Below are 144,179 nucleotides of genomic sequence, written 5' to 3'. Positions count from 1 at the left end.
CAGAATTAGGCAAAGGGAAAGGTATAACTGTGATGTAATCACAATAACCCCAGGGAAGCTTTGTAGTTGGAATGACTTTTCTGAGTTATCTGAAATTGGGGCAGGGGCTTGTATTGCCTTGACTCCTGAATCCACTGGATATAGAACACCTGACCCTAGAATGACTTTGGGTAAGTTATGTCACCCAAATTCTCACCCACAAATTGCCAAGGCAGTTTCTGGATAGGGACTGAGCTAAGGCTGCTATATGCAAATACTCTTTTTTTTTTTTAATGTTTATTTATTTTTGAGAGAGACAGAGCATGAGTGGGTTAGGGGCAGAGAGAGAGGGAGAAAAAGAATCCAGAGCAGGCTCCAGGCTCTGAGCTGTCAGCACAGAGCCCGATGTGGGGTTCAAACTCATGAGCTGTGAGATCATGACCTGAGCCGAAGTCGGACGCTCAACCAACTGAGCCACCCAGGCGCCCTACTCTATGCAACTACTCTTAACAGCTGAAAAAAATAGGTGTTTCAGTCCTATAGCAAGGGAATCTGAGCAGAACGCGCCAAAACATAGTGGCTTCAATTAATTAGAAGTTTTTCTCTCTCTCTCTCTTTCTTAACAGCCCCAAAGTAGGTGGGTCCAGAAGAAAGTAGAATGGCGGTTCCCAGGAGCTAGGGGAAGTAGAAAATAGGGAGGTGTTGTTTAATGGGTACAGAGTTTCGGTTTTGCAAGATCAAAAATGTTCCAGGGATGGGTGACGGTGACGGTTGTACAACAATACAAATGTACTTAATAGCACCGCACTGTACACTTAAAAATAGTTAAGATAGTAAATTTTATGTTGTGTATTTTACCATACACACACACACACACACACACACACACAAAGCGTGGGGGTTGGGGGAACATAGATGGCTTTCAGGGTAGTTCAGCTTCTCACAATCAGGGACCCTGATTCCTTCCATCTTATGGCTCCTCTATCTTCTAAGTAGTTCTTTCAAAACTTTAATATAAATGTGAGTCACCTGGGCATCTTGTTAAACTGCACACCCTGATTAAGTCCATCTGGAGTTGGGCCTATTCTAACAAGCTGATGCTGATGCTACTAGCCCATGGACCACACTCTTAAAGGAGCAAGATGCTAGGGCATTGGTTTTATGTGGATGGTCTGAGTTGTGTTACTGTCAAGTCTGATTTCCAGCTCAACAGACAAGGAAAGAGAAGAAGTGAAGAACAAGCAAATTCTTTTTAAGCAAGCGGTTTGGAAGCTGCACAAGGCACCTCTGTTTCCATTCCACTGATGACAGTTTAGTCATGGGGCCACACCAAGCTATAAATCTATCACGATGGAAAAGGGGGAAACAGATTTTGGAGGATAATTAACAAACTTCCACGGATCTTGTTCTAGGTATCAGCTTCTTCATCTTTTAAATCGAAGTCTTTACGTCTAATTTTCTGGGGATCTGTGACACCAAATGTCCTTAATGATATAAAGCTGGATTCAATGTGTACTTTTTGTTGCTTTCCTTAATGGGAGAGGAAGAAATTCTGTTTTGAGACAAAGTAAATGTCATTTACTGGGGCGCCTGGGTGGCTCAGTCTGTTGAGCGTTCTACTTCGACTCAGGTCATGATCTCACAGTTCATGAGTTTAAGCCCCATGTCGGGCTCTGCGCTGACAGCTCAGAGCCCAGAGCCTGTTTCTGATTCTGTCTCCCTCTCTCTCTCCTTCTCCCCCACTCACACTCTGTCTCTCTCTCAAAAATAAATAAGCATAAAAAATATTTTGAAAAATAAATAAAATAAAAAAATAAAATAAAAATGTCATTTACTGCTTGCTTTCTTCTAATGAAAGTGCATTATTAGCTCAACAGGATTTCAGGTGTGAAGACACAAAATTGAAGAAACCAGAAAAGAGCTGAATTGCTCTGTGGGAGAAAAAGGAAAGATTTGGGAGTTCACAGGGAAGATCGCAGAGGCTGTGAAGGTGATAGTAACCAGGTACAGCCTGACAAGTCTGCCTGATAAAAGGGCTACAAGGGAGAGAAGATAACTGTTGTCTGGCAATGAACTTGGGGAGAGAACAGAGCTAGTTAATGGGGATTTTTATTAAATTTTATTGTGTGCTACATGATGTAATCCTCCAATCCATCTTCTCTACAAAATTTTCCCTCTAGTGCCCTGTAGAATGGATTTTATTTTGAGATATAATGAGAAGTACTGAGTCCTGCCCTAAGGGTAACACTAGGCAGGAACAACGGCTGTCACTGGGTTATATAATGCAGTAAATACTCTCATTTATCTTCAACACTGGCTTTAAAATAAAAGAGAAGAAAAAAAAAAACCACACACACATACATACATACACACACACACACACACACACACACGCACGCATGACAAAAAACAGGCAGGATTCACTGCATTCCAGGAGGTTTCCTGGAGTATGTTTTTGCTGTGATGACATAATATGAGGGCCTCAGTGTCTTCATTCAACACCTGAGGAACATTCAAATAATACTTTTTAAGCTTCCTTTCAACGCGACTCTTCCGTGACTCAAAATAAAATGTTAAACAGAATTTAAGTAAAACTGAATCAACCATAATTTATCAGTTCGGTGGTACCAAGAAGGCAGACATAAGCAATGAAGAATTGAGACAATATAATTTAGTCCACAGAAACCAAAACAGAACAAAGAACTAAAATACACAGAGAAGTAAAGATAAAGTGCCTTTCTTGACTTGGAAACCTTTATAATTACATCAACTCTTCACTTTGTGCCTTGAGTTGTAATTTTATTTTATTTTATTTTTTAAAAAAAAAAAACATCATTCTTCAGTATGTTCTTGCTCTGACTTTACAAGAGAAAGCATCTTGGGATATTATTACACATACAGAGCAGGTAACAAAGGCACATGGTATAAAATTTAAAAGGCACAGAGGTTACACAGCAAAATGTCTCCCACTGTCTCCCTCTCTTCCACCCCTTCATTCCCCTGGAGGCAAGCACCTGTTTCTTAGGTATTCTTGAAGAAAGATGTTCTCCAGACACATAAGTTAAGTAGGATGCTATAATGAGACACTTTCTGTCTTAGTTTCGGCTGTATCCTCAAAGGTTGAGAGAAAACAGTAGCTGACACACACACTCACATTCCAAGGACTGTGACTGTCTTCCAAACAGGACTTGCAATGAATGGCAAGAATCAAAAACTGACTTTGCAAACCTTGGCCAGTCTTGAGGGTATGAAAGACCTGAAGTTGAAGTGGACAGAGAGGCGGATTTCTTTGGAGAGGACTGTGTTATTCTTGTGTGTGTTTCCTTTATGCTCGCGAGGATTAGCAAAATGACGTTTCCCCTTACCTTAAACCAAAAAGAAGCCTTCAAAGAGATCGCTTCTGGGGCTGGGCTGGAGAGCAGCCCTCAGAGTTTGGAGGGCGTGGTGGAATGGTTATCTGACGCGCAGCTGGGAAATCTAACGTGAGAAGCTACGGATTTAGGCCCAAAAGAAGCAGAGAATGGAGAGGCCAAGCTTCCCTGGAAGTGAGCTGCGTTGACGTGAGGATCCAGTGGATTTATGGGCAAAAACAGGTTGAAACAGGCTTAAAAACAACATTATCCAATTGGGCTGCCCAGAGGGACATAAGACCCTGGGAGAGGCAGACAGACAGACAGACAGACAGAGAGCGTGTCATCATCAGACATGCAAGGGCTGAGGGTCAGAGGTTGAAATGGCCTGCCACAGCAAAGCACGAACCACATCTCAGGAATTACAATTGGAGGTTCCTAGTTGGGGGGGGGGGGGGGGGGGGGTCTCTGAGAAACCATAGAAGAGATCAAGAATCAGAATCAGGATCTGCTACTCCTAAAAGGTCCCAACTAGAATTACCTGTTTGTCAGTCAGATACGACCTTTCCTGTCCTTTACTTTTCCCACTTCTCTCAAACCTGGAGGAGCTACAGGAGTTTAGAGAAGCAGGGGAGAGGCTGCAGAAGAGCAAGGCTGAGAAGGTAAGAAGTTGCCCGGCTTGGCCTTTTCCCAGGGCTCAAAGCAGAGCTGAGCTCTAATTTATATAGAGGTTTATTAGAGTTTCAGTCATTTCATTGGAGTGGCCAACTTAATGACAGAAAGGAAACTACTCCGGGAAATTCAAGTGCTTGGGGGACTTTTAATTTTTTTTTTTTCTCTAAGAGTGATCAGAAAGGTTAAAATCTTCCACAAACTTTTCTCTAAGGTTTAACGGGATAGGGAAGGGAAAGAATGAAGTTGCTTTTTATTTATACCTTATTTTGAGTGTTGCCATGTATGTGCATACCATACATACTGTTCTACACTTTCCTTTTTTATTGTAATATAGCTGCGTGGCTGTTCCATATTAGTATATACAAATTTGCTGCATTCTTCTAAACAGCTGCATAGTAGACCATTTAAAGGATGTACAGTGATTTGTTTTAACCATTCCCTTTTAGGGTGCTGGCAATATATGAGTAAGTCTTAATCCATAAAGAAAAATGTAGAAGAAAATGTAAAACACTTTGTTTCAACTATATATTTTTTTTTAATTTTTGAATGTTTTTATTTATTTATCTTTTTTTAAATTTTTTTTTACACTTATTTATTTTTGAGAAACAGTGAGACAAAGCATGAGCGGGGAGGGGCAGAGAGAGAAGAAAACACAGAATCTGAAGCAGGCTCCAGGCTCTGAGCAAGCGGTCAGCACAGAGCCTGATGCCGGGCTCAAACCCACGAACTGTGAGATCATGACCTGAGCCGAAGTTGGAACGCTCAATCGACTGAGCCACCCAGGTGCCCCATAAGTGTTTTTATTTATTATTTTTGAGAGAGAGACAGAGTGCAAGTTGGGGAGGAGCAGAGAGAGAGGGTGAGACAGAATCAGAGACAGGCTCCAGGCTGACAGGCTCTAGGCAGTCAGCACAGAGCCACATGCAGGGTTCGAATCCATGAACCGTGAGATCGTGAGATCATGACCTGAGGCGAAGTCAGACACTTAACCAACTGAGCCACCCAGGCACCCCTCAACTATATTTAAATAAACACACACATTTTTAAGTATCTATTTTATGTGAAAGATATTTCCGCTTTAGAGACAGTTTGTAGAAAAATAAAACAAAACAAAAAAACCTTATCATAAAGCTTTAGAGTTATCCACTAGGTTATCCACCTGGTTATCTACTAGGTGATTGGCATTAGTGATTGAAAGCTGAATTGAAAGCATTCAATATTAAGCAAAGTGATTATAAGTAAATTAAAATGCGTTCTGGAACTTGGCTGGACCACATAAAAACATTTTCCACCTGTTCCACATTATAATATTTAACATTACCTGGGGGGGTAGAAGTAGATTGGTTATTTATTTTAAAAATCTCTTTTTTTTTTGTCTGATTAACAGTTTTGTGCTTGTAATGTGTTGGTTCTAAGTTCATTAGTAATGCTAACTCAGGTAATTGTCATAAGAACCCCAGGAATACCTAGGGTATTCCACTCAGGTTACAGATGAGGAGCAGGTTACAAACTGAGGCCTAGAGAAGCTAAGTAACTTGACCAAGTTGCATGGCTAGAAAGTGACAGAGCGAGTATTTGAACAGAGGAAGTCTGGCTCCAGAGTTCATGGTCATGGACACTATACCACACTGTGCCCCTGTAGGCTGATTCTAAGTCTTTCACATCACTGCAAGGAAAAGACCTAGGGAGTGCTTTTTTTTTTTAATTTTGTTTAAAGAATTCGAATATAATTAACATACAACATATTAGTTTAGATGTGCTATGTAATGGATCAACAATTCTATACATTTCTCAGTGCTCATCATACAGAATGCTTTCTTAAAGCAGAATGCATTGTCAAAGCCATAATCTTCACACTATCATCATTAAAAACACTTTGATGATGAGTGCACACTACCCAAAGGAGACCATTGTGGATAAGATAGATACAACATGCCCTGCGCTCTTGAAGGGATTTAATCTAATTTCCCTGTTGAGTCCAAAGAAATTGCCAGAGGCAGTATTCTATGGAGTTACCAGGTCAGTTCCAAGGGGGAAAAAAAGGAAACCTGATCATTAAATCTAAATGAGGAAAGATAAGAAAAAGCCAGAAAGCAAATTCAATCAGCTTGGGACTGGAGGAGAGCTAACATCTGGAGGAGAGCTAACATGTGATGTGGTGCAAAGCAGACTAAAAGAAAGAGATCTTGAATCCTTACTTAAGAGTCCGGGTGGTGGCCATGGATTGTTACCAGTGGCCTCTGGTGTGGGCGTGGGTGTGGGTGTGATGAGAAGAGTCAAAGAGTTAAAGAGTTAAACCTGGAGAAGGTCACGCTGACCCATCTTATATATGGGAAATCAAGGGTCCAACATACTCCAGATAGTACTTTTTTAATAGTACACACTAGAAATTTTAGACATGATTGGCTGATCTTGATAAGCATTCAGCCAAGAGAAATCTAAGGTAGGAAGGTAAGACTCAGATGCCTCCAGAGGCCAGGCTGGTGACCACAAATGGCTGTAGTGGGTCCAGGGGTGCCAGGTGAAGGGTGCATATTCCCTTTTGATGCCACAGGAGTTTAATCCTTAACTATTTCATGCCAACAATCCTTGTGTATGTAGTAAGCAGCCACTAGTGGCAAAGTGGTACTAGCTGAAAGGCAAATAGCTGAAAGAGAAGTTGAATAAACATGTTGGTTTTATTCCTTATAGATTCTAAAGGGAAGTTGGCCACGTGAGAGTTGATGGGTCTCCCACAGAGGATATGTTTATGACAAAGGCAGAGACAGCTGGATTGTAAGTTCCTCCACGTACTTTGTTCCTTTAGTGTGTAAACAGGCTTCATACTTATTTTCAGAGGCAGAAAGGAAGGGGGGTAGCTAAAGAAAGTGGGTCAGACCACAACCAGTTTTAGGTGGGATGGGGTGGGGGAGGAACCCCAGGAAATAGAGCAGGCGGTGACAGCTGTGAGGAGTAGAGGAATGAGGGCTGAATCCCTAGGGAGCCTGCTGAAAGCAAGAAAGAGACTCTGAGGGAGGTGGCCTAGAAATGGGAACAGAGCTGGCACTTCTTGACAGACTTGCCCATGGGGTTCTGGGATAGTGCCCAATGATAACATTTTTAAAGCAACCGCATGGGAGAGAATATGAAGCTTTGCCTGGCTGAATAAAATTAGTTAAATAAAAATCATGATAATGTGGCTGGTGTAAATGTTTTGGTCATTTAGTTTGATTGGCCCAAGTTGACTCTCCAAAGTCTGGCACCATTGAGCATGAAATCACATTCCACTCTTCTTTAAGGGTCATGCTTGCAGCCAAGTAAGAAATTGCACTAGAATAGCTTTATTTATTTTCTCTGTTTAAGAGGCAGTTTGTCCTAAATGGATTTTCTTCCTCTGCCACATATCTAAATTTTTGCTTTCATCTTATTCATGCCCAAAATAAGCTTCTAAAAATAAAGTAATGAAAAGTTCTAAAGAAGAAAAGGAAGAAGTTGATGAAATGTGTTAGCTTCACAAATAAGAGATCTCAAGACCTATAATCTGAAAACTTTAGACTTTTACATTCAATATTTTATTGCTATTTCATTGGGTGGTGTTTGTTTCAAAAATTCTATACACAAAATTCAGGCAGATAAAAGTATATGTCCACAGGGGTGCCTGGGTGGCTCAGTCGGTTGAGCATCCAACTCTTGATTTCCACTGTGTCATGATTCGTGGGGTCAGGCTCTGTGTAGCCAGTGCAGAGTCGGCTTGGGATTCTCTCTCTCTCTCTGCCCCTCCCAAATGCTCTCCCTCTCTCTCTCTCAAAAATAGATAAATAAACTAAAAAAAAAAAAAAAAAAAAAAAAGAGCATCTGTCCACCATAGTTCCATGCCTAGCAATTTGGAAAAATAACAGTTTTATTATTTTAATGTTTACTTATTTTTGACAGAGAGACAGAGTGTGAGCAGGGGAGGAGCAGACACAGAATCCGAAGCAGGCTCCAGGCTCTGACCTGTCAACACAGAGCCCGATGCGGGGCTCAAACCCAAGATCACGGCCGCAAGATCATGACCTGAGCTGAAGTCTGACACTCAACAACTGAACCACCCAGGTGCCCCAACAGTTTAGTTATTATAGAGGCAGCCAAGAAAGAACTTCAGACAAGTGAATGATGTCAGAAACATAGTTCTTTGTCTTGGACATGTATTAATCTAATCTATCATGCCTCTAGCAAATTATAGAGACCCAAACTAGAATAAAAATTTCTATTTTATAGAAAATAGTAGGAAAGAAGATACCTGTAGGTTTCATGAGAGAAACCTGAGAAAAAAAATCTCTGGAAAAAAAAAAATACAGAGAAAAAAATACACCGGCCTCTAGGTAATGATTAATTACATATAGTTTGCCTGGTAAATCCTCTGCCTCAGAATTATCTGGAAGGTTTTAATCCAAACTCCTTGTTAGGTCACTTCAAGGCACTGTGCAGTTATTAAGTAATGCTAGTTTTCTAAACAAAATTAAATATATCGCAATGGGCTGCCATATTACTTAATATACATGGAGCTGCCTTTTAAAAACGATCCTGTTGAAAGGACCAATACTTGGTACCAAAAAGCCCCTCTGACTAGAATTAAAATGGAGCTTTAAAAGATTGCTGTTGAAATAAGTCATTTGGTTTAAACAATAGCTTTTTAGTTGCTTAGCAAAATATTTATTACAAATAAATTATGCTCAAAATAAGCATAGTGTATTAAAATATAGATATTCCTTACAGATCATTCTTTCTCTTGGATAAATTTACCCTCTCTCACAAAAAGATTCCAGAATGTGGCAGGTGGGTGGTGCATGTAGTCTTACAGCCTGAGCAAAGCAAACTTAGGAACAGATTTTAAAAAAATAGATTAAGTGTTTTCTAAGCTACTGCTTGCCTACACTAGCCAGCTGAAGGCTTTAAATAATTTAATCCCTACAACAACTGCCAGCTCCAACTGGAAGCCTTACACAAGGACTGGATTCACTGAGGACTCCAACAGGTGCAGTCTAATAGTGCTTCCCTAAATCTGCTACTGATCTATGTCTGTGCATGTGCAGCACACTATATTCTTAAATTCAACAGGACACTAATTAAATTAATCCAATTGCCTCTTGTTTTGTCTCCTCTTCCACTATCATATTACCTAAGACATTCATCTGTTTTTTTCCAGAGAAACACTTAGCATATGAGTTTGCTTTTAATGTTGCTTTTCTAAGCAAAGCCCTCTTAATACAGTGTAAGTTTTGGAAAGCAAATTAACTAGCAAATTACATTCTTCCTATTGTTATTGTTCTTTCTAGCCAACTGACTTTTCTATATTAGCATTTACTGAGTACTGTTAGTTCTATTAGTACTATTATTAGAGTTGCTCAGACTTTTCCTCTTACACACCTTTTTAAGATGTATAAGAATGTACTTGTTTATATATTCAAATCTATTTCAGAGAAAATTCACACATTCCTTTTATAAAATCAAGCTGGGGTGGGGCACCTGGGTGGCCCAGTCGGTTAAGCCTCTGACTTAAGCTCAGGTCATGATCTCGCGGTCCGTGAGTTCCAGCCCCGCGTCGGGCTCTGTGCTGACCGCTCAGAGCCTGGAGCCCGTTTCGGATTCTGTGTCTCCCTCTCTCTCTGACCCTCTCCCATTCATGCTCTGTCTCTCTCTGTCTCAAAAATAAATAAACGTTAAAAAAAATTGAAAAAAATACATAACTTATTAAAAAAAATAAAATAAAATAAAATCAATCTGGGGTAACTTTTTTAATCAAGTTAAATTGAAAAACCAAAAAAGAAAAGACCACTATCATGCTCTCAGTAACCCATATATTATGATACTATAATAGATTGTTGTCAAACATTCAGTAAAAGAAGTTTAAAAGCCAATAGCTATCTGAACGTCCATATGCAAGATAATGAAGTTGAATCCTATACGGACACCATATGCAAAAGTTAACTCAAAATTAAGACCTAAATGTAAGACCTGAAACATAAATCTTCTGGGAAAAAAACATAGGAGAAAAACTTCAGGACATTGGATTTGGCAATGATTTCTTGGATATGACACCAAAGCACAGGCAACAAAGCAAATATACCTAAATGAGACTACATCAAACTGTACAACTTCTGTGCATCAAAGGAAACAATAAACGAGTGAAAAATCAACCTATATAGGCAGGGAGAAATATTTGCAAATCAAATATATATTCAAATATATAGAAGGAACTCTTACAACTCAACAACAATAAAAACAGATAATCCAAAAAAATAGGCAAAGGAGGGAACCTGAGTGGCTCAGTTGGTTAAGCCTCCAAACACTCTTGATTTTGGCTCAGGTCATGATCTCAGTTCATGAGATCAAGTCCCGCATCTTTGGCTCTGTACTAATAGCACAGAGCTTCTTTAGATTCTTTCTCCCTCCTCTCTCTCTCTCTCTCTCTCTCTCTCTCTCTCTGTCCCTCCACCTTCTTGTGTGTACCTCTCTCTCAAAATAAATAAGTAAGCTTAAAAAAAAAAATGAAACTAAAAATGGGCAAAGGACTTGAGTAGACATTTTTCCAAAGAAGATATACAAATGGCCAACAAATATATGAAAAAATATTAACATTGTTAATCATAAGAGTCACGCAAATCAGTATCACAGTGAGATATGGCCACTATCAAGATAATAAAAAAACAACAGGTGTTGGCGAGAATGTGGAGAAATTGGAACGCTTGTGTACTATTGATGGGAGTGTAAAATGGTGTAGCCATTATGGAAAACAGTATGGAGATTCCTCAAAAAATCAAAAATAGAATTACCATATGATCCAGCAATCCCACTTCTGGGAATTTAAAAGATTAAAAGCAGGATCTCAAAGAGATACTTGCACCCTCACTTTACTGCAGCATTATTCATAGTAACCAAGAGGTGAAAGCAACCCAAATGTCCATCAATGGATAAATGGATAAAGAAGATGTGATGCATACATAGAATATTATGCAGCTTTAAAAAGAGAAAGTAGGGGCGCCTGGGTGGCGCAGTCGGTTAAGCGTCCGACGTCAGCCCGGTCACGGTCTCGCGCTCCGTGAGTTCGAGCCCCGCGTCAGGCTCTGGGGCTGATGGCTCAGAGCCTGGAGCCCTGCGTTCCGATTCTGTGTCTCCCTCTCTCTCTGCCCCTCCCCCGTTCATGCTCTGTCCTCTCTCTGTCCCAAAATAAATTAAAAAGTTGGAAAAAAAAAAAAAAAGAAGAAAGTAAATCCTATTATATACTACAATGCCAAGGACATTATACCAGTGAATAAGACAGCCACAAAAGAACAAATATTGTATGATTCCACTTATGAGAGTACTTAAGGTACTCAAAATCTAGCAGCAATAAGTAGAAACATGGTTGTCAAAGGCTGGGGAAAAAGGAAGGGAGAAATTAGGGTTTAGTGGGTATGAAGTTTCAGTTTTGCAAGACGAAAAGTTGTAGGAAAGATCTGTTGCACAACAAAGTGAATATATTTGACATTACTGAATTGAACACTTTGGTGTTGAGGTGGGGGTCCTTGGCTGGCTCAGTCGGTGGAGCGTGTGACTCTTGATCTCGAGGTTGTGCATTGAGGCCTGCACTGGGTAGAAGATTACTTAAAATGAAATCTGTTGTTGTTGTTGTTGTTTGTTTCCAGGTTCATAATTTATTGTACAAATTGAGGATCACATGACGAGTTGACATTAGTTCCTCCAGGCATGGGAAATTAGAAGATAAGATACACTTTAAAATCATTTGTGTTGCTTTCACAGCTGGTGTTGTTTTAGACCTTAATTTGAAGTATATGACAATCAAAGCATACCTCTGTATGTGGCCAGTACACAATTCATTCTCCCTGTGAGAGTATAGACTTGTAATATTTTTTGATACCAGTGAAATGGAATTGGGCCTCAGTTTCTGGACCTACCAGGGATTTCAATCTTGCAAAAGAAACCAATTCTGCTGTTGTGTCCTTCGTGCATGCAGCAACCCCATGGTCAGCTGAAGAAAAAACAATTAAATCTTTTTTTAAAAAATGGTTGAGGTGGTAAATTTAATGTATGTGTCTTTTACCACGATAAAATAAATAAATAAATGTCAACACAGGGAAACCCAATAGCTGTCTCTTCCTGGCAAAATTCTTCCTCTAATACTTTTCTCCCCCCTCCCCCCCTTACAGAATTATTTTTTCCAACTTTTTATTTGTAAAATTAAAGAAACCCAGATAGTGTCTGGCTGGATCAGTCGTAGAGCATGTAACTTTTGATCTTGGGTTATAAATTTGAATCCCATGTTGGGTGTAGAGATTACTTAAAAATTAAAATCTTTAGGGGTATTTGGGTGGCTCAGTTGGTTGAGCATCCGGCTTTGGCTCAGGTCATGATCTCATAGTTCGTGGGTTCGAACCCTGTGTCGAGCTCTGTGCTGATGGCTCAGAGCCTGGAGCCTGCTTCAGATTCTGTGTCTCCCTCTCTCTCTGCCTCTCCTCGGCTTGTGTTCTGTCTCTGGCTCTCTCAAAAATAAACATTAAAAAAATAAACTTAAATTTTAAGTAAATAAAATCTTAAAAAATTTAAAAACCATAAAACTCATAAGAATTGGATATTGAACTCATCCTAGGTTCATTTAACTGTAAACATTTTGCCAAATATGCTTTCTCTCGCGCGCGCTCTCTATGCCTGTCTTCCCACACATACACATATATACGTATACATATAACATATACACACGTATCTATACATAGACACACACACACACACACACACACGCACATATATATGTAGGTATTTGCTAAATTATTTGCAGGTTAGTGGCAGACTTCATAACAATTCTAAATATTTCAGCCTATGTATCCTAAAAATAAGGATATCTCCTTCATAATCATAATATTACACATATTATTACACTTGGTCAAGAAAAAATTATTCATGATAACTGTTCAAGATGATAAGGCAGACTGGCAGACTTTATTCAGGGAGAACTACTGCAATGGGGTTTTGTAATATGGGAGAGACTGAGCTCAACTCCAACTCTGACAATGACAAACAGGAATTTATAAGGAAGGAGCAGGGTGAATGTTAGTTGATGGAAAATTACTAAAACGAAACATCAGAGAGACTGTGGCTAAACTCAATGATGGGGGTGCCTCGCTGGCTAAGTCAATAGAGTATGCAACCCTTGATCTCAGGGTTTTGAGTTCGAGGCCCACATTGGACATAGAGATTGCTTAAAAAATAAAAATAAAATAAATAACTGGATGAGATCCTGCTGAAGGCAGGCCAGGGTGATAAGATATGCAGGATAAGAGATGAAAATTTAATCAGATATCAAGAGTGGTCAGATACCAATGGTGGCAGATTTTCCATATATTGACCCAGCAGGATTCTTGCTAAAACTATACTTGATGGGCCAATGACAGAGTCCAAGGTCAGGGGCATCGTGAGAAACAGGACTCAGAGGAACCTGACTCAAGTTCGGTCAAAGATAGAGTCTTTGTCATATCTGAGAAATTTAACCTGGATACAGTATTATTATCTGCAATGCAGTCCCTATTCAAATGCCCCAATAATGTCTTTTATGTGTGTTATATTTTTTTTGCTTTGACCAAGGACATCCAATGAAAGATCACACATTGTATTTAGTTGTGACATCTCTTTTCATCTCTTTTAATCTAGAATAGCATCCCTTCTTTTTTTTTTTTTTTTTTGCTTCTTTTTTTTCTTTCATATCATTGACATTAGTTAAGAATCAGGACAATTGTTTGCCAAATGTCAATCAATCTGGATGTCTCTGATGGTTTCCTTACAATTAGATCTAAGTTAAAAATTTGGCAGGATGATACATTGTTGATCTGTGCTCTTTTCCTATCTTGTGGTATGCCATAAAGGGTTAACTCAGCAGACTTGGTTGCTTAAACTCTGCACATTCCAAAGAAAGGGTTAGACCTTGACCAGCTCCTGAGAGATAACCTCTCAGCCCTTAGAATCTGCCTGAAAAAAAGTGTTTTTGTATGCCTTGGGCCTTGGGCCATCCTGTATCGGTTTGACCAGATAATTTATGCTAACAATTTGATTTATGGTGAATAGCTGTTTTCATATGCCTCAGGCCCTGGTCCATGCTGCTTGGGTTCAACCTCTGGAATCTGGTAATTGGGTACCTAAGGTCAGTCATATGGTGATACTGGCCCTGGACAGTTATTTAGTGGCCCCAGTAAAGCCCTGGACACCACAGCTTGAGTCAGCTTCTTTGGTTATCAACACTTCACACATATAGTCACATACGGTTGCTGGGAGAATTGAGTGCTGTCCGTGTGACCCCACTGAGAAACGACAACTAGTAGATTATTCCTAGTTTGTCCCAGACTTTGCCCCATGCTCCTTTTGCCCCATCCTTTTGCTGATGTTAATTCATATCCTTTTGCTATAATAAACTGTAACTGTGAGGATAACAGCGTTTTAAAGTTTTCTGAGTCCTTCCAATAAATCATCAAACCTAAGGGAGTCTTACAGTTAGTTTGCTTCATCATTGATGTTAACTTTGTTCATTTCATTAAGTTCCTCCTGAATTTCTCTGAAAGACATCGTTTCCCTTTGTAATTAGGAAGTATTCTGCAGAGTGATAGTTTGAGACCATGAATATCATGCTCTCCCACAGTCTTTCACATAATAGTTTTAGTATTTATTGATGATTCTTATATGAGTCAATTATTACAGGGCCAATAAAATAGTGATTTTTTTTCTGTAATAACATGGACTCGTGGCTTCTTTCTTATTAATCAATGAACAATAACCCATTCCTATCATTATTTATTTGTTTATTCAAACTGACCAATATTTGACTGGTGGGACCCCCTTCAAGCTGGCTCCTATGTCCCCTTAGTTTTTCAGCACTTCCTTAATTTCTAATACTATAAGATGTTCCCAACTCATCTTGTCTTTTCCTACCCCAGCCTTGGAATTGACCATTTCTCCAAGGAGCCCTTGCTCCTTTTACTGTCCTTGTATATAAATTCCAGAGTCATCTCTGTCCTCCAGGAGTGATGAATAGAAAGCAGAGTTAAATTGTTTGTTAGGAAACTAGGAGAGAAATTCCAATCTGCTTACAACCTTAAGAGTCCTGGTTATAGATGAATCTTTGTATACTTCTTTAAGAAAACCTCAAGCACGCATACTTTCCCTATTCTCTCACTGGAATTAAATGTGTTTTATGTTGATACAATCCCCTCTCTATCCTATGATCTAACACTCTGAGAAGGTGGTCTAACATATAACAGGGTTCCAGAGAAGTCAAATTGTATTTTTTCTAAGTACTTTCTTTGTACTTTCTGACTTTCCAAATGTTACCAAATCTGGTCACAGCACACTACTAGGTCAGATTACCCCACATATGTCACAAATATTTCAGTTTAGTAGTTGAGGACCTATTGATCTCACCTCTTTATAGTAATGGGTGGCCCATGTTTGGAGTTTGGTTTAATTCTGAATTAAATGGGAAGTGATTGAAAGGTTTTGAGCAGTAGAGTTAAGTGATCTAGCTACATTTTAGCAAGATCACTCTGACAACTGTGTAGAGAACAGACTGAAGGGGATGTGGTAGGTACTGGAAAACACTCTCAGTGGCTTACTGAAGAAAGCATAATTGATTGAGGGTCACAAATGTGGCATTTTAAGGGCATGCTTTGCCCTGGCTGCTCTCAGCCAATGATTGAGCGTAGCAGCGATACTAAAGCAGGACCCTTCCCTAGAATCACAGGACTCCTTTGACAGATGACTTTGACACGAAGATTTCCTTAACTGCACAGCAGCCTAAGAGTGTCCCACCCAAACTTCCTTCACTTCATCTGCACCTAAACTCACATCACAGTCTGACAGCTTTTCTAGCCTCTCCTAACTCCCTCTTCGTTTTCTCCCACAGGGGCTTCTCATGAAAAATTTCTAGTACATTTAATCATGTCTTGGCATCTGTTTCTTGGAGAACTAATAGAGGGGTCAAAGGCAGAAGTGGGAGACCAGTTAGAAGGCAATCACAATATTCCAAGTGAGACATGATGGTGGCCTGGAGCAGAGTGGGGGCAGTAGAGGTGGAGAGAAGTGATTAGATTTTGTTTGTTGTTGTTGTTTTGTTTTGTTTTTTGAAGATGGAATTTACTAGAATTGCTGCTAGGATAGGATGAGAAAAAAAGAGAGAGGTCAAGGGTAACTGCATTGTTTTTGGCCTAAGCAATTGAACACACGTCGTTGCAATTTTCTGACATGGTAAAGCCTACGAGAGACAGGGTTTGGGGAATAAGATCAGAAGACTAGTTTTGGGGGCACCCGGGTGGCTATGTCAGTTAAGCTTCTGACTTCAGCTCAGGTCATGATCTCATGGTTCATGAATTTGAGCCCCACATCTGACTCTGCACTAACAGCTCAGAGTCTGGTGCGTGCTTCAGATTCTGTCTCCCTCTCTCTGCTCCTCCCCTACTCACACTCTCTCTGTTTCTGTCTCTCTCAAAAATACATAAACATGGGGTGCCCGGGTGGCTCAGTCGGTTAAGCGTCCGACTTCGCTCAGGTCATGATCTCACAGTTTGTGGGTTCGAGCCCCGCATCAGACTCTGTGCTGACAGCTAAGAGCCTGGAGCCTGCTTCGGATTCTGTGTCTCCCTCTCTCTCTGCTCCTCCCCCACTCATGCTCTGTCTCTCTCTGTCTTAAAAAAATAAAACATTAAAAAATTAAAAATAAATAAGTAAACATTAAAAATTTTTTTTAATTACATAAAAAAGAAGGCTTGTTTTAGATATGTCAGGTATGAGATATTACTAGATTCCCAAGTGGAAATGTCAGGTAGGCTATGGGTTTAATAAGTCTGGAGGGCAGAATAGAGGTATTGCCTGAATTTGGTAGTTAGCATACAGTTGGTATTTGAGGCTATGGAATTGAATGTGATCACCAAAGAATACTGTGATAGAAAAGCTCCAGTAACTAGTCCCAGAGCATTCTAAATTTGGGAGATAAGGAGTATTCAGCAAAAGAGACAAAGGAAGATGATACAAGTTTAGAATTGTCACAACTGCCTGGTGAAATTAACTGGCAATCACCGATCTGGTTTCCACCCATATAGTTTTTCCTTTTCAGAAAGTCATATAAATGGAATCAACTAATATGTGGTCTGAGTCTGGCTTCTTTCACTAAGCATAATGTGTTTGAGATTCATCCGCACTATTCTGTATATCAGTAGTATCAATAGTTGTTCCTTTTATTTGCTGGATTAGCATTTCTTTAGTATATATGTGCTACAGTTCATTTATTCAACACCAACTGATGGACATTTTGTTTGTTTCTAGTATTTTTATATGATGAATAAAGTTGCTATAAACATTTGCATGTGGTTTTCATGTGAGGACAATTTTTATTTGTCTTGGGGAAAACTTACCAGTGGGATTAATTGCTGGGTCATATGGTATTTATTTATTTATTTATTTAATAAACTCGCCAAAGTGTTTCAGGAAGTGTCCGTACCATTTTACATTCCCACCAGCAATGTGAAGAGTTCCAGCTGCTTTTGGGCACCTGGATGGCTCAATGTGCTGAGCGACCAACTCTTAATTTCAGCACAGGTCGTGACCCCAGGAGTATGGCGCCTGCTAAAGATTCTCTCTCTCTCCTTGCCCCTCCCTACTCTCTGTCTCTCTAAAATACAAAGAAAGAAAGAAAGAAAGAAAGAAAGAAAGAAAGAAAGAAAGAAAGAAAGAAAGAAAGAAAGAAAGGGGGAGGGACAGAGGAAGGGAGGAAGGGGGAAGGGAGATGGCGGGAAGGGAGGAAGGGGGGAAGGAAAAGAAAAGAAAGGAAAAAAAAGGAATTCTAGCTGCTTTACATCCTCATCAGCACTTGGTATTATCAGGTGTTGTTTTGCTATTCAGTAGGTTTGCAGCCATAACCTATCATGGTTTTAATTTGCCTTTCCTTAATGACTAATGAAATTGAGCGTCTTTTCGTGTGCTTATTTGCCATCTGTTTATGTTCTTTGGTCAAGTGGCTATTCAAATCTTTTGCTCATTTTCTAAATTGTGTTATTTCCTTATTATTAAGTTTCAGGAGTTCTTTATATGTTGTGTATACAACTGTTTTGTCAGATATATGATTTGTAAATATTTTCTCCCAGTTTGTGCTTGTCTTTTTATCCCCTTAATGGTGTCTTCCAAAAAGAAAATCTTTTTGATTTTGACAACGTCCAATTGATCAATATTTTCTTCTGTGGATTAAATGCACTTTGGGCATCATATCTAAATTCTTTGTCTAATCAAAGGTAAAAAAAAAACAAATTCTCCTTTGTGTTTTCCAAAACTTTTATAGTTTTACTTAGAAGTCTGTGATCCATCCTGAGTTAATTTTTTATAAGGTATAGGTTGAGATTTAGTTTTAGATCATAGATACTCAATTGTTCGAATACCATATGCTAAAAAGTCTATCCTTTCCCCATTGAATGACCTTTGGTCACAAATTGTATGAATTCATTTCTGGATTCCGTTTTGTTCCATTGGCATGTGTCTGTGATTTTGTCAATATCAGACTGTCTTAATAGTCTTGAAATCAGGTAGTGTAAGACCTTCAACTTTGTTCTTCTTTTTCTACATAAACTTTAGAGTTGGCTCATCATTATCCTAAAAAATTTTGCTTATATTTTGACTATAACTGTCTTGATACTACAGATCAATTTGGGGATAACTGACAACTTCATATTTAATAAGTCTAATATTGCCAGCAAGGTCCCTGCCCTCATTTTCATAGTTGCATTTTAACACTTAGATACTTTTATTTAAAAAAAATTTTTTTAATGTTTTTATTTTGAGAGAGAGACAGAGTGCAAGCAGGGGAGGGGCAGAGAGAGGGGAGACACAGAATCTGAAGCAGATTCTGGACTCTGAGCTGTCAGCACAGAGCCCGACATGGGACTCTAACTCATGAACCATGAGAACATGACCTGAGCTGAAATTGGACACTTGACTGACTGAGCTACCCAGGCACCCCTGTTGTTTTTTTTTTTTTTACCATCTTCAAAAATTTATTATTTTTTTAAGTAATCTTTACACCCAACATGGGACTTGAGCTCATGACCCCAAACTCACAACCCTGAGAGCAAGAGTCACATGCTCTACAGACCAACCAGTTCAGCGTCCTCAAACAAATGAATTTGTTGTAAGGCTAGAATACGAAGACTCTTAATCTTTTAAAATTTTTTGTTTCCTTCATTTTATTAAGACTCTTGGCAACAAAAGCAAAAATAAATGGGACTACATTAAACTAAAACCTTCTGCACAGCAAAGGAAACCATCAGCAAAATGAAAAGGGAACCTACAGAATGGGAGAAGATATTTCCAAATGAGATATCTGATAAGGGGTTAATATCTAAAACATATAAAGAACTTACACAACTCAATAGCAAGAAAACAAACAACCTGATCTTAAAACGGCCAGAGGATCTGAACATTTTTTCGGAAAAAGGCATACAGATGGCCAACAGGTATGTGAAAAGGTGTCCAATGTCACTAATCACCAGGAAAATGAAAATCAAAGCTACAATGAGATATCACTTCATTCCTGTTAGAGTGGCTATTATCAAAAAGACAAGAAATAATAAGTATTGGTTGGGTGCCTGGGTGACTAATCGGTTAAGCATCCGACTTTTGCTCAGGTCATGATGTCACAGTTGGTAAGTTTGAGCCCCGAGTTGGGCTCTGTGCTGACAGCTCAGAACCTGGTGCCTGCTTCAGATTTTTTTTTAATGTTTATTTTATTTATTTATTTTATTTTTTTTTTTTTATTTTGGGACAGAGAGAGACAGAGCATGAACGGGGGAGGGAGAGAGAGGGAGACACAGAATCGGAAACAGGCTCCAGGCTCCGAGCCATCAGCCCAGAGCCTGATGCGGGGCTCGAACTCACGGACCGCGAGATCGTGACCTGGCTGAAGTCGGACGCTCAACCAACTGCGCCACCCAGGCGCCCCAATGTTTATTTATTTTTGAGACAGAGACAGAGCATGAACAGGGGAGGCAGGGAGAGAGGGAACACAGAATCTGAAGCAGGCTCCAGGCTCTGAGCTGTCAGCACAGAGCCCAACGTGGGGCTTGAACTCACGGACCATGAGATCATGACCTGAGCCAAAGTCAGATGCTTAACGGACTGAGCCACCCAGGCACCCCTGCTTCAGATTCTGTGTCTCCCTCTCTCTCTTTCCCTCCCCTGGTCACACTCTGTCTCTCTTTCAAAAATAAATAAAAATTTTTAAAAGTAAGAATTGGCAAGGATGTGGAAAAAAAGAAAGTTTTATACACTGTTGATGGGAATGTAAATTGGTACGGCCACTATGAAAAACAGTATGGAGGTTCCAAAAAAAATAAAAATGGAACAACCATATGATCCAGCAATCACTTCTGGGTATTTATTTGAAGCAAACAAAATACTAGTTTGAAAATATCTACACCCCCATGTACATTGCAGTAATATTTACAATATCCAGGACATGAAACAACCTAAAACAACCTAAGTGTCCAATGACTGATGAATGCATAAAGAAAACATGAGATTATATATATTCAGCCATAAAAAAGAAGGAAATCCTGATATTTGTGACAACATGGATGGACCTTGAGGGCATATACTAAGTGAAATAAGTCAGAAAGAGAGAGACAAATACCATGTCTTGATGGTCAAGAGGTACGAGCTTCCAATTATAAAATCTAAAAAATAATAAATAAGGCTCTATCTGTATACTAAAATGCAATGAAACACATTTGGGAAATCTCAGCACTATTAAGATGGATCAATTAATTGTTCATCTAAAATCATTTAGGGGGATGCCTGGGTGGCTCAGCCAGTTGGGCGTCTGACTTTGGCTCAGGTCATGATCTCACAGTTTGTGGGTTTGAGCTCCACATCAGGCTCTGTGCTGTTGGTTCGGAGCCTGGAGTCTGCTTTGGATTTTGTGTCTCCCTCTCTCTCCGCCCTGCCTCGCTCATGCTCTGTCTCTCTCTGTCTCTCAAAAAATGAATAAACGTTATAAAAAAAATTTTTTTTAATCATTTAGGAATTGTTTATGTATATATAGGCAGTGCCTTTCTATATGACTACTAACTAGTGTCTAGATGAAAATGATAACTATTAACCCATTGTCAACTGGCAAGCATTTTAAATTAGTTCTCCAATTATAGTGGTGGATTTGCACAGATTATTTTATTCTCTTAACAGGTTCCCCTTTGGACAAGAAGAGACATTGTCAAGCAGTTGGCCAGGGCTGGGGGTACACACTAAGATTAAGGGTGCTAGGAAAGATAAATGAGCCACATTGGGATTAAAACTATGATCTCATTGATGAAGAGTTCCAACTAACCAGCACAGAGATAATAAATATATACTTCTTGGAACTTTGCTCTTTTCCACAAGTATTTTCTCTGTAGTCACTGAAGTATGAAGACATTTTATTCTCTCTAAACTTCCAGCAGAACTCTTTGTCCCAGGGATAGCACATTCCATCCTTCTGTGTACTATTACCAGTAAACAATGAAATGACCATCATAGAGTCTAAGTATGTGTTGCCTCATAAAAGGAATTTAGAAGAGTTTTTGGATGAAAAGCACCAGAGTATAGTGGCAGTATTGTACTATTGTGCAGAATATTATTACACCAAAGATTATGAGGCATACATATTTTACTGAGAGTCTTTTGTGGGCCAAATTCATGTCCTGAAAACAGACATGGAATTTTAGATTAACATAAATTTATGGAGATTGTGGATTTTTCTCCTAGAAAATGAATACATCTTTTATACAATTTTCAGGATGAAGAACAATAATGAAAGTGTGGAAGCAAAGTTATAAAATACTCTTTACTTTTATGCAACATCAAGTTGTTTTTAGAGATGGTAAAATCTGCTTTTAAAACGTATTTCTGGGGCGCCTGGGTGGCGCAGTCGGTTAAGCGTCCGACTTCAGCCAGGTCACGATCTCGCGGTCCGTGAGTTCGAGCCCCGCGTCAGGCTCTGGGCTGATGGCTCAGAGCCTGGAGCCTGTTTCCGATTCTGTGTCTCCCTCTCTCTCTGCCCCTCCCCTGTTCATGCTCTGTCTCTCTCTGTCCCAAAACTAAATAAAAAAACGTTGAAAAAAAAATTTAAAACGTTTTCTACTTCAAATGAACAAGCTCACATAAAAGGCAAGGGAACAGAATAAGAAGGGGAAACAGGACACAAACTGGTAATTTATCAAAATGTGGTTGTATCACATTCTAGGTTGCAAAGAACAGAATTTCATTCAGTCTTAAGGGAAAAGGGGGTTAACTGAAAGGGCATGTGTGGTTTAAAATTATTAAGCCATTTCATAACTGAGACAATTCAAGGACTGGTTACACCAGAGTCCACATGGCTTTTCTTTCTCTCTCTCCTAGTGTCTCTCTGCTTTCTCCAACATTTCAAGTAGGATACATGTGATTGGATTACTTAATTAATCAGTGTAGAGTCTATCTACAGGGTAGATTCTTATTAGGTGTCTATCCCTGACAAAAGTGTTTAGCTTCTCTTAAAAGGCAATTGGAGACAGGATAAAGTCTATGTCATACTAGTTAATATTGGCCCCACACTTTTTTTAAGTTTATTTTATTTTGAGAGAGAGAGTGCATGCATGAGCGTGTTTGTTTGCTTATATGGTAGTGAAGGAGGGGCAAGGGAGAGAGGGAGAGAGAATCCCAAGCAGACTCCACACCTAGTGCAGAGTCTGACCTGGAGCTCAATCTCACAGCCATGAGATCATGACCTGAGCTGAAATCAAGAGCCAGACACTTATATGACTGAGTCACCTAGGTGCCCTGGCCCCACATTTTTAAAAACAGAAAAATAGCTCTTCACAGAAATCTAAATTGTATATATGAAATGTTTTCTAAAATGGGAAAAACGTATGCATATGAGTACAAAAAGGAACTGTATGAAATAAAAACTGTTTTTCAAAGAGATGAGATTATAATTGGCTTTCCTCCCCCCCACCTCAGTTTTTGCCCATATTGTTGTTCTAGTTCTTGACTAATTTAAGAAAGTTTTTTAAATATTTAGAACAATTGGGGCAACTGGGTGGCTCAGTCACTTAAGCATCTGACTTGGGCTCAGGTCATGATCTCATGGTTCTTGAGCTCCGTGTCTGGCTCTGTGCTGACAGCTCGGATCCTAGAACCTGCTTCAGATTCTGTGTCTCCCCCTCTTTCTGACCCTCCCCTGAGCTCTCTCATTCTTAAAAATAAATAACATTAAAATTTAAAAAAAATAAATATTTAGAATAAATAAAATTTAACAATGCCCAGATGGTTTTTAACTGAGTACCTTTATTTTTTTTTTAATTTTCAAATAATTTTAAATGCCAGCAGTAGAGTCAGATTACATCTAGAAAATGGGTAAGAGATGTGTTTCATTAACATTTTAATTTAAGATGAGTCAATAGTCTTTCCAGACTTTCCATGTACATAGAGAATTCATTACTTGGAAGTATCATACATACTTTAAAAAATAAAATCCCAGATATATTTGTGTCCTTCTCACACAAGCCTTTAAACTATTTGCCCATCCCTCTGCACAGCTGTGATCATGCTCCTTTTTATAGAAAGCATACTGAAACACTAGAAAAATATAGCTGTGAGTGTGAGGAGGTAGAGTACGCTTAATGTATTTATAGCAAGTGGGTAAATTATACCAAGTATAACAAACACGCAGACTTTTAGGACCGATTTTAACTGTCAAGAGTTTAAAATTGGGAGTAATGGTAGAAATCTCTAAAGAATTTTTTAAAAATGTTTTTATTTATTTTTGAGAGGAGAGAGAGAGATAGTGCTCATGGGAGAGGGGCAGAGAGAAAGGGAAAGAGGGTCCAAAGCAGGATCTGTGCTGACAGCAGAGGTCCTGATGTAGATCTTGAACCCATGAACCATGAGATCATGACTCAAGCCAAAGTCAGATGCTTAACCGACCGAGCCACCCAGGCACCCCTCTAAAGATTTTTTAAAAACCCAATTAGTTGGGGGGCACCTGGGTGACTCAGTCAGTTAAGTGTCCGACTTTGGCTCAGGTCATGAACTTGCGGTTCCTGAGTTTGGGCCCTGGGTCAGGCTCTGTGCTGACAGCTCAGAGGCTGGAGCCTGCTTCAGATTCTGTGTCTCCCTCTCTCTCTATTGCTCCCCTGCTCTCTCTTTCTCTCTCTCAAAAATAAATAAAGATTAAAAAAAAAATTACTTGGTTAACAGAACTTTTGCTTTATTACCAGTGATGCTTAATTGATTTTTTCAGAGCCCAAAGGACCAGTATTAACTTCCATCCCCAGTAGATACATTTCTAAGTGTTTAGGATGGTGGATCAAGTGGAATATATATTTACAAAGTGCCTAATTACAATGATTGCTCAGCAATTTAACAATGCCATTTATGTTCCTAATGAAATTCTAAGGTAAGTTATAAGAAATTAATTCCATAATCATATGGGAAGTGTACTTGGCCTGTACTCTAGAATTCTGATTAATATTTCCAATTGATTTGCAGTAAATAACATTCTTACCAAGTTTGTTTAATCAAGTGGAAATTGTATTTGTCTGCCACCTGGGGGATTTATGGAAACACTGCAAGTGGCAAAATTCATAGTAATAAAATGTTACAATATATGTGTTAATAGTAATTATTTTATGAATAATGTTGGCTTATGTGTGTTATATATATACATAAAACATACATATATGTTATATACATATGTATATATGTATGCGTATGTGTATATATGTATGTATGTATATGCATATATATGTATAACATATATATACACATATAACACACATACATATGTGTGTGTATGTGTGTGTATGTGTGTGTTTAAATTTGGCCAATGACATAGTGGCAAAACTAAGAAATATGTATTCTGGATGTAAAGTGACAAAAATGTTTCCAAAAGAAAGGAGTGATTGTGTTGTCAAATATTGCTGGTAGATCAAGTAAGACTGACCACAGCATTAGGTAATTGGGAGGTCATAGGTAAACAGCAGAAGAACTGTTTCTGGATGTTTTATGGGTTTTTTGTTTTTAATTTTTTTGTAATGTTTTTATTTATTTTTGAGAGACAGAGATAGGCAGAGCACGAATCGGAGAGGGGCAGAGAGAGAGGGAGACACAGAATCTGAAGCAAGCTCTAGGTTCTAAGCTGTCAGCACAGAGCCCAACGTGGGGCTTGAACTCATGAACCATGAGATCATGATCTGATCCAAAGTCAGACACTTGACTGACTGAGCCACCCAGGTGCCCCTGGATATTTTATGGTTCTATTGCTATCATGAGTATATTTTATCATTTATGACATTTTTCTAATCCATTACTGATGGAGTATAGGGAACTCTTAATTTTATAAGTTGATCCTTTATTTGAACACCTTACTGGATTTTATTGTTATTTCTAATAGTTTATCAATTGATTACTTCTGTCTTCTAGGTAGAAAGTCATATGTTTGAAAATATTGAAGATTTGTCTCACTTTTCTAACATTAATATTTCATTTGGCATTAACTGGGACCTCCAGTGCAGTGTTAAGCAGTAGAAATGAAAGTGACCACCAAAGAAGACATCCAGATGGCCAACAACACATGAAAAAAATGCTCAACATCACTCATCATCAGGGCAATGCAAATCAAAACCACAATGAGATACCACCTCACACCTGTTCAGAATGGCTAACATTAACAACTCAGGCAACAACAGATGTTGGCAAGGTTGCAGAGAGAGAGGATCTCTTTTGCACTGCTGGTGGGAATGCAAACTGGTGCAGCCACTCTGGAAAACAGTATGGAGGTTCCTCAAAAAATTAAAATAGAACTACTCTATGACCCAGCAATTGCACTACTAGGTATTTACCCAAGGGACACAGGTATGCTGTTTCAAAGGGGCACATGCACCCTAATGTTTATAGCAGCACTATCAACAATAGCCAAAGTATGAAAGAGCCAAGTGTCCATCCACGGATGAATGGATAAAGAAGATGTGGTAGATATATATACAATGGAGTATTACTTGGCAAATCAAAAAGAATGAAATCTTGCCGTTTCCAACTATGTGGATGGAACTAGAGGGTATTATGCTAAGTGAAATTAGTCAGAGAAAGACAGATATCGTATGACTTCACTCATTTGAGGACTTAAAACACAGAACAGATGAACACAAGGGAAGGGAAGCAAAAATAATATAAAACCAGGGAGGGGGACAGAACATAAGAGTCTCTTAAATATGGAGAACAAACAGAGGGTTACTGGAAGGGTTGTGGAAGGGGGGAGGGCTAACGGGTAAGGGGCATTAAGGACTCTACCCCTGAAATCATTGTTGCACTATATGCTAACTAACTTGGATGTAAATTAAAAAAATAAAGTAAAAATTTTAAAAAGAGCATAAAAAAAAGAAAGTGACCATTACTATAATTAAAATGGCCTAGGGGCGCCTGGGTGGCGCAGTCGGTTAAGCGTCCGACTTCAGCCAGGTCACGATCTCGCGTCCGTGAGTTCGAGCCCCGCGTCGGGCTCTGGCTGATGGCTCGGAGCCTGGAGCCTTTTCCGATTCTGTGTCTCCCTCTCCTCTCTGCCCCTCCCCCGTTCATGCTCTGTCTCTCTCTGTCCCAAAAATAAATAAAAAACCGTTGAAAAAAAAATTTTTTTTAAAATGGCCTACTGTAGGGGCGCCTGGGTGGCGCAGTCGGTTAGGCGTCCGACTTCAGCCAGGTCACGATCTCGCGTCCGGGAGTTCGAGCCCCGCATCAGGCTCTGGGCTGATGGCTCAGAGCCTGGAGCCTGTTTCCCGATTCTGTGTCTCCCTCTCTCTCTGCCCCTCCCCCGTTCATGCTCTGTCTCTCTCTGTCCCAAAAATAAATAAACTTGAAAAAAAAAATTATAAAAAAAAAAAAAATAAATAATAAATAAAATGGCCCTACTGTAGATTTCTGGGAAACAGTCTTATCAAACAGGGAAGTTTCCTTCTGTTCCTACTTTGTTAGAGATTTCCTTTTCTTTCATCCTTTCTTTCTTCTTTCTTTCTTTCTTTCTTTCTTTCTCTCTTGGCTTTTTAAACTGCTTTATTAACTTCACAATATATAATGAGCATTTTGCCATGCAATAGGATAAAACTCCCCCGCTGACAGAATCTTACAGATTGGGTCAAAATACAACATTCATTTAGAAGTTGGTAATAGGAGACCCACAATGTTTACAACAAAGGTATACGGAGAATATGTAAGTTTAGGAAGCAGGTGTGTGTTATCATTAACTTCAGGGAAAACATCAGGATTGGAGGCATAGGCAAAACTCATCATGATGGTCACGGTGAGGAGGATCAGGGCCTAACTACCTGCAGACTATGACTGAATTGCTTTTCCCTCAGCTTTTCCATCAGCTCTCTCACCTTCCCAATCCTTCCCATCTTGTCTTCTTTCATCCTTGCCTGTGGCTCTGCAAGCCTCTGAATCATGTCCCACCTATACTGAAGGATGGGCTGACTAAACACAGAGGGGCCTATGATTTACTCTGGACACACAATATTCACCAGCTTCCAAAGGGAGGCTTAAGGGCTCTCCTTTATTAGCAACTTGCTCCTTTCATTTTTTTTTTTTTTTTTAAATCATTTTCCTGGCTGGCATTTTCCATGTTGAAATTTTTGACTGTGCCTCTTTGGACGCCATTGCTCCCAGGCCTAGCCTTGCAGTCTCTTGCTCCCGAATCTTGCCCAAAGTGCGCCCCTACAACAGTTAGACCAGGGCACCTGCTCCCCCTTCGCCTCCTACTCTTTGGGGCTGCCCCTGACCTGCCCTGCTCGGAGACTTCTGTCTCCTTAAATCATAACTTTGGGTGGAATTTTATCAAATAATTTTTTTAAATGTTTATTTTTGAGAGTGAGAGACAGAGCGTGAGTGGGAGAGTGGCAGAGAGAGATGGAGACACAAAATCCAAAGCAGGCTCCAGGCTCTGAGCTGTACCCGCAGATCAGGAGGCAGGACTTGAACTTACTAGCTGTGAGATCATGACCTGAGCCAAAGTCAGCCACTTAACCGACTGAGCCACCCAGATGCTCCAAGAATTACTTTCTAGTTGCAAGAATATAACAGAATCGGTCTGTCTCCACCCTAATCCAGTATTAAGTTTTATGTTACTTAATGGGCAATAACCACACCTTTACAGGAAACTTACGGGATGACATCATGAGGAAACAATGAGACAAATCCATAAGGTGGAACATGCATTCTAAAAGACAACTAACTGGCTTGGTCAGTCTCTTCAACACATCAGTGTTGTGAAAAAAGCAACTGTCTTAGATTAAAAGAGATATAAGAAACAGAAAAACCAAACATAATGTGTGGTCCTGGATTGGCTCTTGATTTAAGTAAACCAGATGTGAAGAAAATTTGGGGACAATTGGAAAATTTGAATATGTAGTATATATTAGATAATATTAAAGAATGATTAATTAGGTATGATAGTATTACGTTGGCTAAGCAGAAAATATTCTTCATTCTTGAAAGATGCAAAGCACAGCATTCAGAAGCAAAATGTCATATTGTCACTAATTTATTTTAGACTACTCTTTCATTAAAATTTATTTTTGAAAATGGAATTTGTATTTGGGAGAAGATAAAATTGGATCCATTCTGTGTAATATACGCCAGATTAAACTCTAAATGGATCATAAATCCAAATGTAGGGTTACCAGTTAAAATGTACAGTTGCCTACATTAACCCCTTGGTACATAATTATAGAAAAAATTATTTGTATGAAATTCAATTAGCTGATTGTGCTGTATTTTTATTTGCCAATTCTAGCAACACTATCTAAATGGAAAAAATGAAACCGAGGAAGTACTAAAACCATGATTGAATTTATTATCTGGGAATGGAGAAAGCCCTTCTATCTTGGTCCCCAAATCCAGAGCAATAAGATTGATAGATTCTACTACATAACAATTCAAACAAAATTTTTTTGCATAACCAAAAATAACCCTACCCAACCTCCTGTCAAGAAAACCCCCACCAAGAAAACCCATAAAAGCACAATTAAAAGGAAAATGAGAAATAAGCCTTGATCGGTTCCTCTCATCCGTAGGAAGCATAGAAAAATTAGCTGAGACCTCGATGTATTCCTTATCTCCAATACATAGAAGGCATTTAAACTTAGCGTTGCTCCCTAAAATAGCCAGTTTGCCTGAACTGACTGGTAATCAGGCTTCAAAAGTGAAGAACCATGGGGGGTGGGGGGGAGGGGAAAGTGGGTGATGGGCATTGAGGAGGGCACCTGTTGGGATGAGCACTGGATGTTGTATGGAAACCAATTTGACAATAAATTTCATATAAAAATAAATAAATAAAATTTACTGTTAACTCCCAAAAATAAAATAAAATAAATTTTTCAGAAAAAAAAAGTGAAGAACCAGGTTTCAAAGCTTGACAATTAAATTCTGAAGGCGCGCAGACCTCCAGGCTAACCAGATTCCCGCCTCCCAGCCGGTTGTAGCCAGCTCAACAACAGTTTCCCTAAACCCAGAGTCGTGACGTCAGCGCAGGCTTGGGCCCACCTCTGGGTTCTCTTTGCTTCTGCGCGGCCAAGTAACTGGGGAGTTGAGCTTTTAACCCCGCCCACTGCCCCGGAAGTTAATGCAGAAGCCACACCTCTTCTCCTCGGCCAGCAGGGGCGCAGCCATTTAATTCATATCTGAGTGGGCGGTGGCGATTCGTGTTGGCGGTCTGGCTCCGCTGGGCTGGGGTAACTTACTGGCTTGGGTGGCTTTTAGTTAATTTTTCTTTTCTAGCTTCGCATCGCGGGCCAGTTCTCACTTCTAATCAGCTGAGGCCATGTCAGGAGACGGAGCCCGGAGCAGGTGAGGAAAGAGAGTGGTGGGGCCTCGTGGCGACCTCTTCTCTCCACGTCTCTGTTCGTCCGAGTACTCCAGCCATGTTCGCCTGAGGAAGGAATCGGGGTCTAATGAACCCAGAGGACCGGGTACAGAAGAATGGTGGGAATGGGGAGCAAGAGCTGACTGAGATTTGAAGTTATTTTTTGGCTTCTCTGTCTTAGGCGTTAATGTGAACAAATACTTGATGTAGACAATAGCCAGGAAGCTGCTTCGTCCTGTTTAGGTTCGTGGGACTACTCCTGTGGGATGCCTTCCTTTGATAACATTTTGTTTTGATGTTAGGGTGTTTGGGAATTGATTATTTTAACGTGTACTCGCTGTTCTCGAAAAACTTGTCAATGTTTCCTCCTCCCCCTCTCCGATATACGCAGAAATAGGTTACCAGTTTGAAAAATAATTTGAGATGAAACTCATCTGGAGAAATAGTGTCTTGCCAGAGCGAATGAAGAAGGAAGCAGTCTAGGAGTAAGAGCATGGTTATGCAGAGACTTGGGGAATTTTGTGGTTTTCTTTTTTTTTCTTTCTCTGTCCACATTTCATTTTCGGTTTTCAACCGACACATAATGCAGAATTTGATAAATCGGAAATGAGTCTGTTTTGGCCACTGTGAATAAACGCATCTGCTTTAGTACTGGACATAAGTGACATGTAAACATTTTAAAATTCAGACATTTAAATAAATAATTTGTTTCTTTTGCTCTTTATTCAGAATTTTGTAGGGTAGTATTTACCTTTTAGTTTGAAAGAGGAAACTGGTATTTTATGAAAGATGCCATTCAATTTGTTTTTCGACTTAAAGTGATGGTATGTTCAGGTAAATAGTTTTTAAAATGGAGGCTAGCTAGCCTACAGGGTCTCAATTTCCTGAAATTTCCCGTTGCCATGGTAACGAACTACACTTAGGTTTTTGTTTTTTTAAGTCCCCAGCTTAGAAGGTAGAGGCTGTTCTTGGAGGTTAACAGAGATGAGGCAAAATTGCAGTTCCTCTTGAATAGTCTGTATGATTGTAAATTTCATTAGGTCGGGAAAAGCTTCCTAAATTAAATTTTGTGTTTGCTTGTTGACTGATTTCAGTACTGAAATCTTCTGTGCTTGCATTTTACATGTTGTCAGAATGCCCAAGAATGAAAGTCTCAAATTCTATCAAATCTGTTTTATGTATACCTACCATTTTTCTGGGCTAATAGTTTGTCACCTGAAAGTCAAGGAGTGATCTCCTAAGGTTTCATTGAAAATTTCCAGAATTTGTTAATTCTTTCGTTTATCTAAAATTGTAGACACTGCAATGTCATGACTTCGAATATTTCAGATATGTGGTGTTTTAAATGGCAGAGATGGTTAAAACTTACAGAAAAAAAATTAACCCTAAAGTTCTAGTGTGAAGTTTAGTACATAGAGAAAAGTTGAAAGAAAAGTGCAATGAATGCCTGCAACATAGTTCCTCACCCACAGTCAACAATTGTTAACCATTTTGCCATACTTGCTGTATCTTTCCATACATATTTATTTGAAAGTAAGCCAACACATATTTCAGCCTCATATATTTCAGCATTCTTTTATGTAAGGACATTGATGCAGTTATTTAACGACCATACCATTTTCTCACCTAAGAAAATTAATAGTAATACTATCATTTCTAAAGCCCAGTCCGTGTTCAAATTTCCCCAGTTGTCCCAAGAATATGTTTCGTAGGGTTTCTTTTCCTTTTTTTAAGGCAGAATCTATCTGGATTTACAGGCATCATTTAGTTAACGTCTCTTGAATAGTCTCCCCCATTTTTCTCCCCAGGGTTATTGTTTGAGGAACCCAGGACAATTTTCTAGTAAAACTTCTAATTTTCTGAGTTGATTTGATTTTTGTGTGTGTTGTTGTTTAACTTTTCCCTTCATCTTGTGTTATTTCCTGAAAACTGTGTGTGGTTAGGTGTAAACTGAGAGCTTTGGTAATATTTGGGTTAAATATTTTTGGGTAGAGTAACTTAGAGTGTTATGTTAGAAAGCACTTCATGCTAGGTTGTTCCACTATTAGTGATGGATAGGTTTATTTGGATAGGGTGATGACTGTTGGCTTTCTTCATTGTGAAGGATTATTTTCCCCTTTGCAGTTAGTAATCTGTGGGTTGGTATTGTGTTCCTCAGTAACCTTTTAACTAGTTATTATTTGTCGTCAATTGATAATTCTTGAATAAATCAGTTATTATATTGGAGGTGGCAAATGGTGTTTTGAAAATTCTCTTATGTCTTTACTGACTGGCTCATACTTTTCTGTAAAGAAGAAATTTCTTTGTTTTTCTTTATAAAAGAGATCACTATGGATTCATGGGTTTCTCTGTATCTACTGTGTTAAGCAGTGAGGCAGCTGGGTGGCTCATTGGGTTAAGTATCTGACTCAGGTCATGACCTTGTGGTTCATGAGTTCGAGCCCTACAACAGGCTTGCTGCTGTTAGCGCAGAGCCTGCTTCAGATCCTCAGTCTCCCTCTCTCTGCCTTTCCCTCACATGCACCATTTCTGTCTCTGTCTGTCTCTCTCAAAATAAATATTAAAAGAAAAAAATAAGCGATAGCTATTTTTCTTTTTGATGCTCAACTTGTCCCAACCTTTATGGTGGCTCCTGTATCTTTCTTTCATCAACCTAAAACACATACTATCTTTTCTTTTAGTTTGTAATGATAACATTTCAAACGTGCAAAAAAATAGTGTAACGAATGATGTTTCTATTGTAGAGCTGTAACTGATGACTTAATCTTTTTTCCCCCATACTTTCACTTACTCTCCCCATCCTCATTGCTTTCAGGCAAATCCCAGAGATTGTACTATTCAACTTTAACTGAAGTGGTAATGATACCTTCAATAGTGACCTTGTTGACAATACAAATCAACTAGTTTGCTTTAGGTAGGGTGATGACTGCTGGGTTTCTTCCTTGTGAAGGATTATTTTCCCCTTTGCAATTAGTAATTTGTGGGTTGATGTTGTGTTCTTCAGTAACCTTTTAACTGGTCAGTGAATATTTATAGGAAAAGAGAGTACCTAGAATGATAGACAAGAAAAAGAAACCAAACAAAGCTGAAGACTAGTAAGAAAAAAATCAAAGCCACTCTGAATTGTTCATTTGCTTTAGAAAGATGCCAAGAGATGTGATGGACAAAGAATCTGGCAAGATAGGAGGTGTAGATTTCTTTTACCCTTTTAGCATTGAAGCGCAAAAAAAAGTTTTTTTGAATAAACCTGATACCTTAGTTATTCAAAACTATGCATGGTCATTTCTTTCTTGGTACTGAATCTCTAGATTTCCCTTTGATGGAGGAAAATGACTGTAGACAAGCAAAATCGCTGCTAAGGTTTATTGGTTTTTGTTTCTGTTTTTTTTTTTTTTTTTTTTAACTCTTGTGAGAAAGTTCCATTTTGCATATAGAGAGCTATTTAAATTACCTTAGCAGTTTTCATGGGTATTCTTGATTACCGTTTTTCGCCAGTTCCGTGGTGACAAAACTTTGTTTGTAAGTCCCCTCCCCCCCCTTCCCTAATGAAAACACATCTAGTTCCTGTGTGGAATTATGGCTCTTTTTTTGTCTTGCATATGTTTTTTTTCACTGCTTGGTTCAGTTTTTTATCTCATTCTTTCTTAGCTTCATTTTACTTTGTGCACTACCCTTACAGCATTTAGCTATTGTTTAGAGTTCCTCCACTGGGTTTAGGCCTGAGTTGAAGGGGTGGCCTTATTTATTCATCCTTGCATCTAGGAATCTAGGAAATTCTCTTTGATATTTAAAGGTGTTTGATAAATGAATGGATGAATTTTGCAGTTAGGCTCTGTGCAATACAGTACAAATTCTCAAAGAGTTTAATCTTGGGAGGACAGATGGACAAATAATACAGAGTAAAATATTTTGGGTGTAAAAGTGGTGGTTCCTAAAGTTTTATTAGATAAGAGGATGGAGAGAGATGTTCTCAGCCAGGCCAATTCATATGAACCTTTAAATCCTTAAAATTCTGTTTCTACACTCGTCTTTTAGAAATAAGACACGAGGCACCTGTGTGGCTCAGTGGGTTAAGTGTCTGACTTTGGCTCAGGTCATGATCTCTCACAGTGAGTTTGAGCCCCACGTTGGGGTCTTTGCTGACTGCTCAGAGCCAGGAGCCTGCTTCAGATTCTGTGTCTCCCACTTGCGCTCTGTCTCAAAAATAAATGTTAAAAAAAAAATAGAAATAAGACTTCACTTTTAAAACAACCTACCTAGAATTAGGAAGGCCTATAATATAAACAAAATGATCCTCACTTTGGAAAAATTGCATGACTTGAAGAAGCATAATTACCAGTAGTAATTAAAAAGATTAATCCTTGTTTTGCTTTATTAATGAAGGAAGAAAGATGAAATATATACAAGTGTTGAAGCCTGAAACCTTGTTTAGGGCTTTGCTGAATACCATTAATACTTACCAGTGGTTAAAAGGTAATGATAGCACCAGGACAATTTCAAAGCCAAAGTGGATGTGGGCGGCAGTTAGGAATAGGGAGGGGGAAAGGCCAGGTATGTGTATTAGATGATGTGTTCTTGGGCCCAGTTATTCTTTTCTGTTTTTAACAATCTTTCTGTAATAGTCTTTCTTACTTTCCTCCCTCGTGTTGTGTTACTTAGTATAACAGTTTGGGCAGCTAAAATTGAGTTCGTCTTTATTGTTAATATTTTGACTATGTAGAATACCATAGTTGGCAGTCATTGTTCCTAAGTGAGATTGATCTGTATTTACGGAAGTATTGGTTTTCTTTAGAAGTACAACAGAAAGGTGCTGTGTTAAGAAAGATTGCATTCCTTCAACATTAAGAATATAGGCGTTTCAGGGAGTATAGTTTACATCCCAGATAGACTTCCCAGAGTTGCAAAATCTGTGTTCAGATGTTTGTACCTATTAAGTGGACCATTGCCAAACACAATTCTTAGTTTTGAGCTTTTCTACCATTGTCTCTAAATCTTTATTTCTCTTTAGCCAAGACCTTGCTGTGAATTTGAGTCTTTTTGTTTTGCTGGACAGTTGGTAATGGTGTGAGAATTGATGTAAAAAGAGATTTGGGGCGCCTGGGTGGCTCAGTCACTTGAGCATCCAACTCTTGATTTCATCTCAGGTCATGATCCCAGGGTCTGTCGAATTGAGCCCTGCATTCATTGGGCTCCATTCTGTGCGTGGTGCCTGCTTGAGATGCTCTCTCTCTCCCTCTGTCAGTCTCTCCCACACTCTAGCGCATGCACTCTCTCTCTCTCTTTCTCTTTAAAATGTATTTTTAAAAAAAGGAAGGGGAATTTGAGTTAGTAAATTTTTAGATTAGTGGATAGCTTATAATCAGTAAATACTTAAAGCCAGAAGGACAAAACTATTTCTTAATTGATGTTTTTCTAACATTTTACTTAATCTAGAGAATTAATATCTTGGCTACATTTGGTCTAAAGCTACATTTTTTAAATTCTAAAAGACTCAATTTTTTATTTGTAGTTTGCATCTGTTTCCTAGGGAATGAATAAGCAAATTTAATAAGGAAATGTGATATGTGTCATTTGGGCCAATAATCTTTAGCCTACTTTTTCTTAAGTTTTGAATTGTTTACATGTTTCTTAGATTTTTAGTCTTTGGAAGGATTGAAGGGATTATATGCAGGATACCAAAAATCTGGTAGAGTTCCATTGCACTGGTAAAGGCACACAGGAGTAAGCTGGCAATCAGTCCTAACATCACCTGTCACATAAACTGCTTCATTGTCTAGGCGTATGAATCTTCTTGGTTACTACTTGCAGATAGTCTTGCAAAGGGTTACTCTAGTCTATTTTTAATTATAAATAAAGGTTAACTGCCAAGGGAGAATTAAGACTTCATATAGATAGTATAGTCCATGCATCTTTATTATGTTTTAGGAAAAAAATGGAATGACTTAGGTCTGATGCCACTTTATTTTTAAGGAAACAACATTTCGAAAAATGTATTACAGGACACGTAGATTAGATAGTATTTCTCCAAACGGAGTTCATCGTCCATTGAATCATAATTACTTAATGGTGCTTTATTCAGGTATAGGTACCTACACCCCAATTTCAGACTTAGTATAACAGATTCTGTTAGGCTGAGAATCTTCATTTGAAACAGGTACCACAGGTGATTTTTATGTAAATGAAAGTTTGCAAACCACTTATGGGTTAAAGATACCTGAACCTTAAAAGTTGTGGTTTTTTTGTTTTTTAATTTTTTTTTTTTTAACATTTATTTATTTTTGAGACAGAGAGAGCATGAACAGGGAGGGTCAGAGAAAGAGGGAGACACAGAATCTGAAACAGGCTCCAGGCTCTGAACTGTCAGCATGGAGCCTGATGCAGGGCTCGAACCCACAGACTGTGAGATCATGACCTGAGCCGAAGTCGGACACTTAACCGACTGAGCCACCCAGGCGCCCCTTAAAAGTTGTTTTTGAATACACTCTTGATAAAATAAAATTTTTTTTTAACGTTTATTTATTTTTGAGACAGAGACAGAACATGAACGGGGGAGGGGCAGAGAAAGAGGGAGACACAGAATCCGAAGCAGGCTCCAGGCTCTGAGCCATCAGCCCAGAGCCTGACGCGGGGCTCGAACTCACAAACCTCGAGACCGTGACCTGAGCTGAAGTCGGACGCTTAACCAGCTGAGCCACCCAGGCGCCCCAGTACACTCTTGATAAAATAAGTGGAGAAAAATATTGCAGATTATTTGAGGATGGTTAGGCGTTTGATACTATTTTACAAAAATTTTCCTCCCTCTACTGTATTTAGCCATTACCCTTATTAGTGGAAAATACTCATTACAGAACTGTATTTGAGACTCATCCTCTAGTTCTGTTGGTCATGGTCAAGAGATATTTACATAGGTTTAAATCTTTTTAATTTTACCACCTTCTCCCCGTACTTATGATAATTATCAGGTGGATTAAATTTTCATTGGTCTCCATTTTAATTGAATGTTGGTATGACCTCTAGCATAACACCCTTCCTATTTACCATGAAAATAGCTATTTGAAGGAGACCTATCCCCCCTTCCCTTTTTTTCCCCTGTGAAAGTTATATTTCTACTTCTGGTGGGAATGGAAGGAAGAAATTAGATTACTTTATTCTTTCAACCGTTAATCGTGTTTGTCATTTCCCCCCCTTCCATCCCCAATTATCCAACCTCCTTAATTAGTTAAGCTGCCATATAGAAACTGGTTTGCAGTTTTAGTAAAGCTTAATTTAGTTTCTCAGAGACTACCAATGATTCGAAAATGGTATTAAAAGTGCTTTTCCCTTTTCCAACTACATACGTAGTCATGTACTTCATAACTGTAGTTACATAGTCATATTTCATCCAAAACAATATATTGCAATAGACTGAAAGCTGAAGCAGATAATGTCTTCTATTCAGCCAGACATTAAACAATCACAAAAACATAAAACCGCCATTATTTCCACTAATTATTTTTTTGTTTTGGAAAATATTTTTAAATAAAATTGTTTTATTTTAAAGTGAATTAACAAATTTTTTCCATTTTAATTTTTAATGATAATATTGATATAACCCACATGTAAAAATTTTTTCTTTGGATCTTCGATTTTTAAGAATGCAAACTAAGGCTTTACAAAAAGTTTGAGGACCATTGAAAGTGCATGGTGTCTTGTCAAGTTCTCTTTCTCTGGGTTAGCTTCACATGACAAACAAAAGGTTAAGCATGGAAAGTGAAAACACTCACCTAACAGGAGAACATTTTTGTAAATCTGGTATCTAATACGGGATTTGTAGCTATAATATACAAAAGACTCTTGCAATTCAACAATAAAAAGATAGCCCAGTTAAAAATGGGCAAAGAATCTGGGTAGGCTGATAAGGCAAATGGGCAATAAGAACATCAAAAAATGCTGAACTTGGTTCACCATCAGAGAAATGTATATCAAAACCACCATGAGTTACCACTTCATACCCAGTAGGATGGTTATAATCATCGAAAGACAACTGTTGGTGAGGTTGTGGAGAAATTGGAACGCTCATACACTGTTGGTGGGAATGTAAAATGGTTCAGTCACTTTGGAAAACAGTCTGACAGTTCTTCAAAATGTTAAAAATAGAATTCCCATATAACCTAACAATATTACCTGTAGGAGTGTGTGTGTGTGTGTGTGTGTGTGTGTGTGTGTGTGTGTATATGTGTATGTGTATGTGTGTGTATATACATGTATCTCTAAGAATAACAAAACACAAAATGAACTCTACTCAAAAACTGGAAACAACCCGGGGCACCTGGGTGGCTCAGTTGGTAAAGTGTCCGACCCTTGGTTTTGGTTCAGGTCATGATCTCATGGTTCATGGGATCGAACCCTGCTGTCAGTGCAGAACCTGCTTGGGATTCTCTCTCCTTCTCTCTGCCCTTCATTCATACGGGCTCTTTCAAAATAAACCTAAAAAAATCCTTCTATATTAATTTTTTTAAATGTTTATTTACTTTTGAGAGAGAGAAAACGAATGGGGGGAGGGGTAGAGAGAGAGGGAGACAGAATTCAAAGCAGGCTCCAAGCTCTGAGCAGTCAGCACAGAGCCTGAAACAGGGCTCGAATGCGCAAACCGCAAGATCATGACCTGAGCTGAATCAGATGCTTAACTGATTGAACCACCCAGGCCCCTCCGCAAAATAATTTTTTTAACTGGAAACAATCCAAATGGCCGTCACTGATAAACAGAATGTGGGATTATCCATACAATGAAATATTTGGCATTAGAGAGGAAAGTACTGATACGTGATAAAACACGAACTTTGAAAACACTCAAAATGCAAGTCAGAAACACGTTATGTAATCTCATTCACATGAAATACACGCACATTTATGGAGACTGAAAATAGTTTGGTGGTTGCTTAGGACTAGGGGATTGGGAAATTGTAATGACTAATGGGTATGGTTCTTGTTGGGTGATAAAATGTTTTAAAAAACTTATTGTGGGGGCGCCTGGGTGGCGCAGTCGGTTGAGCGTCCGACTTCAGCCAGGTCACGATCTCGCGGTCCGTGAGTTCGAGCCCCGCGTCGGGCTCTGGGCTGATGGCTCAGAGCCTGGAGCCTGTTTCCGATTCTGTGTCTCCCTCTCTCTCTGCCCCTCCCCCGTTCATGTTCTGTCTCTCTCTGTCCCAAAAATAAATAAACGTTGAAAAAAAAAAAAAACTTATTGTGAATTGTATATATTAAATGAGTGAATTATATATGATTATGTCTCCAAAAAGCCATTATTAAAGAAAATTTTAAGATTGAACACATAATGGATTTACCCTGCCTTCAGACTTTTAGCCAGTTGTAAATTGGTTACTGTTGTAACCAAAGAAAATAAGTTGTTAATTTTAGCAGTATGCTACTACTAGAAAAACAGTTCATAGAACAGATGCTAGAGACAGTTCCTGAGTAACATCTTGTCCCTATACAAAAAAATATATCATCTAGTTCATAATTTTTCTGGGTTTTGTACCCATTTGAAATAGTATGTGTTGGTATGTATCTCCGTATACTCCATACAATTGTGTGATTTTTCTGATTTTAAAAATTTTGCATATCAAAGGAGTTCTCAAAGTTCTGGTATCATTGGTAATGTGCATGCCTTGGGAACTAGTCCATCTTTTGTTCTGCTTATTGGGGTTCCATCCCACTGCCCATTAACATTCTTAAAGAATGGTAATAGGATTGTAGTTTATTCCAACGGCAAAAGCTGGATTTGTAATAGAGTTTCTTATAGTAATAAATTTTGGGGCCATGTAACTATGGGACACCTGTTCTTTTGCTACACTAAGCAAGCTGAGTTCTGAACTCATTCCATTACAAGTGAGCACTGGAAACTTGTCCTAAGTTTTCTTAAAGTGACCTATTCCTTTGGGCAAAAGATTTAGGAAATAGTAACACAATTCCATTCCTTGTGGAGGTCCAGTCTCCTTGTGGATAGTAGAAAACTGTTCAATTTTCCTTTGCCGTACGGAAATATACCCAGGCCAGAGAACAAAAATATTGTGCCATTGGCCACCTAACTGGTTCATGATGATGAATGACTTTTTATTGTAGGAATTAAATGTGGCCCAAAGTACTAGAAGTCCAATGCGCTATCTATTGCGCAAAACTACTAGACTATATTCTTGGCTATTTTCGGTAGCTTTCTTGTTAATTAATATAGTTGATTGAGAATTATCTATGTAAATTATTTTATGAACATTTAACTGCATCTGGCAAGAGGAAAATATTTAGGGGTGTAACAGTCTGAAAAGAGCTGAGCTATGGTTCTGTCAGATTCTAACTAGACTTTGGGTAGATTCATGTAGTTTATATTTCTTGTTATGAAATGGGGTTATTAACAAAGAATGATTAATGCTTTACATTGTAGATGCTCAAAAACTTTTTTACATCTGATCTTCAACATCATTTGCATCGGTTCTTAGTCCATTGTAACCCCATCCCCCAGGTGTCTGGATAGAATTGTAGGGATTCTATGAAGTTGTATGGAAAACTCTTTGTTTTTACTAATGTCTAACTGAAATTGAGCCTTTCCTTATGAATGTAGGCAAGATACCTTTACATTAGCAGTGTTAGCAACAGCTGTAATTGGACATAAATATTCCAAATATTGTTGCCCTTATCATTAGACTGACTGCTAGATCTTATTTAATGTGTTGTGTCTGTTATTGTGTAAAACTTTGTTTAAAAATATTTCAGTAATTATATTTCAATGTAATTGGTTTCCTTTGAGGTATCTGTTTATTTTGTGTATTTAAGAACATTATTCTTAAGAGGGGCGCCTGGCTGCCTCAGTCTGTAGAGGAAACAACTTCTGATGTTGTGCATTCAAGCCCCATGTTGGGTGTAGTACCTACTTTGGGGGGGAAAAAAAGAACACTTATGAGAAAGAGCCCACAGGCTTCACTAGACTGTAAGAAAGTTCTGGGGTACTACAAAGGGTTATGAAACCCTCAGAGAGCTGTGGTTTCAACTGAGACTGCACATTAGAACCATCTGGGGAATTATTTTAAAGTAGTGATTAAAAAACATTTTTTTAAGTAAAATAAAAGTAGTGATGGTCCAGGCCAGTTCCTAGGGATTCTGATTTAATTGATCTAGATAGTGGGGCTTGAGCATCTTTTTAAAATCCTCTTTCACCCAGGTGGTTCTAATGTGCTGCCAGGGTTGAGAATCACTAAGGGAATGGCTTGTTTTATTCAGCAGGGAGACATTTATGCTTTTGCTGCAATTTTGGTGGTTGAGTATTAGACACTGTTTCCTGAGTTTTCTCTTCTGTTTTACAGATTGTGATATACATTATCTAATTTGGTTGGTTAATTTTCAGATCATGATTTGCCTTCCATCAGATTGCTTTGAAACCCTAATTGTTAGTGTTGATTTAACTAAAACCGGTATTGGTTAGTTGTTTTTTACTTGCTGATTTAAAGTACTTGTATCAGATTTACTTCTTATTTTATCATTAACACTTTATTATAGTTGGTATCTTACAAACTAAGATCCTAGTTTTATTTTATTTTTACGTTTATTTATTTTGAGAGAGAGAGTGAGTCCATGTGAGTGGGGGAGGGGTAGAGAGAGAGAGAATCCCAAGCAGGCTCCCTCTGTCAGCACATAGCCTGAAGCAAGCTGAAATCAAGAGTTAGGCGCTTAACTGAGTCACCCAGGTGCCCCACTCCTAGTTTTAAGATAGTTTTTTAATTTTTTTTTCAAGAAGTAAATAAATCCTTTGAAAGTAAAAGTCTTTATTTGTTGTATCTCAAGTGTCCTGTCAACAATGTGTGGCACATATTAAGCACTGAGCAAATACTTTTAAGGTGAATAGTAAAAATTTAAACAGTAGAAGAGTATATAGATTGTAAAGTAAGTGTGTGTGTGTCTGTCTCTCCCCAGCTCACCTCCAATTTTTTTTGATGCAGTATTATGGTAATAGTTCCATGTTACTATCTATAGACTTGTCTTGCTCTGTTCTTTTTAGTGACTGCAAATTCCTATATTTAGCCAGTTGTTGTATACATGATTATTTAAATTACTTCTAGTTTTATGTAACAGCAAAGAGCCAAGTACTTGACTATTTAGTACACATCTTTGGGCATGTGTGCAGTAGAAGTTGCCAGGAGTGGAATTCAGGGTCAGACATTCATGTTAAATTTTGATCAGATTACTTGCCCCTGCCAACAATGTGAGAATGTGTTTTTATATACCCTTGCCAGTGCAATGTTGATTGTAAAACACTTTGGTCTCTGTCTTACGGTTTACATTGGTATTTCTTTTGAGTGTTTAAAGGTCATTGTTAACTTCTCTTTCTGGGAACTGTTTCAGTATGTTGCCCATTTTCTTTCTGAGCTGCTGGTCTTTTATTGACTGTACGTTAATAAATTTAGTACTATGCCAAATAAGTTGGGATGTTTTTTAGGTTAGTCTTTTGACTTTGTAATACTTTTTCATGCACAAATTTACACTGAATTAAGTTTACTCTTCAAAGGCTTCTAAAAAGCTTTTTCTTTTTTTTTTAACATTCATTTTTGAGAGAGAGAGAGAGAGAGAGCCCGCAAGCGAGCATGAGCAGGGGAGGGGCAGAAGGAGAGGGAGAGGGAGACACAGAATCCGCAGCAGGCTCTAGGCTCTGAGCTGTCAGCACATAGCCCCATGTGGGGCTCAACCTCAAGAGATTCAAGAACCCGAGATCATGATCTGAGCCGAAGTCGGACGCTCAACTGACTGAGCCACCCAGGCGCCCCGGAAAAGTTTTTTCTATGCACAGATACATTTCAGTTATTTTTTCCTCTAGTTCTTTTTTTGTTGTGTTTAAATCTTTGATCTATCTGAAATTTACTTTGGTAGAAAGGATAAAATAGTAATTCAACTTTATTTTGATAAAGTTGACTGCAGTTATTCTAACACTGTACATTAAATAATCTACCATTCTGATTTAAAGTATCACCTTTGTTCATTTTCCATATATCATTCTCTTTCTTAATCATCTTGAACCAGTGATTGGTTTGTCACCATTACCAAACTTGCCTTGTCATTTTGTGTTATAACATATGGTTGGAGCCAGTAGTCCTCTTCATTAAATTTTTCCAGTTTTAGCTTCTTAAGCTGGCCTGCTTACGAAGCTCTTGTATATTAGTAAAACATCATAATTTTGATATAAATTTACATTAATCTTTTAAAACATGTTTTTCTTTCTAAATAATTTATTCCAAAGAAGAGAGTATTATTTCTCCTTGGTAATTTTGTTTTCTAAACTCATAATTTAAAGTGTTTTTTCCCAACTGGAGTTTTGACAGTAATTTTCTATGAGATATTAATTGCCACTGAAGAAAGGAAAAAAGAAAGCTCTTAGCGGCAGTGTTTCCCTGTGTGTCTCGAACATTATTGTGTATTGCCATATTACAGATTTCAAGAAGTCCTGCAAAAAGACAAAACTTTTATAGGTTAACATGTATCTGACTTATTTGAATATCAGTTTCTTTTTGTGGTACATAGTAGTATTCTGAACAACAATTTGAGAAGTAGTTGTATTTTTGCTTCAGGTGCTAGCTACTATTTTAGGCATTAATTTTTTTAAGATTATATTTCTATAATAAAAATAAAACTACCACCCATCACCCACACATGACCACTAGACATTTTAGTACAGTCTTATAAATCTCTTATTGCAAGTTTCTTTTATAGTTTTAGTGATGCTGTATAAGTCATTTGTGAGTCCTGTTTTTAAAATCTTTACATCAAAATAAAATTTCCAGGGGCACCTGGGTGACTCAGTTGGTTGAATGCCTGCTCCTTGATTTTGACTCACATCGTGATCCCAGGGGCATGGATTGAGCCTTGTATCAGGCTCCATGCTGAACGTGGAGCCTGCTTAAGATTCTCTTTCTCCCTCTCTCCTTCTCCCTCCCCCGCTCCGCCCTTCCGTCTCTCTGTCTCTGTCTCTCTCTCAAATAAAAAAATAAAATTTCCATGTCATTTCATGCTTTTCCTTTTTGTGGCTCAGGATGAATGCTCTATAGCAGTGTTTCTCAAAGTTGGTCCACAGACCCCAGGGATTCCTAAGACTTTCAGTGGTTCATTCTGTGAGTTTGTACTGTTTCATAATAAATCTAAGACATTTTTGCCCTATCACTCTTAATCTCTCATGAGAGTACAGTGGAATTTTTACATGTGCTATCACAACAGATAGAATGCAGAAGCAGATATAAAAATCCAGCTACATTTAAAACAATTGGACATTAAGCAGATTTGCAAATACATAATACAAGGGTATTGACTGAATTTTTAAATTTATTTTTCTTAAAAGTATTTGTTAACATGCAAATAATTTTATTATTTGTACGTGAATAAATATTTAACATTTTTCCATTTTAATTTCTAATATAGTAAATACTGAAGTAATCACATAAACGAAATGCTCTTTGGCATACCAAGTAATTTTTAAGAGTATAAAAGGGGTCCGTCTTAAGACCACAGAGTTTGAGAATGGCTGCTGTGTAATATTTGATGTGAAAAATGGGTTTAAATTTTAAAATGTTTTTTAGACCACAGAGTTTGAGAACGGCTGCTCTGTAATATTTAATGTGAAAAATGGGTTTAAATTTTAAAATGTTTTTTAAAAGTATGTGATCATTAGATTTTGTTTTTATGCCGGTGACTTATGATAGCATAATATAGATTATAGAAAATGCAGGCCTCTTTTGTAAGAGGACATTTTTATGCTTTTATATTAGAGACTGATAATCTTGTGCTTGGATTAATTTAGGCATGAAATTTTTAAAACAGTAACATCAGTTTGTTATTTTTCTTTCCCCCAGGCAGCTGAGTATGTCCCAGAGAAGGTGAAGAAAGCTGAAAAGAAATTAGAAGAGAATCCATATGACCTTGACGCTTGGAGCATTCTCATTCGAGAGGCACAGGTTTAGTGATATAGGATTACATTTCCTTCTCTATGGGTCCAATCACACTACTTGGTTCTGCAGTAAATAATATTTTCATAATCCTAACATTGTAAATGCTGTTTATTGGTTTTCAATTTTAGAATCAACCTATAGACAAAGCACGGAAGACTTATGAACGCCTTGTTGCCCAGTTCCCCAGTTCTGGCAGATTCTGGAAACTATACATTGAAGCAGAGGTTAATATTTTATTTTATTTTTTCTTATATAGCATCTGATGGGAATTGCAGCATACACTAGTGTGATAGAAAACAAGTTAGGAACATAGATAGCACAACTAGGACAAGGAGGATTTAAATGTCTCTTGCCTTTATTTTGTAAAATAGGTATGAAGGAGTAATTAAAGTGAATTTTTGAAATTTGGGTCTTTACAAGTTGATGATTGTTGCATTTTGGAGTTGCAACAACATTAAAACAGTTTCAATGGTATTGGAGTGCTTTAGCCTTTTATTTACTTGTCATGTGTCAATTTATTGCCTCCTGTGTCATTTATTTAGAACTCATTTTTCTTTTTATTCCTACTTACAAACTAATATGAATGGTACTATGAGAAAATATGGAAATGTTAACTTAGTTTTATAGGGTATATTGAGTGGTGAAACATGTAGGTGAAAAATTGTTTCAGGTTTTAATTTTGTGAAAATGCATGGTTTGTCAATAAATGTAAGCACTTCAGTAATTTAAAGTTTTTTAAGGGGATAAAGTTTCCATTATTTGGGAATAAGCTAATGTGATTCAAATTTGTGTAATCATAATTCACCCAGTGATACTTTGATTTTTTTTTTCCTTGCTTTCTAACTGTCTTGAAATTTTAAGTCAGGCATGTTTATTTTAAAGAGTAAGGGCCTCATTCTTGATTATGATTAGAAGGGAAATGTTCATTTTTGACAACTGAGGTTAGCAGTCAAGATGATAATAAAGCATTAATGTATCGATAACAATAGCACCAAGTAATCATCTTTCAGATTATAAATTAATGGGATGGAAGGGGTGAGATGGGAATAATTGATATCCACATTACGCTGAAAATTCTATCCATTTCTTTTTATAATTTATAATACTAAGAAGTATTCTTATTTTGAATGTTATAAATTCTCAACATAATCAAATACACTGCAGCCTCATCTTAACGTTCTCCCTGATAACTGAAATTTGATGATCTATGGGTCTGTTTTGGACCTGTTTAAAGGGCTTTAGTCATCAGCAGTACTAAACAGAATTTAACACAACACAGTGTCACCTGTGATGTGTTCCTCATAATGGATCCAACCAATAGCCAGTTTAAATTGAGGCTACAGTGTACTTACTGTATTTGTGCTATGGTTTATAGTGTATTACTTTGGGGTGAGGGGAGATTACTGGACAATAACAGGAACATTGTGTGTGTGTATTAAATTTTTTGTGTGTGGTTGTGTATGTGGTATGTGTGTTTGTATGTGTGAGAGAGATTGTACCTTACATGGAGTTTGGTTGTGGTTTTGGCCCAAGACTTTAAGGTTTCATCAGTTACCCTTTGGGACCATTTCTTTCCTTAATATATTTAATCATCAGAGTAGACTGACATGGAATTCACCAGGTGAGTGAATAGGCCTGTCTGAAGTGTGCTGAACCCAGTGCTGCTTTGTAATACTCATTAAATCAAGGAACCTTGGATCACCTGTACTTGATCTACATTCCGGTTTGATTTTACAAACACATTAACTTATATGCAAACTCATCAGACATGAACATAATTGATGCATAGTAGTTTTTATATAATGAAGTAGTACTTTAGTTTTAGAAAGTTCTCAAATATTCAGGTATTTGTGCATTTTATTATAAGTTAAACTGAAACTGGCAGATACTCCATTCTGTAGGAACTGAATGAGTCTGTTTCTCCCATTTCCTAACTAAAGATATGAAATGCATTATAAAAAAGAATTCTAAGACGGACCAGATGTTCTTTCAAGGCTGAAATTGTCTAAATAATAGGCTCATTTCATTTAATATTTCAGAGCTGCTAGCAGTTGCCCGATTTATTTAATTGGTAAGATTTGCAGTTATTTCACACACATACACACACATAAATATGAATGTATGTATAAAACATCTTTTGAGAAAAATGGTAAAGAATATATATATATATATATATATATATATGTGTGTTTTGTAAAATTTACATTTTTGGTTTAGGAATTAAAATGTTAAAATTGCTGATTTAGAAATGCATACCCGGAGCTGTGTTTTTCTCTTTTCCTGATTTGCTCTTTATTTTTTTATTTTCACATTTTGTACTTTGTTTAGCCTGTAAGAGGCTAAAGTTTTCTTTGGTCATTTCACCCAGTGTGGCCTTTAATATTTCTGGAGGAGACACATAACCTCTTTATAATACATTAAAATCTGAAGTAATAATTAGAATGTCTTTAAAGGTAATACTAACAGTGTTTACATAACATTTTGTATGCACTCTCAAGAAAATAAAGTTTTTTTAATACATTTGTTGTAACTCAGTACTTCATGGCGGGAAAATTATGTTTTGTTTATTTATGGTCAGTTAAACCAATGTGTGTGAGTCCAAATACATTTAGTACTTTTCTAATGAAAATACATGCATCATTAATAACAACAGATAATGTGCTTCCCCAGAGAAAGTTGTAAGTCCTACTAAGAACAAGTAGCAAAAACGAGTTTTTCGGTTTTGGGGTTTTTTGTTTTTGTTTTTTTGCTTTTAAATTTGAAACATAAGTTGCAAATGAGAGCATAATATAAATAATTTTTAGGAAAGGAGTTAGTGACACTAATCTGATATTTTCAGTATTTGCAAGTATATCAGCTTTTCTCATATCAGTGGCATTTATAATACCTAGCTACTTGTGTAAAATTTGAGCTTTATTGAACTATCATCCTTAATTCATTACCCACTTTTAATTTTTTGCTAAAGCATAGAAACTGTTGGACATAAAATTCTCTTGTTCTAATGAAAGGGCACTTAGAACCAATATCTGTGTATTTGTTGTAATTATATAATTTCAGAATTAAGCCAGATAACTTGAGTGTTGTACATATTAATTCTATAGAAACACCAGAGGTTAAGTGGGATAACCAGTCAAAGCCTCAGTGCTCTGTAAATACCCACTTTTTAGGGTGGTTAAAAGGGTTACTAAATATCACAAAACTGAGAAAATTTATAGTTTTGCCATATTCTTTAAGTTGTTTTTCCCTTTGTGGTTTCTGTAGCTATTCATATAGCCAGGTAATCAATGTGACAGCACATAAGCTACAATATTTTACTGTTAGGAGTAATTTGTTTTGAATTAGGCCACATTCATAAGAAATTTTTCTACAAAAGGATGATGGTTTTTATTGGTAGCTGAAGGAGAAATGAAGAAGGTAATGCTGCTGGTAATAGCAACAATGTATCTTGCTATCTGTGAAAGCTGTAATTCTTTAATAAAAGTATATAGAGAATTGATGGCTTTTTATTTTAAAAGATTTTAAAAACATGAATCCTTATTAAAATGGGTTGTAAAGTATACATTTCAGTTTTTCAAAATAACCTTTCTACTTGGGAAAAATGACTCTTAAAAAATACCTTTCTTCTTGGAAAATGGAAGTGAACTCAGGATGGAACATGAATGACCTAAATTGAAATAAACTTCTCCACTGTCGATACTGTTTTAATATCTCTAAGTAGCAGTTCAAACTACTGTTGTTATAATGTTTTGTATATTTTGAGCAATGTGATTTTTTAAATGCAGATAAAATTATTGCATTATCATATAAATTATTTCTTTTCTATACTTCAACTTGCAGTCTCTTTTTAAAAACATCTGTACTCTTTTCTTATAGATCTGCTCTTTTCCTGTTTGTAATAAATGTTGGTCCATGTCTGTGTGATTATTCAGATTGTACTCTAAAATGCAACATGCTCTTTAATCTATAGTTTCTTAAATGCATGTATAAATGTAGTGTAGGGGTATAAAAGAAAACAGGACTGATTTGCAAACACAGAACTGAGTAATCAGATATCTGAAAGTGCTTTGAATAATTACATACTATTTTTTAAACCAAAGGAAATATTTGTGTGTTTATTATTACAAGTAGTAAACTTCTATTTCAGGTTTTACTGAAATACCGTATTCTGTCCATATTCCCTTCCATTATTGTAGCATAGATGTTTAGGTTTTGTCAGTGATACTAACTTGATCTATACATTTTTTTTCCTTGAGGCCTTTTCTCTTCACCCAGGCATTGTATAATAAAACTGTTTTGCAAAAGGACATAGCTAATTTAGATAAAATTTCTTTTTAAAAAAATCTTATTTTCTATTCTTTGTCTTTAGATAATTTAGTATTTTATGTGAAATGTAGTGATTTATTTTCAAGCAAAACCTTGTACTAATCAGCCTAATTGCCTGTATATCTATATTTCTCCACTTTATAAAGGAAAATTATAATCTTTGCAGTCACTGATACACAAATTAAAAAAATAATGGTCCTCTTTTTTCCTTTGCGAAGACTCAGATTTTTAAGATAGCTTCTTCATATTCTACTTCATTGCGTGTAATAAGATTTATGGTATATTCTGAAAATGTGGAAAAGGCATCTCTGACCAGATTTTAATAAAAAAGTACACACGTTCTCAAATTTATTATGGAACAAAAAGGGCTATTTGATCATGTAGTTTTAAGTTTCCCTGTGGGTAATGCTCTAGCCTAAGTTTCTTGGGCATTTATGGAATAACAATACTTAATATTATAATACCTAATATTTAGTGGTTTGTTTGTTTTTTTAAATCATGGGGCATTGTAATCAGTAAGGTCTTAGGGGATTATTTTGGTATATGACCCACTTCCCCTATTCTGGGAGGTATTAGTTATGCTCCAATATGGCATCCATGAATAAACACAGACACATAAGCCCTTCATAATATTATGAAGTGAAACCTCCATACTGGAAATAATCTTAACAGAAAAGCCTTTTGAGGGTGCTCGGCATTTTTGGTTCTAACTTGAGCATAAAGGAACCAGGTGGCAATTAATTGACTTTCTCTTTTAAAAAACAAAGAAATCTTAAAGTCTAAGGCTCAGTTTTTTTCTAATGGGTTCATTGTTTTTTATTTTGTTTAGTGTGTTCTTTCTACTTGCAAACAACTGTTCCTTTTTGAATGAGTCTGATTCAAGGCACTTCCAAGAAATGAAGATGTCTAAAATATACTGATGATGTCTATTAAAAGCTGTATTTCGAGATGTGGACAAGAATGCATTTTTCTTCCTGTAAATAATTTTCTTTTGAACTAATTTTTATTACTAAACAGTTTTGCTCTCAGCAACTTTGGAGTGGAAAACAGTTGGTTAATATGGTGGTGTAGTGGTTAATATGATGGTGTGGTACATTGAAGTCTATAAATTTTTTCCCCCACATATTCAGAATCCACAGCAGTTCCAACAAAATTGTGAATATTTGCTTTGAATACAACTTGTTGAGAAACTAAACGGCTTTTCTAAGGCTCAGGGAAGCATAACATGGGGTAAGTTTTACCATTTTGTATGCTAGGATACCCCTCCCCCCCAAAGAAAAATTTTGTATTTGGTAATGTTAAGTGATAGTTCTAAAAACAAAAATCTAATGTCAAAGACAGGATGACATGTGGTTTTGGAATAATACTTCAAAATGTAAGGCCAGTATAACTGTCCCAAAAGCTATTTTTAAGCTTTCTAGTACATTTATTTATGTGATACTGCATTATGACATTTTTTTAAATACAAAATTTTAGCTCTAGCATATACAGATAACATTATTGTAAGTCTTTGTCTACATATTTCTATATGGGAAAGTCTTTTTTTTTTCTCTTCTGGTTGTGTGGAGATATAAATGACCTATAACACTGCATAAGTTTAAGGTGTGCAATATATCAATTTGATAAATGTATATACTGTGAAAAGATACCCACAATGTTTAGTTAACATCCATCACCTCACACAGTGATAAGAAAAAAGGTCTTTTATGGTGACATTTTCTTTTAACTTTTTCATGTTGAATTTTAATGTTTGTTTATTTTTGAGAGAGAGACACAGAGCATGAGTGGAGGAGGGCCAGAGAGAGAGGGAGACACAGAATCTGAAGCAGACTCCAGGCTCTGAGCTATCAGCACAGCCCGATGTGGGGCTGGAACTCACAAACCGTGAGATCATGACGTGAGTCAGTCGGATGCTCAACCGACTGAGCCACCCAGGCGCCCCTTTCATGTTGAATTTTAAGAAAACGGAGTGTTGAGCATTTTGCCACGATGGTTTCCTTGAAATTCAACAACTGAATATACAAGTATTGTATATTTATTTTTTAAGTATTATTTTGAGAGTATGAGTAGGGGAGGAGTCGAGACAGGGAAGGAGAATCCCAAGCAGGCCCTGCACTGTCAACGCAGAGCCCAACATAGAGCTTGAACTCAATGAACCATGAGATCATGACCTGAGCTAAAATCGAGTCAGATGCTTAAATGACTGAGCCACCCAGGCACCCCTCCTAGTGCTGTATATTTAAACCCAAAGAGGACCTTAAGTTTAAATTTTTTTTTTTGGTTTAGTTTGAGAGAGAGCACAAGTGGGTTGGGGGCAGAGAGAGAGGGAGACAGAGAATCCTAAGCAGGCTCTGCACTGGAAGTGCAGAGTCCAGAGTGGGGCTCAAACTCACAACCATGAGATCATGGCCTGAGCTGACACCAAGAGTTGGACACTTAACTGACTGAGCCACCTAGGCGCCCCAAGGATATTAAGTTTGAATCTGAAATTCAGAGTGGGAAGGTGAATTAATTTAGCCACTTCATATGTGAGTGACATAAAGCAACATATTATCCCTTAGAATCAAAGTTTAAATTTTTCTTTAATGTTTAGTTTTGAGAGAGAGGAAGACACAGAATCCGAAGCAGCCTCCAGGCTCTGAGCTGTCAGCACAGAGCCCAACACGGGGCTCAAAACCACACAGACCGCAAGATCATGACCTGAGGTGAAGTCAGGCGCCCCTCCCCCCCCCCCGCTTTTTTTAATTTTTTAATTTATTTTTTTAATTTTAATTTTTTTTTACCTTAGAATCAAAGTTTAGAAACTATAGTGCTATGGGATCACCTGGGAAGCTTTTAAAACCTGCAAGCTTGGTAATTAGCATACCATTAATGCCGACTCCATCTCCGCAGAATGGGCACATGGAAACTTACTGTTCAGTGTTTCTGGCAACTAGTTTTGGAGTTGAGGCTTTAAAAGACAATAAAGGAGTCTTGTTGCTGTGAGTGTATTTCATATCTCACAGAATACTACCTTTATTTGCCTGGATTATGAAGTTATTAGTCTCCTGGCTTTTTTGACTACACTGTGATAGATCACTCAATATATAATCAATCTAGAAGTAATCTTAGAAGCATGCATTGTGTGCTTAGTAGTATTCCTAACAGTGTGGTGACTGTTTCTTAGATCTGCAATCAGGATAGTGGTAGTGTTATTGAACATTGACAGTTTTTTAGTTGCTGACTTAATTCCTGGGTTTGAAACACAATTTTCTAGCCCTGGAAACTTAAAAAAAAAAAAACAAAAAACAATGTAATTACTTAAGTAGCAAATAAGAGTGTCATGTATTCAGGAAGGACCACTTAAACCGGAAAATATGGCTTAAAATTACTGCAGCTTTTTTTGATAACTAACCCTTAACTCCTTTTATTTTAAATGTTTATTTTTGAGACGGAGAGAAGAGTGTGAGCTGGGGAGGGGCAGAGAGAGAGGGAGACCGAGGACCCCAAATGGGCTCTGCGCTGACAGCAGAGAGCCCAGTGCAGGGCTTCAGCTCAAGATCTGTGAGATTGTGACCTGAGCCAAACTCATGCTTGCCTGATTGAGCCACCCAGGTGCCCCACCCTTAACTCTTGAGAGAGTCTTTAAACATGAATACCACATCTTCTTTTCAGATTATTAGCTAACCATCCATTCATTTAGTTAGCACTTGAATATATGTAAGTACTAATTCTTTTGGGAGATGGGAGATGATGGAGTGTTTTAACAAAGAACCAGTCATTATTCCTAGCTATTTCTGTAGTCCGGTTTCTGAATTTTTCACCCCACAGAGGAGTGCAGTGTTTCTCAACCATTTTTAACTCTTGTTTCCTTATTTAAAAAAAAAGTCTCCCTTAGTGTGTTTTGATAGCTTTTAAATCAAATACGGCTTTTAACAAATGGTGATTTTAGTATTTCTGGTTGATACCTGTCCTTAGGAGAGTTGACTTATTTCCATCTGATAGTTGAGAATTTTGGCAGCAGTGATATTCGTAGAAGAACTGGAGTAGTATATCTAAATTTCATAAAACTTAAATGTCGAAAATAACATTACCTTGATGAAATACCTTGTGAAAATGTACACTGTCATAGGAGGGAGCTTACAAGTATTTGGGGAGATTGTCAACAAAAAACTTTGTTTCCTGCACTGTACATTTATGGTGGGGGGGGGGGGTGGGAATTGTAGAGGAAGAGAATCCTAAACAGGTTCCATACTTACAGGACAAAGCCTGATGCGGGGCTTGAACCCACGAACCATGAGATAATGGGGTCCAGATGCTTAACCAACTGAGCCACCTAAGCACCCCAATTTTATCTTTTAAAGCTTTGTTTATTTCTGTACCCAACGTGGGGCTTGAACTAATGACTCCAAGATCAAGAGTCGCATGCTCTCCTGACTGAGCCAGCCATCTGCCCCTGTACATTTAATCCCCTCATCTACCATTATTATTACTATTATTAATCCTTTAACTTGTTTAATAAGTGAATTTTTGAGGTTTTGTGCTTCTCTTAATTAGGATATGTTAGTAGATGAGAAATGCTTAAAACATCACTGTTTGGATTATTTAGAGTTGAAGATTCAGATTGTATGCCAACCACTGGGGACCACATGGTTTATAATCTGCTTTGTTATGGGTTGAATAGCAAGTTAGAGCTTTTATGGGTAATAAACTGATATTTTTGCATTTTTAAAAAATGTTTTAAACTTAGAGTTGCAAGAACAATGCAAAGAATTTATATATGCTTTACCCTGATTGGCCAGCTTTTAAGATTTCACATACACTTTATCAATTCTATATTTTCCTGAACCATAGGAGATTGGATTGCATACATCACAACCTTTATACTTTGGTGTATTTTTTTTTCCATTTAATTTTTTTATTATTTTAATTTAAATTTTAGTTTAACATACAGTTTCAGTGTATTTTCAGTGTATTATAGCAGTTTTCTTCTAAATTAGTGGTATCTCATCCAAAGTTGTACATAGTTGCCATTCCTCTTTAGCCTCCTTTGATGTTGAACAGTTCCTCAGCTTTAAGTTTGATATTTCCTCATTCAGGAAATATACATATTAGCTGAAAAGCTGCAAATGATGTGTGTGTTCTCACTCTCTCATCCAGAGGCACATGATGTTTATTTACCCCTTATTGGTGATGTCATTGGTGCCCATTTCTCCACTGTGTAGTCACTATTACTGCTTTCATAATTAATAAAACAATGAGATACTTTGCAACTGTAAAAATCCTATTTCTCATTAAACAGTTACCCCATTTTGAAATTGTTAACAATTCTTGCAGGAATCATTGATTTTTTTTGACATTACCTAGTTTTTTTGGTATGTTTATCGTTGAGTGTTGTAAATATGTACTCTATATTGATGACTCAAACTTAAGCCTTTTTGTATTTGAAGACTACTGGAAAGTAGTAGCTTTTCTTTCCTTCCACATTTTAAACAGGTTAGTAGTAAGGGTTGTTAGAAAGGTGATGATTTATACGATTTCAGTGGTTTATGATAGGAGCAAGTTTTCCAGATCGTATACTCTATTAGTAATGCCTTTAAATTCTATCATAAATCACATAGGGGAAAGATAACATTTCCTTGACTCATTAGGTTTATAGAAACTTAACTAGTTCTATATTTTTATAAGAACTGCTGGAGGCCATAGGAAATGAGTATCTTTTATTGATTTATTAGCTGGCCAAATGGCAAATTATTTCAAATAATTTTATATTTAAAAAAAATCATTAGGTCTTTGGCTTTAAAACAGGTTGGAAAGTAAGGGGGAAAATCATCTAGATAAATACTGTATTTGCAAATGCTGTATCTTTAAAGTACTTAAATAATTTCGTTGCTGCCTGAGGCACAAATTAGAAAGTTACCACTTTAAAGGAAATAATTTCTCTACTAGCAATTAAAGATTGCTTACACCATGGTAGTGGTATTTTCCTAAAAGCAGGCTGTTTGATTAAATTTGAATTTCCTGAGTTAACAGAAAGTGAGATTTATAATTAAAGAACAGACATTCCAAGTCCAAAGAATTTATTTATATAAGTGTCTGTGATATCCTTTTAATAGCGGAAAGGGGGTTATTTGCCATGTGTCTCAACAGCAGAATTCTTTTACTGCAGCAGTAGCATCAGTTTTTGATTAGTGCAGAAAAGATATATTTGAAGAATTGGTAGTTTCTTGAAAGAAATGCAGGAAATCTGCAGATTATAAAGGGTAGTATGGAGGAATAAGAATGGCCCAGAATTTGAAATCTGGTGACCTAGGATTTTATACTTTAAGCTCTTCTATTGAATTCCTGTCATCTTAGGCAAGCCATTTTTGTTTTTTAGTTTCTTTAAGTAGATTCCATTCCCAAGGGGGGGCTTGAACTCATACCCTGACATCAAGAGTCAACTGACCCAGCCAGGCACCTCCCTGCTTTTCAAATGTTTATTATGAAAATTTTGAAACTGAAAAGTTGAAAGAATAGCATGAATATTATAGTAAATACCTATATACCTTCTTCCTTGACTGAATGTTATGTTTTGCCATACATGCTTTTATCTTTCTCTTGTTTATATATTGTCCTACATAACCACAATAACCATTATACTGAAAAGGAACCTTGGTGTTCTAATATAATTTAATATGCAGCTCATGTTTACATTTTTCAACTGTCCCAGATTCATTGTTACTAAAATTCTCCATTTCTGTGATGGATGAGATCATTTGAATTTTATGCCCTTATGGTCCTTTTTCTGCTGTGCTTTGTGTTTTAAGTAAAATTTTAGATTTTATATTATTTCTCACTCTTATCCCTTCCTCACGTGAATAGGAAAAACTAATGTGAATCCAAGTGTTGTTTCCAGTAATCTGTATATAAATGGAAAAGTCCCATTAACCATTCCGGACAAGAATTGTCTTTAGAACTGTTGTAATTTAAAAAAAATATATTTTTATGTTTATTATGTTTTATGTTTATTACTATGTTTATTATTATTTTATGTTTGTTTATTTTATGTTTTTATATTATTTATGTTTATTATGTTTATTTATTTTTAGAGAGAGAGAGTGGGCGTGAGTAGAGGAGGGGCAGAGAGAGAGGGAGACACAGAATCTGAAGCAGGCTCCAGGCTCGGAGCTGTCAGCACAGAGTCCAACATGGGGCTCCCAACTCAGGAACTGTGAGATCATGACCTAAGCCAAAGTCAGATGCTCAACTGACTGAGCCACCCAGGGGCCCCCAGAACTGTTTAATGTTAAGGAGTAGGTGGGAATTTTTTTATTTACCACGAAGAGGCAACTTTTAAAAAAAATTTTTTTTAAATATTTATTTTTGAGAGAGACAGAGCACAAGCGGGGCTGGGGCAGAGTGGGAGACACAGAATCTAAAGCAGGCTGCAGGCTTTAAGCTGTCAGCACAGAGCCCAATGCAGGGCTCGAACCCACAAGCCGTGAGATCATGACCTGAGCTGAAGTCGTGCGCTTAACCGACTGAGCCACCCAGGTGTCCCAAGAGGCAACTTATTTTAAGTTTAAATACATTTGCAGTAACTTAAAGATTATAGTCTGAAATATGCATGGAATTGAATTGAGTTCTTAAAAGTAAGCAAATGTTTTTTCAATTATGTTACGTTTTCATTGTAGATCTACAAAAACTAAATTTTATGGAAAACAATATTCGGTATGGACACTATGTAAAGGAAAAAAGTAAATGAGGAAGATATTTTATAGGTAAAAGATTTTTCTTAAAATTTTTAGAAGGAAAAAGTTCAGGTTACATTTTAAAAATCCGTTGTTGATTTTCAGTTGTATCTTGTTGATAGTGAATTTTTCCTTCGATATTCTGATTATTGGCCCCAACGAGAATAGCTCAGATTTATGGGTTCTTTAACATATTCTGGTACTGTGTTCAGTACTTTATATGGGATATCTGATTAATCACAGTTTACCTTTTGAGGTAGGTATGTATTATCCTTCCTTTTTTTTCAGATGGTCAGCTTTACTGAGATTTAGGATCAACAAAATTAATGTTTAAGTAAGTGGGAAAGGGGCTTCCAGTCAAGTATTCTAATTCCTGGTTCTGGGCTCCTAGTCCCTTGAAAAAAATAGATAATGTATAGCCACTCACAACCACATACAGTTGTTAGAAATGTTTTTGAAGAAGCACGGTACAATAGCTTCCATGAAGCCTAAATCCAGCTTCATCTTACAATTTGTAAAATCTTACTTTGTTGTTTGTTACTCTTCACAGTTCAAAAAAAAAAATTAGCAATACATATTTGGGTCTAATTTCAAGTAGCAGAAAGGACTTCTGAACACAGCAAATCTTAGTAATTCTGGACTTTTTAATTTATAAGAACTCATTTAAAACTTTATATTCAACATTAATATGAGAACAATACGTTTTACCTTCTAGTTCTTATTGAGCAATTGTGAGTTTTATTAGGATGGAATATTCTTTAAATCCTTTTTTAAATTTTAGAGCATGTGCATGCACGTGAGTTGGGGAGAAGGGCAAAGGGAGGAAAAGAAATCTTAAGCAGGCTTCCACACTCAGCCTGATGCTGGGCTCAGTCCCACAACCCTTAGATCATGACCTGAGCTGAAATCAAGAGTCAGACACTAAATGAACTGAGCCACCCAGGCCACCCTGGGATGGAATTTTCTTAAGGTCAGAATTTAAGATTTAGTAAAGAATATTGAATTATAGAAATGTAGAAGTCTTGCAAAATAAGTATTCTGACAGGATAGACTATTTTATTCATTGTGGGTTTTTTTGGAGGGGAAATCTTTAAAATACAGTAAAAACCTTGGATTGCGGGTAAGTTCTGCAAGTGTTCCGCAAAGTGAGCAAACATTTCTAATAAACATTTCTAATAAAGTTGATAAATGAGTGATGTCTTGCAATATGACTACTACATGATGCTGAACATCACATGATCACAGCTGAGCCAGTGGTTCTTAAAATTCATTTTGAGGGGCTGCCTGAGTGGCTCAGTGGGTTAGGCTTCTGACTTTGGCTCAGGTCATGATCTCACACAGTTCGTGGGTTTGAGCCCTGCATTGGGCTCTGTGCTGACAGCTCAGAGCCTGGAGCCTGCTTCAGATTCTGTGTCTCCCTGTCTCTCTGCCCCTCCCCTGCTCACGCTGTCTGTCTCTCTCAAAAATAAATATTAAAAAAAAAATTCGCTTTGATACACGAGTGCTTTGGATTACGAGCATGTTTCCAGAATGAATTGTGCTCACAAACCAAGGTTTTCCTGTATTTTAAATTATGAAAAAACTTAATGAAAAAGTAAAAATGAAATATTGAAGCCAGACGGGCACAATGATATTTAGTGGTCTTTTTAAAAAATCATGAAAGAGGATCTTGACTCCTGTAGTTAGTGGGAAATCGTATTTATTGAAACTGGACCAACATTTCCAGTTATTTGTAATTTAAGGTTTATTGGACTTAGAAATTTAAGAACTATGAGTACATCTCTAGTCTGTGTCATTGAATACTGAAATCTTTATTCAGGTTCCTGATACTGCTTAAATAATTCTAAACAACCATTATGAAAAAATTCAAATTACTTACCTATAAAACAGTTTTGTAGTTCTTTTTTCAAAGAGGGAGAAACTGTGCGTGTGAGCAGGGGAGGGGCAGAGGGAGAGTGAGAATCTTAAGTGAGCTTCAAGCAGGACTTGATCTCACAGCTATGAGAGCATGACCTGAGCCTAAATCCAGAGTTGGACACTCATGGGCCACCCAGATGCCCCAGTTTTGTTTGCAGTTCTAAGGTTCTCATAATTGAAGAACTGTAGACATTCACGTCAGTGTGTTCAGTGATACTTATTCTAATCCTTTTTGAATGAGCAAAGTATAAACTAGTTTTAAGTTTCAGGAGATTCTATGCAGATTAAAATATGCAGAATTTTGTTAGCAAACCCTTCTGGCAAGTAATTTTACATGTGGGGTCTGTAAAAGTACTCTAAAACAGTGGATGTATACTAGAATGAAGACTTGACAGATATCAATTGTTGTATTTGTCTGGGTTATATCCAGTTAAAATCGCCCAAAGTGTTATACTATTTTTCTGTAGTACAATTGACTGTTGAATTTATAGATTCTCAAAAGTCATCAGGTATGTTTTCAGGCCCCACACCATCTGTATATTTTCATAGTTTTTTATGTGACTTTGGCAAAACATGAAAAGTGTTGTTTCAGGTTATTGGCTTTCACTTCGTGTATCAGGAGAAGATGGGGGTGTTAACTTTCAAGTATGTACTGAATAAATGCATCCTGGGCACTAAGATGCTATGGACACCTCAGTGAACAAGTTTACAATTTGATAAAGTAGGGAAATTACAATATGACTGGTAGATGCTATGATAGAGAAAATGGAGAATATGTGAGGGTTGGTCCAGGAAATAGAACAGCAAGACTTCTAAAGAGGCCTGAAATTTGTATAGAATCCCAGGCAACAAGAACCACTAGTGTTGTGGCCTCAACAAAGGCGAGAAAAGACATATGCTTTATTTGAAGGGTTGAAACAGCTTGATACTTGGTAAGCTGAATTTTGCTTCTAGCCCTCCCGACTATCTTAAGCAGATGACTTGTGACTGTTAGGTGGAATATGTCTTAATTACAGAAAACATATGAGCTTGATAGTTAAGAATTGCAGCCAAGCTGTCAGCAAATAGAACTGAAGAAAAAAGTCTGAATATCTGAGACTAGAATAATAAGGTGAATGTAATTTTGCTCTAGGAAAATCAAATTGAGAAAAGATAATTCTGGGCTCGTTTTAACTCATGCCTACATAAATTTAACTGAGTGGAAGTTTACTTTTCAAAGAAAAATTGCATGTTAGAAATTCTCTTTTGGTTTCATTAATTTTTACTTGGCATTTAAGTCTTAAGAAACTAATAGAATTAAGATATGAGAGTTCTTAATCTCTTAAATACTCTTCATTAGTTTGAGGAAAATGCAACAATTGGCTAGTGTGTTCATTTTCAAAGAGAAAAAAGATTTTTCTAAAGGTAAAACTAGTTATTTTTTTTATAGGTAGATAAAACCTGAGAGGTTATTTTTTGTTGTTGTTGTTTTGTTTTGTTTTTTAACGTTTATTTATTTTTGGGACAGAGAGAGACAGAGCATGAACGGGGGAGGGGCAGAGAGAGAGGGAGACACAGAATCGGAAACAGGCCCCAGGCTCTGAGCCATCAGCCCAGAGCCTGACGCGGGGCTCGAACTCACGGACCGCGAGATCGTGACCTGGCTGAAGTCGGACGCTTAGCCGACTGCGCCACCCAGGCGCCCCCTGAGAGGTTATTTTAAACAGATTCCTAGAAAAGTTTCTGCCATAAATAAAATACATTCTTACTTAATGCCAGTCCTAGGACACCATATGCCTGTGTCTAGTTTATTCAGTAACACACAGTTTCCAGACTACTTATGCATGGTACAAAAAGATGGCTCATTTATTGTATGAATTTTATTAATGAAAAGAATTTATGATACTTTACTCCCTCAGTTTGGTTAAACATAGAGATTAATGTGCAAGTGTGCACTAAAAGTGGCAATTGTACCAGAGGGACAATTAACCGAGATTTTTAAATGCCACTTATACTCGTATTGATTTAATACCAAAGACTGAAACTTAGTTTTGAAGACAACCCTGGAACTAATGTCCTCATGTCTTGTGAATATTTTTGGAATACTTATAGCCTGGCTAAAATGAAGAAAAACAAGAGCACAGGAGCTGGTTTCCAAAGATCTATATTTGGTAAACATATGCCAGTCTCTTAAGTTTTCAAGTTTTTGTAAAGTCCAAAAATCCATTAGGGTAGGAACATTACCTACCTACAGCAATATGGTAAATTAATGAAGGAAGTATTAATAAGAACTGCATTGATGTGATAATGATAATGTATGTTTTTAAAAAGAATAGTATTACATGAAATAATGCTGTTTTTATAGCTGTAAAAATAATTGAGGATTATTCTGGAACTTTGATCACTGAATTAGTTCTGGTTCTTGGTTGGGTTTGGCTACTTTCTGGAATCTTCAAAATTATTAGAATAACCAGGGTTCTCTTCCAAGTGGATGTTGGTATAGTAATGAAAGAATTCATAAATTTTAAATGCATTTATATCTGTAAATTTTATAGGTTTAGGAATCAGTTATTTAAAACAATTTTTTTTAACATTTATTTTTGGAAGACACCACTATGGGGGAGGGGCAGAGAGAGAGAGGGAGACACAGAATCTGAAGCAGGCTTCAGGCTATGGGCCATCAGCAGAGAGCCCAACGTAGGGTTCAAACTCACACAGGTCATCTGACTTCGGCTCAGGTTGTGATCACTTAACCAACTGAGCCTCCCAGGCCCCCCAGGAGTCAGTTATTTCTTAGTTTAATTCAGATAGGTTGATTAGTTTTTAATCAATTTGTGACGAGTAAATGCTGGTATACCAAATTAAGTATAAAATTTTGTGCTTGAGATCTGTATGGTAGATCATTCACATAGTAAAGTTACTTCAGTCACACTGGCCTCCTTAAATGTTATAGATATTCCCATATTTTCTTTATTTTAGCTTTTTTTTTTTTTTGCCTACTCTAAAGATGTTTATGCAGGTAGTTGCCAAGTAAATCTTCAAATCTTCAAGACAAAAGTGTTGTCTTCTCAGTGAGATCTATGGGAACCATGTTTAAAAATTCCCTACATGTCAAAACTCATTCTTCTATTTTTTTCATCTGTAATACCTAATCATTTCCTAATATACTGAATGACTGACTTATTGTGCTTATAATTTGTCTCTTATACTCTGATGTTTCAGGAACCTAGAACAATATTGGACATATAGTAGCACTCTAAATATTTGTTGGATGAAAAATTGCAGTGGGAAGTAAAACAGATTATCATATTGTTTTACAACTTAAATTTTAATTTCTAAGAATTAGAGTATGATACCAATTTATGACCATAGTTTTGTAAAATTATAAGTCTGATAGATACACTGTTAACAGGTTAAATTGTTTTTATAGTTTTTCTAAAAATACAAAAGTGTTTTTGTCTGATACCCCAGATATTTAGGTATTATAGAATAAGTTAATTGACATTTAGAATTATCTTGATCTATGATGCAGAAGTGTTTTTAAGCAATTACTCAAATTAAAGGCCATTACTAATTTAGCTACCATTTTGAAATACCTATTTTTTTAATTGTTGTGATTCTGAATCAGTTCAGATAAAACTTAAAAATCTGATACAAGATAAAGGCCTGACTAGTTACAGTAAAGTTTTAGGTGTATTATACTGGAGTGAAATTTCTGAGACATTTGTTTGTGTATATATGAGATGAAAACTTGAGTTTTCACATGCTGATTTATCATATTTCATAGGTAGTTTTGTCAAATTGGTAAAGCATAGACATTCTCATTCTTCCCCATCCCCTTTCACAACTTTGACTGATGTGTGTGTGCACAATGCCAGCATCTGATTGATGGGTGGGAATTCATTTACAAATATTAAAATATCAAATTATATTCATATTAAGATATTGGATGTTATGCAATTAAAATTAAATGTTTTTTAAAAGTTTATTTATTTGTTTTGAGGGAGAGAATGCTTGAGTGGGGGCGGGGCAGAGAGAGAGGAAGAGAAAAAATCCCAAGCAGGCTTTGCGCTGTCAGTGCAGGGCTCAAACTCACAAACTGTGAGATCGTGACCTGAGCCAAAACCAAGAGTTGGATGCTTAACCAGCTGAGCCACCCAGGCACCCCAAAATTAAAATATGTTTTAATCCATAAACTTAACTTTTATATAGATTTATTTTTAAAAACAAATATAAAAGATGAATTACTCTAGATTTTGTCTTTTATAAAAGCTGTAGAATTCAATGTTAAATATTTATCATTTTACTTTTTGTTTGTGATTTCCACCCAAGCTTCACTTGCTTAGGCATAGCAAACATTAAAGGTAAACTCAAATTGCTAGACTCACAAAGTGTTTCAGAGAACTGAATTCTATCATATAGGAAATATATTTGGTTAGTTGAATTCTACAATTTTTTTAACCTTTGGGATTTAGTCTTTCAATGAACTTTGGATTTTAAAGTTTTTTAAGTTACATTTAAAATATATGTATATATATATTTTTTTAACTTAATTTTTTTTTTGAGAGAGCGAGAGGCAGACAGAGGATCTGAAGTGGGCTCTGCGCTGACCACAGTGGCCCGATGCAGGTCTTGAACCCATGAACTGAGATCATGAGCCGAGCTGAAGTTGGATGGACTTTCAACTGACTGAGCTGCCCAGGCATACCCTTAAGTTACTTTTAAAGAGTTTGCATAGAAAATATTTTCTCAAGTTTTTTGAAAGTTAGATGTTAATAAAATATATTAAAGTAGATTTGGGTAAGATGGTAAACTTGGTTACTCAGATCAGCTCACTCAGTTGAAAGCAACTAAGACTGCTGGACTGTATTTGAAAAGTATCTTAAAAGCTTGATTGAGGAACTGATAGTACAGTAAGGAATTGCCAGCCCAAAAACTAATTGGAAAGCAAATACAAAAAAAATCATAAATAGAAACACTGGGATATAAGCAGAATACCTTGGCTGTTTTTACCCTGAGAATCTTGGCCACACTGGGAGAACTTAAGCTGTGATTTTGAATGCTTCTAAGAGCTCATGCAGCAGAAGTCAAAGCCCAAGTCCTGCCCAATAAGACATTCTCCCCTTTTAAAACTGTGCAGGCAATACTCAGGGTGACCATGAAGCAGAAAAATATGCTACCTTCCTAACCTTAGGAGACTGAGGAAATATGCTGTGATTCTGAGCGGAATGGAATGGGGTAGGCCTGGTATGTTACAACACTAAATTGGCCCTGAATTCATGATCCAAGCACACATCATTTGGTGGTTAAAAAAAAACAACCAAATAAAAAAAACCATGAATATAAGGTGGACTCAACCTGAGTTAGGCTTTAATAAACTGATAAACTTACTCAGACCCTTTCCAGAGGAATGTGCCTTCATCAGAAGCCACAAAATAATCTCCACAAATATTTTTCCAAGGAAAAGGATTTTAATTGTTAAAAACTAAGCATGTAAGGAAACCACATGTAACAGAAACAGATCTGCCAAGACTTCAGCTAAAACTGAATTGAGTTAAAACAGATTAGACACAGTGAAGAGAGAATTGAAGAGATCCAGATTAGAATTTAAAGAGACAATAAGAAAATATGAAAGAGGATTAAGAGTCACAAAGCATAGAGTGAAAACGTGTCTAATTGAAGTTTCAGAAGTGGAGGAGAGAGATTGGGCAGAAGCACAATTTGAAGAGAGAAAACCTAATTTTCCAGAATTAACAGATTCAGGATGCTCAATGGATCCCAAATAAGATTAAAAAAAAAAAGAAAGAAAGAAAAATTTCCCTACGTAGACACATGAAAATGCAACTATAGAAGACAAGACCAAGAAATCGCCAAAGCAGCTGGATACAAAAAGACAGATGACCAAAGGGATGGCAGATTGATCAACTTCCCAACAGCAACAATGGAAGCCAGAAGACAGTGAAATTGCCACTTCAATTCGCTGAAAGAAAATAGCTGTCAAAGTTCTATATCCAGAAAAGAAGTCTTTATGGGGATTTAAAAAGACATTTTAGGCAAGGTTAATAAAATAACATTGGCATTTCAGAGATACACGTGTGTTTTGGGACACTTATAGAGTTTCCTCAAGCTTCAAAAAATATGTATATGTTAAGGAATCTTTAGTAAAGTATCCATCAAGTTATCCTGGATATTTGTTTTATTAAATTCACTCCCCCAAATTCATTCTGTTCTAATGAAAGTTCTCATAAGTGAATGGGCCTTCATTAGAATTATAATTAATTATATATGTATAGTTTGATTTCTTAAGGAGAAAGCAATTATGAATTTTAGTTTTTTGTTTATAAAATAAATTTGGTAGATCTTACTTGATTGCATAGTGCTTGAATTTTGTGAAGTTTATGGTATTCAACAGTTTAAGTGTTAACTTCCAGTCATATTTTTACCCATGTATAATCATTTCAGTAATATTGTTAAATGTTATAAATACCTTATAAAACACTTTAAATCTTGAGTTACACCAGTGTTTTATTTCATTAGTTAATACCCATTTCTAGGTTTGAAAATTATCTGAGTTAAACTTTTAGAGTAGTACTTCTGTACTTTGTTTTATGTATTTGTGTTAAGATAGATTTCTTTTAAAAATGCCTAAATTCTCTTAGGTGTTTAGGATTTGCAAAAGTAATCCTTTGCCTTAGAATATATTGTTAGTTAAATAGTTTAATATTATACATCTTATTTCTCTGTGCATAATACATATCCCATGTCTTTTGTACATTTTTAGAGTATTTGGAGGGTTTGTTTAGAGTTTTAAAATGCATAATCTTTTTTAAAATATGGTTCAAAAATCCAAGATACCAAAAGGACCTAGTGAAATTTTTCATCTACCTTTCCTTGAGCCACCCAGTTCCCCTCCCCAGTGACAAATGTTCAACCTATGTTTTCTCTTCTCCTTTTACATGACTAATGGCCTCTTATGTTCTGTTTTGCATTTTGCTTTTTCTTTCTTTTTTGTTTAAAGTAAATTTTAAAGGTCATTATTTTTTTTTACAAGTACTTTATATTTTAACACAATTCCTACTGAGTTCTTCCCAGACTTGTTTTATTACAAACATTACTGCACTTTATATCTTTCTACATGTCATTTTCATTTGTGTGACTATGTTCTAGATTAAGTTCCTAGATGAAGAATTGTTCGATCATAGAATATGTGGGATTTTTAAAAATTTTCTGTAGCCAAATTGCCTTCAACAGAGGTGATAACAATTTAAAATCCCATTGACAATCCTTGAAAAACCCCACTTCCTCAACATTCTCTTATACAATGTTTAAAACTTTAAAACTTTTGCCAGTATTTATAGGTAAACAATCTTCCGAGTGGTTTTGATTTGCATTTCTCTTATGAATGAGATTGAGCATGTTTGCATGTTTAAAGACTCTGGATTTCTTTTTTTGAGACCTGATATCTTTATCCCATTTTCTGTTTGTTTTTCTTATTTGCAGAAACACCATATATTAGGGGAGTTAAGGGAAACTTCACAATTTGCTATTTAAAAGTAAAAATTTTTTTTGAGAGAACAAGCATGTGCTCGTGTGCCCGCGAGCAGGTGAGGGGCAGAAGGAGAGGGGAAGGGAGAGTCTTGAGTAGGCTCCACTGTGATATAACCTGAGCCAAAATCAAAAGTTGGATGCTTATCCTCCTGAGCCGCCCAGGCACCCCTTAAAGTTGAAGTAATTTTGACAAAACCTTTAAATTGTATGTTCTCTTTATTGCTTATGCTCTTCCCAGTGTCCGATTGGAAGGAATGATAAATATGTTCTGAGATGAAAAACTAATATTTTTCCTTGTTTGTGTTCTTGGCTTGTTCTCAATACTTTTTTCAAATACATGTTTTGTGCTTAGATTTTCATTTAGTTGATCAAACCTATAATTTCCCATTTAAATCTTAGGTTTGCAAATCATTTTTCTCATGTCTTGAACTTAACATATTCTTGCAGCTCAACATTAGAAAGACATGAGAAGACTTAAATACCTGTATGTAATGATAATAGTTTTAAGTAGATTTTATAACGGTATACTTTTGCTAGGTACGTAATTTTTATGCTTATATTGATCTGACTGTAAAATACTCGTGAAGAACATTCTCAATTCACAGTACAAATTTTCTTGAGCTATTAATTAAAAAGGCATCAAAATTAAAAAGGCACTTTCAAGGATTATAAAGATCCCTTTGTTTTTTGTTTTAGAGAGAGTGTATGTGAGTGAGGGAAAGGGGCAGCAGGAGAGAGAGTGAATCTAAAGCAGGTGTTACTCTCAGTGGAAAGCCTGACTTGGGGCCCAATCCCACAACCCTGGGATCATAATCTGAGCTGAAATCAAGAGTTGGATGCTCAGCTGACTGAGCCAGCCAAGCACCCCTGCAGAGTTCCCTTTGAAGTGAAATTTTGATATACAGATTATATTTGTATTATTTAACATTAAACATTTTTTACTTTTTAATTATTTATTTTTTTAAGTTTCTTTATTTTGAGGGACAGAACAAGTGGGAGAGGGAGCAGAGAGAAAGGGAGGGAGGATCCCATGCAGACTCTGCACCATCCGCGCAGAGGACACAGCACTGGGGGCTCAAACTCACCAACAGTTGAGATCATGACCTGAGCTGAAATCAAGAATCAAGATGCTTAACTGACTGAACCACCCAGGCACGCCTTATTTTTGTCTTTTATTTATTTTTTAACATTAAACATTTTTCAACTAGTGTTCCCAGTGGTGAAGTAATTAAACACTTCATAAAATCTGGGTTTCCAACATGCATGTCCTCCTATCCAACAACGTATCTCAGATGTAGCAATTTGGAAGTCCATCCTTACATTATTTTATGACTTGTTTGTGTGCATATTGCTTGAGGGCGATGTGGGGAGGAAAATGTCAATGGTCTTGTCCCTGCCCTCTGTCCTCCCTCAGGTTTAGGTAGTGGTTAGAAAAGGGCTGTCAGCTCAGCTTCTTAGAGAAACTGGGCAGTAGGAGACTTATTTTCTTACTATTTATATGTCACCAATTTTGATAATCTGAGTGCTGCCTTAACCTGTATATAAAGAGTGGACAAAATTAGACCTGTATATTAGAATCCACTAGAAAGAATGGCCATCCGTTTATTGGATTACAGGAGCCTTCCTCCAGACTTAATATATAAGCTAAAATACTATTTTTATCCAGAGCTTGCTACTCAGCATTTTTCCCCTTCACCTTTCTTTACATTTAAGTGACGGCACAGTGAGGGCCTGTTTTTTTATAGCAGGAGTGCGAGTACAATCTTATTTTGTTCTTGTCTACTGAAACTTTAATGGCAGTGTTCCATATAGACTTTGAACTTAATTCTTTACTTTTGGTGGTATCACTTTGGGAAGTGTCCTCACAAATATATTTGTGAGGAGATAAAATATGAAATATAAGCCAAACATTTCAAACTATAGAAATCAAATTGCAGAGAATAAAGGGCATGCTTTTGTGAAGGCTTTATAGGCCTGCTTGGAGAAATATACTTAGGAAATAAGGGGAAAAGCTTTAAAATTTAAGTACCTGTTAGATTATTTTATAAACATTCTGGAGATTATAAACACTTAACATTTTAAAGCAGGACTTAACTCATAAAAATGGAGTAATAATTTGAATTTTGGAACATATCTATCACAGAGGAAGAAGATGTAGGTCTCAATCTTATTTCTTGATTCTTTGTGGAATTTAGTATTTTTTGCCTGAACATTTTCTTTGGTTTTTATGACTTGTTAGCTATGTCTGCTTATTTAAGCTTATTTTCAGAGTCCCAATTTCTCATCTTTCAGGTGATTATTTGAAGCAGTGTTACATGGGAACTGTTTAAGTGAATTAATGAGAAAATAATTTTGGTGTTCACATGGAATTGTCTAAACCATGTGAAAATCTACTTTCAAAATCCACATTAGCATTTTATTCAGTCCTTAATCTAATTTTATAAAATTGTTTTTCTAAATTGACTGACAAGATAATATTCTTCCTGAACCATTTATTGAGGTGGGATTTTCCAGCTAAAGTTTTAATAAATAAAAATTTTATATTTTTACATTTCCATGGATACTTGTTAGTATAATATTAATTCCACAAGTTAACTTTGAATATGCAATCAATGTTAGGTATATCTACACTCATTTAGCAACTGTTTATTGAATGTTATATGTTAGGCAGTATTTTAGTGTTCTAGTATTGCTATGAATTAAACTGATGGTCAGTTCCCTTGTGGGCACTCACACAAATGATGTTGATGCATTTGTTTTCAGATGAGCCAATGGAATAATATCTAGATGGAATACTGAAAAGATAAGAGTTATTATGGTAGGCGTTATGTACAGTTGTCACTGAAGCTAAATATGTGGGTGAATAAACATTTTGGAATTAAATTGTTCAATTTTAAAAGGGGAGCATAATGAAGTGGCATCAAATGAATGGAAGTTAGAAGATAGATGAGAGGAAAAATGAATTTGTCATTATTTAAAAGGGAAAATAAAGCTTGTATTTTGGGGGGTGCCTGGATGACTCGGTTGCGCGTCATACTCTTGATTTTGGCTCAGGTCGTGATCCTAGGGTCATGGGATGGAGCCTCATGTTGGGCTCTGTGCTGAGTGTGGAGCATGCTTATTCCCACTACCTTTCACCACTGTTAGCTTCTCTAGATGTAGTTGTCTGTGAAATCTTAAGAAACTTTTTGTAACTTATGTTTTCCACATGGTAGCATATTTTTGTGTTACTTATACAAAATTGCTTTTAAATATGCCAAAATAGTCCATTCTAGATAATATGCTATTTAACCAGCCCTTTATTGTTGTACATTATATTGTTTCCAGTTTTTGGCTTTATAAGAAATTAATATAAATATGATTTTACTTAAATACCTTTATACATTTACAATAATTTTTTTAGATCAACTTTTCAGAATTGATATTTCATTATCAAACGTTGCTGGCATGATCTTTCAAATGAGCCAGGTAATGCCCTTTTAAATTGTTTCAGAATTTTAGTAAAAATGACCACTGTATAGTTTGTCCAAGAGTAGAGATAAAAAAATTAAGTGTACAGTTTTGGTGGAAAAGATTAGGAGATTATTTGGTGAACATTTTTAAACGCAGTGTGGAATTAGGTCATTTTGATAACAAACTATGTATGTAGGATTGAAAAAGCTGGAATTGAGTCATAATACAAATGTTGATTTTATTTTTTTGGATAAAATGATAAGGGTATGAAGGGCAGAATTCCAAATTTAATTATAATTTCTGATCTAAAATTAAGAGTATTTGAATAGAAGCAATGATTTTTAAAAATGTGATATTTTAGTCTGAGGAATGCACTGTAAGTGTTGTAGAATGAGGAAATGGATTTTTTTTTCCACATTCATGGATCTGTGTTGATAAGGAGATCCTGGAAGAGGAGGCAAGTTGTTCAAAAAGTAGAGAAATGTAATCCACTAAATTTGTATCCACTTCATTATGGAAGCTTAATCTTGTTTTTCCAGAAGTGATCTTGAGAAAATCTGGATGAAGCTTTATCCATGATATGTACATATCTAGTATAAATGTTATATGTGATTTAGCAATGTAAAATCATATGTAGAATTAGTGACAAGGACATGCATAGAAAAATTTATGATGCCATTGAAAATTGGCAAGTGAAATGGTATTCTGATAGGAATCTATCAAAATGGGAAGGAAATTGATTAGTGAAACTAGAATGATCCACAGTAGAGGAGTGTCTAAAATTTGGCTCTTGTCCAGTGATAATTCAATTGTTAATTTTTAAAAATAGCAATTCTCAATTTGTGACATTGCAAATGTAGTGAGAAGTACAGTAAGAAAAGAAAGGACTGTAAAGAGTTTTACGTAAATGGTTTTCCACTTCAAAAATTTTCCCCTCCAGGAGCGACTGGCTAAGTCCGAAGAGCATACAACTCTTGATCTCGGGGTCGTGAATTTGAGCCCCTCATTGGGCATAGAAATTACTTAAAAAAAATTCCCCTCCACACATTTAAAAAAAAAAAAGAAAGGTTGTATGACTATACTAATGGAAGATTAACTCAGCAAATGAGAGCAGACTGAGATATGTTCTAAGGTACATAATCTTAGAGAAATTGTATTATTGAGTAGTATTTTCAGTTTGCCTGGAGGATTTCCATTTCATTAAGAGGACAGTTCATAAAAGCTGAAAATTAAGGTAGCAGGGTAGAAAACAGCATAAATAGATTGGAAAGAAACTGTTAAGACATTTGGGGAAAATGAGTCAAGTCAGTACATCTGCTTGAGCACAACTCATGCTGTGCATTATGGAATTGATACTGTTTTTGAGATCAGTAGCTTATAAACTTGGTGTTCTGACGTTCCTCTACTAGCTTAAACATCTCAAACGATTGTACATATTTCTTGTTCTTGGTTTTAATGTACTGTTTAGAAAGAATTTCTATGCCACACAATTTTGGGGAAGTGATGGGAGGAAGCGTAGTGGTGTTAGAGTAGCCAAACCAATTGAGGCATTGATGATTAGTGACTTTTGATACTTCAGACCAAATTATTTTCCTCAAAAGGTAAAATATCCTGCTCTATTTTACTCAAAATCAAGATTTACTCAAAATCTGAAGGTTAGTTATTTTTGAAAAATAGTGTTTGGCATAGTGTTGACAAAATGTTTTTACTGGGAGCAAAGAATTGAGATAGTAAAACAGACTGGCTCTATAGATGGGAATTGATGGTTGCTGACAGATGCCCTGTAAATTAGGGCAAAATCAAAATAGGTCAAACTTTTTACCTTTGACAATTTTGATTGAAATCAATTTTGCCTGATTTACCTATAAATTATTTAACTTTTTTAGCTTTGTAGGCCTGACTGACAATTTCAAAGCATTTAAAAATGAATCTAAAATGGAGATTGTTTATAGCCAGGGAAAAATATCAATTAATTACTCAGAAGAGGAGTTTACTGCCCCAAATAAGTTATGATTTTCTTTTTCGCTTAACAAAAACCCAATCTCTGCTGGGGTAAACTTGTGCTAATAGAAAATGTGTTACGGAAATAGTAACTGAGACAGATCTGAATTCTCCCAGTGATAACAGTTTTGACCAACAGTTTTGTGTGCATTTCTCCTTAGTTTATATCTCTTGTACTCTGGATAGGTGGTGGAGGAACAATAAGGAGGAGAGGTAGATGGGTAAACATAGCAAATGTGTATATATTTTTTAAGTTCTACTTTTTAAAATAGTATATTGTAGACCTATTTCTATTTAGTATTATAAATATATGTCACTGCTTTTAAAGTTTTATGTACATATGTATATACCCTATGCTCTTGTTTAGACAAAGCATAATTTATTCTGCCTTTGGTCATTTAAGTGTCCAAGTTTCTGCATTAGAAGCACTCTTTTGGGGAACATCCTCATACATATGTCTTCCTGAAGAGCAGAATAGTGTAGTGGCTAAGAGCTCAGTTGTGCAATCATGGGCAAGTTACTAAAACTTCCTATGCCTTGGTTTTCTCATCTTTAAGTAATAAATCATAATAGTACTTTATTTACTTGAGTGGTGTTCTAGGATTAAATGAGTTAATACATATAAACTCTTCTTAGAGTAGTGTTTAACATACATTAAGTATTTAATAAATGCTGCTAGTATTAGTATTTTGTCATTGATTTCAACTTCTAAGAAATTGAATTGTTTTCACTTTGAAATTTAAATTTGTAAAAAGGTAAGCAATAACTTTATTATTACCAGCTCTAGTGATCTTTTTTAAACCCACATTCCTTTTGACCTGTGGCATATCCTACCATCCACCAGTTCTCTTTCTTATAATGTTTTTGACCTCTTAAATGGGACTTTGTACTTTTTCTTTCATCTTATGTACTCTTTAGTTCTGTTCTTTTTTTCTGCCTGGTAATACATGTTTTTTTCCAAAATTGTGTATATTTTCTGCTTTAGACAATATTCCTAATGTCTTAGGCATTATATACTCTGGGTATGTATGTAAGTTCATTTAAAACAAATGACTGATAAAAATATTATTTAATTCCAGTCTAATTTGAAAACAAATACCTTATCTCCTAACTTTAACCAGTTTCTGTCTGTAGAAATTGTATGGCCATCTCATATTAGATCTAAAAAAAAGTAAATTTTACAGCAACTACCATAACATTTTTTATTTTTATTCTCATTCAAAAAAAAAACAAAAAAAAAAACCTCCATTGTCCTTCCCTCTGTATTACTGGTTTTCTTTCCCTGTTTCCTCTCCCCCAAGATCAGGCCATTATTACCCTACTTAAGGATACAGCAACAGCCTCTTAGCTATTATTCTCTCAGCTAGTGCCTGCTTGCCTCATCCCATAGCACTAAAGCCATCTCAGTCTTACTCACCTCCACCTCCCACCCTAATGTGGATAAGCCATAGTTTCTGTACTTTCATTATTGGGTGACAATTTTTTTGTGCATCAGATTTAAACTCTGATTGGCTCAGGCCCTTTGTAGTAGACCTCTACCACAATTAGGCAGTCTACTTTCCTAATACTTATTCTTTCATGTGTGGATGTCTTCACTGTTCCACAGAAAATTCCAGAAACTCATGTCATTGATTTACACAAACCTTTTTTTCTCATTAATGGCCTGGATTCCACCTGCTAAGTGAAACTTTCTTTGGTAACTCCATTTGCATAGAACTCGTTTTCCTCTGAATTTTATAGGACATGGAATGTATACAAAATAATTTAAATTTAGTCTTATGTTCTTTCCAATAATTACTTTTATGTATTCAAGTAGATTATAAGCTTGTTAATAGAATTAAGTTTCATATTCTTGTATCCATTTGGTAAATCCTGTGCACACACTGAAGATACTTTTTAGTTGGTTCAGAAAAGTGGGAGATCAATTAATACCTAATTTGGTTAGTATGAAGAATCAAAATGAATATAAACTTAATCTAGAACTGAAGGTAATCTTATTTTTGCTAAGTACATTTTAATTGTATTCATAATGAGACTGTAACAGTGGTCTATACTTTCTACTCATATTTAACAATATATTATTTCTGTGACACATTTTAAGTGCTCAGAGAATTGAAAATTTATGGGACAGGAACAGGTTTATCTAACTCTGTATATGCATATATAGACATCATTTGTAACTATATTTAGTAGAAAAATTACAAATTGTAGAAATAATATAATCTATTGTAGGAAAAGTAGGAAGTACAGATGAGCAAAAAATTTTTAAACTGCCTAGTTTCTTTATTTACCTGACTCCCTCACTGAAATAGAAGTCCATGACTTTTAAAACTTAGTTTAATCCACCACTGTATCTCCAGTGCTAGAATAGAGCCTACCACATAGACACACAATTATTTGTTTAAAAAAATGAATTTATTTATAGACAGTCCTTTGCTGATATAGGAACTAGGTGGTGCAAAGGACTTCAGCTACTCCAGCAACTTAAAAACTATGTATCTTATGTAATCTTCCAACACCTATTTTTTAGGATATGAGATTGGAGAGCACCAGAAAAGAGTAGGGAAAGAGTAAAAGAATGGAAGATGGGGTTTATAATTAGGATTCCATTTGCTTGTAGGTTTTAGGATTGGGGCCAAACCTTTTGGATAATTAAGACAAGCAGAATGAGGCAACTTTTGTAGCTCAAACTCAGTTTAAATTCCACAAAAGTGCATGTGCTTTACTTTGGAAAAGATACAAATTAGGAATATAGGTTTACAATTAATTCATTTATTTATCACATTTATTATAAGCAACTGCTGTGTAAATTCACTTGAGATGAGGCCCTAGCCCTGCTTCTGCTATGTAGTCCAGTAGTGTCTTAAAGCACAAGCACTGGGATACCTGGCTGATCCAGCCAGTAAAGCATGTAACTCTTGATCTGGGGGTTGTAAGTTTGAGCCCCACATTGGGTGTAGGGATTGCAAAAAAAATAAAATCTTAAAAAACACCATAAGCACTGACTTTTCTTAATTAGTTGCTATATAAAAACCTAAACAAAGTAGGGATATCTGGGTGGCTAATCAGTTAAGCTTCTGACTTTGGCTCAGGTCATGATATGGTTCATGAGTTCAAGCCCTGTGTTGGGCTCTGTACTGACAGCCCAGAGCCTGGAGCCTGCTTTGGATTCTGTGTCTCCCTCTCTCTCTGCCCCTCCCCCACTCATACTCTCCCCCCCCCAACCCCATCTCTCTGTCTCTCTTAAAAATAAATAAATAAATAACCTAAACAAAGAAAATAGAGATTTACTTTTTCTTTCATATTGGTTTGCTTGTTTATGGAGTTACCATGTCATTTGGGTTTATTTGTCAAATATGTTTTTGAGCCATTTAAAATTAATTATACAGTTATTTATTAATGATTATTATAACTGACAAATTTGCAAATATATTTTTTAAATTCTGATGTTATATGGGATTTGTTTTCCCAAGGTATATTCTAAGAAAAAAAATTAAATTTGAGGAAATAGGCCAAAATGCATAATCTGTTGCAAGTGATCATTACTTCTAATAATTACTCAGAGGATAGTTTTAGTTCCAAAAGACAGTGTTCATTAATGCTGGAGAAATAATTGTGGACATTAAGAAAGGACTAGAAATAAATGTTCAAAAGTGTTAGGCACAGATCTATGTTTACTCAATATTCTACACTTGTTTTATTCTGCCCCAAAAACCATTCATTTGAATTCAATTAAAGTTTAATTAAAATATTTCACTTATCTCCGCCCCTTCATTAAATAAAAATAGTAGGAAGTTGACACTTATGCAACATTTTTTTTTTTTTTTGAGAGAGAGCGCACAGCGGGAGAGGGGCAGAGAGATTCCCAAGCAGGCTATGTGCTGTCAGATCCTCACAAACCATGAGATCATGACCTGAGCTGAAATCAAGAGTTGGCCACTTAACTAACTGAGCCGCCCAGGCACCCTGACACTTATAAAATTTTTATTCTTTTCCCTCCACAGCAACTTTTCTTGTCTTGGTAAAATTGTAACTGAATGACAAATTCTTATGATAAACAGTAGATATATCAGAAGGATAAGTATTAAAAATTATCCTTAATTTTTTCTTATAGTGATTTTTTAAATTATAAAAATAACACAACCACATTAGGGGCACCTGGGTGTCTTCAGTTGTTAAACATCCAACTCTTGATTTTGTCTCAGTTCGTGATCTCATCATGGTTTGATCTCATCACGAACCCTGTCGGGCTCTGTGCTGAGGACTCTGCACGGACAGTGCAGAGACTGCTGGGGATTCTCTCCTTCTCTCTCCCCCTCCCCTACTTGTGTTCTTTCTCAAAATATATAAACTTAAAATATATATATAATGTAACCACATCAGATATTGTGATAAAAATGTCATTCTGTCACACACACATAAATTATTCATATTTTAGCATATTTCCAACCACTTTAAGAAATCTTTGCATTAGTATAACTTGGGATTCCTGTTATAAAACAGAAATCCACATTTCTTTACAAAATTTTTTTTTTTGAATGTTTAGTTTTGGGAGAGAGAGAGAGCGCGAGTGCAGGAGGGGCCAAGAGGGAGGGAGACACAGAATCCAAAGCAGGCTCCAGGCTCTGAGCTGTCAGCACAGAGCCCAATGCAGAGCTCGAACCCTCAAACCACAAGATCATGACACGCAGGTGTCCCCAGACATCCACATTTGATAGATCATCATCTAAGGTGATCATTTGCACATTAAAGTTTGGGAGCTGAAGACAAAAGATAATTTTTTAAGAGCCTGTTAGTTTCATTTCAAAATTACATAACTTTTTATTTTTAAGTAAACACTAATCCCAATGTGGGGCTTGAACTCACAACCCCGAGATGCATGTGCTACTAACTGAGCCAGCCAGGTGCTCCCATAAGATACTTTTAGTATATAAGATATGAGCCAAATTCTAGTGAGCTTTGTAAAATTATGTGTATGCATATTAATGGGCTAATTAAATGGAGGCATTTTCCATTGGTTAACAATAGATCAAGAATCTCTGATGTCAAAGTTCAAGGCAGTATCTAGAACTTTTTATTATTTAAAAAATTTAAACCAAGCTTTTGTTATCAGGTAGATTTTGTACAAGCCTACATAACTATGCTAAATATTAAGAATATTTAACTTCTAGATGTATTCATGTAAATATTAGTAAACAATACCTTGGATAATAATGTTTTGAAGAAGAAAAATGGCCTAGTAGGAATACCAAAGGCAGGGTGTTGACATATTCTTGTGCTGGTTTTTCACCAATATGAAATTTTTCACCAAAACAGAATTTGAATATGACCTGCAGCATAACCTTTGTTTTTCTCTCAAATGGGGCCAATTATAATAATAGTCCTCGGTTTGGCTACTTGGTTTATATAGATCTGTTTAGAGAATATGTAATGAAAAGTGTTTGCTCTTTTAGTTCATGATTTTGTAAATTTGTATGATTTATGCATCTGGAAAGTCTAGATGCTTTATTTTGTTTTCAATCCTTGGAAACTTTATAGTACATGTTCTTATCATCCCTGTTTTATGAATGGAAATACTGATGCTGGGAGAAATTCAGCATTTGATACGAGGTGATTAAATTCTTTTGTTATCACACTGCTTTACCAAAGCAGGTTGATACTTTAAAATTTTGAATGATGTTTAAGAAGTAATGAGATTATGGCTGCTATGTTAATGCCATAAGTGTAGGCTTTAGAGAGGGGCTGTCGAATGTTTACTGATTGAATTAATGAATGACAGTGGCCAGGTATTTAAGACCAGAGAATTCTATAGTTTTTCTACATATGTGTATTGAACATCATGCCAGTTGAAGTAATAAATAATGAATCCAAGACAAAGGACCAATTTATGTAGACAAAAGCCAGATTCTTTGGTTTCTATTTCTTATACAAAAATAGATAAATGAAATCGTATACGTACGGTCTCTGCAGTACAGTCTCCTTTTTTTTTTTTTGTCTCTGTTCTTCCTCCTATCCATACAACTCTGCCCACCATAACTATATCACCAACTTTGTATTCCATATTTTCTCCATGCTCATAAAATCATATGCAAACATATATATGTACAAATAAGATTTATTTTTGATCATTGTTTTATAAAAATGGATCATATTATACACATTTTAATCTTTTTTCATTCAATAATCTTATGGAAATTCTCCCAAATTACCTGTTATAGCTTTAATTCATTTTATATATACCAATATAAACCAATATATTGGTGTATATATATATAAAATATATATATACCAATATATTGGTATATATAAAATATATATATATATACCAATATATTGGTATATATAAAATATATATATACCAATATATTGGTATATATAAAATGAATTAAAGCTATAACAGGTAATTTGTTTTGGATATTTACTTTGTTAACTAATTTTCCTGCTGCAAATTTAGCAGTAAATAACCTTGTTTAACACCTTTATATCCTGGTGCTTTTGTTTCTGTAGTATAGATCCGAGAGTAGAATTGCTAGGTCAAAAGATACATATTTTTTATTTGAATAGCTTTTGCCAATGGCTTTCCATAAGGGCCATAACAATTCATATTTCCTTGAGCAGTGTATGAACTCTCTTTTCCTCCTACCACTTCAGTAGTGGTAATAATATTCTTTTTAAACTTTCACCATACTAATTGGTACAAAGTGGTATCTGTTATTTTGTTTTTCCCATCTTGGGAGTTTGTATGTGTTGCCATATTATTTTTAACCATTTGCATTTTCTCTTCTGGGGATCTCCTATTCGTATCCTTTGCCAATTTTCTCTGTGAGTATTGGTTTTCCTGGCCAGTTGTGAGAACTTTATATAGTCTGTCATCTGCATTTGGGAAGCTGGTGAATTCACTTCCACTTTCAGCTCAACTTATTTACCTCTACCGAGCCAAGCAGGTGGACGCAAGGAAATCTCAGGTTTTATGGCAGCTTCAAAGTAGAGGGCTACTGGAGAGCTTAAGGCAAAGAGTAAGAAAGTAACCCATAAAAATATGTGGAACCCCTCAACTGCCTTTCTACCCCCAGAGGAAAGTTGACATCAGCGTGGCTTCCAAGAAACCAAAAAGGAGTAGAACCAGCAGGCTGAATCCTCCCTACTCTTGAACAAAGATTTCTTTCTGGTTCTTTGTCCAAAGACCATGAACAGCCTGTTTGCTGTCTACCCCTGCTACATAGCTGTCACAATAGAGAAAGGGTCACCTGCTACACTAAGTCTGCCAACACTGAGCTTCATTGAACTGACAGAAAAAACAACTACACGTCTAAGGATCCAGCAACAAAAAAGGATGCTAACTAAACTCTTGGGGACAGCCCCCAACAGAATAGAGGAGACAACAACTTCCACAAAATGATATGAATACAGAGACACTGAAAGTGCAGTATTTTTAAAAAATGAGCCAAAACCCATTATTTTTTAACTAACTACAGTGATAAGTCAAATGGAGGAGAATGGTAACATGGAGACCTAAATAATTGGCCTGGAAAATCTAGTGGAAGAAATAATCTTAAGCCTAGACCAAAAATGCAAAAGACAGGGTAAAAATGACAGATTTTGAGGATAGAACAAGGAGATGTAATGTGTATAATAAGAGTTCTAAAAGGAAAAGGAACAGATGGAAGAGAGGCAATAATTTTTTTTTAATTCTTGAGCTAAAAAATACCTTTATTTTTCAAAGGACAGGCTAAATTCCACGCAGAATTTGTGCTAATAGGATAATAAATGGCACCTACTATGTGCTCACTTTGCCAGGCAGTGTTCTAACGGCTTCACATTTATTAACTCTTTGAGTCCTTACAACAGCCTTAGAAAATAGCTATTATTATCACTGTTTTTCAGATAAGGAAAAAAGAGGTTAAGTGGATAGTCAGTGTAAACCCGAGAGTTCTGACTTCAGAGCCTTGACTAAACTGCCTCAAAGTGGAAAGACTTAGGCATATCCTCTCAAAATTTATGGACTCTGAAGATCAAGGGGAAATCTTACAAGTTCCAGAGAGAAAGCCAAGTTATCAGCAAAAGAAAAAGAGCTTGTCATCAAAGTTCTCATCGGCATCACCATAAGGCAGAAAATAGAAAATTTATACATACTGCTGAGAGAAAAGGACCACAGGATTTCTCTAACCAATCAAATTATCCACCTATCTGGGTGAAAAAGATTTGTTGATACATCACAGTTGAGCAACTGATCCCACCTACCATCTAATGAAAATATTCAGAGAAAGGGAAATCTAATCATATTTAACCTTGGTCTTTGCACGTGTTATTCCTCTTGCCTGGAATAAGTCCTCCCTCCCTTTACCAGCCTAACACTTCATCCTTAACATCTTCACTTTTTCCAGGAAATTGTCTGCAACTACTCAAGTCTGAGTTTTAGGCTTCTTCTAAATGCACCCAGAGCACCCTATATTTTCCTCATCTTGACATACTTTTCCATTACACTGTGAGTGCTATGAGGACACAGGCAGACTATGCTTGTTTTGTTCACTGTGGTAGCCACAGTTCCTACCACAGTGCCTAGAATATAGGAGGTTGACTGGGTGACTGAAATTTAATTGTAGTCGAAGTTAGCAAATCTTTTTGCAACTGTACTCAGATTGTTCTAGTAATTAGCTATTCAAGGAAAATAAAGCTTTAAGTTTGTCTTCATTGGATACATAAAGTTCTGTATGTCTTGTATATATTTCTGTATTCACCTTGTGACTTATACACTTTGAAATTTATAAAATTTAAACATAAATAGTTGATGAAAAGCTATCTGTGTAGAATCAGTTTACATAAGGCACATTTACAGTGCATAATTACCCATGTTGCACTCAAAATTCTATTTGTTATTTTTGTAAGGCAGAATTAGTAGGAAAGTGTAAGGATGAATTTGCAAGATTAGTCAAAAATCTCAGGCATGGTGTTTTTAATACTCTAAAAACAATAATGTTAATTCTACATTTTTCTCTTTCTCTTCAGATAAAAGCTAAAAATTATGACAAGGTTGAAAAGGTGAGTTCTCATAAACATACTTTGAATTTTATGCTAAAGTTTAACTCAGGACTTACCATATATAGGCAAATCTAGTAAAATGGTAACAATTGTTGAATCTAGGTAGTGATTATATAAGAGTTCATTATACTTATCTGAGTTTTTTGTATGGTTGAAAATGTTCACAATAAAAATTTGGGGAAAGAAAATAATTATACTCTACTGACCAAAATCATGAGAATGATTTTGATTATCTAAACTGAAAATAGGAGGGATTTGTTAAATTTGCCATTTATCTGTAACAAGATAATAAATTAATGAAAATAGCTGAATTTGTTTTTTTAACATTCCATTTCACCCACATACATGTGAAATTTATCTAACCATAGATTCTGATAATATTTTCTTGTATTTATAGCTATTTCAGAGATGCCTTATGAAGGTTTTGCACATTGATTTATGGAAGTGTTATCTTTCATACGTTCGAGAAACTAAGGGTAAACTGCCAAGTTACAAGTAAGTTAAAACAAGATCTTAAGAATAAGTCGTCTCCAGGCACACAGTCAACCCCACATAAACTCACACCTTCTCTTAACTTAGGGGAGACTTAACAGTTCGAAAAGTCAGGGTTCTCTGAGAAGTCAGTAAACCTTGGGAAAAGTGCTTCAAAGAAAGCCACTGATGTCGGTCTTATTCTGGAGAATCAAATCACCCAAGCCCTTCTTCTATATTGAAACACTGTACATTTGTTAACACCCAGTCACTTTGTTGGCAGGCTTGTTGTCAAACTAGAATTTCTATAACTAGAATTCTGTATTTTCTGTTCCTCATTATCTTTTATAATCTTATATTGAAGAGGAAGTTCTTTCTTCCTATATTTTACTTCAGAGCTAATACATCTTCAGACACAGTGTACCTCCTCAATCAGAGAATCAGATATTTCCACATTTGAATCTGCTACATGTAAGATTAGGCAATTTAAAGAATATAACAGTAAGTGAAATATGGGCTTTAGTTTTGATAAGCTCACAAGCAGTAGTTAAAAAAATAAAGCATATACATTAAAGACATTGACAAACTAAACACAAAAGAACTACTTTATATATTTGCAAAAATGTCTTTACATTTTTGCTTAGACAAAAAGTTCAAATGCTGTTTTCATCTTATGATCAGAAGTTATGATTGTGTCTTTAAAAATATATATATATATAAAATATATATATATAAATATATATATATTATATATATAAATATATATATAATATATATATTTAATGTTTATTTTTGAGAGTGGGGGAGGGGTGCAGACAAAAGATCCAAAGTGGGCTCTGACCTGACATATGGTGCCCCGTATGTTTTATTTGTAGATATATTTTAATAATAAATGAATGTTTATTATTAACATGTATTTTGGGGTGCCTGGTTCAATAGAACATATGACTCTTGATCTTGGGTTGTGAGTTCAAGCCTCACATTGGATTAGAGATTACTTAAAACTAAAATCTTATAATAATAATAAAACCTTTTTAGAAAATAAATAATTTAAAAACATGTCTGTCACATTTATTTCAGAGAAAAAATGGCTCAAGCATATGACTTTGCACTGGATAAAATTGGAATGGAAATTATGTCTTATCAGGTAGACTTAAGTTTTTTCCATATATATGCTATACACATAATAAATTTGAAAATATCAAGAAAGATACTGACATTTTATTTTATTTCTTAGATTTGGGTGGATTACATTAATTTCTTAAAAGGCGTGTAAGTATTTTTATAGTTTTTTTTTTCCTGTGTGAATAATGGCTTTAGCTGTAATATAATTGATAGCATTTTTTTAATCCAATGCCAGGGAAGCTGTTGGATCTTATGCAGAAAATCAGAGAATAACAGCTGTCCGAAGAGTTTATCAACGAGGTTGTGTTAATCCAATGATCAATATTGAACAACTCTGGAGAGACTATAACAAGTATGAAGAGGTAAATTAGGCCAGAGTAGTTTATTATTATAACTAAGCCATTTTTAGTTTTTTTGTTTTTAATTTTTATGCATTGTGGATTTGTGGATTCTGGCCTCGTTAGTATAAGGTGCCTGGATAGTAGCGCTACACAGGTTTGTTTTTATATTGATTGTAATCAAAGAACCATTCCTAATGTTTTTGGAAGGTTTTGAGAGTCTCCTAATACTACTGAGTTATTTTTTAGAGAATACCCTGGGAGAAATTACAATTCTTACAAAACCACTTGTATTCAGTGCTAAACCACACGGTCATGCATACACATTGCCATTCATCTCTTATTAAATGGGACCTTATTAGAATTGTTTCCAGTAGTAATGATCAGTTGCATTGCTTGTCTTTCATGTAGTTATAGTGCTGTGATTGTTGGCATGCAGGGAGGCTGCAGTCCAAGATCTTTGTCTCAGTGGCATTTTTTTTTTTTTTTTTTTGAGAGAGGGAGGCCAAAAGTGAGCGAGGGGCAGAGAGAGAGAGAGAGGGAGAAAGAGAGAGGAGCGGGGCTCTTGCTCACCGGAAGCGGGGCTTGAGCTCACCTGATACTGGACTCACCTGATACTGGACTTGAACTGTGAGATACGACCTGAGCCGATATCATATGCTTAACCAACTGAGCCACCCAGGTGCCCATCACTGGCACATTTTTTAACCAGCTGAGCTAATCGGCTTATATATGTAAACATACATGCCAAATAAGCTCTATTGTTAAAACAAAATTTCTGATATGTCCCTTGTGATGGGGAAGAACTGTGTAGGGTATTGAAACTGTTCCCTCATAGGCATGAGCAGTGGTTGTCAAATTTTTTGGTCTTGGGATTTTAAGAATTGATGAAGATTACAAAGAACTTTTAATTTTAATGTGGCTTTTATCTATTAGTATTTAGCATATTGAGATTAAAACTGAGAAATTTCCAAGATATTTATTATTTCATTTGTATTTCACAATAAATTCCTTACATTTTAAATTTTAACATAAATAGCATTAAAACAAACTGTCTTTTCCAAAGCAAGAAAAATTTAGTGAGGAGAGTGGCCTTGTTTTATATTTTTGTGAATCTCTACCTAACTTAATAGAAGTTAATGGAAGATTTTCATATCTGCTTCTAAATTCAACGTGTTATGATATTAATAACATCATGTAGCCTCTGAAAACCCCTGAAAGGGTCTTAGGGAACAGGACTCCTTGGACTACTTTTTGAGAATTACTAAGCGTGAAAGATAATGTTTTGTATCTCCATGCTACTTTGGCATTTGTTTTTAAAGTTATGCAGACCTAGTTAAAAAAGGACTTTTAAAGTGAAGCGATGGCTGTTCACCCTGATGAATCTGTACAGAGTTCTTTATTAGTATAATCTTATATGAAATAATTGACCCTTTCCAAATGATTCCTTATCTTTAGAAATTCCTGATACATGGAGACTTACTGCCAGCTCCTAACAGATATAAGCAGATCCTCCTTGATCTCTGAAGCATGTAATGTGATTGAATCTTTACTTTATTAACAAAGTCTTTTAAAATAAAGAATTTAAAGTGACTTAGTAAATGAACAGATTAACTGTATTATGCTAATGTTAAAATATACTTAATTTTAAAATAATATACATTTCCCTTTGTTTTTTCCTAGGGTATCAATATTCATTTAGCTAAAAAAATGATTGAAGATCGGAGTCGAGATTACATGAATGCTAGGCGTGTAGCAAAGGTATGGGGTTCTGACAGGGCACTTACTATAATGATGAGTATGGTGTTTACACAAGAGCTTTCTCTGTCTGATGTTCCTCTTGACATTTTCAATTATTAGCAATCTTAACCAGTGACAGTTAATTGCATTGTCTGAATGGATGATATATTTGAAATGAAATACCTCTTTACATACATGTTAAAGGACAAAAATAGAATAAATCAAGTTTAGAAAAAAATTTTTTCTTTATTTTTTTTTTTAAGAGAGAGACAGAGGGAGAGGGAGAGAGGGAGAGAGAGAGAGAGAGAGAGAGAGAATATCTTAAGCAGGCTCCACACTGAGCACAGAGCCTGACATGGGGCTTGATCCCAAGACCCTGGCATCATGACTTGAGCTCAAATCAAGAGTTGGACACTCGGGGCGCCTGGGTGGCGCAGTCGGTTAAGCGTCCGACTTCAGCCAGGTCACGATCTCGCGGTCCGTGAGTTCGAGCCCCGCGTCGGGCTCTGGGCTGATGGCTCAGAGCCTGGAGCATGTTTCCGATTCTGTGTCTCCCTGTCTCTCTGCCCCTCCCCCGTTCATGCTCTGTCTCTCTCTGTCCCAAAAAATAAATAAACGTTGAAAAAAAAAAATTTAAAAAAAAAAAATAAATAAAAAAAAAAAGAGTTGGACACTCAACAAACTGAGTCACCCAGGTGTCCCTGGAAAAATTTTTTTTAAATACATAAACAGGGGGCACCTGGGTGGCTCATGTGGTTAAGTGTTTGACTTTAGCTCATCATGATCTCACGATTCATGGGTTTGAGCCCTGTGTTGGGCTCTGTGCTGACAGCTCAGAGCCTGGAGCCTGCTTCAGATCTGTGTCTCCCTGTCTTTCTCTGCCCCTGCCCTATTCTCTCTCTCTCTCTCTCTCTCTCTCTCTCTCTCAAAAATAAATAAACATTAAAAAAAAATTAAAATACATGAGCGGGATATACAGACAAGGTTCTATCTACAGTTGATGAAACAGTTCTTATGCTTCCCTTCTATGTGCTCATACATATTTGAATATTGTACTACTTTGTGGTCTCACAGGTCTCAGGGGCAGATTTTTATCTTGTGGGCATACCTTTCCATTCATTGACACTGTTAGAAGTTAGGGAAGATAGCCTAGTAATACCAACTATTGAAATTTTAAAAGACAGACAGTGTCTCCAAAGATGGCAGTAATGATGCCACCAGATCATCAGTCATGTTGATCTGTCAACTCCTCTGTCCTGGAGAGTGACCTCCTAGATCACCTGCAGAGAGGGCCCAGGGGTGTTCTGTTCACTCAGGCCTGGGAACTTGTTCACGGGTGAGTATTCCTCTGTTATCTTTCTCCCTGCTCTTAGTTTTTAGAGTATATTAACAAAGTGGTATTTGGGAAAAATAGGCATTTTGAACAAAGTATTCTAAACTGATCAATTCAATTCCGTATATCTGAGTTGTTCCTAGGCTCACCACAGAATTATAAATGCTTGTTGTCTAGGAATATGAGACAGTAATGAAAGGTTTGGACCGTAATGCTCCCTCAGTGCCTCCTCAGAATACTCCCCAAGAAGCCCAGCAGGTGGATATGTGGAAGAAATACATACAGTGGGAAAAGAGCAACCCTCTTCGTACGGAAGATCAGACGCTTATCACAAAAAGAGGTAACTTGATATTATCCCACAGGCTATTTGTTACCTCCAGTCTTTTTTTTCTCTTATGTTCTTCAGATTCAATGAGTTCTATAGATCTATCTTCATGTTCACTGACCTTTATCATATCCAATCTGCTGCTAAACCCATCCAGTCAATTATTTGTTTCAGATATTATACTTTTCAGTTCCATAAATTTCTGTTTTAGAAATTTTTGTATTTTTAAAACATGTATATTTATTTTGAGAGAGAGTGAGTGCAAGTGGGGGTGGGGTGGAGAGAGAGGGAGAGCTGTCAGTGCGGAGCCTGTTGTGGGGCTCGATTTCATGAATGGTGAGATCATGACCTGAGCCGAAATTGAGTCCAGCGCTTAACCACCTGAGCCACCCAGGTGCCCCTGTATTTTTATAGTTCCTTTTTTATAGTTTCTATTTCTCTGTTGAGATTCCATGTCCATTACCATCTTTTTCTTTATATCCTTAAACATATTTACAACAGTTCCAAAGTCCTCATCTACTAATTCCAATGTCTGCACTATCAGGGAGTTGGTTTCTTTTTCTCTTGACTGCGGGTCACATTTTCCTGTTTTGTCATAGTCTAGACAGTTAATTTTTTTCTTTTGGACATTGTACAGATATACAAATGATACATTATAAAGACTGGATCCTGCCATCTGCCTCTGAAAAATGTTGAGTTTTATTTTAACAGGGAGTTAAGTTACTGGCAGATCACCTGGACCTTGTTAGGATGGATCTGTTTTAGTTTTGCCCTTAATCTCAGGGTAAATCTCTTAGTCCTGGGACCAAGTTTTTACTCCTAAAAAAGAATGGAAAGTTCAAGGTGTTTACCCAGACCCTCTAACTTGATGGGACTCAAATTCTAAACTTGGTCTCCGTGACAGTGGGTAGCTGCTGAGAAACCTATTCCGCTCTTTCAGTCTTCCAGCTTTGGTTTTCACTGGAGCTGTTTGTATTCTTCTCTGTGTATGTATATTTCAGAGGCCTGCTAAAGATTTAAGGGCATTTCTGCTGATTTTCAGGCTCCACCCTCTGTGGCTCTCTCCTTTGGGGAATTTCCCCCCTTAATTTTCTAGCAGCTCTCGTAGTCCAGAATGCCTTGTTAACTACTTCTAGCCAGTAAGACTTCAGTATTTGACTTGAGATCTAGCTATCCCAGAACTGTACACACAGGGATTGCCGCTGAGGGGAAAAGCCATATTAAATGTGGATCTTGGCCAGTGTGGTTCTGATTTTTTAAGGGCTCAATCTTCTCTGGTTTCTGTTTTGGCCACTGGTTTCTTTTGGTCATTCTCCTGCACCTTTAGATAGTTGTTTTTTGTATTTTTTGGTTTATGATTTTTATTTTCAGGAAAGTCTGATAGAAACAAATCTGCTGCTGCCAGAACTAGAATTTTTCTCAGTCTGGCCTTGCTCTTACCTATAAGCCTTTGTAGGTAGTTTCCTTTGCCTATACCATTTTCCTGGTTCTTCCTGCACTTCACTTACTCTCTCATCTGACCAGATTCTTCTTCTGATCTTATCTGATCAGTCCCTTCTTCAGATTTTGCTTTAGGTGTCAGTTCCTTAGTGAAGCTTTTCTTGAGTCCCTAAACGACATTAAGTCTGACTGCTGTAAGTTCAAGAGTACACTGTATTTTCCTCATCATAATAGCTACTAATTTTTATAATTGCTTCCGTACAATCAGTCTTCCCAACACACTGTAGACTTCTTGAGTATAGGAAGTGTTAGTCACTGATATGTTCACAGTGTCTCTCACATTCCCTAGCATATAGTTTGTGCTGGGTAAATACTAATTTAAAAATGATGGATGGGGGCACCTGGGTGGCTCAGTTAAGCATCCAACTCTTGATTTCAGCTCAGGTCCTGATCTCATGGTTCTTGAGATCGAGCCCCACATGAGGCTGTGCATTGACTATGCAGAGCCTGCCCTAGGATTCTCTCTCCCTCTCTCTCTCTCTGCCCCTCTTCTGCTTGCACACCTGTGCACACTCTCTCACTCTCTCACACACAAATAAATAAACTTTAAAAAATAATGGATGGATAGATGGGGCTTGGGTGGATAATGGTGCTTGAAATCACTAAAGCTTGTATTTCTAATTATCATTCATTATCGAGGGACCTGTTTTAGCCTACTAAGTTAGTTGTGATGCTTGTATTGATAGTTTCATAAATAATATTTATTTTCATTGAATGTTATGAATGTCTTCCCTAGTTATGTTTGCTTATGAACAGTGCCTGCTTGTACTGGGCCATCACCCTGATATTTGGTATGAAGCTGCCCAGTATCTTGAACAGTCAAGTAAACTGCTTGCAGAAAAGGGGGTAAGTATTCCTCGTCCCCGTTTTGGCCTTTTCGTGGTTTTAATATAGCAATAATTTGCTAAAAATATAATACTGAATTTTGGTAATGAAGTATAGGTGTTGAAAATTTTAATCTTCTGTTAGTATGAAGCTTAGTGACACTCAGAGTACTTAGCAAAATTATAGGGGCTGTTTCTTAAGGCATTAAAACGGTGGTTTCTTCTGCATGTTAAGTAATATACAGAAGAAGTCTTTGGAATTTTTTTTAGAATCCAGACATGCATATGTGTCCGTATGTATATACATGAGTGTGTATATTCATTCTCTTTCAACTGTATTAAAATTATTGAAGAGTGAGCTTTCTTTTTTTTCCTCTCCTAGGATATGAATAATGCCAAATTATTTAGTGATGAAGCTGCTAATATATATGAAAGAGCCATAAGCACTTTATTAAAGAAGAATATGCTTCTTTATTTTGCATATGCAGATTATGAAGAGGTCAGTAACAATATTTAGAACTTTCTTATAATTGGAGTTTTTACTGTAGGACTGAATTACTTTTCTGGCTGCTTCTTTGCCAGGCATCTTGCTTTTAGTAGAGATGATGCAAAATGAACAGGTATTAGTCCTCAGCTCATTATATATTTGTGCTCAAAGCAGGTGCCATTGTGGGGTACAGCCTCTGGATTCCTCAGAGCTCAAATCCTGCTTGTTTATGAATATATATTTATATCCACTTCTTCTCTACCACCTTAGAGTCGCATGAAGTATGAGAAAGTTCACAGTATATATAACAGACTTTTGGCAATTGAGGATATTGACCCCACCTTGGTGAGTAACATCATAAGTGTCTTTAACACCTTTGCTGTCAGCTTTAACAAATTTTTAATTTACACATATTACAATTCACTGGTTTTTTTGGATATAGTTCTGTGAATCTTGACCAATAACGTTGAGTCATGGGACCACTGTCACAATTATACAAAACACTTCAGTCACCTTGCAAAAATTCCATGATGTGACCCCCTTCGTAGTCTGATCTGTTCTCTTAGTTGTTTTTTTGTTTTGTTTTGTTTTGCTTCGTTTTGAATGAAGCAGAATGAAACAGTGGGGATTCCTCATGATCACAGTTTAAAGCCATTTATGGCACATAATTGTTGCCTAATAAATAAATCTTTTTAAATAAATGGAAGCAAGAGAAACCAACATTCTGGAAAGGAATTGGACTGCAACTCACTTTATCCTGAATTCTGCTGTATAACAGTGATTTTCAAAGTCCTGAGTTTCTATAGAAGTGCAATGAAGCTTTTTCATCGGGAGGAGAAGGGGACAGGCCAATGTATGTGGTCCTAGAGACCTTCTGCCTCAAGTGAAATCTACACTGCTTTTTTGTTTGTATTGGGATTCCACTGTTGTACTTGCTTGCATTTATTCATCATTTTAAAATTCATTTAGCAAACTGCTCTGTGTTGTGTACCGTGCTAGATTCCAGAACTATAACAACAAACTGGAGGAAATCTCTTTCCTTAAGGAACTCTTAGTTCATTCATCCATTCATGTATCCACCTGTCAAAACTGGGTAACACAGTTTAACATCATCAAAACTGGGCAAATCAGGACCCTACTCATATTCCAGAAACATTTGTTTACTGAACAAATATGACATACTTATCATGTGTTGAGCACTCTGTGGTGCTGAGTATAAAATGACTCTAATAGTTTATCAGTAAAGTTACATTATATGGTCTTTGGAAAAATAGAGTAGTGGGCTTTTAAAGCAATAAACCAGGAAAGTATAAAGTTAAAGACATATTATTAAACATGCTTGTATTAGATCAAACCTTTTTAGGTGTTGGAATTTATTAATGGAGTGTGTTCTAGTAGTTTCACTTTTATTTCCTCCTTAAAATTTAATTTGCATATTCTGGATTTAGGCAGTAGTGTTCGTTGTACAACCTCATGCATATAGTAGACACCTTGAATTGTACACTTTAAAGGGTGAATTTTGTGGTATGTGAATTATGTATCAATTTTTAAAAATTTATTTGTACACATCTTTAATACCAGAAAAACTTTGCTTGTGGATTTAAATAGAGCACTATCTATAAGCTTACTTTCTGTTGTCTTGGGTATTCAAGATTGCTTTCTTAGATAGGAAACATACTAGTATAGGAATAAAGTGAGACTGTATTGGATGCTATAGGGATCACATTAGGCTAATCTGTAGAAAAGAAATGCCTTTGGGGCGTCTGGGTGGCTCAGTCGGTTAAGTGTCTGACTTCAGCTCAGGTCATGATCTTGCAGCTTATGAGTTTAAGCCCCATGTCGGGTTCTGTGCCAACAGCTCGGAGCCTGGGGCCTGCTTCACATTCTGTGTTTCCCTCTCTGCCTCCCTGCCCCAATTCACACTCTCTCCCCTCTCTCTCTCAAAAATAAATAAACATTAAAAAAATTTTTTAATGTTTTTCCATAGGTATATATCCAATATATGAAATTTGCGAGAAGAGCAGAAGGTATCAAATCTGGAAGAATGATATTTAAAAAAGCAAGAGAAGATACCAGAACCCGCCACCATGTCTATGTTACTGCAGCACTCATGGAGTATTACTGTAGTAAGGTAAGTGCTGAAATATAAAGGTAAAATATTTCCTTCATCTGAGATACATTAATTAAAAGAAAGATAGTCTTGGTTTCTGTCATTAAGGTTTTTTGTTTTTTGTTTTAAGATATTTTTAAGTAATCTCTACACCCAACATGGGGCTTGAACTCACAACCAAGATCAAAAGTCACATGCTCTTTTGACTGAACCAGCCAGGTGCCCCTTCTGTTATTTTGTTTTTGTTTTTTGTTTTTTAAGTAGGCTTCACGCCCAGTGTGGAGCCCACCATGGGGCTTGAACTCACAACCATGAGATCAAGACCTGAGCCAAGACCAAACATCAGACATTTAACCAGCTGAACCACCCAGGCACCCCCTGTCATTAAGTTTTAATTGCTCCATATCATAAAGGAAGTCCAAGTGTATCTGTGTAAAATTATATGAAACATCATCCAAATCCCCACTGCCTGCTTATTTATACCTTATTTAAGCCCCTTGGTTTTTTTTTAGCTCAGCAATTTTTACTTAATATGATTTTAGTTTCCACTTTAATATTTAATGTAACTTGTTTAGGTGTTGTAGTTTTAATATTCTTTTGAGTATCTTTTCTGACATTTTATGGAAATCAGTACATTCCTCTCTACTTCTAGGACAAATCTGTTGCCTTTAAAATTTTTGAACTGGGTCTAAAGAAATATGGAGACATTCCAGAATATGTGTTGGCCTATATTGACTATCTTTCTCACCTCAATGGTAAGTCAATTCTACATCTATAATGGTTATGTAATTTTTTAAATTTATTTATTTATTTTGAGAGAGCATGAGTGTGAGTGGGGGAGGGGCAGAGAGGGGGAGAGAGAGAGAGAGAGAAAAAGGGAGAGAGAGAGAGAGAGAGGGAGAATGAGAATCACAAGCAGGCTCCACACTACCAGTGCAGAGTCTGACACGGGGCTTGATTGCACAAACCCGCGACATCATGACCTGAGCCAAAATCAAGAGTCTGATGCTTAACCGACTGAGCCATGCAGGGGCACCCCTGGCTATGTAATATTAAACCATCAATATCATTCTCTGAAAATGGGTTTCTTTCTTTCTTAAATGTATTACAATTCTGTCATCACACCAGAACCAGGCACTTAATAAGCACTCAAGAAATATCTGTTGCCTATCAACCGTGAATTTGTATTTGAGTAATGGTAAGTGCCTTTTGACTCTACAGAATGATCTTTAATACGTCATCAGTGAAGTCACATCAGTAATAGGATAAAGCCTCAAATTCAGACTTGGGAGACACAGTTATTTACGGTCATCTCCAACGACTCTGGGCAAATCATCTCTTGTTTCCTGGGTGGGGGTGGAGGAATACAAAACAAATCTCTAGCCACCAAAACTCAAAAATGACAAAGTAGTAAAGTGAACTGCTTACAGCTTACTGGGGAAGAGATTTCAAAAAGAAACATTAGGTTTATTCCCATCTTTATTTCCCTGTCCTGTTGTATTAATAATAGTAGCCATCCTTTACTGAGATCAACCTTATACCAGGCACTGAGCTAGGGGATTCAGGTACATGTAGATGTCTCATTTGGTCTAGTTACCCACAGTCCAGGATATGTAATTTCTTGACCAGCAGTGATCTGGCATAGAAATTGGTTTAATAAAGAAATATACAATTATGTGTCATGTAAATGAGTTAGATATCACAGGTATATATTAATGCTTTGAATGATATTTTAGAAAAATACAGGTAACATTCTTTATATAAGTAGAGAGGAATAAAACTTAAGAATGATTTTATATTTTAGCTTAGTGATTCTACACTCTGGAAAAGGACTGAACTCCAGAAAATGAGACATGGAGCATTTAATTAAAAATTAATTTTCTCATATAGAATTAATGTTCCTCACCAATTGCAAACTATTTTGATTTTTTTAGAATACCTACTAGTAGGGGCACCTGGGTAGCTCAGTTAAGCATTCAGTTCTTGATTTCAGCTCAGGTCATGATCTCAACCATTAGTGAGTTCAAGCCCTGCCCTGGCTCTATGCTGACAGAACAGAGCCTACTTGGGATTCTCTCTCTCTCCCTCTGTCTCTGCCCCTTCACAATTTGTGCACACCCTCTATCTCAAAATAAATATAACTTAAAAAAATAGAATAACTACTAGTACATATATATGTTATTCTAAAAATGTGGATGCCGGGCGCCTGGGTGGCTCAGTTCGTTAAGCATCCAACTTTGGCTCAGGTCATTATCTCACCGCTCTCGTGAGTTCGAGCTGTGCTGACAGCTCAGAGTCTGGAGCCTGCCTCAGATCCTGTGTCTCCCCCTCTCTTTATCCTTCCCGTACTTGCACTCTGTCGCCCTCTCAAAAATAAACAAACATTAAAAAAAATTTTTAAATGCCGGTATCTGATATCAGCATTGTCTTCCAACATCAGTGTTTTACATAGTTCATTCATTTGTTCATCCATCCGTCCATCCAACCGTCTATTCATCATCTATTCAGTACCTTCAGGACCTTCTGGTTACTAGAGTCCAGGAATACAAAGGTGCCTAGGACTCTATTCCTATCAGAGCATTCTCATGGGGGAATCCAATGTGTAAACATAACTATATCAATGTCTGGTGTTTAATTGTAGCATTAGTTCTTGGGTTAGGTATAAATCTGGTTTCCAATTTCTCATCTGCAGACCAGTCATAATAAGAGTGCCTCTTGTAGGATTGTTGAGAGGATTAAATGGGGATTAAATGGGTTTTTGCATGTGGTTGACCTCTACATGGAATGTGGTGTGTATACTGTAAATGTGAACTAGTTATGATGATAGTGGCAATCATAAAAAAATGTTCTGCTATAATAGAGCCCTGAATGAAGTACAGCACTTTGGAAGCACAGAGAAGAAAGTACAATTTAAGTTCTGGAGCTGTGCTGTGCAGTTATAGCAGCCACTAGACTACTGATTATTGAGCACTCAAAATATGGCTAAGGCCAGGGGCATGTGGGTGGCTCAGTCGGGTCATGCAGGACTTCAGCTCAGGTCATGATCTCACAGTTTGTGAGCTCAAGCCCCGCATGGGGCTCTGTGCTGACAGCTCAGAGCCTGGAGCCTGTTTCAGATTCTGTGTCTCCCTCCCTCTCTGTTCTTCCTCTGCTCACACTCTGTCTCTGTCTCAAACATAATAAATAAGTAAGTAAATAAATAAATAAATAAATAAAATATTTCATTAAAAAAAAAAAAGGAATGTGGCTAGGACAAAATGAGATGTGGTGTGAGTGTAAAATACATACCAGGGGCGCCTGGGTGGTTCAGTCGGTTAAGCGGCCGACTTCAGCTCAGGTCATGATCTCTCGGTCCGTGAATTCGAGCCCCGTGTCGGGCTCTGTGCTGACCGCTCAGAGCCTGGAGCCTGTTTCAGATTCTGTGTCTCCCTCTCTCTGACCCTCCCCTGTTCATCCTCTGTCTCTCCCTGTCTCAAAAATAAATAAAACGTTTAAAAAAATAAAAAATAAAATAAAATACATACCAGATTTCAAAGACTCAGTACCAAAAAAAGAAAAAAAAAGTAAAATATCTTAATTTTTCATATTAATTACGTGCTAAAATAATTTAGATATATTGGGTTAAGTAAAATATATTAAGATTAATTTCACCTGTTTTTACTCTTTTAAATGGGGCTAGCAGAAAATTTAAAATACTTATGTTAGCTTGCATTGTATTTCTGTTGGACAGTGGCATTCTAGAGGCAACATGAGATGGGTCTTAAAGGATGAACATAGTTAGCCAGGAAAAGATGTAGGAAAATGCATTCTTGCCGGTAGAGAACACAGCATGAAAAGCAGTGGGAAACTTATGTGGAATGGTAGAAAGTGTCTGGAGCAAAGCTTGGATTAAAGTGAAAAGAATAAAATATTTTAATCTCTTGGTTTTAGTTTGCATACGGTCATGTAGTAAAAACTGAATAACTACCTAGAGTCAATAAAAACTAACACTGCTGGATTTTTTTTAAACAACTTTATTGAGGTATAGTTTATATACCATAAGTGCACCTGTTTTAAATATAAAATTCATTGATTGTTAGTAAATTTACTGCTGAATTCTTTAAAAAAATTCCTTAAAAAAATTTTTTTTAAATGTTTATTTTGAGAGAGAGAACACATGAGCAGGGGCAGGCAGAGAGGGAGGGAGACACAGAATCTGAAGCAGGCTCCAGGCTCTGAGCTGTCAGCACAGAGCCTGGCGCGGGGCTTGAACCCACAAACTGTGAGATCATGACCTGACCAACTGAGCCACCCAGGTGCCCCTGAATTCTTAAATTTTAATATATCCCTTAACAAGAAGTGTTATTTTCCTGCTTCCAGCTACAGAGGACCTCCCAAGACTTCAGTTTTAATTGTACCTATATAAGAATTTAAAGTAGTTATGTAGAGAGCAGTCCTGGTACTGCAAAATAAGAAAATCACCAGTATATAAATTTGAGTGTGCCACCCATCACAGTCCACGTACTTAAAAAATATCAGTAGTCTGACATAATGTCAGCACATACGTAAGTTATTTTTATTTAAAAAAAATTTTTTTAAGTTTATTTACTTAGAGTGAGCAAGAGAGCACGTGAGCATGAGTGGAGGAGGGGCAGAGAGAGAGAATCCCAAGCAGTCTCCATGCTGTCAGCTCAGAGCCTGACATGGGTCTCAACCCTACAACTGTGGGATGATGACCTGAGCCAAAACCAAGAGCCTGATGCTTAACTGACTGAGCCACCCAGGCACCCCTAATTTTTGTTATTTGTAAAAGGCCAGTGGGATACCTCATTTAGATATCATACTGTTATAAATCATTAGACATTATAACTGCAGTATATACAGAAGGAGGGGTGAACTACAGGTAAAAAGACCTGGCTTCCAGTTACAGCTGTTATTCAGTAATAGTGAGCCAGATCAACTCAATCCTTTTGAACCCCAGGTTAACCCATCTATAAACATTGGGGTAATGGTTACCTTTCTGCATAGGACTTTTATGAGAATTATAGGAGATCATGCATGTGCAAATACACTGTTGATTATAAAACAGTTTTAATATTTAATATCTTTTTTAATATCCTAGAGGACAATAATACACGAGTTTTGTTTGAACGTGTTTTAACATCTGGAAGCCTTCCTCCAGAGAAGTCTGGGTAAGCTGTTGGGAAAACTTGGTTGGGTTCTAATGGCAGCTTTAATACTTGAATTTGTGATCTGTGGATGAACATTTCTTGAGTATAATTTCAGGAGATGTTTCCCTTTTCCCTTGAAGCTTACTTACAAATGCCTACCTGTAATATTTTCATACCTGTTTAAGATTTTTAAGTTTATTTTTGATAGAATGTGAGAGTGGGAGGGGAAGAGAGAGAATCCCAAGCATACTCCACACGATCAGTACAGAGCCCGACTCGGGGCTTGATCTCACAAAACATGAGATCATGACCCGAGCTGAAATCAAGAGTCAGACACTTAACTGAGCTACCCAGACACCCTCTTTTTTAAGATTTTTAAAAAGTGTTTGCCTACTGATTACATATTTAAGAGATGTGTTAGCAATTTATTATTTTAATATATCTTCCTACTTGACTATGCCTCTAGAAATTAACATGAACAAATAAAGTTCTGAAAGTTTTACGTTACTCGAGAGCAGTGACTCTTACGTATTAAAAGTTACACCAGACATATTACATCCCTGGTTTATGCTTTTGACTCCATCATCAGTTTTACCAGAGGAACATGGTGTAGAGCTACAGTATAAATAAGGCTTTGGAGTTTTGGGTTCAAATTCCAGCTCAGCCCTTTGATTACACCTTGGGCAGATTTCATGGCCTTTCCAAACCTTATGTCATTGAGTAACAATAATGTCTACCACTGTGGACTTTTCGTGATAGCCCTATTCCTGGTATGTAGTAGGCATTCAGTATGTTACTTTAGCACAAAGGGGCTTAGTGACAGTTAAGTAGAGTCTCAGAATTAATTTTGGCTGTTACAACAGTGCTGAGGTAAAAATATGTCCCAAATAATCTGTTAAGAAAAAACAGCAATATTAGATTTTAGAATATATTTTTATTCATACATTGAGTGAAGAATGTATTCTACAGAATAATTCATGCCACTAAACAAAAAGCCACATTATTCAGGAGAAATTGGAAATCTGTGTATGTTCCTTTTTCAGCTCTCCCTGCTAAAGTTTACCTTCTTTAAGGCAAATGTGCTCTTACCACAGGGGATAGGAAAATGTGCTAAATAAGCAAAAACTCAAAAAAGGGCTTAAATATACTAGTGTGCAGGGCGAAGTGTTATGATGTCTATAATTCACTTTCAAATACTTCATCAAAAGTAAGATTAAGTACTGCAAAATATTAACGATTAAATCTTAATGATGATATATAAGTATTTGTTATACTGCCCTATAGTTTAATAAGAGCTTTTTGTAATTAAAAGGGAAGGAGGGACCTTAAGGCTTTTTTTGTAAATGGGCTCCCTGTTCCAAACCCAGAATAATGAAGTACTGATTATACTTATTACAGAGAAATCTGGGCCCGATTTCTAGCTTTCGAAAGCAATATCGGTGATCTAGCTAGTATACTGAAAGTGGAGAAGAGACGGTTTACAGCATTCAAAGAAGAGTATGAAGGCAAAGAAACAGCTTTGCTGGTGGACAGATACAAGTTCATGGATTTATATCCTTGCTCTGCAAGTGAACTAAAAGCGCTTGGTTATAAGGTATGTACTTAGGATCAAGATGTGTGTCGTGTCCCTACTTTTCCCATGTTTTAGAATAGCTCATGGATACACATACCTCTAAAGCAAATTCTGAAATAGAAATTAGTTTCAGAATAGTTTTCCAGGAAACAGGAAAAAAGTTCAGGGATTTTTCTTGATTTTGAAACACTGTGTATCAAAAGTACTGAACAAAAGAATGAGATTTAACAAATGCTTACGTCCTTCCCGTGACATTGTCAACACCCTGTATCTTTTGTCCGGTGGGCAGATGGAGGTATTGTGGAAGGAAGAAAATTTCTAATAGCTCTTAAAACGATGAACGTGTTTTGATAGCTCTTAAACCAAATGTAGTTCCTGTGGGTATAATGAAGAACCCTCACTACTTGTTTATAAATCAGTACAGTTCCCTCAGAGATTTGTATCTCAAAACAGTACTTCAGGGGGGCTCTTCAGGAAATTAGCTTATCTAGGAATGGAACTCTTCATAGACATCTGAGTCATAAGAAAAGAAATCTGGCCCTGAACCTGTTCAGGTCAGGGGGAAAGATATTAAGGTTTATACAGCTCCATCAATAATAGCCCTGGCTGAGAAAAATATTATTCTATCATTTCTTGATTTTTCCCCCCACTGTGTCATGAAAACAAAGACCAAGATGGAAACCCAAAGGGAAGCTATAGCCACAGAATCTTAGGTTGGTCCCTTTATGCCAACCAGCATTAAGATGTTCCTGACTATCATTCTCCATTTCCTCACCAGGTCTTGCTGGTCTGGTGTCTGAACCAGATTTAAATGTTTGAGAAAAATTACCCATACATGAACTTCAGACCTTTTTATTAATGGAAACCCCAGTTCTGTGCCAGTCCCAGATCCCTATTCTGTAACTAGGGGTTACTGCTCAGGAATGATTGAGTTCTACTTCTAGTTTAAGTACTTCTCAATGAAAAGCAAAAGACCTTTTAAGACCCCGCTATGTGAAGTTATTAGCAAAGACCATTTCAACTTTACCAAGATGAAAATGGAAATGAAGGAAAATAGACCTTACTCTTTCCAAGTAGAACTACTTCTTAAATATGAATTCTCCATCTCATATTTCTATTTCTACTCTTTCATTTTTGGGGAGAAAGATTAAATGTACTAGAGTGTATATATAATGGGAGAAGGGAAGAGAAAAAGCAATTCCCAGTGGGCCTACTCATTTAGATCTGCCACCAACTGCATTTGAACAAAGGTTGAGAAAGCAAAATGCTCTTCTACCTGTTGAGGGTGGCAAAAGGGGCTCTTCTGGTTGTGGTCAGGCAGGCTGATGCCAGTGCCTGTAGCAGAGGAACTCCTTGGGGACAGGGCCTCCACTGCCAGGTGGCCACACTGCTCCTTTTCATCCATCTTAGAGAATTGTTCTCAGCCCTGGTGGGGCATTGCTGATAAACTATAAAAGGGGATGGTGGATGGGTTTGAGGTCAGAGGCCTGTGCCCCCAATCCTCGCTCTACTTTTTAGCTATAGGACCTTGAAAATATCAGACCTTCTTTGAGCTTCAGTCCCTTCTAGAAAATGGAGAGGCTACTATTGGGCTCATCAAAGAGGGAATAAATGGCTAAAACCATCTGGACAAATAGTGGCTGCTCCATATATATTTCTTCTCCCCTGTAACAATCGGTTGGGGCTAATCTTTTATTTTCCTAACAAAACCTTATAACTAAGTGACTATTTTAGCTTTCATAAAGCAGGACTTCACTTAACCCAGCTTCACTTAAATTCATACTGTTCAATTCTAGTAGAAGGGAAGAGTCAGAAAAATACCTAAAATTGTAAATTACCCCACTCTCTACCTGGCCCAGTCTTAAGTATCTACCCAGAAAAGCTTGTATCTAGCCCACAAATGTCCTACCTGGTAACATGGAGTCTAATGATTTCTTACCCAGGGTTAGGGGGAGGTTATGAAACACCTGCGTAGCATTCCTTATTGAGTATTTAACCGTCTTTACCATCAGATTCTTACTTATCCCTCTTGGTTCTCTTTCTGTGGTTTTAACCCAGTGATTCACAGTGTATCCTCAAGACTGTAGAACTGCACAATTATACTCTAAGTCCCTTTTTCAGGTTTAGGATTCTTCTGTTCTGCATTTTCAGGATGTCTCCCGGGCTAAGCTAGCAGCTATAATTCCAGACCCAGTTGTAGCTCCTTCTATAGTGCCTGTTCTGAAAGATGAAGTGGATAGAAAACCAGAATACCCTAAACCAGACACTCAGCAGATGATTCCATTTCAGCCACGACATTTAGCACGTAAGCCATGACTTTAGATCCAGTACTGAGACCTCTGTTTGTTGATTTAAATCCAGAGGTGGGGGTGGGGGAGTGATGTGACCTTTCCATTGTAGGTTAATTATTAGACTCAGGGTGACCATGACAAGTGACTTGGCTCTAATCTTTGAAGCAAGAAGAGTTAAGAATGTCTTTAAAAACAACAACAAAAAAACCCTCAATGATCCAGATTCTAGTAACCCATTTTGGCAGTGACATTAGACAGTCTTCAGAAATGCTGCTACATACAAGTTACCTGTACAACTGGAAACTTACTGCATGATGCTATTTGGTATCATTTATACTTACTGATGGGTAGTAGCCCCTCTAGATCCTATGTGAACAAGGCCCTTATGATTATGTTGTTGAGTAATGGACTTTAAACAGGATTGCTGAACACCTGATTTATGAGGCTTAGAAATGGTCTTCGACAAAAACTGACTCAAGCTCAGCCCCCGGGTTGTCTTACTCAAAGTCACTTGTTAACTTTTCTGCCTCCCAGTGGCCATGGGGTTGAGACTGCTCTGTCTCATCCACTTTAGTTTGGTCAAACACGTAAAGCACTAAAAACAATTTAAGATGTCCAGAACAAAACAACATAGACCTAGAACTTTATGTATAAATTACTTCTTACGGATTTATTTCAGCTGTTTATAGAAATTCTTACATCCTATTTGATTCCCACCCTTTTCTTCTCTCACAGCACCAGGCTTACACCCGGTCCCCGGTGGCGTATTCCCAGTACCACCTGCAGCCGTCGTTTTAATGAAACTTCTCCCTCCCCCCATCTGCTTCCAGGTTTGTTTATTGTCTTCCTGATAAGATGCTTGCTCTATGGGTTATAAAAACTGTGTGCTTCTTTTCTTGTCTCACGGGAAATGTAAAGTAGCACAATTCTAACTTGTCAGATTATTGGGGATTAAAATTTGTGTCACAACAGGGTCCTTTTGTACAAGTGGATGAACTGATGGAGATTTTCCGAAGATGCAAGATACCAAATAGTAAGTGACGACAGCTCCACCCTAGAGTCGAACTCACGTGATCTCCCAGGCAGGAGATGGTTATTCTTTGCCACTGAGGTTTCCCAATCCAGCTAGCCCTCTTGCAGGAGTACAGTGAACCCTCAGAACGATCCAAACCCTCTTTGATACAGAGAGGCTTGTTCATATCCTAATGTCACTGAGTAAAAAGTGGGTCTTTTCTATTCATGTGAACATGCACTGCGAGTTGGCTTTTGAAAGTAATTTTAAGAGCAGCTTTGGTCTTTAATTATGTAGTATCACTACTGCTCTCCCTTGCTCTGCTAATAGTAGGCTATGAAATCAACTGTAAAGTGTCCAATAGCAGGGCAGTCTTTCACAGGAGCAGACTCTGAAAGCTCCTCCAACAGTCCTTTGCGTTTTGTTTGCGTAGCTGTGGAGGAAGCTGTGAGGATCATCACCGGCGGCGCCCCGGAGCTGGCTGTAGAGGGCAATGGCCCGGTGGAAAGCAACGCAGTACTCGCCAAGGCTGTCAAAAGGCCCAACGAGGATTCAGACGAAGATGAAGAAAAGGGAGCTGTCGTCCCTCCTGTTCATGACATTTACAGAGCGCGGCAGCAGAAGCGAATTCGGTGAAGCCAGCTCCAGTCCTGCCTCTGAAAGGAAACTTATCCAGGATTCCCTTTTTGCCTCTTAAGTCATATGTTTAAAAGAGACAATGCTTTGTTACAAGGTCCTTGGAAACAAAGTTGTATTGTCATTGGTGCCTCTATCATATGGTTCTTGAGAAAAAACAAACCAACCTGTGTGAAATTTAGAATACAGAACAGACCTATGCTCTAAGCAAAATTAGGTTTTCAAAAATGTGAGAACAGCACAAAATGGCAGAACCACATTTTGTTCCCTCTTCAAGGGTGTCTTGTATGTGCCGCTTGAAGACTTGTGAGTTTTCAACAGTTTTATTTTAAAAACTGGATGGCTTATGATTGTAAAGCATTTTATCACATTTTCTGAAAACAGTTGTTCTCGGTTTGCTTATGTAGAGTCCTGCCTTATTGTTTGTTTTTATTTATGGCAGAATGTATGGAATCTGTTTTGTAGTTTAAAATTTTAAAACAATCCTTTAAAAAATAAAAGGATCTCAAAAATGTCATGCCTCCCGCTGCTTCCTCCATTCAGAACGTATTTAAGGGGCACCTGGGTGGCTCAATTAAGTATCCGACTCTCGGTTTCAGTTCAGGTCATGATCTCACAGTTCGTGACTTCAAGCCACACATCAGGCTCTGGGCCGACAGCATGGATTCCTTCTCTCCCTCTCTCTCTGCCCCTCCCCTGCTCACTCTGTCTCACAAATTTTTTTTTAAGAAGAATGTATTTAAAATAGAGACTTATGGGGCACCTGGGTGGCTCAGTCGGTTAAGCGTCTGACTTCAGTTCAGGTCACGAGCTCACGGTTCATGAGTTCGAACCCCGCGTCGGGCTCTGTGCTGACAGCTCGGAGCCTGGAGCCTGCTTGGATTCTGTGTCTCCTCTCTCTGCCCCTCCCCTGCTTGTGCCCTGTCTCTCATAAACAAACAAACATAAATAAATAATAAAGTAGCAACTTATTCAACCAATACCATTTAAAAATAGAGGACAATACAAAGTCACCTTGTATTTACTATATGTACACATAACTACATGTCCGTTCCCGGTCTTAGTATTAACTGAAAACATGAGGGATCTAACGTTAGGAGGCAAATTAAACATTTCAGAAATCCTCAAATATGAACATACTTATCCCAATCTGAGGCAGATATTTTACCTTTCATCTCTCTTAAAAGCAATGCTTAGTGCTCAAGAACAAGTTCTTTATGACCTACACACAGCATTAAATTGTAAGTCCAAAGAATTAGGTTCCACTCCTTGTTAGCAACAGTACCTCCTCTGACTCATTTCTAGAAAAACCACTAGACAGGGGTGCCTGGGTGGCTCTTTCAGTTAAGCATCTGACTCTTGATACCAGCTCAGGTTGTGATACTGTAATCGTGAGATCAAGCCCTGTGTTGGGCTCTGCACTGAGCGTGGAGTTTGCTTAAGATTCTCTTTCTCCCTCTTCCCCTTCCCCCGCTCACACACGCTCTCAAAATAAATATAGAAACTTAAAAAGACAAACAAAAACTGCTAGACAGAAAACTAGTTGAGCCTAAGGGCTGTGATTCAGAATAAAAGCTAAAAGTCAGTAAGGAAAAAAAAAAAAGGAAAAGTATTACAGTTATAAAGAAATCCTTACATACTGGGCACCCAATTTAGAAATTAAATTCAAAACTGATTAAATAGCTAACATTTTAAAATCAGCCTTAAATATTTCTATAAAACTCTGACTTATAATAGAAAAACAGTTACCTGGAATCATTTTCTTACATAAATGTATACGTAGCCAGGTAATATTTACACATTAATCACAAGCATGTGTCTTTTGTATTTTCCCATGAAAGCTAAAATATCTTCGAAGCCTGCTGGCTCTAATTCTGATTCTGTTGTCCTCAAGAGCTGTGTTTAGGCCGTTTTTTAAATATGGTTTTCAACAACAAATCTGAAAGGTACAAGTAATGCCAAATACACTGCAGGCTTTAAAGTACAGAGGTACAGGGTCTTTCCTGAGGTGCTATCTTTGGGTAGTGTTGTAAAGACAAGAATGGCTCCAAATGCCAGTGATGATCTGCAACGATGTTTGCATGAACGGCAAAGCAAAGCTACACAAATGCATGAAAAATGACTGTCTTAGCACCATAACAAAGACAAAACACACACACACACACAACCTCCCTACCTTGATGAAAAGTGCCACTAGCAGCCATTATGTGTATTACATTTATTCCTACTGTATTTCTAAGATTTTTTTCTCCTGAGAGTTATCTGATCTTTAAAAATAAAAAGGATTATTTGTGAAAAGAAATCATTTTCTAATGTTCTGCTGTAAATACATATGGATTTTTAGTTTTTAACAGGATTCTGAGTATTGACATTTCCTTTTGTAGACACAGTTGAACAAGTAGCTGAACTTACCCTGGGAAATCTAATGTGCAGACACTCATGCCACAGCCAGTCCCACACGTGCAGAAACTGTTATACATCCATACTGCTAGACCCAGAAGAAATTTCCAAAAGAGATCCATATTTTTCCTTTTTATCAAGGCAATGACATTTTCTAGACAATTCTAGAACTGGGAAAATAACAATGACAATTCTAGAACTGGATAAGATGTAAGGATTTCTATGTCCTTCCTAAACAAAAATCAGTGAAACCCCAGCCTTTAGCACTGAATTTCAAGAGGTTTTATCTGTTGCCACACTGAGTAAAGTAAAAGGCTGTAACTACCTAGTAAATGTAAAACTGAACAACCAAATCATACCATTAGGAAAGAATGAAAAAATACACTTTTGTCAGCATATCAATCTTGGTCAATAACTATTAATTTATTTGGTAGTTTTAGAACCTTCTATTTCCCTATACTTAGCATGTAAAACCAAGAGTTTATTTACAGGATAGTAAAAACATAGCTACCATGTTCATAAATTTTTTATAATTCCCAAAGCAAACTACATTAATGTTGATGGTCCTCTTACCTGACACTCAGCAAGCGAAGCTCTATGTAGTGAAAATCCCAGAAGTCCTGACAATTCATACCAAGGAACAAAACTCAGGTACCATGTTCCTGTTCTAAGTAAAATCTTATACATTCAACAAAAGGGCCATCTTACCAAGCTTTGGGAATAAAAATCTAGAAAAACAATTCATCCATTTTGTAAATTTTCCTCCCTGAGCCCTGACCAAAGTTCTGCTTTGAGCACCAGGAAGACCACACTTTAGAAAGCAGAGGCGGCATGAATGAAAAAGACAGAAATGGGGGAGCTTCTTTAATTCCAGGGTTGCATTTAGGTCAGAAGTTGCTTGGGGTGTCTGAGAGGCTCAGTGGGTTGAGCAGAGGCCCAGCTCAGGTCATGATCTCACAGTTCACAGGATTGAGCCCCGAGTCAGGCTCTGCGCTGATAGCACAGAGCCTGCTTGGGACTCTGCCTCTCCCTCTCTCTGCCCTTCCCCCACTTGCACTCTCTCAAACATTAAAAAAAAATTGCTCTTAAAGGTTCTCAGTGTTTATAGTTGAGATAAAATCAGACACATCTGATTTCAAACTCAAACCAGGCCTACAGATTAGTTCTGGTCCTTAGGTTCAGAAGTCAATGTAAACAGAAACCCACACCACAGGCAGATGTAACTACATTCTGCCCGTTGAGGTTTCTGACACTTGATTCCCAGGGCTCTAGCTATTTCTGAAAGGATCAGTGAGCATTTGACAGAGTAAAAAAGCTTAATGGGTTTAGAGTATCTCCTCCTCCATCCCATTAAGTTGTTTTGAATATTACGAATAAAAAAGCTATCTATTAAAATAGTTATAGAATACAAAATCCAACATAAATACACAATTGCAAACATCATGGTGGTTCTTTATTTAGATTATGTTTTCAATGAGATCGTGCCTTTAAATAAGAGTTTCACAGCGCATCATCTACCGTCCTTCATTTGTTCATTCATGCATTCATTTAGTTCAAATAATACAGAGGAGAGGATGGGGAGAAGTTACCGGGGTGGAGGCTGCAAGAGGAGAAAAAGGAAGACTGTAGCTTTACCACAGAAGAGATGACGGAAGTATCAGTCTTGGGCCGGGAGGAGAACCTTCCCTCAGGCCTGTAGAATGTGCTGACTGCAGAGAGGCTGGGCGCCAAAAGTCGAATACAGGCAGAGGGTTATATGCTCTCCTTTGTTAACAAAGCAATTTATAGTCCTTTTCCGTGTCCAAAGCATTCTAATATCCATTATCACATTTAATCCTCACAGGAAGGGTTAGTCATTTTCCCATTCTACAGATGCAAATGCTGAGGCCCAAGGGACAATGACTGGCCCAGTATCACACAACCAGTAAGAAGGCAAGAGAGGAAGGACTCCAACCCAGATCTTCCCCTCAGTCAGGAGCTTTGTGCACAATCCTACTGCAGTATACTTAAGTTACTCCAGTAAGACAGATCACAGAAGGTCAGGATTGGAAAGCAGTTTAAAGATCAAGTCTAGTCCTTTCATTTTACATGTGCCAGAAATAGGTACTAAGTGGGGCAAATCAGGACCTAACAGAAATGGAGTCACAACTCTGGTTTCCTGACAGCTCCCAGTCTTTCCACTCTGCCACCCTGCCTCAAAATTAAAAGAAATACAAATGTTCTGCACATACAAACTGGTGCATGCCAAAGGTCACTGGATGTCCAACAGCAAACACCTACTCCCCCTGAAACTCACAGCAGGAAAGGTGGTGGCAGCCGCCCCTCTCTATGCCCAGAAATCTTAAGGTTTTGGAGAAATGAACACAAGCACCTCCACAAAAACAGAACTGCTAAAAAAATCCATTTAGAACTGGCACACGTATGTGCACACACCTAGTACGTCAGACTTATTAATAATTTTTCTTCAGACAAAAAGGCTTTTACGCACCTGCCTACTGTATTTAATCAGTGAGACATCCTTACCGAAGTATATTTATAGTTGGGTTATATGGTTACATGAACAATCACATTATACAGCTTGCTTTAAAGGTAATGAGATTTTCAAAAAACATCTAAACTGGGAATCCATCCACCCACCCACCCAGCCAAGGGCTGACAAAGTAGCAATTACTGTTCTAGACATTCATTCATTCATGAGACCATCAAATAAATCTAACAGCCTTGCTGTCTGTAATGGACCTAACTCTCAAGGCGCTCAGTCTATCCATGGTAAAGTACTACAGCCAAATAAACTTAGCACTTTCATAAAAGATGCTTATGTCCACAAACCTGTTAGAAAATCAAGTCAAATCCAATCAGACTGCATTATATAGAACCGGTTCAATTCTGAAGGATAATTTCCCCTCCAAAGGATACATATCTTGGAGGGAGAGCTGTAGGGGGGAATTACAAGGAGATGCTCAATAAAACGTTTCCTGAGTGACTAAATGAACTAAATGGGTTTTCCTGGCCCTTAGTGAGAATCCTGTGAGATTCTAGGAAGAAAGTAGCTCACTTATCTTCAAAGAGCGACAACACAACTCAATATGAATATTGTGATTCAGAACTTTGCCTCCTTCATTCTTGGCTTTGCCATTTAGAGAACTCCACCAGTGGACACTAAGGTAGCAGGGGGCATGAGAGTCTGTGCAGGTCCCTGTAATATATGCATCAAGATTTCAAATGGTCCAAACTTAACTTTGTCGATTTAGGAACACATTAGGGGAAAGAAAAAAATCTTGTAAACAATTAACCCCTATCAAAGAAGGCAGAAAGAATTTTTAAGATTTGGGAAGAATGACTATAGGAGTGCTGATCCACCCCATATATTTCAGGGTAAAGCTCCTCTCCTTCACCCTTGGATCAGGAGGGACAAAACCCCAAACACTCTGGGGCTGAGGCAGGCAAAAGAGTGCTGAGGTAGGGGAGGGTGCCTGGTGGCTCAGTCCGTAGAGCATGGGACTACTGATCTCAAGGTTGTGAGTTCAAGCCCAACCTCGAGGTTGTGAGTTCAAGCCTCATGTTGGGCGTGTAGCCAACTTTAAAAGAGTGCTCAGGCTTCTCAGCCTGGGGATACCATACGACCAATAAGCAACCTTACCTCTGGAAACAATTCCAGAAAGGACCTCACTGAAGACACTATAAAAGACTGTGGTTTTGTTCTTTAAAAGTTCTACTTACTGAACTTTTATTCCCTTCCAACGAAACCACGGAAGATTTGTCCTTGAGTATTAACTTTAATATGACTTCTGACCACATAACACAGCATACATTTCTGACTGCAAGTAAAACACACCATTAGAACACAGTTTGTAGCACGTATCTGGAGAAATCACATTCCCCACCCCCGGCATAACCATTCCCTCTCCTGAAGCTTGTACACGTGACAGCTCTCACAGAGTGAAGGTTCCTCTGGTGGCTGCCCCACCTGCCTCCTGTCCCACCCTACCCCTCAGCAGCTTGAAGGGATTCCTGGCATCATTTTGCTTTTTGCTGTTCCAGCTCTTAGGGAGTTCACTCCAGCTTCATGGCTCTGCTTCTAACATAACATCCCTGTCTAAAACACACACACACACACACACACACACACACACACACACACACACACACCTTTCATTTTTATTTTTTGAACAGAGCGGGTCATCTGTGAGACCTCAGCTACCCTTTCAGTCACAGGATAGGTCAGGAATTCTGGTCCCTGAAGTTCCTCAAAAAATACTGCTCAAAAACCAGGGATTTTCCATGACTTCCTTATCATAGAAATAAGTGAGCTTATACTACGCTATTTTATCTGAAAACACTTAAATCCATTTCTGAAATTCAAATCCAATCAATACATCTGTGTATTGTATGAGTGAACGTTTCAGTAAAAACTCCAGACATTTGTCTTCTTTTACATGACACCAACATATATATTGTTTAAAAAAATAGTTCCTCCTTAACTTTCAAACCTTAAAAGTCAAAGAATTTCCTTTCTCTGGATTCTGTAAGTCATAACTGCTATCATCCAGGCTCAGGAATAATTCTGTATAAAAGAATAAGCTTTTTAAAATCAATTAATTCTCCTCTAGAACAAAAGGGCTCTGGGGCACTGGCTAGACCAGGAGGGAGAAAGCAATAAATGGGAGGGGTGGGGGGGGTGGGGAGGCGGGGAAACTATATATAGCCCTTCTAACACAAAATAGCTGGGGGAGGACTGGGGGTCTGTGCCAGAGAAGGGGGAGAGTCTCAACACGGTCATGGCTCGGTGTCTCATTCTTGGGTGGCTGGCAGATCCTCTGAGGGGTCTGAAAGAAAAACTACCCGGATAGCAGAAGAGAGGCCCCAGCCTCCTGGGAGAGACAAGGCAGCTACAATCAGGACACAGTGCGGGTGGACACACAGCAGTTCACCGTGTAAAAGCCAAGTGCTACCTAGGAGACTCAAGATAACAAGAAGTTTCTTGACTTGTAAACTTGCACTCATAAATACAAACCTGCAAAATAGAATTGAATTCAGTGCGTTTTTCAACAGCTCTTTTCAACAGTGATACACAATACTCTTCCTTTTGGAATCAGTGATGTTACACAGACATGTACTAAATAGCCATTTTCCAAAGCAACGTTATAGTTGAGAACAGGTATTCTGTATCAAGAGGCTAATACTGCTACTGTAGCGCACGTACGTGTTAGGGTCTGACAAGGATCTTACTGAGGATGGCATCATAGTAGGGACTGAAGACCATCTTGTTATAGTTGACCAGGCGGACAAATTTAACAGCAACTTCCTCCAGCTCTTTCTGAACCGGACCCAATCCCCCAGGTACCGTAGGCAATGGCTTCTGATGACCTGAGGCAAGGTAGCTTTCTAAGAAGATCAGGATTCGGGAATCTGTGATAGAAAAGAAAGCAGTCAGTTGTTGTTCGGGATGACTTTACAAACTTCTGAGTAGGCTTCAGTGTTTATCACAAACATCCCTTATTCAGGCAAGTCTTCCCTGCCCACCCTTAGTGCAAGTACCCACAGTACTTTGCCATTCTGAACATCTACCCCATTTATAACATTTCCTCTCCCTGCCTAGTTAGTTAGTTCCAAGAGGGTAGAAGCACGTTCATCTTGTTCGTGATCCCCTCCCCCACCCTCGCCAGCACCCAGCACAGGGCCTGGCATGAGACCTGGCCCCCAGTAAAAGCTCAAAGCTCAAAATATATTTGGAAAGGAAGAATAAATGCGTCAATGAACAAAGGGAGACTAGAGTATTGACAGGTTCTCCTCTCCAAGGAGCAAGATACACTGAGACCACCGTGAGCCATTACTGAAGATCCCATAAAAAATGGGGTGGGAGAGGACTAACGCAGGAATTACAAGTTCAAAAACAAAACAAGAAGAGCTCCTGGGCGGCTCAGTCAGTTAAGCATCCGATGTCAGCTCAAATCATGATCTCCAGGTTTGTGGGCTCAAGCCCCAAGTCGGGCTCTGTGCTGACAGCACAGAGCCTGCTTGGGATTCTCTCTCCCTCTTTCTCTTCCTCTCCCCCCCACCCTCTCTCCCTCTCTTTCTCAATAAATAAAAACTCTAAAAAATAATAATAATAATGCCTACAGTGGAAGGCCATGGAGTTGTGGGCATTTGCAAACTTGGACTACTCTGAGAAATAATTTAGGTTGATTTTTTTTTAGCCCATTCCTCTCTATGATGCTTTTGCACTGTCCTCATCAACCAAAAGAATATGCAAGCCACACTTCCTGCAGATTTTATTACAAAAGCAATAGGGGCATTTATGTTAAATGGGTTCTTTCAAACTGCATGCCTACCCCCTGCCCTGCAGCACCCTCTCAGGTGCAAATGACCTCTGGATCCCAATACACACTGACAGAGCAACTGCTGACCAGATGGGTCCCATCACCCCTCTTCCAAAGTTAGTTTGGTTTCCTAAGATTCTCAGAGCTGGAAGCCTCACCCAGACCTGGAGATCCTCATATCATTCCTACTCCAGGGCTGGCTTTTACCCCCAGGTCTGTAACTGGCTGTTAGTAAACAGCCAAGATGGCAGGGCACAGAGTAGCTTATTAGCCAGCGGTCTATTTACTGCACTTTCCTGCATCTCTACCAAGGTCAGTAACATTAATCCTGATGATCCTTATATCTCTGCAAGAGGCTTCTCCCAAGTGACCCACACATGACATCATGCCCGACGCAGGACTGGGATGAAATCATTTAATTCTTAAAAAACCATCAATCCCTGTAACTTTTTCCATAAAATATTACTTAAGAATAAAAAAGAAGTCATGGTATTAGAAGCAGGCTCATGTCATTGGTTTAGCCTCTACTCCAACCTGAAATCTGGTAATCATGGATCATTCAGCTTTTGCCTGAAGCCTAATTGTCATTTACATGTTGAACATCTATCTAGTTTCATAAAGAAGCTAAAGAATGATTTCAAAATTAAAGATAAATGGGAATTTTAAAAATTCGATGAACATTTTTTTAAGATTTCATTTTTAAGTAATCTCTACAGCCAACATGGGGCTCAAACTTAACAACCCCAAGATCAAGAGTCACATGCTCTACCAACTAAGCCAGTCAGGTGCCCCAAAATTAGATGAACACTGTATTCCTCGATCAACCAGAATTTTCCACAGTGCTACTGCTGTGATGATGAAAAGTAACAGCTACCACATGGAGTAATATTTTTAATCACAGCTCCTCTCTAGTGAGTACTTCTGATGTGCTGCCCAATACAATGACAAGCATTTTATGGATCTCATGCCCTGCAGTCCTCCCAGCAACTGCATAGGGTTGTCAGTATTACCCCTTTGAGAGATGAGGAGTCTCAAGCATCCAGTCACCCGCTCAAGAACCACAGCAGGTGCTTGTGAAGAAAACCTGTGCCCCCTCCTTCACGCTCACCCCGCATCCTCAACACTCTGGCACCAGATGTGGCTGAGGGTGAGGGGTTCCCACACCAAGCAATTCTCTGCGACTCCAGCTGGGTGTCCTACAATTGTACTCAATTGCGACACCACCTGGAGGGAGTGTCACATCCCACAGGTCAAGGGTTCAGTCCCATGAGGCTGCCCCCCCCCCACTTCAGAAGCCAACCACAAGTAGTAGGTCCCCAGAACACCCACAAATTCTGTCTGATTTGGCTACAAACTGGAGGTTCCCATAACCTCCTCTGCCTTGGATTTTGATTATTTGCTAGAAAGGCTCACAGAACTCAGAGAAATACTTATGTTTACTAGCTTATTATAGAATAAAGGATATGGATACAGATGAAAACCAGAGTAAGAGACACAGAGGGTGAGGTCTGGGAGAGTTCGGGGGGCAGGAGTTTCTGTGGAGTTGGAGTACATCACCCTCCCATTACTTGGCTAAGTTCCCTAACCCAGAAACTCCCCAAAACCTGAACTTTTGGGGTGTTTATGGAGGCTTCATCACATGGGCATTTCCAGCCCCTCTCCCCTCTCTTGGAAAATGAGGGAGTGGGGCTGAAAATTCTAAGCTTTTGATCATGGCTTGGTCTTTCTGGTGACCAGCCCCCATCCAGGAGCCCACCCAGACTTGCCTCACTAGAACAAAAGACACTCCTATCACCCAGGAAATTCCAAAGGATTTAAGAGCTCTGTGTCAGGATCCAGGTCAAAGACCAATATTAGAATAAAAGATACTCTAGTGCTCTTATCACTTAGGAAATTACAAGAGTTTCAGGGGCTCTGTGCCAGGAACGGGGGCAGAGACCAATCCATGTATTTTCTATTACCTCATAGTTCTGGAGCAGGGTTTTGAACAAAGCCTGTGATTCCAAAGTCAGAGCCCTCAGAACAATGACAGCTGCCTGGTCACTTGTCCAGACCTCTGGCTTGCCCTAATTGCACGGTGGTGATTAATCACTCGCCCCCTCACTCATCAGCACTTATAACCTATCAGACCCTTCTAGATTTCTTCAGAGGGGTCTGTCTGCCAGCCCTCCAAAAGGACATCCCTGCTACCCGTCGTCGCCCAAACATACCGATGATCCTGCGGATGGGGTCGTCGGGACTGGCCACAGCCTGGATCTGGCCTTTGAGCACAGTCTCCTTTTCCGTGGTAAAGGGAGTGAGCCCACACAGGGCAAGGCAGCCGCTCACCTCCAGGCAGACTTTCTCCCCAATGGTAGTCAGGGCATCCTTCAGATGGAAGGAGCTTGAGCAGAGAAGGGAAAGGAGAAGGCAGAGAAGGGCCCATAAACAAAGTGCACATCTACCCAACTCAAGCCCAGGAAGAGCCCCAGCCCTGATAAGAGTCACAATCACCAATGCATGGACTGACATGTTCAAAGAGAAAATCTGTGACTCTCTCCCCTGCCACTAACCTTTCAGGCTGTGTACACATGACTCAGGGGACTTTCTCTCTCCCCCTCTCCCTCTCTTGGCTAGAAAGAACACTGGGAAGGGGAGGGCTCTATACCAGGCTATACCAGGGCTAACTACTCAAAACCCAAGTTCTTACTAGCATCTATGGTGAAATAAGCCTGGATTTGGCTTAAAAAGATCTTGAACACCACTAGAACAAAACACAAGAACCCAGAAATTAGGTAGTTGTGAGACAGGAGTGGGAGAGAAACTTTTCAATGGATACCCTTATATCCCTTTTGATTTTTGAAACATGAGAGTGTATTAACTACTTTAAAACAATAAATAAAACTGAATTCCCAAAGTTAAGAAAACTAGCACCTTCATTTCCTGGGGCCCTTGAGCTCTCCTAGAGTATCTGTGGGGAGCCCTCCTGCTGGTAGGTTTTCTACAAGAAGGCAATTGCCCGTGTCCTGGGCCAATTAAATAGTGGGAGCAAATGTGCACGACTCACTGCCGGAACCAGGTGTGTGTCAGCCCCCGAGTACCAGGGTAGATACAGCAGTGCGAGGCTGGACTGCTAAGAAGGTGCCAGACAGGGCCCCTTCATCGGTAGCTTTAAGCAGTAGACAAAGCAGATCTGCTGTGGGAGAACTCACTGACAGCCAAGGGCTACCCCTGTGCAAGGGCATCTGCTCAGCAAACCCCTCCTGGCCTAAGTCAAGGCTACTGAATCCCTGGTCACAACATGTGCACACACCCCTCACCATACCGAACACACGCATGCTTGGTGCAAACTCAGCAGGAAAATTCCTCCGTTATGTAAGGATGAGAATGTCTGGGGGACATTCCCCTTGAAGAATCTTCTGAACTGGACCTTGTCAGATAGTGTTTACTTACAACCATCATTCTATATGCTGTGAACCACATAAGTCACCTGATCGGACTTCACCGCAGGAGCAGTTACAGCAGCTGCCCTCGCACAGGTGTGGGTTTGTGCTGGGTGAGGAAACAATCCATTTACACGCAGCACAAAATGGCCACGAAGAACATGCCAAGGGAAAAAATCTGTACTCACAGCCCGATGACTGTGGGGAAACACCTCCTGCTTCTTATAGGACCTTTCCCTAAGGCTGTGTTGCCCAAACTGTTAGCAGGTTGTGAAAGCAATTCAGTGGATAGCAACCAGTATTTTTTTTTTTTTAATGTCTTAAGACTTTGTACTAAGCACAGTTAGGATAAGTTTCACTTTGTGAAGTTTTTATTTCAGTTACATGTGCCTAAAGAGTACACTAGGTCACAACGGAAAATGAATTTCTTACCGTGTGTTCTGGTCCTAAACATCTGAAAGCCACTCTCATGGAGACCTGCGAACCCTACAGTGAACTCTAACGTTCTTTGTAGGAACCTGAATGAATTCTGCTGCGGTGAAAAACCAGAGTGTAAAGTTTCCTGTCACTTCTGAGGCAGTGGCCCCGGATTCTGCCCCACACCAGCCAGGAGATCCTGCTCCCGTCTGCTCTCTGTCACCCACCGCCCCCGACCTGGCTCGCAGGGTCTGCCCCACGGCTTGCAGCCACTTACGGCAGGTGTGCATCTGTCAGCAGAATCTTCACAATCGTCTTGAGTTTCTCAGCAAAGTCAGCCTGGCTGGAAATTCCTGGGGCTGCCATGCTGAACGTCACCAGCAACACGGCTCCCAGGATGGTCAGTTGCTCTAGCTGGAGCTGGAGTTCTTGGAAGCGAGCCTGGTCCATCAAAACTGTCTGTAGCGAATAAAAAAAAAAATCGTCCCTGAGCTGGAGGCTCAGGCTGGCCAGCAGAGGGCAGTGGGGCCACAGCCCCCACACAGGCCTCCACAGATTCCCTCAGGATTTTCTAGTCCTTACAGAGCCTTAATGGAGGGCTATGTGAACAATCCTTCCTCCTCAAGAGCCCCTTTGTCCTTAGAAAGGCTGGAGTAAAGCATGCTCATTAAGAACATGAGGCCGAATGACATTTAAATAGCATAATCTCATGCAAATTTCTTCTTCTACTCTCTGAGCCCTATGCAAAACGGAAATTCCTGGGGCACCTGGGTGGCTCTCAAGTGGGTTGAGCAACTTTTTTTTTTAAATGTTTATTTTTGAGAGAGACAGAGACAGAGCATGAGTGAGGGAAGGGCAGAGAGAGAGGGAGACACAGAATCCAAAGCAGGCTCCAGGCTCTGAGCTGTCAGTGCAGAGCCTGACCTGGGGCTCAAAGTCACGAACCACGAGATCATAACCTGAGCTGAGATCGGACACTTAACCAACTGAGCCACCCAGGCGCCCTGAGAAACTCTTAATTTCAGCTCAGGTCATGATCTCACGGCTCCTGGGGTTGAGCCCTGGGTTGGGCTCTGTGCTGACAGCATGGAGCCTGCCTGGGATCCTCTGCCCCCCTCTCTTTGCCTCTACCTCACTTGCATATTCTCTCTCTCTCTCTCTCTCACACACACTCACACACACACACACACACACACACACACACACACACACACAAAGTAAATAAACATTAAAAAGAACAACAACAACAAAAGGGGGATTCCTGCTTCACAGGGCTGTTTCAAAGACGGAAGATGACCATGGATATAAAGGGGATTGGCAGAGCCAACCCCGGATAACTAGGACTTATATCCTTCAACAGGAAAGATTAATGAGGCAATGAGCTCTATAGAATGACCAACTCATCCCAGTTCGTCTGGGGATGTCCTGGCTTTAAAGCTGGAACTCCCAAGTCCTGTGAACACTTCCTGCCCCCAAGTCCTGGACAAACCAGGCAGCCAGTCACCCTAGCCAGAGCACTGGAGAGGAGGAGGGTAGAAGTTGCTTGAAGGGAGAGCCTGCATTATTCACCTTGGTTCCCCCTCAGTATCCAGCACAAAGGAGGCCCTCAAGAATCAGTAAGTGAATAAAGGAAATGAAAAATAAATGTAAGTAGAAAAAAGGCGGAATGACTGATAACCTAAAGCCACCCAGAAAGCAGTCAGTGAGTGAATTTCCATGACTGCACCCCCCATGTTAGATACCTCTGGGTCCTGCCAGGCCAATGTCCCCTGTGTGGGATGAGGGGAAGAGCATTGGAAAAGCTGATTTTTTTTTTTTTTTTTTTTTGAGTAGGCTCCATGCCCAACATGGGGCTTGAACTCATGACCCTGAGATTGAGAGTTAGAGGCTCTACTGACTGGGCCAGCCAGGGACCCTGAGATAGGGCATCTGATCTGGATTTTTACAGGTTAACCAAATAAATGTTAAGAACCATCTTGCTATAAGAGACTGACACACCAAATCAAGACATTAACAATTTAGGGTCTTAACCTAGAATTCTTCTCAAGAAGTAAAAACAATCTTTGAAGATTCAAGATCCCCTATTGTTAAACAGAGATGCTTCAACAGACTGAGCCTCTGTCTTGATTTCACTGTTACACAGCAGCATCCCTGCTTTGCGCCAGGATTTGGGTGTAGGATACAAAAGATTTCCAAGGATCGATTCTGAGGGCAGACATCTGTGTCCAATGAAAACACCATCTTCCTCACAGCTGTTTTTTAAACGAAATGTCGGGCTGTGCACTGTCCCCCAGGAGAGAATGTGCCACTATTCGGAAAGGAGCCTCCCTCTATCCCTTCAACTCAACACCCTCTGTATAGCCTCCTTTGGCACAAAACAGGGAACTCAGAGGCAAGAGGTGATACCCTGAGCTTACATCGTCTTGAAAGGAAGAATAAGGAACTTAGATGAGAACGATTTAGAGAAGTAGCATGTTCTGAGGCTGGAGCTAAAAGGCCTGAGTGCCCTCAAAAACCAGAAGGCAGTCTACACACCAAACCAGCAGTCTACAGACAAAGTGGGGGAGATCCCTTGCTCGTCATCTTCCTAAAGGACTACTGCAGTTACACGTACTTACTGTGAAAAACAGAAAAGGAAAAAAATCTTGCTCCACGTGGAATGAGAAGTATTTCTTAGATAAAACTGAAAAGCAGCATCGCTGTTACCGTTTGAATCAAACTGGAAGCCCCTTACACTGCTACACAGGGCGGGAGGGGGGGTGGCGGGAAACAGTCTGGCAGTTCCTCCAGGTGTTAAACTCAGAGTCACCATGTGACCCAGCAATTCTCATCCTCCATATTTCGGTATTTACCCAAGAGAACTGAAACACATGCCCCTACAAAACCTGTACACAAATGTTCAGAGCAGCACAATTCACAATAGCTAAAAAGTAGAAACAACCCAAATGTCTATCAACTGATGAATGAATCAACAAAATGTGGTACAGCCACATACCGGAAGATCATCCAGCCTCAAAAAGAAAATGCTGACACACAGCAGCACAACATGGATGAACCTTGAAGACACTATGCTGAGTGAAATAAGCCAGACCCAAAGGCACAAGGTACTGTAGGATTCCATTCATATCCAGAGATGCAAAGTAGAATGGTGATTGTCAGGGGCCCGAGGGAGGGAGGGATGAAGTATGTTTAAAGGCGTTAAGTATTTAAAGAGTTTCAGTTTGGGAAGATGGAAAAGTTCTGGAGAAGGATGGTGGTGATGGCGGCACAACCATGTGAACGTATGAATGACACTGAACCGTGCACTTAAAGATGGTAAATTTTGGGGCGCCTGGCTGCCCCAGTCGGTGGAGCCTGCGACTCTTGATCTTGAGGTTGTGAGTTCGAGCCCCACGTGGGCTGTAGAGCTAACTTTAAACAAAAAAAAAGATGGTAAATTTTGTGTTGTGTATATTTTACAGTAAAAAAATATAACTTTAAAGAAATAAAGTACTGATACACGCTATAACATACACGAACATTTTGCTTAAAGAAGCCAGACACAAAAGGCCAATATTGTAGGATTCCATTTATATATACAAAATGTCCAGATCAGGCAATTTCATAGAGTCAGAGAGATTAGTGGTTGCCAGGGGGTAGGGGAGTGGGGAAAGGGTAGTGACTGCTGATGGGCACAGGGTTCCTTTTTGGGGTGATGAAAAGTTTTGAAATTAAATCATTGGTAATGGTCATATAGCCGTAAATATACTAAAAACTGCTGAATTGTTCGATGTAAAAGGGGCAATTTTCTGGGAAGAGGATTATAACAAAACTATAATTTTTTTAAAGTTCAGCAGCACAGAAAGAAAGAAGCAGTTAGACTGCTCTGAAGCACCTACTTCAGGGAAAGGTCTCTGGAGGTGGTCCCATTTCAGAAGCTTCAGGTATGCATAATTCTGGACAGCCACAGGATTTGGCATGGGACTGTCTCCAGAGTCAGCGGCCCCTCCCTCAGCTGGCAGGGCATTTTTATACTTCTGATTCATAAGGTCATCTGCAGCCTCTTCCAGCCACTGGGTGACAAAGTCCAGGGAATCTGAAAAACAAGGCTACGAACATTACTATGACACTCAGGAGGAATTCTTCTCGGAATGACTTTAAGGAAGATCATCCTGAAGGTGTGGTGTATATAGAGTACGGACTTTGGAATCAAATAAAACTTGGTTCAAATCACAGCACTGCTGGTTACTAGCTGAGGTTTATCAGATTCCTACTACAAAGAAATGTACGATACCACCCCATAGGCAGTTGTGAGGATTAAACAAGACAGTAAACACAGAGCATGTAGCCAGACCTTGCCACCTGCAGATGTTCAACAAACCACTCCCTTCTCTCCCACCCCGACCGCTGCAGGAGCGGAGGCTGGAAGCTCTGATGACTCCAGCTCAGGGAGATGCAAAACTTCTCGCCCAGAGACAGATGGGAGGAGGCACTGGGGATAGCTTCCCAGTGTAAAGTCTCCTCCACGCTGAAGAGGAGGCCTTTTCCTTGTCTAGATCTTAGTCTCCTGTCAATCTGGTTTGCTTCCAGCCTCGTGGGAGGGGACATGTACTACGCAGCGTCTGGAGTTCTGTCGGGGAACCTGGAGTGTCTTTCATCTGCTCTCATAGACTTCCTCCTTTTCTAAGCTGAGTAACGCAGCGAGGATTCTGAGGGACACAAGAGAAAGATGAGGTTTTTCTCCACCATATGGGAGAAAGTCTCCCTGACAGGTCCTAGAACGTGCTACAGCTCTGCCAGTGGAGGCCACCTTCGAACTAAGGGGGTGGCCCAGGGTATGATGGGGGTCCACTCTTCGCTGCTGCAGGATGCACCTCTGGCTCTGTCATAACAGCGGTGGCACGATCTCTGTGGCCAGCCGTACCATCCCGATAGCCTTCTGCAGATGGCAGGCTCTTAGCCCACAAGCTTGTACATGTGAGGAGGAAGCAGTAGACTGACCAGCTCAGGGATCGCAGCAGTGGGTCCTTCACTGGGCCCTGGCTGCTGGCACCGGGCTCTCACACTGAGGCTCTTCAGCCTGCACCCCTGATGCCTCCTGAGGGCCAGTACTACACTGGCTGAGAAAGTGAACCATGTGGTCAATCAATTCTGGTCAAAAAGTTCTCAAAATTGATTTCCACATCTGCAAAATGGTGTTAAAAAAGTGCTTCCCTCCTAGTCTTACTGGTGAGGGTTATATATGATAATGCGCACGCACCCTCGGCACATGCCTAGTAGGTAGTAAACATCAGCCAATCTTCTTCTGGTACTGCTTCTTCTACTCTGCTCTTCCCTGATCCCTCCTGAACTATCTCGGCCCTCTCTGCCGGCAGCTGGATGAACACCTGCTCTGCACACTGCATTACCTATTCTAGTCAGGCAACACAATCTATCCAGAGACCACAATTTTCATCTTGGGACCACCAAAGTTATAGGCTAAATAGAACTCATAATAAATTGGATTCTGGGGCGCCTGGGTGGCTCAGTTGGTTAAGCATCTGACTCTTGATTTCGGCTCAGGTCATGATCTCACAGCTTGTTGAGATTGAGCCCCACTTCAAGTTCTGTGCTAACAGTGGAGAGCCTGTTTGGGATTCTCTCTCCTCCTCTCTCTCCGCCCCTCCCCCTGCTCTCTCTCAAAATAAACTTAATACATGAATAAATAGGATCCAAAGATTGCAATTTAATCATAACATCAGATGCCAGTGCAGAGACCAAAAAGAGCACCCTTGAAAGGCAACACAGTTTTGGGTTCTCTAGTGCTCTGTATTCCTGTAGTCATCTGAGAGGCTTATAAAAATGAGACTTTTTGTGGGTATAAAACCAGAAAGATTTTCTGCATATAGAACAGAGGCAAAGTAAAGTTTCTTCATGTACCTTAGAGGAGAAAGTGAATTAAATAATTACAAGAAGTGTGTCATGTTTTAAAAATCACGGCCAAGCATACAATTTACCTCAAACTGGTGTTTTCATTAAAAACCCATTTTGGGGAGCCTGGGTGGCTCAGTCTTAGGTTAAGCATCCGACTTCGGCTCAGGTCATGATCTCATAGTTCCTGAGTTCAAGCCCCACGCTGGGTTCTATGCTGACATATCAGAGCCTGGAGCCTGCTTTGGATTCTGTGTCTCCCTCTCTCTCTCTCTGTCCCTCCCCCTGTTCACGCTCTGTCTCTCAAAAATGAATAAACATTTAAAAAAGAAAAAGATTTAAAAAGAAACATTTAATTTAGGACTTCATGCTTTTATTTTTTTTTTTAATTTTTTTTTCAACGTTTTTTATTTATTTTTGGGACAGAGAGAGACAGAGCATGAATGGGGGAGGGGCAGAGAGAGAGAGGGAGACACAGAATCGGAAACAGGCTCCAGGCTCTGAGCCATCAGCCCAGAGCCCGACGCGCGGCTCGAACCCACGGACCGTGAGATCGTGACCTGGCTGAAGTCGGACGCTCAACCGACTGCGCCACCCAGGCGCCCCCGGACTTCATGCTTTTAAATTTCTATTCTGATATCCTACTTTTACTTCTCTTGCTTGTCAATAAAGTTTTCTTTTCAGGTCCAAAGTCTTGTGCTTTTAAGCCTTCAAATTAGAATGGTCGCATACTAAATTTTAGTTTTGTCTTGAAAACAGTATCGTTGTACAAAAAGCTACAGAACTGGAATGGGAAAAACACACAATGAAAGGGCACACAAAGCATTAGACGTACTTGGCTGCTTCTCCAAAAGCTGCTGAAACTTCTTCCTTTCGTATTCAACTGACTGCTGCATGAGATGTGGCCTAATGCTAGTGACAGCAAAGTTCGCCATGTCCACTTTCATTAGGTCCAACACGGAAAAAATTGCCCTGAGAGAAAAGGAAGAAAAGGATTTAGAACAAGGCACTTGTAAAGCAAGCACTGTTTTAGAGGAAAGAGGGGAGCTGATCTGAGAGAGGCTTCTCATTTCAGAAAGGGCAGCAAGTTCGAAAAATCTTGAGAGTGTAGATTAAGAAAACATAAAAATCTAAATAATGGATTGAAAAGACTGCAGATTTTTAAGCTGCCTCTGTCCCCCCTCCCCCCCCCCACACCCTGCCCCCAAGCAAACACAGCTCCCCCACTGCCTGGGGACCTGTTCTTTGGCGTTGGGTCGGCCCTCCCAGCAACCACGGACGAAGGACAGCCAGGACCCAAGGTCAAGGGCAGAGAGCTGACCACTTGGGTCTCCACTCTCTCACACACATTAATTCACTTTCCCAGGAAGAACGAACAAGAACTCTCTCCTTTCTCCTCTCCTTTCGCCCCAGGCTCTTAGTTTCAGGGCATGTTTTCTATTCTAGTTTTGGTGGCAGAACTGCATGTTCACACTCTGAATGTACCCAGTGGGCAGACCTGACTCGATGCTAAGGATGCCTTCAATCCTGCAGGTCACACACCATAGCTATTTCTCCAGAGGCAGGAAACTGCTGAGTGACCTACTTGCAGAAGGTGGTTGAGAACCCAAGGTACAGGTTTGGCTGAGGCCCTACACACAAGGGGGAACAGGTTCAAACGTCCTGAGTCCCCTGACACCCTCTGGGACTGACTGAACTGTATGACACAATTACCTTCTGTGTGGGAGTTTATTATGTGTGGAAAGGACACACAGTCTGAGGAACAATTCAGGGTCCCTTCCCTGCCATCCTGTCTACCTCCCAAACACATGGGACAGCCCACTTCTTGGGGGACATTCTGCCTCTCCTCTGAGTACTCCTAGAGGTTCCCCAAAACCACCCGCTGCAGATGAGAGACTGCTGGAAACTGCCACCTGGCGGCCACTGACTGGAGTAACCCATGAACATGTTTGTGCTCACAAAGTGTTTTTAAAAACCTCTATTTCCAGCCTCTCCTGAAAAAAATCTAACGATCTGACAACATGGACCCACATTTCTTCACGGCCACAATCAACTGCCTCCTTTTAACAGTGTATGTACTCCCACTTTGCCAGGCTCCCCGCTCCATTCTCTTCCCAGTAGGAATTTATGTTTAGGTTGAGTTTGCTGCAAGCTATCTTCCCCAGAGGTCTCACCTCCTAGGAAACTCCTCCCTTAACTTGGCCAAATTAGAAGCTCTTACTATTTCTAAAGTCTAGCACCATACCCAGCACATAAGAGATGCTCAATATGAGCTTGTTGAATGAGTGAACAAATCAATTTTGAGGTCTTTTTTTTTTTTTAAGATTTTATTTTTAAGTAATCTCCACACCCAATGTGGGGCTCAAACTCAGGACCCCAAGATTAAGAGTCACATGCTCTACCCACTGAGCAAGCCACACACCCCTTCTTAGGAGGTCTTTTCAATGCTTTCTGAACCCTGAGGTAACTTCATGATGCATAGCATTTTTATATGTACCAAATATTGATATGATATAAAAGAAGCTGAAAATGAAAGGAACTTTTGGAAAGCAACTTGCTAACATGCAATGAGAGTCTTAAAACTGTTCTTATCCTCTGATACAGTAATCCCACTTTAAGAACTTATAGTTAGGAAATAACCTAAAATACAGAAAAAAGTTTTGTACACAAGGATGTTCATGGCAGGATTAAACAGTAAATAATTAGAGGTAATCTAATTGTCCATCTTAACATAGTAATAGTTAACTATATCTATGCAAATGAAGATTTTGCAGCCATTGAAAATGCTTATAGAGAGTTTTAAAAAATAATATAAGTTGGGGGTGCCTGGGTGGCTCAGTCAGTTAAGCGTCCAACTCTTGGTTTTGGCTCAGGTCATGATCTCACAGTTCACGGAATGGAGCCCCGTATTGGGCTCCATGTTGACAGCGTGGAGTCTGCTTGAAATTCTCTCTCTCCCTGCCTCTCCCCTGCTCAAGCTCTCTCTCGAAATAAAATAAAAAAAAAATTTTTTTTAATTATCAATATGATTAGCAGTGATTTTGCCTTTGGGTGGTAAAACCGTGGGTGATTTTTTTTTTCCTTCTTTCTACTTTTCTGTATTTAAAAAAAAAATGTTTGCTTTTTAAAAATTCATGAGTATCTACACTCGAAGTCTAAATCTGAAAATGGGCTCTGTATATTAAGTGCACTGAAGGTGATTAACACAATCCCCATACCTGAAAAGGGGCACTATTTCCTTAATGTCCTTTAGTTTCTTAACTTCTTCATCTCTAGCAGGTGCACACACTGTCCCCATCATGCCAATAATGAATTCTGCCAGCTTGGAAATGTCTAAGGCCCCATTCTCTGCTTCTTGCTTGATCAGATCCAGATCTAAGACTTCCATTATCTGGTTTCTCAGTCTACTGTGACCAGGCAGCAAGAAAGATAAGAGAGTCTACAAGAGAGCACAGCCAAGTTTAATCAAAGTTTCTTAGACATCATTTTTCGTTATACACAAAGGAATTTACAATTACCCAAATAAGGCTTTATCAATAGTTACTGTAATACCATAATACAATTGCAACTGTAAAACATTTTAACCTTTTAACAAATCTATAGAAAAACATGTTTTCAAATCATTTATTTATTTTAATGTTTATTCATTTTTGAGAGAGAGCACAAGGAGGGGAGCAGCAGAGAGAGAGGGAGACACAGAATCTGAAGCAGGCTCCAGGCTTTGAGCTGTCAGTGCAGAGGCGGACGTGGGGTTTGAACCCATAAACCATGAGATGACCTGAGCCATAACACTTAATCGACTGAGCCACCCAGGTGCCCCTCATTTATTTAAGTAACCAAGTAAGTTAATTAAGTAAGCTCTAAGCCCAACATGGGGCTCAAACTCACAACTCTGAGAACAAGAGTTACATGTTCTACTGACTGAGCCAGCCAGGCATCCGTTTGCAAATCATTTAGACGAGCTATTTAAGCTTCTGTTTAAGGTCTAGGTAGCAATCAACAGGATAATAGATGAACAAGCTGTTAAAAGTGAGAAAAAACACAGTAATTAACGTGAGCCTCTGAACCAAATACAGATGCCAGTTTCCATGGATACATTTTTCTCTTTCAACTACTGCTAAAGGTATTTGCAGAAAGAGTCTTAACTTCCATTTAATACCTTCTCTATCCCACAGACTGAGTCACTCTTTGGCCATTATAAATTAAACATATCTAAGCCGATTAAAATTTTTATTAATCACCTGTGCTTGGTCAAATAACTTTTGTTTTCTTTAAATAATTGTTTTAAAAAATATAAACCTTCATTTACAAAAGTAAAGCCTTTGGGTTATCACAGCTTGTTTGAAATTTTTAAAAAGGCATTAAGCCAAAAAAAGTCTTAATCCACAATTCAGCAGGTATGTTAACCTCTCAATCCTTCAATTTCTTTAAAGTCTTCTGGCACAGTAACACAGACAGGCTGAATACTCCTAATACACCAGAAAAGCACTACAATTTGCCCTCCATCTCACCTCTTTGATTTCTCCGACAAGTTTGATGGCATGGTCATATGTTGGGGGGTCTTCACTTAGCTGGACACTCAAGCAGTCCCAAAAAGCTTTATGTACAATATCCTTTACTCTCTTCTCCAAGCTGGAAGCAAATGAAAAAAGGAAGAAAAAAAAAATGAAAATATTTTGAGGCTCAAATCACTTTCGAAAGCACAAATTCTATGGGTTTAGGGTGAGAAATTTTAAAAATAATTTAGATGAAGGAAAGATTTCCCAGATATACTTATACCAGTCACATAAGCTATTTTTAGTTTAGTGATTTATTTCAGTAAGTACCTCACTGGACAGAATAACTTTCAACTAATTTCACAGATGACCTTAGACCAATTAATAGCATATAAGGGGTCATATGATAAAAGCATACTGGAAAGTTCAGAGCTGTTTTCTTAATTTTCCCTGTTACCAGAAAGTTTCTTAAGATATTTATGATTAAGTAGTTTAAGATAACAACTCAGCATGTATATAGGCTGAAGGACTTTATTTCTAGAAAATACCCTATTCCTATATGATATATGAGACAATTATTGAATTAGGTACCCAACTAACAACTAACATATAACATCTCATTAAAACCGGTCTCTAAGAGCACCTGGCTGGCTCAGTTGGTAGAGCATGATCTCAGGGTTGGAAGTTCGAGCCCCATGTTGGATATAGAGATTACTTAAAAATAAAATCTTAAAAAAAAAATCTTTATATTGTAAGAGCAAAACAGGTAATTCTTCATTCTTAATGTGAAAAAGTACTCTCTTTGCAGAACATATAAGAAATGCTTGTAAAGTTATATTTAGAAGACTCACGTGGGCAACAGTATAGCTTGGCAACCTAGCAGTCATTCCTCCTCCCTCCTTGGTTAACAGAATCCCAATCTTTATCATGACACTTTTTTAAAAATTAATTAATTTATTTATTTAGAGAGAGAACACGTGTGCACACACACGCATGAGCAGGGGAGGGACAAAGAGAGAGGGAGAGAGAGACAATCCCAAGCGGACTCCCCACTGTCAGTGCAGAGCCCAACACAGGGCTTGATCTCATGACCAACAGATCATGACCTGAGCAAAATCAAGACCAATAGATCATGACCTGAGCCAAAAAATCAAGAGTTGGATGCTCAACCAACTCAGCCACCTAGGTGCCCCATATGATGGCACGTTTACAATTATAATGAGCAATGATTTTTATTATGACAATACATTTTAAAAGACACATTTTACAATCAATAGAGTTTAAGATTTGATAGGATATGTACCAGGTGCTAGGGATATAGAGAATAATGCATAATCCTTTGTCTTTGTAGAGTTTATAATCTGGTGAAGAACACTAGTAAACCAACACTAGGAAACCAACAACTATAGTATGATGTGATAGTTACAAGAAATGAATGAAACAATACAATGAAAACACAAGATAGGACACTAGGCCCTATGCAGTAGGGAGAAGCTAACATGAAAGATTTCCACAGGAGATTTCCTAGACCTTTTATTTAGGAGCAGTAGTCCTGAGATCAACTTTCAAACACTAGTAATTCTGAGTATAGACATTTTATTTTTTTAGCAACTACATACAAAAGGAAAAATACATTTGAATATACTGACATCAAGTGGAGAAGACCTTTGCAGAACTGGGAAATGGCAGAGTTCCACTAAACAAGGTAACTCAGTAACCGCCTTACCTGTCTTCTGGTAATTCAACTGGTTTAATCCGAAAGTCTCCATTTACTACAATTTCATGGGCTAGAGCCATGTTAGCAACTCCTTTCGCTGTATCTAGAAGTTCTTCTACTGTCACAAATCGAGGAGGACTAGCTGTAACAAAACCCAGTGTAAGAGATTCGCTTCTCTAGATTAAAATTTCTATTAAACTAAGGAGAAGGCAGTGGTTCTGGTACCAGCTAATAACTTCAGCTATGCCTCTATTTATGAAAATATTCTGGCAATTTCAAACAACAGAATTTTACCTATTTCATTTTTCTTTTAACCTGGAGTCCCAAAAGCAGAGACCATTTCCAATTCTCAAAATATCTGGACTTTTTACTTAAGACTGGTCAATGGAAATGATTAAATTAAATGGAGAGAAACTTTTAAAGTCACAGACTATCAAATTTCCCAATACGCTGAGGGTTGTTTTCTGATCCTTTTGCTTTCTGTCTACCCTAAATTTTATTTTAAAAAAAATTTCTTTTAATGTTTTTATTTATTTTTGAGACAGAGAGAGGCAGAGCATGAGCAGGGGAGGGGCAGAGAGAGAGGGAGACACAGAATCCGAAGCAGGCTCCAGGCTCTGCGATGTCAGCACAGAGCCCAGCGCGGGGCTCGAACTCACGGACTGTGAGATCATGACCTGAGCCGAAGCCGGACGCTTAACCGACTGAGCCACCCAGGCGCCCCTATCTACTCTAAATTTTAAAAAGGAGACACCAGATTTAGGATTTCCTCATTTGCTCCCATCAGCAGTTTATATTTTGCTCCACCACTAATACTGTGCCAGGAATGAACCTTGTCAAATTAAAATTTCATCAAGTAGTCTAGGGTACCAGTGCTATTCAGAGAATGTTAAAACCACTACCCTGTATAGGATACTAAGAATGTTTTATAACCGTAATTTGAAAAGCACTGACCTGGAAGAGGACTATATTAATTTTCTGTGATGGTGATAAGATCTGGGCTTAAAATGAGATAAATAATTTCCTAGTTTGCACAGGGTTTAACAATTATGAAGATCTTAGGTTAGTAAAAAATTATTTTCCTTCCTCTTTACTTTTTTCTTTTGCTCACAAACAACAACAACAACAACAACAACAAAAGGAAACAAATCTAAGAGCTGGTCATATCCTGTTTGGTAAAAATCTTTATCCAGTCACATAAGGGGAAGTTGGGAACACTCAACAAAAATCCTTCTCTGTATTTCCACAGAATATTAATAAAAATACTAAATAAATAAATAAAATTTGCTCCATGGATACTGGCAAAAAAAAATGAATATATAAAAATCAGAGCCCAGATTGACAACCTCATAATACTGAGAATTTCTATTTCTGCCAAATTAATCTACTGATAAAACGCAATCCCAGTTAAAATCCCAGCAGGTTTTTTGTTGAAAATGCCAAACTGAGGGGCGTCTGGGTAGCTCAGTTGCTTAAGCATCAGACTCTTGGTTTCAGTTCAGGTCATCTCACAGTTCATGAGTTCAAGCCCCACATCGGGCTCTGTGCTAACAGTGTGGAGCCTGCTTGGGATTCTCTCTCTCCTCCTCTCACTGTCTCTCTCAAAATAAAGTAACCTTAATAAAAAAATGCCAAACTGATTCTCAAATTTACATGGAAATGCACAGGACCTAGACAAGTGGAAACTTTTTTGAAAAAAGAATAAAGTTGCAGGACTTAAACTAATTTCGAGACTTAGGATAAAACTGCAACAATTGAGACAGTGTGTTTCTGGCATGAAGACAGATATACAGAGCAAGTGAACAGAGGACCTAGAAATAGACTGATACATACATACATACACACATACGTGTACATGTGGTCAATAAGCAAGAAATGGTGTTGACACAATTAGCTATCTGTATGGAAAAGAATGATCCTCAACCCTTACTGAACAAGATAAGTAAAAAACAAATTCAAAATGGACCACAGACCTAAATACAAGAGCTAAAACTGTAAAACTTCTAGGAGAAAGCACAGGTGAAATCTACCTTGAGTTAGGCAAAATTTCTTAGAGTAAGATACAAAAAACTCAACATAAAAGAGAAAAAAATTGATAAATTGTGCTTTACCAAAATTTAAAACTTTTGTTTTGTGTAAGACTCCTAAAAAGAATATAAAAGGCATGCCAGATAGGAGAAAATATATGCAAAACACAAATCTGATAAAGGACTTGTATCCAGAACATATTAAGAACTCTTATAATAATAGACAACCAGTAAAAAGTAGACAAAAAGTCTGGACATTTCTCTCAAGCAGATAGATACACAACAGGCCAAGAACACATGCTCAACATCATTAGTCATCAGTGAGAGATAACAGAAAATATACATATTGTTCTCTGACCCTGGTTCCTGGCACAAAACTCCTAGAACCCTTATAATTTCCTAAGTGATAAGAACACTAGGTGCATCTCTTGTTTTAATATTTGGCTTTTGACCCCCTCCCTAACACTGGGCTCCTAAAACCTTTCTTAATCCCTAAGCGATAAGCACTAGCAGCATATTTTGTTCTCCTGAGATGACTCTGAGCTCCTGGATGGCTTCTGGATGGGGGTGGGTCACTAGAAAGACCAAGCCATGATTAGAAGGTTGGAATTTTCAGCCCTATCCTCCAGAGAGGATTCCATACTTAGGGCTGAAAATGGAGTTAATAATTGATCATGCCTACATGAGGAAGCCTCCATAAAGTCCCAATAGTAGAAGGTTCAGAGAGCTTCCAGGTTGTCCAACACATCCATACCAGGAGGGTGATGCACCCCAACTCCATAGGGTCAGAAGCTCCTGCACTCAGGACCCTCCCAGACCTCACCCTATATATTTCTTCATCTAGCTGTTCACTTTTATTTATCTTTTAATAAACTGGTATACATAAGTGTTTCCCTGAGTTCTGTGAGCCACTCTAGTAAATTAATAGAATTTATGAAAGGGATGCTAGAATCTCCAATCTATAGCTGGTTGGTCAAAAGCACAGGTAATAACCTAGATTTGTGACTATTGTCCAAAGTGGAGGGATGGGTGTGGGACTAAGCCCTTCACCTGTGAGATCTTATGTTATCTCTGCATAAATAGTGTCAGAATTGAGTTGAATTATAGGAATTCAGGTAGTATCACAGGAAATTACTTGGTGGGGGAAAATCACCCCACACATTTGGTGGCCAGAAGTGATCTACTCTATGTGAATACTAAAGAGACACAGGCACCCGGGAGAAAAACACAGGAGGAAGGACTGGGTTTTGCCCCACACAGGTGGAACGTTGTAGGTTTTTCCTTTTATTTTATAATCAGGGAAATGCAAATTAAAACCACATTGAGGGGCACCTGGGTGGCTCAGTTAAGCGTCTGACAGCTCGGGTCATGATCTCATGGTTCTTGAGTTTGAGCCCTGCGTCAGGCTCTGTGCTGACAGCTCAGAGCCTGGAGCCGGCTTCAGATTCTGTCTCCTTCTCTCTCTGCCCCTTCCCCGGCTCACACTCTGTCTCTCTCAAAAATAAATAAACATTAAAAAAAAAAAATACCCACACTGAGATACCACTACATACATAATAGAATGGCCAAAATTAAAGAGACTGATCATAACCAAGTCTTGACATAGCGGCAGAGCAGTTGGAAGTCTCAAACAGTAGAAATAAAAAATGGTACAGTCACTTTGGAAAACAATCTCTTGGTTTCTTATAGAGTAAAACATACACTTATCACATGACCCAGCGATCCCAGTTGCAACATGCAAAAACACAGATGAATCTTAAAAGCATTATCCCAAGTTAAAGAGTCAGATAAGAGACTATATACAGTATGATTCCATTTATTTGAAATCATAAAAAGGGCAAAATTATAGAGATAGAAAGTAAGTGGCTGCCAAAGGCCAGAAGACAGTGGGAAAGATTCACTGTCAAGGGGCAGGACTGTGGTAGTAGTGACACAACTGTAAATGCATTTGTCAAAACTCAAATTACACGCTTAAAATGGAATTTTATTATATATAAATTCTACCTCAATAAAATTGATTAAAAATTCAAAGGCGGGGGGCACTTGGAGGCTTACTTGGTTGACCATCGGATTCCTGGTTTTGGCTCAGGTCATGATCGCACGGTTTGTGAGTTCAAGCCCCACATTGAGCTCTATGCTGGTGGTGCAGAGCCTTCTTGGCATTCACTCTCTCTCCCTCTCGGCTTTTGCTCTGCTTGTGCCCTCTCTCAAAAAATAAACTTAAAAAAAATTCAGGGGAGCCTGAGTGGCTCAGCCAGTTAAGCTTCGGATTTCAGTTCCACATCAGGCTCTGCACAGACAGCACAGAGCCTGCTTGGGATTCTCTCTCTCTCCCTCTCTACCCCTCCCCTGATCATGTTCTCTATCTCAAAAATAAATAAACATTAAAAAAAATTTAATAGATAAACTAAAAAAAATTCAAAGACATTTAGCAGGAATTTGCTATATATATATATATATATATATATATATATATATACTATTAAATTTATTCAAGCTAATATTTTCTGTTACCATGTATCAGAAAATGGAACTTTCACTGTGATATATCAACATCAAATGTCAGGAATTATTAAACTACATAGAGTTCTTATCCCTTTTAAGATCTTTTTTTTTTAAAGTAATTGCTACACCCAATGTGGGGCTCAAACTCACAACCTTGAAATCATGAGTAATGCACTCCACCAACTGAGCAAGCCAGGCATGCCAAGTTCTTATCTCTTAAAAAGAGATTCAGGGGCACCTGGGTGGCTCAGTCATTTGGGTGTCCGACTTCGGCTCAGGTCATGATCTCGAGGTCTGTGAGTTCGAGCCCCACGTCAGGCTCTGTGCTGACAGCTCAGAGCCTGCAGCCTGTTTCAGATTCTGTGTCTCCCTCTCTCTCTGACCTTCCCCCGTTCATGCTTTGTCTCTGTCTCAAAAATGAATAAACATTAAAAAAAAATTAAAAAAAAAAAAAGATTCAGAAGGACCACCTGGGTAGCTCAGTCGGTTGAGCGTCCAACTTCAGCTCAGGTCATGATTTCACAGTTCATAAGTTGAAGCCCTGTATCAGGCTCACTGCTGTCAGCCCAGAGACCCCTTTGGATCCTCTGTCCCCCTCTCCCTGCCCCTCCCCCTCTAGGGATCTCTCTCTTTCTCTCAAAAATAAATAAACATTAAAAAAAAAAAAAAAGCTCCATCATCAGGGCTTCCAAGTTTGGTTTTGACCCTGGTTTTTGCAAAAATCTTCAAATGTCTAATCATCTAAAATTTATGAAAATAATAGAAACACGCCAAGTTTTCACAATTAATTTACCATTTTTCAACAATTTAGGGAATTTGGGTAATGATAAATACACAGTGTTTTTATGCTACCTAGTCATGAAACACAAGGGACAGAGGAAGGAAGAATTTCAGCTCCCTCCAGACTCTTGAATGTGACCTTGAACAAGTCATTTTAAATCTTCCACAGCCATTATTTCCTAATATGCAAAAAGAAGACAGTAAAACCAAAGGAATGTCCCATAGAAGATGAGACTCTTCCAAATTATACACAAGTGTGTTCTCATGATTTGGGGCACACTTGGGATAAAACAGCTTGTACCAAGTGCTAAGAACATGAGACACCAGGAAGAAGAAAATTTACAGAGCTGTCCAAGTTAGAGACTACTTAATCAAACTTATTAAAGAAGGATACCTGATCAAAAAAGCTAAAAGCTACAATTCTAAGATAGGATCAGGATAGGTTACAGGTCTACATACACAGAAACTGGTCACTGCATACTAATTACAGGGTTGTGGGTGGGATTTTTTGTTTTGTTTTCAGAATTCTCAAATTTACCAATTTCATGAGAACACAAATATACAATTTAGTGGACAACATGGTTTCATTTCAACTTGTGAAGAGAACCTGTGAAGAGTTGTAATAAGAGCCATAAAAAATGGTAAGGTCACATGTATTTTACCCTGGAATTTATTTTACTATGCAATATAAAGCTAAAGCTGCTGCTGATTCCCTTATAGCATTTGTGCACTGATACCCTGTTAAAGAAACTGAAAACCAAACCAAGTAAACATGCCCTTTGGGAAGCTGGTGAATAGATTTAAAATAAAATGAAAACCTAATTCAGAATGTTCCTACTCTCTACCTTTCCTTACTGAGTTGTTCTGTAATCTGAGAAGTCCATACACTCTAAAGATACACTTCTAGTCAGACAAGTGGTTGGACATTTATGGATGGCAGATGGCAAATATCACCCAAAACTACTATAGAGGGAGCATAGTGAAGCAAGGGTAAAGTTTATCCACAGAACTTACTGTGCTGTAGAAATTGCTTGTTATTTTGTCTTCTTCACTACACTGCAAGCTCCATGAGGTAAGAGACCTTGCAGGCCTGACTCACTGCTGTATCCCTGATACATAATATTCATTCAATAGAAAAAAATACTGTTTTTGAGAGAAAGAGAGAGAGCGCAAGTGGAGGAAGGGCAGAGGGGCAGGCAGAGAGAGAGAATCTTAAGCAGGCTCCATGCCCAGCACTGCCCAGCAAGGAGCCTGATGCGGGGCTCAATCTCACCACCCTGGGATCATTACCTGAGCTGAAATCAAGAGCCGAGTGAGCCATTCGGGCGCCCCGCATTCAATAAATACTGACTCACTGACTAAACACAGAGACACTATAACTCAAAGTCTAGTCATGAGCTTTAAAAATATAGGAACTTAGGGGCACCTGGGTGGCTCAGTCGGTTAAACGTACGACATCGGCTCAGGTCATGATCTCACGACTCGTGAGTTCGAGCCCTGTGTAAAGCTCTGTACTAACAGCTCAGAGCCAGGAGCCTGCTTCGGATTCTCTGTGTGTCTCTCTCTCTCTCTCTGCCCTTCCCCTGCTCCCACTATCTATCTATCTCTCTCTCTCTCTCTCACAAATAAACATTTTAAAAAAATGTAATAACTTACGGGCAGCTGGCTGGCTCGGGGTTGCGAGATCAAGCCCCATACTGAGTGTGGAGAGTACCTAAATAAATAGGCTTAAAAAAAATTAAGAACTTGTGCCATCCATTTATCTAAGGATGACTGGGATATACTAATTAAACTCACAAAGACCTGATTTAATAAACCAAAATGCTAAATGGCAAATATTAACTGGGATAACAATGTGAAGTTTTTCATCTGAATACAGCATCTTCTACTGGTCAAAAGGTGATTAAACACCAGAACAGAACAGGCTTTGTGAGCAGAGTATATGGAAGTAGAGAATCTCAGGGGAGACATTAATTTGCAGCTGACTGATCTTTACTTTTAGAGATGTAAACATCTCTATGTTTACAGAACAGATTATCTTTTAGAATCAAAGCACCACCTCGGACTAGTGCCAGCCAATTCCTACAAGGAAGCCACTCGTCCTTTTTCAATATTCTGTATCACTTACTGAAGGTTCTGCACCCAAATCCCAATGTGTACAGGGGCGGGGTGAGGTGCTTTCCCCCAACACTACCAAACAGTTGTCAGAAACCAGCTGGGTGTCCTACAATTCAATTGAGTTTTGACACTATCTACCTGGAGATACTGTGAGACCCCACAGGTTAAGGGTTCAGTTCTACAAAACTGCCCTAGTTGCAAGTCCAGGCGGTCATGGGTGCTATAGACCAGAGGTTCTGATGACTCCCTCCTTGGGTTTGATTTGCTAGAGTGGCTCCCAGAACTCAGAGAAACATTCTACTTACCAGGTTTACTGGTTTAGTATAAAAAGATATTAACTCAGAAGCAGCCAGATGAAGAGATGCATAAGGGCAAAGTATGGGGAAAGGGTGCAGGGCTTCCCTGCCCTGAGGGTGCGCACCACTCTCCCAGCACCACCCACTGTGTATTCACCAACCTGGAAGCTCTCCAAACACAGTCCTTTTGGGTTTTTATGGAGGCTTCATTATATAGGCATGATTGATTAAATCACTGGCCAGGGGCAATTGATTCGACCTCCAACCCCTCCTCTCCCCATGCTGAAGGCTGGGGGATGGGACTAAAAGTTCCAACCCTCTAATCACAGGGCTGGGTCCCCTGGCAACCAGCCCCCATCATTAGGTTACCTAGGTGCTTTCCAAAAGTCGCCTCATTAACATAACAAAAGACACGCTTATAGCTCTTAGGAAATTCCAAAGGCGCTCTTTGCCAGAAACTGGACAAAGACCAAATATATTTCTTATTATTAATCACAATATCATAGTTACCAATAGCAATTCTACCCTTAAAATATTACTCTATTATAACTTGCAAGACTAAAGGTTGTCTCTTTGCTATTTACATTTTAATTTGTAGAATTCCAGAAGGGATTTTAGAGTTACTAGAAACTCAGTAGCTACTCATTTACACAGTTTGGAAAAAAAAGTCTGCAGAGATGATTTCATACTTTATAAATTCTTATTTATGCTGTATATGTACAGTGATGCTTCTTGATGTGGCCCCCAGGCTGTGGGGCCTGAGCTTTACCACAGCCCTGTGCCTACCTATTATTATAAGGAGAAAGAGCAAGGAAGCCAGAGGAATATTTTACGGCACTGATTTTATATTCTGTTTTGGTATGGACTTCTATGAGAATTTAATTAAATCTTCCATAACCTTCTTCCTAGAAAAATGCATATGCATACAAATATTGATAAACTTTTTTGGCTGTTCCTGGATCCCCTAACACTTAATCATGGGTCCCAGCGTAAGGACTCTTGCCTTAAGGACATACCTACATACAGTCAAAGATAATGAATGTAGTCTAGTGTTGACTTGATATTAATTTGGAGTCATGCCATTAGACTGACAGGATGCCAAAGGCAAAGCCATCAATTAAAGAATGACTAAAGATCTAAACCAAAGGTCCTCCTTTATCAGGAACTGTAGTGATAAAACCATCATGTTGGCCATCTGCATCTATATTACAGCAATCAGTCCTGGTATCTTTAAATGCAACAGATGACATGTAGTATTAACAATATTTATTGAACATTTATTAGATGCCAAGCATTGTTCTAAGTGCTTTACATGAATTCATTTAATCTTTACAACCATCTAAGAGATGAGTGTATTTTCCTCATTTTAAAAATGAGAAAACAGGGGAGGCTGACTGGCTCAGTCAGTAGAGCATGTGACTCTTGATCTCAGAGTTGCGAGTTCAAGCCCCACATCGGGCCTGGAGCCTACTTAAAAAAAAATAATAAGCAATAAACAAACAAACAAACAAACAGAGATGCCTGGCTGGCTCAGTCAGTACAGCATACAACTCTTGATCTCGGAGTTGTAAGTTTGAGTCCCACATCGGGTATAGAGGTTACTTAAAGATAAAATCTTAAAAACAAATAACTAAAAAGTAAAAAAATAAAAAAATAAGTAAAAATGGGAAAACAGAAGCTTTCTTTTTTTTTAACGTTTATTTATTTTTGAGACAGAGAGAGACAGAGCATGAACGGGGGAGGGTCAGAGACAGAGAGGGAGACACAGAATCTGAAACAGGCTCCAGGCTCTGAGCTGTCAGCACAGAGCCTGACGCGGGGCTTGAACTCACAAACTACGAGATCATGACCTGAGCTGAAGTCGGATGCTTAACCGACTGAGCCACCCAGGCGCCCCGAGAAGCTTTCTAAGTATACATATTGGAGACCAAGAGGACCAAAGGTCGTATTTGCTTTTAGTGAGGTCTTTGTATACTTTGTGTGCTGGGATGAACCTAGCAGTATATCCATCAAAATCTATGTGATACTAAGCCACAATAAAATGGGGCCTACTAATGTTTGCTATAAGAATACTATGTTAAGGGGCACCCAGCTGGCTCAGTCAGCAGAGCATGTAATTCTTGTTCTCCGAGTCGGAGTTCAAGCCCCACGTTAAGTAATTAAGCGTACTTAATTTAAAAAAATAATAAAAGTGAAAAGAATATTATGGGGACTAATAAATTACCTGAGAAGGGCTTTGAACATTTTAAAAGAAACACACCTCAAACCCAAAAAATGTTCATACTTCTTTCAAATATGCAGAACTACCCATCATCTACACTTTAAAAAGATAACATCAGCACTGACATTCTTAGACTATGACACTCCCTCTTAAAACTTTCATTTTTTGGACCCACTTCAAAAAGCTTAAGTATTCTTAATAAAAGACAGGAGTTGGGGCAACTGCTGGGAATACTTGTGGAAATTGCCACCCTTTCATCAGTGAGGCCCGCTCCCAGTCAGGGATCTGAAATGACTTCACCATACATTCCGCAAACTGAATCCCCTCAACCTCGTGGGAACTAAGCCCCCAGGCAGTGAAGTTAGGGTGTGGTGACCTCACTCACATTCAAAACCTTTTTTAGCCTGCATGAGCACAGTCCTGGCTGGAACCTGCCTGAGACTTTTCAAATGCTTTTTTAATTAAAGCTACAATTTGCACTCCACCCTCCTAGTTCTCAAAGCAATTCAGAGAAAGTGGAAGGTCACTGACACTAGAGGAAGACAGAAATATTCTGGACATTATTCTAAAACTTTAATTTCTCAAGCAACTGAAAACCCACAAGTGACTAGGCTGCCAGTTGAGAAACTTGCTATTCTTAAATGCTGGTTATTGGCAATGTTCTCATATGATAAGAACCCAGCTCAGGGTCACAAGTATAAGGAAGCCTAACCAAAATATCACCTGAAAAACAATGATAATATTCCTTCTAACCAAAGTTAAATTTGCTTACGGTGAGGTCTTTGCATTCTTTGGGTGCTGGGAGAGCCCGACTTTATATTTTTCTGTAAAGCTTCATCAGAACCTTCCACAGCATCTTCAAGGCCTTGTTCAGAATCACTTGATTTTGACTCTCCTGCTTCATTTATATTGGGCTTGTCAGGGTTTTCAGACATTCTCAATTAAGTTTATTCACTTTCCTAGGAAAGAAAAAAAAAAAGTGAACCAAAATGTTCTAGCTCTGTTACTAACTGGCAGTTGACTCTGGGCAAATCATTTATTCTCTTTGGGTTTCCATTTCTCATGTGTAATAATGAGTGGGCTTGCAAAGATCTTATCCAGCTATCATATTCTACCTCAATGATTAAACAGATACCTGTAAAATGACACTTACAATTTATCAAATTCATGGACCTGTACCTCAGATAGAGTGACAGGTTTGAGTATTTTTGTCCCACTCCTAAGTCAAAACCAGGATCTTACACTGTTGGAAGATAACACTATAAACTGCCTGCTTCTATTTTGATCAAAGAGTGATTCAATTCTTCAATTCTTTCCTTTCTTTCCTGAGAGCGGAGAGGAAAAGCCTTTGGAAATCATGCTTTTAACTTGGGCTTCCAGTTGAATACACTGGACCATGGAGCTGGTTCTCTGATCCTGTTATGTGGATAAGATACTGGGGGCTGACACATAGAAGGTAGAAGCATATGAAGCATTTAGGAATAATGTATGGGGCCAATATTTTTATTAACTTGTCAGCCGGCAGGAAAAGATGGTAAGTAGGAAGTTGCAAACAACCACGATGTATGGGGTTGGGTGGGGTTTTAATTTTTTTAGTTGCTGGTTAGAACAGGAATAATACTTAACGTGTTGGTTTGGGCCAGTTAAAAAACGCCTGGAATACTAGCCTCTTTTTGCCATACAAGTTTTTGTCAAGTTCTTTTCTCCCCGAGTTTTTTTTCCTAGAGTTTTCTCTTCCTAAGGTGTTCCTAATTAAGGGAGAAGACAGACACAATGTTTCTGCATTCACAAGAATACTGCAAATAATTAGCATTTGTATCATCAACACTTGGAGATCACAAAACATTTTCATAAACGCTAATTAGACTTTATTATACACCTGGAGGGTAATCCAGGGATCAGAAGAAATGTTGGCAGCTTCGAAAAGGTCTGGCAGACTCTCTTTTGCCCATTAGACAGAGAAGAATCATTTGATATAATTATCTAAAATTTCAGATCCCTCCATTAAATAGAATGAAGTTACTGGAATTGACATTTCCAGGCCTGTATTATTTTTTTAGGCCTGTATTATTAATATGAAGGTTTCTTTAATACAGTTCCCTCTTACCTTCCAACATCCCACTCCAGACACCCATCTCCTCTGTCCTAAATCCTATCAGGCTCTGGAAATGCTCCAAGATCCAAAAGACAACATTGCCAGCATATTCTCTGAGAAAGGACAAACAAATACACTTCTAATTTTATCCTCTTCACATGCTGAGAATGAGCTCAGAAAGGATGAAGTAACTCATTCTGCATGGTGAGGAGGAAGGCACGCTTTCTGGGTCTCTAATACTCAGCTCAGTAAACTAACCCCATCCTTTTAAGATTCTGCTCAAGTCCTACTCCTCTTAGGACACTTCCCCACAGTGTTTGCACCTTTCTCTGAACTCTTGTAGGGCTAGTTGCTGCGTGTCTAGCATGCACCATAGCCTTAGATCCAATTCAAAATATACTTATTTAAATAGGTCTGGAGGGGGAGACATGCTTACAAGGAAATAGAGCGAAACTGAAGCCTTGATGGCATTATGAAACCACTACGGGAACATAGTAGAGGGAGAAACTAATTCTGCCTGTAAGGAGTTGGGATAACCTTCCCGGTAAAAGTGACATTTGAGCTGTTTTTTTTTGGAAAGAGCAGGATTCCGTCCAATTAAAATATGTCCGGAGTGGGAGAGAAAAGGTGAAAAGGGAGGCATTTCACTCAAAGGGCACACGTGAAGGCACACGAAAATAAACAGAAGAACAAGTGGCAGGTGATGAAGAGGGAAAGATGAGTTGGGGCAAGATTGGAAAATTGCTAGTTTTATTAAAAAAAAACAACAACAACAAAACTCTTCACCTAGATTTTTAACTTCTTAATGCCCAAGACCAACCATATTTCCCACATATGCTCCATCCGTATATCTTCCAAACAGATACCCAGTAAGTGTTTGTTGACAGCTGTGTCATCTCTGTGATGTCAGCGTTTGTGGGAAGGATGGGCGTTGGCCTCAGACATACCTGGGTTCCAATTCTGGCTCTTTACTAACTGTGAAACTTCAGTTTCCTCATCTGTAAAACGCAGCTACCCAATTCTTCGATTTGGGGGAAGATCAGACGACAGAACGTGCATAACAGCAGCTGGCACACTACAAGCTTTCCACAAATGGAAGCTATATTTATAGGGCTACAGGATGCAGCAAGGAACCATTTATTGCTTACAGCGTGCTCATTCATTCAACAATCACTAACTCCTGCTCCGCCTCAGGAGGGAACCGAGGGTAGGAGGATTCTCGCACTTGCCCTAGAGACCTTCTATCCGAGCTACATGCCGGGCCCCAGCTGCCACAAGAGACTCCCCACCAGAAAGGGTCTTTCAGCAAAGTAAAGGGGGTCTGTCCACCGATGCCGGGAACCGCTTCCTCTGGCACCCAGTGTCACTCACTCTCAGCGTCCAGATTCCGTTGTAAACAACTGTTCAGGCCGGCGAGGGAGTGGCGGGCCAGCAGCAAGCGATGGAAGCGGGGTGAGCTTTGAGCACGGCCTCGAGGGGTGGGACAAAGGCCGTCCTACGCCGCAACACGCCGCCGTCCCTGCCACTCCGTCGCCTCCACCCGACAGCACCGGGACCCGACCTCCCCGGAGGAGGCGAAGAAATGCCTGTGGTTTCCACCTCACGCCTCCCGTGCGGGCCCCGCAGGGCTGCCAGCCTCCGCGCCCGCTTCCCTCACCTGCCGCGGAGTCGGCGTGCTCCCTCCTGCCGCTCCGGCCGGGAATGAGACGGGAGGAGGCGCGGAGCGATGAGCGGCGAGCACGGGACGCTTCAGCCTCTGTCCTTCCGAGGCCGCATCCCTCGCCGCGCTGAGGGCCGTCCTCCCTACCCGACTCCGGTGGGTAGCGGCCAAAGCGGCCGTTCCTCAAGCGTCGGGAAGGGGGAGGCAGCCTTTTAGCCGGGAGGCGCCCGCCCCACGCAGGGCGGCGCCATGTTTCTGTACGGAAAGGCGGGAGGCGCGGCCCTGTCCGGACCCAGGATGCTTAGTGAGAGGTGGTTCAGTCTAGGAGGCGCCCTGTTTCCGTATGTAGATGCTAGAGGTGGGCTCCGGGTCTGCGGAGGGGGCACAGTGGGCGGTGGCTCAGGACCTGGAGGTGCCCGCCCCACGCAGGGCGGCGCCATGTTTCCGTACAGAACGGCGGTCGCCTTCTGAGAAAGTGTAAGGCGGGAGAGGAACGCGTGGTAGAGCTGGCACGGAGTTTGTCAAGTGAAAGAAAGCGATAGGCCGCTCATTCACAACCTCATTCAAAGCCTTCCCTGCCCGGGTTTTCAAATTTAAACATTACCATCATGTCTTCTAGGTGCACATAATTTATCATCCCCCTCTAATTTGGGCTGTTAAGAAACAAACAAACAAAAAAAGTCACGCCCACCACCTAGGTAGCCAAGCCTCACTTTAATGGCACAGACTCATTTTGGTTTTGAGGTCATCTCTTTTATCCAAGCGGATGCCACACTTGTCCATAGGAAAAGCGAGACTTCAGTTCTGAAAAGACGCCAGGCAGAGGGCAGTTTCCATGAGGGTTCCACTTGGTGTAGGTACAGAAACAGTAAGCACTTTGGGCGTTTTATGAACTGTGTTTTAGAAGGGAAAAAATATCATGCTTGAATGGATAAAGGAAATGTGGTATATATTATACAATGGAATACTACTTGGCAATGATAAAAGAATGAAATCTTACCATTTGCAACAATGTGGATGGAACTGGAGGGTATTCTACTGAGTGAAGTCAGAGAAAGACAATTATCACGTTTTCACTCAAATGTGTAACTTGAGAAACTTAACAGAAGACCATAGGGGAAGGGAAGGAAAAATAAGTTACAGAGAGGGAGGCAAACCATAAGAGACTCTTAACTACAGAGAAAACTGAGGGTTGATGGGGGGGGGGGTGGGGAAGGTTGATGGGTGCTGGACATTGAAGGCACTTTTTGGGATGAGAGCTGGGTGTTGTATGTAAGTGATGAATCACAGAAATCTATCTACTCCTGAATTCAAGACTATAATGTATGTGAGCCAACTTGACAATAAATTTTTCAAAAAAAAATTCATGCTAAAACAAGCTTGTTTTAGAGCTTCATCTCCCTCCATCACAGGTAGCAGGGACCATGCTTATCTTGGTGCTGGACTAGTGGCTGCTCCAAGAAAACCATGCTTTTCTCACCTTGTAGCAAACTATGTGAATAGAAATAGTTTTGGGGCCAGGGTCGTTGGGTGGCTCAGTTGGTTAAGCATCCGACTCTTTTGTGTGTGTGTGTGTTTTTATTTATTTTTGAGACAGGGGCGCCTGGGTGGCGCAGTCGGTTAAGCGTCCGACTTCAGCCAGGTCACGATCTCGCGGTCCGTGAGTTCGAGCCCCGCCTCGGGCTCTGGGCTGATGGCTCAGAGCCTGGAGCCTGTTTCCGATTCTGTGTCTCCCTCTCTCTCTGCCCCTCCCCTGTTCATGCTCTGTCTCTCTCTGTCCCAAAAATAAATAAACGTTGAAAAAAAAAAATTTTATTTTTGAGACAGAAAGAGACAGAGCATGAGCAGGGGAGGGGCAGAGAGAGAGGGAGGCACAGAATCCGAAGCAGGCTCCAGGCTCTGAGCTGTCAGCACAGAGCCCAACGTGGGGCTTGGCAAGCTCATGGGCTGTGAGATCATGACCTGAGCTGAAGTCGGACGCTTAACCGACTGAGCTACCCAGGTGCCCCAAGCATCCGACTCTTGATTCAGCTCAGGTCATGATCTCATGGTTGGTGAGTTCAAGCCCAGCATGAGGCTCTGTGCCATCAGCTTAGGATTGATTCTCTCTCCTTCTCTCTCTGCCCCTCCCCCGCTTGCTCTCGTGTGCACTCTCAAAAAATAATAAATTAGTTCATTAAAAAATAGTTTTGGGGCCTAGTCTTAAAAAATAAAAGCTATGTGATTAATTGTTCATTTGTAAAAATGCTTTAAGACTGAGCATAAGTCATGTATGTCCTAAACCAAATGAAGGTAATAATTAAGTCTCCTACCTGTAACCCATAAAACTCATTAAATTTAAATAACTAGAACAAAGTAAGATGAAGTGAAGTTAGTGCTGTCAAACAATATTTCTAAATAGATCACACCCGGGCAATTATTCCTAAAGTGTTGAAGGCTGAGTGCAATACAACACCCTCAGACCATTCACAAACTAGCACGTTGGGTATTTTTTCTTAAATACACACACGCATAAAAGTCCTCGGATGAGGATTCACTTTAGAGAAAAAAAAAATCCTTAAAATACTCAACTAACTGGAACAAAGATTCACCAAGAAAACATTCAGTTCTCACTTCCATGTCCAGACTAATATACCATTAGTCTCTAGTGGTTCTCAACCCTAACTACATCCTAAAATCTGGGGGTGTGGAGCGTTCTAAAACTATCATCTGAAATTCTGGGGGTGATGCCAAGGCAGAACTGTTAAGCTTTCCAGGTGATTTGAACATACAGCCAGGCAAGAACTACCTCCCTAGGGAGACCCACCCTCTATGTCCACACACCTAGTGAGAATCCACTACCTTCTTTTAAGGATGAATATACACAGTTTTCACTTGTGGAGGGGATGTTGTTACACTATCAAAATTATTGATTTGACTTGCAGTGGCTTACTTGTAATCTTCTGATATATTTGGTTTCCTTTAAATATTAAAAACATATTGACACGTTCTGTGATTTTTTTGGGTTGCAAGGACTGGAAACTCAAATTACCTCAAAATAAAGGGAGTTCACTGAAAGGCCACTTAGGGTTTTGAAGAAGGAAGCTGGCGGCTGCTCTAGAGATCAGTACTATCCTATCAACTCCCCTAGACACAAAGGATCGCTCTCATCATACCTCTGCTCCTCGCTGCAGTCTCCTGTACTCCCTTCATAAAACAGACTAGCTTACTTTAATTGTTGCTCCCTAATTTGGATTTTTCTATACAGAATTTCACTGCCCAAGCTGATTTTTATGCAAACTCAAGTCATTTGCCTATAGGTAAGCTATCGATCAGTGCTTAGCCCTGTTCTACCCAGCTAGGGTAGTGGTAAAGCTCAGTCTCCTAGGCATCAGGTTGTGTAAGTGAGGATGGGTTCCCAAGAGGTTATCCTGGATGAATAAATGAGGGCACATAGCAAACAACATACAGTTCTAGTGATACAGGAGGGCTGCCCACAGCATTCAGGGTAGTACAGAACCCACAGTTTAAAACTTTGACCATGCAGTAAACATGACCAATTTTTCTTAAAACCTTATTCTATTCTTGCTCATGAAGGTTGAGGTAAATTGTGGTCTTGCTAGATTTTCCATGGAATTATCATCCCATTAGAATGCTGCTGCTTCTAGGACCACGACTATAACTAGGCAGTTCTGCCTTCCCCTGAAGGAGAGATGGTAGTTTTGTTTGCCAAATAATCATTACGTGCAAAGGTTGCAAGTCAGTACACACAGTTTTGCTCTGTACTAATGTACAGAGTCTCTAGATTAGTGGTTCTCAACCCTGACTACACCTTAGAATCTCCTGGGGGGGGGGCAGGCAGGAGTTCTAAAACTATCATCTGAAACTCCAGGGGTGATGCCAGAGAAATGCCAAGCTTTCCAGGTGATTCCAGTGTGCAGCCAGGTAAGAACCACCCCCACACTCCCCATATGGTCTCACTGCACTTTCAGTAGTTTCTGAAAACTTCACACTTAAATCACAAACAAGCTTATCTTCTCTTTTTCACTACATTGTAAAGAGTTACCTTCCCTTCTTGCCTCTGAAAAC

At 38.5% G+C, this 144,179-nt stretch overlaps 3 protein-coding genes across 5 annotated transcripts; 2 read left to right on the top strand and 1 right to left on the bottom strand.

Annotated features, from left to right (window-relative positions):
• Positions 1–29,693: 29,693 nt before the first annotated feature.
• On the top strand, positions 29,694–102,262 carry CSTF3 (cleavage stimulation factor subunit 3). The gene is made up of 21 exons (XM_032594849.1): positions 29,694–29,888; positions 44,766–44,867; positions 44,990–45,085; positions 80,801–80,833; positions 81,231–81,328; positions 82,385–82,451; positions 82,542–82,576; positions 82,665–82,791; positions 84,451–84,528; positions 86,018–86,180; positions 88,402–88,511; positions 88,872–88,988; positions 89,247–89,321; positions 90,964–91,107; positions 91,739–91,841; positions 96,188–96,257; positions 97,635–97,830; positions 99,961–100,114; positions 100,836–100,930; positions 101,073–101,133; positions 101,546–102,262. The coding sequence occupies exons 5-21, from the start codon at positions 81,249–81,251 to the stop codon at positions 101,746–101,748; spliced, it is 1,878 nt and encodes a 625-aa protein (XP_032450740.1). The 5' UTR covers positions 29,694–29,888; positions 44,766–44,867; positions 44,990–45,085; positions 80,801–80,833; positions 81,231–81,248; the 3' UTR covers positions 101,749–102,262.
• LOC116738362 (cleavage stimulation factor subunit 3-like) lies at positions 37,877–45,335 on the top strand. Its single transcript, XM_032595085.1, has 2 exons — positions 37,877–37,933; positions 44,766–45,335. The coding sequence occupies exons 1-2, from the start codon at positions 37,877–37,879 to the stop codon at positions 44,871–44,873; spliced, it is 165 nt and encodes a 54-aa protein (XP_032450976.1). The 3' UTR covers positions 44,874–45,335.
• A 3,317-nt stretch (positions 102,263–105,579) lies between the features above and the next one.
• TCP11L1 (t-complex 11 like 1) lies at positions 105,580–140,517 on the bottom strand. 3 transcript variants are annotated; one of them, XM_030332011.1, is made up of 10 exons: positions 140,109–140,517; positions 137,129–137,315; positions 126,419–126,551; positions 124,708–124,828; positions 123,415–123,635; positions 121,032–121,168; positions 118,186–118,382; positions 114,585–114,766; positions 112,679–112,851; positions 105,580–109,557 (listed from the first exon to the last, which is right to left on the bottom strand). In XM_030332011.1, the coding sequence occupies exons 2-10, from the start codon at positions 137,289–137,291 to the stop codon at positions 109,355–109,357; spliced, it is 1,530 nt and encodes a 509-aa protein (XP_030187871.1). In that variant the 5' UTR covers positions 137,292–137,315; positions 140,109–140,517; the 3' UTR covers positions 105,580–109,354. The 3 variants fall into 3 exon arrangements, with proteins under 3 accessions (XP_030187871.1, XP_030187872.1, XP_030187873.1); XM_030332012.1 differs by lacking the exon at positions 140,109–140,517 and adding an exon at positions 139,823–140,039; XM_030332013.2 differs by lacking the exon at positions 140,109–140,517 and adding an exon at positions 139,399–139,523.
• Between the last annotated feature and the right edge of the window lie 3,662 nt (positions 140,518–144,179).

The sequence above is a fragment of the Lynx canadensis genome, chromosome D1, assembly GCF_007474595.2.
Source record: "Lynx canadensis isolate LIC74 chromosome D1, mLynCan4.pri.v2, whole genome shotgun sequence".
NCBI classification, from domain to species: Eukaryota; Metazoa; Chordata; class Mammalia; order Carnivora; family Felidae; genus Lynx; species Lynx canadensis.
The sequence above is the reverse complement of the archived record's forward strand: the minus strand, read 5'-3'. Positions and strand labels throughout refer to the sequence as shown.

Coding starts and splice junctions, on each gene's coding strand:
- LOC116738362 (XM_032595085.1), top strand. CDS start 37,877: ATGAGTTACCACTTCATACCCAGTAGGATGGTTATAATCATCGAAAGA. Junction 37,934..44,765: donor TCATCGAAAGACAACTGTTG/GTGAGGTTGTGG, acceptor TCTTTCCCCCAG/GCAGCTGAGTATGTCCCAGA.
- CSTF3 (XM_032594849.1), top strand. CDS start 81,249: ATGAAGGTTTTGCACATTGATTTATGGAAGTGTTATCTTTCATACGTT. Junction 86,181..88,401: donor GACGCTTATCACAAAAAGAG/GTAACTTGATAT, acceptor TGTCTTCCCTAG/TTATGTTTGCTTATGAACAG. Junction 89,322..90,963: donor AGGATATTGACCCCACCTTG/GTGAGTAACATC, acceptor GTTTTTCCATAG/GTATATATCCAATATATGAA.
- TCP11L1 (XM_030332011.1), bottom strand. CDS start 137,291: ATGTCTGAAAACCCTGACAAGCCCAATATAAATGAAGCAGGAGAGTCA. Junction 124,829..126,418: donor GTTGAATTACCAGAAGACAG/GTAAGGCGGTTA, acceptor ATTTGCTTCCAG/CTTGGAGAAGAGAGTAAAGG. Junction 114,767..118,185: donor TCCAGAGACCTTTCCCTGAA/GTAGGTGCTTCA, acceptor TATTCGCTACAG/ACAGTTTTGATGGACCAGGC.